Source organism: Pelodiscus sinensis, chromosome 1 (assembly GCF_049634645.1).
Source record: "Pelodiscus sinensis isolate JC-2024 chromosome 1, ASM4963464v1, whole genome shotgun sequence".
Classification (NCBI taxonomy): domain Eukaryota; kingdom Metazoa; phylum Chordata; order Testudines; family Trionychidae; genus Pelodiscus; species Pelodiscus sinensis.
Genome location: NC_134711.1, coordinates 105170946 through 105310843, shown reverse-complemented (window position 1 = coordinate 105310843; position 139898 = coordinate 105170946). Strand labels below are relative to the sequence as shown.

General features: G+C 43.7%; 1 protein-coding gene and 1 pseudogene across 1 annotated transcript; both read right to left on the bottom strand.

Annotated features, from left to right (window-relative positions):
* Window positions 1–19664: 19664 nt before the first annotated feature.
* On the bottom strand, window positions 19665–93813 carry PKP2 (plakophilin 2). Its single transcript, XM_075940244.1, has 13 exons — window positions 93216–93813; window positions 81075–81178; window positions 78447–79135; window positions 70116–70254; window positions 63491–63698; window positions 51650–51827; window positions 33439–33556; window positions 32344–32505; window positions 31664–31837; window positions 30000–30153; window positions 27961–28150; window positions 22703–22790; window positions 19665–19945 (listed from the first exon to the last, which is right to left on the bottom strand). The coding sequence occupies exons 1-13, from the start codon at window positions 93412–93414 to the stop codon at window positions 19877–19879; spliced, it is 2472 nt and encodes an 823-aa protein (XP_075796359.1). The 5' UTR covers window positions 93415–93813; the 3' UTR covers window positions 19665–19876.
* Window positions 93814–95384: 1571 nt separating this feature from the next.
* Window positions 95385–95533, bottom strand: LOC142826622 (U4 spliceosomal RNA; annotated as a pseudogene).
* Between the last annotated feature and the right edge of the window lie 44365 nt (window positions 95534–139898).

Genomic DNA, 139898 nt, shown 5'->3' with positions numbered 1-139898 from the left:
CTGAGCCACTCACTCTTTTATGAAAAGAAAAAAAGCCCACAATGCACTTGTGTGGTAAATCTTGGAGTGCAGTGTAGTGTGTCACAATCTGGTCCCCTGAAACAACTGTTGCCTCTTTTGACAAAGCATTCCTGTTGAAGTCTGTCATAAATCTTTTGATCTCCTATGTTCAAGGGTCTTTTCTTGTCTTGGTTGAAACCAGCTTTGTAGAGCTATGTCTAGAGTCTAGAAGATGAGGGTTTTCTGGGATACCGGACGTATAACTCTGCTGCGTCCAGGGAACGTGTCTGCTCCTCCGCTTTTTTTGTGGAAGAGCAGGCATGCTTTCAGAAGGCCTGTCTTCCTCCTCTCAAAAGGAAGAAAGGCTCTTCTGAAAGAGGTTTTTTTCCAGAAATTTGGCCCAGTGTAGCTGGGCCAAATTTTGGAAAAGCCTCTTCCAAACAAACTATCGGAAAAAGGTATGCAAATTGCAGAGCACAATTTGTGTACCTTTTACCGATAAAGCCCCTTAGTGTAGACATAGCCTTGGTTGTCTGGAGAAAGGGCAAAATCTGCACAGCTAATAGTCTTGCCTCTGTCACTTAAATGTTTGCTGAGAGGTGGCTATCTTGAGCTATTCTTGTCCTTCCTGACTGTTCTTTGAGGCAGTCTCTGTTGTTTTAGACCAATATCTTCATACAGTGAATGTTCCAATGACCAGGTCAACACTCTTCCTAAACTATTGCAGAGTAGCTCCAAAGCCATCACATCATAGACCTGCTTTTTCCTTCTTTTTCTCAATCTTGTTTCCTTTGCACAGTCAGCAGCAACGAGATGTGGATTTATGGTGTATCTTATCCATATTCAGACACTGCCCCCTGCCCTTATTGGGCTGGATAAGGGACCCTCTGAAGGAAAGGCAGTGAGGTGGGTTCTGGAGTGGACTAGGGGATTTACCTGGGGAGCTCAGGGTTGGGGGCTTGAGTTCCACCCACCCTCGGAGCATCTGGACAGCCAACACCAGTTGCCCCAGGGAGAAAGGTGGCTTTGGCTTTAGGAAGGCAGGATAAGGGACCCTGTGAAGGTAGGGAGGCGGTATGGGCTCTTGAGGGGGATAGAGTGGGTAAGCAGTGTAGCCCAGCACTAGCCTCCCTGAGGGGAGGGTCACAGTAGTCTGCTTGGGGAAGCAAGGCCTCCCCCTGACTATGTTACCCGCCATCCCTCACAATCTCTCAGCAGGAGTCAGCAGCACACGTTCCCACTCCCTCCAGGAGAGCTGATCTTCCTTTTATATATTCCAGCACTGGGAGTGTGCCCAACAAGGGTGATGGGGCCTAGTCTGTGCCGTGTGTAGCTGTGGGCAGGTAGTTCGAACTACGGGGCATTTAAAAATGGCGGCACCCAGGAACATGCAAATAAAGCCCGGGATATTTAAATCCCGGGCTTCATTTGCAAGTTCGAATGACTACATTAGCCTTCCTAGTTCGAACTAGGGTGGCAGTGTGAAGACATACTCCTATAGATTTTTGCTGAAGCAAAGAACTTTTCACCAGTTTGACAACAGAGCTTTTGTAAACAGATTAACAATGGATGTGAGAAGATTAAGTACAGTGTGCAAAGACAGGTAAAACCAGATTGTACTGTACGCACAGACCAGCACCATAATATGCCTTGGCAGAGTGAGAGAAAGGCTCTCTGTTACATTTATAGCAGCAGCTTTTTTCTGTGCATGCGCTGGTAGTCAGCGGCCTAATATCAGAGTATAACCCTTTCCCTGAGTGGTCCCAGACTAAATTTTTCAAAAACATAGAAAGTTTTAGAAGCCAAGGAGCTAGTCACAGCACTGCAGCAGCACAGATACACCTGTAATCTCTCAAGTCTCTTATGAATCACCAAGCTACGACTTAGGTGTAATATTCCTAAGGCCAGGTCTACGCTAGTGGAGAAAATCAATGCAAGCTATGCAACTCCAGCTATGTGAGTTGACGTACCTTGCACTGATTTTCTGGGGCAGCCCCTCAGCAGGAGGTCGATGGAAGAAACACTCCTGTTGACTTCCCTTACTCCTCGCAATTGCAAGGAGTACTGGTGCCAATGGGGGCACTCTCAGTGTTTGATTTAGTGGGTCTTTACTAGATCCGCTAAATCAAACCCTGGAGGATCAATCACCAGTGTCAGTCCTCCAGCAAGTGGAAACATGGCCTAACACACATCTCTAGTGGTAGATTATCCTGGTTCTGCCATTAATTGTGATTTATTTTCTAGTGCAATCTGGAATAAAATCCTTTGAAACTGCTTTTGAGCAGCATAAAATGTCATGCCATCCTATAACACCTCACATTTATAAGCACAAGACTAGTTATTCGATACATTTCTACCACTTCAGTCAACATAGTATCTGGGCACTCAGGAAGAAAGGCAACAGTTCACAATCAGAATATTTCTCACATAGTGTCAACAAAGTAGGGACCGTCTAGCATATCTTCTTTAGAATCTACTTGCAATAGCAAAGGAGCCCATGAGTTATCTTGTGGCCTACCTACCTTCACCATAATGAGGGTATCAGAGTATTCTGGCCGGGCAGCATAACAAGCAAACTATTTCTGTGTGAGTGTAGACGCTTTCTTGCGCACGAAAGCTCCGATGGCCATTTTAAACATTGGGCTTTCTTGTGCAAGAAATTAACTTGGATGTCTACACTGGCTCTCTTGCGCAAGAATACTTGCTCAACAGGGCTTGTCCGTGAGCGGGAGCATCGGAGTATTTGCGCAAGAACCACTGATTTTGTACAGTACAAAGTCAGTGTTCTTGCGCAAATACTCGCGGCCAGTGTAGATAGGCGGCAAGATTTTGCGCAAAAGCAGCTGCTTTTGTGCAAAAATCTTGCCAGTCTAGACGCACCCATAGAGAGGAGGAACATACACATACAGACTCAAACATTAATAAAAGCACCAGTAAAAAGGGTGGCTTTAGCCTGATGCCAAAATTGTGCTAGCGTTGGTGCCATGTGAATATCCTGAGGAAGAGAATTCCACAGCCTGGGAGCAAAAGCTGAGAATGCCTTGTTCCACGTAGTTGTTAAGCTTATCTCCACAAGTGGGGGAACATGAAGCAAAGCCTCCCCAGCTGACCTCAATCCCCAGGCAGGTTCATATGGGAGAAGACAGTCCTTTAGATACCCTTTACTTCTAGCTTTTAGCCACCAAATCTATGCATCAGTGTTACATCATAGGTAACTGAATAGGAAGTGAGGGCTTGAGACTCAAACTCACAATTTATATTGACCATTGACCATCTCTAGAATGGTCAGTAGCAAACAGTTCATGGAGTACATTTTGATAGGAAATTTTTTCAGTACAAAAATAAGACCAGTGGACTCAATTGATTTAATATTTTTATTAAAGGTCCCAACATCTGGAAATTAAAGTGGCTTTGGACTTAGCACTTGAAAGCAATCTGTTGACTAATGCAGCCCAAAGCGGTTGCCCAGAAATGTTTAGCCTTCATCTTTATCTCAGTAATCTTTGACATTTGGCTGATGCTGTTCATTCATCAGATAAAGTAGACTCTTAACAAGTTCTTTAAGAGATTTGGATTCTTCTTGATGTGGGATTTATGTCTGACTCTCTGATTAATGAGATGGTTAAAGGACTGTCGACAGCTGTCCCAACCTGCTTTGCTGTGGCTAGTGGAACTGTAATATGAGACTTATAATGATGGGTGTGGAGAAAGGAAGAATGGAATGGAATGAAATGAAATGCAAGCAGGGGATGGTGTTGGAGAAATCAAGAACTTGACAAAATATAAGAAATAAGATATGGTGCACCCTTTGAAGCTACTCATTTCAAGACTTCCTTAAAGGAAGACTAGTGAGTTGTTTTAATCTCAACATCTGCATTTTTAAAGAAAGGATTTTACAAAGCTTCCTATGAACTGAAATGGTTTTTGATTCAGTTAAAACAATAATCAGTGGAAACATTCTGGCAACCACACATTTTATTTTCCTCAATGGTCAAGGTACCTGTGCTGTCAATTCCAACCCTCTGCATCACATGTCTTTGGAAACAACATATTAATATCCTCATAAAGCGGTAGCCATTTGTCCCCACTCCCAAGTCCCTATCTCTAAACACACACACACACACACTCTCTCTCTCCTCCTCCCCCCATCAGATCTGACAAAAAATGTTTGTTAGACTGGCTGCTAACCATCCTGCTGTGCTCACCACGGTAAAATAAAACCATGTTCTATCATGACAGAAGCAACTTGTAGCAAGCAGCATGAGTTAGTAAACCTTTATTGCACAGGTGCACAACCGTTCAAACTAGAGCCATCAGTGATATTGCTTCTGCATATTCTCTAGTACCACTCAGGTTAGCCTAAAGCATGTGCACAGACATCTGTTCATGGGTTTTTTTCTTTACTGGTGCATGCACATGGAGATCCTTTCAGACAACACACTACACTAGTGAAAAAGTAAACATGGTCTTAAAAACTGCTTTCACTTTGCATCCCCGAAATGGATGCCAGGTGACTGAATGGGTGCCATTTTGACCCGCATCATAGCAGTAGTTTGATCTTTGGCACAAATAAACAAAACCACCTAGAAACTTCCTGAAAGTGGCTATTTTGGGAGGCTCCAGAACCCCTTGTTCAAATAACCCTTAATATGGGTCACTAACTCTACAATGCACTCCCAGGAGGATCAGCAAATTTCAGGAAAATCTGTGCAAGCACCTGGCTGTTACAGCATGTAGAAACGTTGTCCTTTAAATAGGATGGGTAACAGAATGACAAAGGGAAAGGGTTTCTCTGCACGTCCATCTGCAGCACAGGAGGCTCTGAAAGGCGTGACATGGCTTATTCATCCCAATAGTCTCAGTTGAGCGGGGACTCCGAGGGTATATCTAGACTACAGGGTTTTGTTGACAGAAGTTTTGTCGACAGATACTGTCGACAAAGCTTCTTTCGACAAAGAGCATCTAGACTACATCCAGTTATGTCAACAAAGCAAGCTGCTTTGTCAACATAACAGTGTGGACGCAAAGGACTGTGTAGATGCAATAATGCCTTCTATCGACAGAACTCTGTCAACAAAAGGCGTTATTCCTCATAGAATGAGGTTTACATACGTCGACAAAACTGCTGAGTTTTGTCGATGTTATGTCAACATAACTCAAAGGCAGTGTGGACGCAGGTATAGTTTTGTCGACAAAAGTCCACTTTTGTCGACAAAACCCTGTAATCTAGACACACCCCTAGAGACAAGTACAGGTTGAAATTGTAGCTAAGGCCTGGTTATGCAAGAAAATTAGGTCGGCTTAATTGTGTTTGCCAGGATGGGTATTACTACATCCTGTGTGGTGTAGTAACGTTGATCTAAGGCCCTGTGCAGACAGTGCTAGCTTAGTGGAAGAATTCTGCTGTTGACCTATGGTGGGGCAGCTTCTCCATGTGGGTACTGGCCCCTCCATAGTGGGCTGTGCTTCAAGGCTGCAGAGCTGTGGAGGCAGGAGCTGTGGGGGGCAGGCCCAGAGGTGAGGGTTGGAAGTAGGTCTGGGAGGCAGCAGGAATTGAGCTTGCCCCTGCACTCGCTGGCAGTGGGGGGAAGTGGAGAAACTTGGCCCCAGCCATGTTGCTTGAGGCCCTCTGCTTCCCACTGCTGCCACTAATGCCCCTGGTGTGTCGTTCAGGGGAGGGGGTTTAGGTGAAGGGGCTGAGTAGGGTTGTGGTGCCCTATGCAGCTCTGTATTTTGGGTATTGGTAGGGATGGGCCTGGGTGTAGCTGCTGTCTCTTGGGGAGATGTAGAGGGGAAAACCCCTCTTGTCAGTGTAGGTAGGTAGTGATAAACTCACAACTTTTTTCCTCACTTGCATTTCTGGCCTTGAAGAAAGCAGGCATGCCAGGAATATGACAAAAAAAATCTGTTTTCACAAGATTTCCAGCTCGCTTATTTCAAAATTAAGGACTTAATTTTCTTACAGAAACCAGAACTTCTGTTTTTGGTCGTGCAACTATAATGTAGATGCTTTTGGTATTCTAGGGCACCTGCTTCCATCCACTAATTGCCCCATGAAACACCACATACTCCACTGTGTCAAAAGCATGCTAGGATTCCTGCTTATGAGGATGAACAGTGTCACACCACCATGTTACATATTATAGCACCTTAGGTTAGGGGACCCCCAAGCATTAATTCAGAAATCCTCAAAAAAGCTCCATGAGGCAGGTAGGTGTTATCCTCAGTTTGCAGCTGGAACCGCCAAGCATGGCGAAGCTGACTTGCTCAAGTTCACAGATAATCCATAAAAGAGGTAGAACAGCACTTGATTACTAGTCCTGTGCTTTAACCATGAGATCCCATTTCCCCTTTATTACTGTAATGCTTTTCCTTCCTTGGCTGGGAGGGTGCTCTTGTTCAGTCATTCCTGTGTCCTCATGAGGTGTTCCTGTGATTTCTCTAAATTACACTATCTATTGACATATCTAATGACTAACTAGTTCCTCTCCTTCCTGATAGGGCTGGATATTTTAGAGGAATCTTAGGGGTATATTGCTAGGAGTAACGGGATAAAATTAAGGACACAAAAGCCTAGACTAACTAACAGGCAAATTTTGTAGCGGTGATATTAGAGCCCTTTAACTTGAATAATTTAAAAGGAGATTCGGTAAAGCTCTGGGAGATAAATTTGAATTCTTTCTTCTAATGTATGATACTGAATTGGTAACACTCCTGCTATCTGAATATGGAAAATATTTTGCTATCAGTATGTGAAGAAAATAAACAAATTGATTTTCCCCCTGAAATTGTAATTCACTGAGAATAGACCTATAAAAGTGCAAAGTATAGATAAAAGGGAAGGGAAACACCAACTGTACATATATTGACTGCCATAAAAAAGCTATTCATCTACCCGTATCTGAGTCTGTCTCTTTGTACCCGTATCTGAGACTTTCTTTGATATGTAATTAACATTGCCGACTTAGCTGAAACATGCTGTACAATAGTATGAACCATGCCGTATGGGTTACCTTCTCTAAGTGAGACTTGCTCAAGGTCAGAATGAATAAGTGTGTGTGTGTGTGTGTGTGTGTGTGTGTCCCTGCCTGTAAACTGGTAGCGGAGTACAGAGCAGCTACTCTGGTTCATCCCTGCCACTATTAAAGCTACATCAGTTAGTGAGAAGAACTTAAGTCTATGAATTCACGTGGTACTAGATTTAATGCCACTTCTTTTCTACTCTATCATTGGGAGAAGTTCAGCAAAGCAGAGCTCTGTGTGTGAGGTGTGTGGAGCCTCCCTGCTTTGCTAAGGGATGGCTGGGTGCAACAGAACTACATTTCAGAAGGGTAGCCGTGTTAGTCTGCATCTGAAAAAACACTGAGGAGTCCTGTGGCTTTCTGCAAAACAATCATGAAGACTAACAAATTTATTTGGGCATAAGCTTTCGTGGGTAAAAAACCCACATCCGATGAAGTGGTTTTACCCACGAAAGCTTATGCCCAAATAAATCTGTCAGTCTTTAAGGTTGTTTTTGGAGAAATACGATTACTCTAGTTAGAGCTGTAGGTTGGGAACTTGCTTTTATTTTACTGCACCACAATAGAGACAGGAGGAAAACTCTCACTAAACAGGAAGAGTTAGAATATGTCCCCAACCCATAATACTCTGACCAACCCAGTTAAGCCCTCAATGAATACTTTACTACTCTTTACTGCATCCATCTCTTCTTACTTTACAGCCCAGACACAGTCTTTTAAATGACCTGGCACTCTTCTTTCTTTTGCGCTCTCTCTCTCTCTCCCTCCCTCTCACAGGGTACGTCTAGACTACATGCCTCTGGTGACAGAGGCATGTAGATTAGGCTACCCGACATAGTAAAATGAAGCGTCGATTTAAATAATCGCCGCTTCATTTACATTTACATGGCTGCCGCGCTGAGCCATCAAACAGCTGATCAGCTGTTTGTCGGCTCAGCGCGATAGTCTGGACGCTCCCCTGCCGACATCAAAGGTATTTGTCGACCACCCAGGTATCCTGGGATGAGGCATACCTGGGTGGTCGACAAATACTTTTGATGTCGGCAGGGGAGCGTCCAGACTATCGCGCTGAGCCGACAAACAGCTGATCAGCTGTTTGTTGGCTCAGCGCGGCAGCCATGTAAATGTAAATGAAGCGGCGATTATTTAAATCGACGCTTCATTTTACTGTGTTGGGTAGCCTAATCTACATGCCTCTGTCGCCAGAGGCATGTAGTCTAGACGTACCCACAGAGTACAGCTCTTCAACAGCCAGAGCTGCTCCCAAGAGCTGAGACTCATTTTCCTCAGTCTTTTGGTCCAGCATTTCTGTAGCTATCCTCTTCCCAGGAATTCCCAGGCAAACCATATCCTCTCCTGAGCTTGGCTCCCCTCCAGATGATCATTATCCTAGGCCAACGGCTGTAAGGCTTGCATGTCCTGCAGACATGATCTTGATGACATCTTATGATTTGACCATCACTTAAATGGCCTTTAAAAGACAAGGGTCCAGTTTGCTCTAGGATGGTATGGAATCCAGGTAGGCTAGTAACTGTTGAAACTTTTTCTGTAGAACAGGTCCTTGGGGCTTAACACTCTATTGTGGTCTGAAGTTCAATTGCTGTCACTTGTCTGCCACCGGGTGAATCCCCTCCTTTTCTATCTGGCAGCCCATTTATACCACTGCTGGTCTCAAAAAAGCATTTACGTTGTTTTAAGCCAAGTTCTGGGGCCTCCAATATTTCAAGGGCCTTTTCCAAGGCTGACAGATGTTTGTGCCATTTTTGTCTGTGACAAGGGTGTCATCAGTTCTCACAAGGCCCTCTCAGAGAATGACAGAGGCCCGGGCCACTTTCAGTTAAGAGGCCCCAGCTCCGCCTGAGCCCCAGGCCCCTGATGTACTTAACTTCTCATCCACAGGGTCATATCAACACCAAATAATATATGAAAATGAATACTTAAGACATGTAGGCTAGACTGCAGGCTTCTTTTGGAAGAAGCTTTTCCAGGAGAGATCTTCCGGAAAATCTTCTTCAGAAAGAGAGCATCCACACTGCCAAAGCGCATCGAAAAAGCAATCTGCTTTTTCGAAAGATAACGTTCATACAGAATGGAGGCTCTCTCGCATTTAAGCTGAGATTACTATGGACGGAGTGGTCACCAGGGCACTTGTGCTTTTTCATCTTTCCTCTTCTTTCAAAAGAACTCCCTCTTCCATGTCCACACATGCCTGTTTCCGAAAGAGTTCTTTCAGAAAAAGGCTTCTTCCTCATAGAAAGTGGTTTACGAATGTTAGAAAAACCCCTCCGTTCTTTCAATTTTTTTTTAAAAGAACGTGATTGCAGTGTGGGCGTACGTGAAGTTCTTTCAGAAAAACAGCTTTTTTTAAAAAAAAAACCCTCTGTAGTGTAGACATAGCCTTATTTTTGAACAATTAAATCATTATACCAGTAGCATGTATTTTAAAAACTTAACTTTAATTGTGAATGTCCACTTCAAGCAACACTCTTCATTTTAGGAATGCTTTTCTGGCTTGGTTGTGTGCAAACTTGTAATTGATGAAAAATTGAATTTACAGGCAACACCACTGTTAATGTTAAGCCTTGCGAGCCCGTTCAAATGCTCTTGTCCCATTGTAGAATGATGATAGTTCTTTACTTGTTTTAACATGTTAAATGTGCATTCACCTGAAGCCACTGATGCAGGGAGACTGACAAAAATAAGTAATGCAATTGTGGTATTAGGAAATACAGTTGACAGGCCTAGATCAAATATTTCTTGAAGCAGCTCTTTTGGCTTGCAGTCCGATTTAAAGTTAGTGGAATGTATACATTTCAGGAAGATGATCTCGTCCCAGAGATCTCTTGAAATTTCATTGTTGTACCTTTGTTGAAATTGTTCAGCCACTGAATATAAATCTACTTCACTTAGTTCTCTGAACTCCCAAAGGAATCCAAAAAGTGAACAAATTTGTCACAGTAACTCAAAGGCCAGATTTGATGGAGTCAATAATAACGAAAAAACAAACAAACAAAACCCCACAACATTGGCTCTATAGCGCCTTTCTGTATCAGGTTGTGATTGGTGGAAGACTCAGATAAAATTTCAATATCCTGGGCTACTAATTTGGACTCAGAAAGGATTGCATCCCATTGGTCATGAATCATTTCAATACCTTTAAGAAGTTGTTTAAAGTTATTCCTCTCAACATCTAATGTAGCATTGTGAGCTTCAGTTATTAGTTTCTTGGATCATTTTTAGCAACAGTCTGGGTATGTCTACACTACAGCACTAATTCGAACTAACTTAATTTGAATTAGTCAATTCGAACTAGTGCATCTAGACCTAAAAATTAGTTCGAATTAGCATTTTGCTAATTCGAACTAGCATGTCCACATTGAGTGGACCCTGAACCGAGGTTAAGGCTGGCCGGAAGCAGTGCCGGCAGGGCATCAGATTAGGACTTAGAGTGTGGAGCTGCTGTCTCAGGCTAGCCGGGGCCTGTGCTTAAAGGGACCCGACCCCCATCCTGGACAGACAGTTCTCAGGGTTCCCCGCTTGCAAAGCAGTCCTGGCTTGGAGTGCCCACACTCAGCACATCACGGCACTCGGCCCTCAGCCTGGCTGCACTTGCCGCAGGCTGCCATCCGGGCGGGTCAATCGGGGGGCTGCAGGAGATCTTCCACCCTGAGGAGCCTGCAGAGCCACCCCAGTCCTCTTCATTGGGGGCTCGTACCCCATTCCTCCATCACCTCCTTTCACTTACCCCTCCCTAGCCCCTCTTCCTGATGTACAAAATAAAGGACATGTGTGGTCAAAAATAGAAACTCTCTTTATTTAACAAAACTGGGGGAGACTGGGAAAAGGAGGTGGGAGAGGGAAAGAGAGAGGGTGGGAGAGGGGAGGGCAACTAAAATGATCAGGGGTTTGGAACAGGTCCCATATGAAGAGAGGCTAAAGAGACTGGGACTTTTCAGCTTAGAAAAGAGGAGACTGAGGGGGGATATGATAGAGGTCTATAAAAGCATGAGTGGTGTGGAGAGGGTGCATAAAGAAAAGTTCTTCATTAGTTCAAATAATAGAAGGACTAGAGGACATCAAATGAAATGAATGGGTAGCAGGCTTCAAACTAACAACAGAAAGTTCGTCTTCACAAAGCAAATAGTCAACCTGTGGAACTCCTTGCTGCAGGAGGCTGTGCCGGCTAGAACTATAAGGGTATGTCTACACTACCCCCCTAGTTCGAACTAGGGGGGGTAATGTAGTCATACAGAATTGCAAAATGAAGCCCGGGATTTGAATTTCCCGGGCTTCATTTGCGTAAAGCCGGCCAGCGCCATTTTTAAATGCCGGCTAATTCGGACCCCGTGCCGACAAATGGCTTGGTCGTTGTCTTTGGTCCATCCCCTCCAGGGTACCTAGTGTTGGCAGCTGTCGGCAGACAGGCTACTGGGCTAGATGGACCTTTGTTCTGACCCAGTACGGCCATTCTTATGTTTTTATGTTCTAAGACCAGGGCTCAGGGTCGGGGTCTCACTCGACCACCTTGATTTTCATGCAAACCTGCTCCTGAGTTCGCATGTGGCCTTTGGTGGCCAGGCTGGCAGCTATCCTGCTCTAGACGGCCACTTTCCTGTGCCTAGTGCGGAGGTTGTGGATGGTTGGAAGCTTCCCCCCAAACCTGGATGAGGTCCACGATGTCCGCACGAGACCAGGTGGGCGCCCTCCTCTTGCGGCCCTGGGCAAGCTCCCTGGAGCCGCCAGCTTGGTCCCGAGCAGAGGTGGAGGGCTGGGTGGCAGCGGGTGGCTGGCTCATCCCGTGCCAGGTGCAGGGTCTGCTGGCTGGGTGCTGGCAGGCTTGCACCTGGCACGGGCACTGTAGCCAGACCGTGCCCCTTTAAGGGCTCCGGGGCCAGGAGGGGGGCAGACGAGTTTCCCTGGTGGTGCCCAGAGTGGCCATCAGGGCAACCTGGGAAAGGCTAGCCTCCCACTAGTTCGAATTAAGTGGCTACACAGCCCTTAATTCGAACTACTTAATTCGAACTAGGCTTAGTCCTCGTAGAATGAGGTTTACCTAGTTCGAATTAAGCGCTCCGCTAGTTCGAATTAAGTTCGAACTAGCAGTTTGTATGTGTAGCACCTATCAAAGTTAATTCGAACTAACATGTGTTAGTTCAAATTAACTTTGTAGTGTAGACATACCCTCTCTTATGTAGATCTCTTTATTTGGAAGAGTTTTTGTCAGAAGATGAGTGAAAAACAGCTTGATTTTCAGCATCTTTCAGTATATTACTTGGAATCTGAAAACAACTAACTTTGAGAAATGCCTGCACTTGAGCAACACTGTTCTTACCAAGAAGTCCAATATCAGGTGCTGATGCCATTGATGTTACACTGTGTCCTGTACTAGTCTTAAGTTCTTGCTCTTGCTGCGCAGCATCACCAAAGTCCTCATTTTCTGCCTCCAGTTTCTAAATCAAGTGTACAAACCAATCTGTTCCACAGTATATTCTCCAGAACTTTTCCAAAGGAGCAATATTGAAGTTAATCTTTTTAGTTCTGTCACCTACCCAGCTAGAGTTTCACCCTGACTCCTCATTCTACTATGACACTGGAAACATTCTATACTGATGTTTGGCTTTGATGGGCAGTGCTCTGTTAGGATCATCTGCAGACCTCCCTTTCTGCATTTGTAACAAACACCGTCAGAGGGAGAAGGCTTTCCTGCCACAGGCATGGAGGAACATAGCTTTCCTGATGTTCTTATCTATAATCTCATTTGCAATAAAAGGATGGCCTGCTCTGTCAATTTATTGCCAAGCCTCATTTTCTATAGTAAGCACCTCGATTTTCCCATTATACTCAGAATAACCCAGTTAACTCTTTGATGATCACTTTACTACACCTTGCGTGAACTGCCACAACCTGTACCCACTTGCAGCAGAGTGGTGGTAGTTTCACTGGCTACGTCTAGACTGGCATGATTTTCTGCAAATGCTTTTAACGGAAAAGTTTTCCGTTAAAAGCATTTGCGGAAAAGAGCGTCTTTTTGCAGAAAAGTGTCCGTGCCAATCTAGACGTGCTTTTGCACAAAAAAGCCCGATCGCCATTTTCGCGATCGGGGTTTTTTTGCGCAAAACAAATCTGAGCTGTCTACACCGGCCCTTTTGTGCAAAAGGACTTTTGCCCGAACGGGAGCAGCACAGTCTTTCTGCAAGAACACTGATGATCTTACATGAGATCGTCAGTGTTCTTGCGGAAATTCAAGCGGCCAGTGTAGACACCTGGCAAGTTTTTCCGAAAAAGCAGCTGCTTTTGCGGAAAAACTTGCCAGTCTAGACACAGCCACTGTGTTTAGGAGGCAGAACATGTCTCAATCTGGGCAGTGGGAAGGGGTGTGAATTCAGGCTGTTGGCCTCTGTCCTACAAGCGAAGGGGCAGAGAAATCTGAGTTCTTGGGGAAAGCTGCGATTATACACAGTTGGACACACAGATATGCAGACTCAGCGTAATTGAAGAAACAGACGAAGCAATCCCTCCGCTTTAATAAGCTGCTTTTTAGACAGGCTACACACATCTAAATGCTGCAAAGTCTGAAGCTTCTGTAGTTTCAGGGCTCAGTATGGTTGTACCTCTTCTTCCCCACTGAGCTTTGCATAGGTGCAGTATTAGTGGCTGGGTTTAACTTAACAGAGACCTTATCGTTTCTACCCCAAACTGAAAAAAAATTATAAACCCGCATAACTCTTATTAACGTCACCTAACAACTCTATTTTGGATATGATGTATAATTCTGATTGGCCAGGGAGAGCAAGCGAGACCTGCCCCTTACTTACCAGCCATGTCAGCAGAGAGAGGAAGTTAGACAGGTGGAACAAGGAAAAGAATGAACCATTCTCTGGCAGTGAATTCATCTCAACATCCCATGGTCCTAGCACAACACTATCAGCTACTAATTATTTCCGCTAAAAGAGAATGGAGGGTCTTCTGATTAATGCATCAGCTCAGAAGATCTGAATTCAATTCCCAGCTCTGCCACAGACTCGCTGGATGACCTTTAGTAAATCACTTAGTCTCTCTGGGTATGTCTACACTACCCCGCTAGTTCGAACTAGCGGGGTAATGTATGCATACTGAACTTGCTAATGAAGCCCGGGATTTGAATTTCCCGGGCTTCATTAGCATAAAGCCGGCGCCGCCATTTTTAAAAGCCGGCTAGTGCGAACTCCGTGCCGCGCGGCTACACGCGGCACGGGCTAGATAGTTTGAACTATCTGTACACCTCATTCCACGAGGCGTACAGATAGTTCGGAATAGCTAGCTAGTTCGAACTATCTAGCCCGTGCCGCGTGTAGCCGCGCGGCACGGGGTTCGCACTAGCAGGGTAGTGTAGACATACCCTCAGTGACTCAGTTACCCCCCTGTAAAATGGGGTAATAATTTTTCCCAACTTCATAGGAACATAATGAAGATAATTTGATTAGAGTTGATGAGATGCTCAGATACTGCTGGTGTGATCAGCCGATTAGAAAACACCTCTGCATGGCTAGTGAGAACCTCAGGAAAGCCAAATGTTTGGGCAGATCACTATGGCATCTGCAAGAAATGCTGTAACAGGCATTCTATTGTACACAGTTTAATACAAGCTTTCTTTGGTACAACCAGAAACAGCTAAATGGCATCACTGCACAACCCTGTTACAGCAATTCTGTTTCTCCTTATCAAGGTCTAGTAACAAAAATGGACTTGCCCTCTTAAAGGCAGATAAAAATCCTCATTTTTCAAGCCTTAACTCACAGCAAATATTTCCATTAACAGCAATACGATCCCAAGGCAGATTTTCCATTTGAGCAAATGCTTTATTATTTCTCCAGTTAACATTTTCTCCCCCTTGAAGTCCAGTTGAAATGTTTTTGAGTTCATAGTAATGAAGAAGCTAGGCTGTAATAAGTTGGCTTAGCAGAAATTGATTTTTATCAAAATAAATTTTCAATAGCACAAAAGTATGGGTTTTAAGCATTTTTTTCCACAGTTGCGGGACATTTTGGTGAATCAGACAGCACTAAAGCACAGCAGATATTGAGAGTCAAAAAAGTTACAGCTACCTAAACAGAGTCCCAGCCACGCTAATGTTAGTATTACAACATGTTTTATATGCATTAAGGTAGGGCTTTAGTAAGTTCTCAAGCAGAATTTTTCTTACTTTGCCTATCTATACATTTTGTTTATCAATGGAAATATTTTTTCATTGGCTTGTAAATGTATGCTGCTAAATGTCCATTTCACCAATTACCAATAAAAATAGAGTCCTTCCAAATCTAATAAGGTGTGTCCCTGTATTTCTTCACAAACATCCTTATTCATCATTCTCAAATGACAGCAGCTTTGACTTTTCATGCTTGCAAGTTCTAAATACATTTCGAACACTCATAATTTAAAAGGACACTGTCAACATAAAATAAACATATTACCACCATTAATTACATCTGAGTTCAATGTGAGCAGGGTTAGACCAATCTTAAGCACTTTTGAAAGTCTCCCTCTCAAGTCTTAGCTCTTCTATTTCTGTGGTACTTATGTTGGTTTTCATTCTCCACTTTCACCATTTATGCTCTTTGCATTTTGTGGTAGTACAGTGTATTTCATACTTTTATGGAAACATGCTTATGAATATGCATAAATCAAATACGTTTTATGCAAAAGAATTCTTGTAAGGTATCATTGGAAAGCTTGTAATCCGCTGTATGTGTATTTCAATTTGTGTGCATGTATCATTCCTGTATTTGAAATTAGAAATATGAAATGTAAACCTGTTTACTAATCTAGACATGCTAAAAGAGGGCTATTCGTAATACTCGATCTGTGAATAGTCTTGTTCTTCCTGTAAGTCTGGACTAGGGTTGATCCTTCCAAGACATGTGGCCTGGTCACCTGATGCTGGAATCCATTTTGGATGCTGTACTTTTGATGGGAAAAGTTTCAACTGAACACAAAGGACATAAAGGTGGGAAACCAAATGGGGGAGGCCAGTAGGGCTGCCAGATGGTTTCAACAAAAATACTGGACACACTTGACATTACATCACAATCTACATTACATCTTCTTTAGAAAATACTGGACATTTATATTTCTTAATTTGTTTCCTGACTAGCAAGCTCAAATACTGGACTGTCCAGTTCAAAACTGGACACCTGGCAACCCTAGAGGCCAGACTCCAAAACACAGCCGTATACCATCTATAATGTCTGCTACAACTACCTGAGAATGAACATTAAGGAGGAGGACCAGGCTCAAGTTGGGATGCTAGTCATCTCGTGAGAAAAGATGATTAGAACTACTGTTAGGATAAAAAATTGCATATAACAAGTTTCTCTGAGTACTAAATGTAGCTGGTAGGTTTTGTTTTATTTTGTTTAATAACCCATTTTGTTTGGTCTATCACTTGCAACGACATCAATCCTACTTTTTATATTTAATAAAATCACTTATATTTAGTCACCACTTTTTGACTAAGAACCCAGTGTAAGTAACTGCTAGCGGGGAAAGGGGGGAAGCAATAGCTGTGAATCTCTCTCTTTCATTGATAAAGGGGATGAAGAAGTTATGAGCTTGCTCTGTATGAAACTTTATAGAGAGAAAGATGGATTTATCTGGGGTTCTGATCTTATTGGAGCTGTGCACCTGGGGGCTGTATCAAGTCCCTGTGACAGCCTTCCCAGAGCTGAGCTCCTCTCAGTATCTATGTTACTTTGCAATGGGCTGTGACCCCTACTCTGTGCCATCACTAGGAGAGACCAGAGATTCTGGCTCAGCAGGACCTGGTGGCGGGATGCCCCAAAGGGAAGGCTGGCAGGTGCACTGGTATTTCAGCATCCCTGTGATCCAACCTGTCACAAGTACAACAATGTTCAGTGCCACTTCCTACTGTTTGTTCATTAGTACAATGCAGCAGGGTTTGGTTTCACAAAAGCGGAGAGAAATATTCAGATTTTAAATACCTGTTCTCAAATACAATTACACACAGTGAAAACACTTTTACATTCATGAGCTCGTCTTCCCCTTGTGAGTTTTTAGTGATACCTATATTTGGGCATAGAACTTGTTGTAAATGTCCCTTTAAAATAGAATTATTTTAAGAGCCTCTCATTTGATGTTAGTCATTCTAAGCAAAGAAAAAGCCTCAACTAACATAAAAATGACCTGAGATAAGAAAACAGTGGTTTTTGTTAAATTTTCAGGGACAAATTCTCTAGTGGGTGTACATATGTGGCTCTGCTAGAAGTCTACGACAGCTACGTACACCTCAGAGCAGAATTTAGCTCCTTAGTCCACAGAGATTCATTTGTGTATACCGTTATGCTGTGGTTTCTTTGGTTATAGCCTTAGGTAAGGTAAGATCTGAAATTCTGGTAAAGACTGTTAAAATGAATGGGAACAATTCATGACCCATTAACTCTTTGCTCTGATCATGTGTGTGACGGGGAAGCCGATCCCCGCACTCAACTCAGCTGGTCGGCGGGCGCCAACAGCTGGGGAGGACCGAAGGTGGCCATAGTGGTGGCACGGCAGACCGAGGACCGAGCCCTGACGAGTCTCGGTGGCCCGCTGTTGCCCGCAGGCAGGGAGAGTGCCACTGCCGCCAGCCCAGAGCTGACGGCTGGCACAGCCGCCAGCAGGCAGGACTCCAGGCGGGAGGGCATTAGGACCCAGGAGGGGCACCCCGGCGCGGTGAGCGCAGGAGGGTGGGGCACTGCCCGGGAAGCCCAAAAGGGCGAGCTTGGGAACCAGGAGGGGAGGGGGGAGAGCAGGAGCTGGCTGTGCTCTCAACCCCCGCAGGTGGAGACAAGGCGTGCGGAGGACGGGAGGAGCCCCGAACGGCGATTCCCCAGGATTCCACAACTGACTCCGGCGGGAGGCTCGGCGGATACGGGCGGAGCCCGTCGGCAGCAAACGCCCAACCCGGACGGGCCCGGCGCTGGCTGGTAACGGGCTAAGGAGCCAAGCAGAGGCCGTGGGCACGACCGGCGATCCGAGACATCGGGCGTGAGGCGGGACTTTAAGGGGAAAGACTAAGGGTATGTCTACACTACCCCGCTAGTTCGAACTAGGAGGGTAATGTATGCATACCGCACTTGCTAATGAAGCCCGGGATTTGAATTTCCCGGGCTTCATTAGCATAAGCGGGGAGCCGCCATTTTTAAATCCCCGCTGCTTCGAACCCCGTGCAGCGCGGCTACACGGGGCTCGAACTAGGTAGTTCGGACTAGGTTCCTATTCTGAACTACCGTTACTCCTCGTGAAATGAGGTGTACCGGTAGTTCGGAATAGGCACCCTAGTCCGAACTACCTAGTTCGAGCCCCGTGTAGCCGCGCAGCACGGGGTTCGAAGCAGCGGGGATTTAAAAATGGCGGCTCCCCGCTTATGCTAATGAAGCCCGGGAAATTCAAATCCCGGGCTTCATTAGCAAGTGCGGTATGCATACATTACCCTCCTAGTTCGAACTAGGAGGGTAGTGTAGACATACCCTAAGAGAAGGGGGGGTGCCGTAGGGACGGACAGTACGGACCTCGCCACAATGTGGCACAAAAGAGTTTCTGCTGAGGGTTTCCATAATGTTGAGGGATCATTTGGTGGCTCAGGGCCATGGTAACAGCTCCTGTGCCTGGCAGTGAAGGAGCTGTGAAGGTGATGACTAGGCAAAAGGATATTAGAAATAGGTAAGGCCAGATTCTCAGCATAAATTCAGTGAAGCTCCAATGCCTTCAATGGAGTGCCACCAATTATGCCAGTTGATAATCTGGCCTATAGAGTTTTATACATTAAAGATCAGATGTGGCTTAAAGAAAGTTAAGAAAAATCTGTTAGGAGACAGTTCTTGTTTAAAAGGGCACTGAATGTTTTCCTCATTCAGGTGAACTCCTAACCAACAATCCTTAGTAATAAAGATAAGGGACCAATCTCTACTCTCGTTACCATTTCTAGCTATCCGCACAAGTTTTTTTTAAAAACTGAATGTTTCTCAAACTTGTCCATTAATCAAAATCAGTGCTTAAGCCTAATTAGCAATGAGTGACACATTCTAGTTCAGCCCAATGGTCCTGACACTTATGGAGGCTATTTAAATCTCTTTCTGAAACACGACCAAAAATTCTGGTGCCAGCCAAAGGGAAGCGGGGAGGAAAAGTGGGATAAATCTGCATTGCTGATTTGTCAATATTGCTATTGCTGCTGAGATCTCAAAGCAAAAAAGAGACTGATGAGCTACTGAACACATGAATCCAAAAAATAGAAAAAACCCCAAAACAAAGACAAACACCCCTCCCCTAAAAAAAACGCCCCTTCTAACTTTCTGGGTGCATTTAAAAATGCATGTGGTAAAACATCTTTCTGTATATTCAGTTCCATTTCACACAGAGTGCAGATCAATTTTTAGTGCTGTGCATGCATAATGAAAGGAAGACTATAACTGCTGCTAATAAAACATTATTCCCTGAGTATCATACTTGAAATTTATCCCCTAGAGAATTTGATGTTTAAAAAGTGACCTACAAAGAATTTGTTGCAGGTCAGAATTTCAAACCTCCCAGTATAAATTGCCTATTGTTTGAAACACTGGCTAGTATAGTAAGTTTAAAAAAATTTGCACTAGGAATGCCTAACAATACCATCTTTGGCGATTGATATTTTGAAGTACACTCAGAACAGTGTGATGCAGGGTAAAGGCAGGAGAGCAGCAGCAGCTCTCCTCTGGTCATCCAAGTGGCATACAAAAGCAGTCTCTGTTTTGTCAGATACTTCATAGTTCACGGTGGCTAGGTTGATACTGAGGAGATAATTATACAAATCCACAGTCTCTCTATATTTGTAGCTTGACTTAGTCTTTGAGTGAGTTATATGCTCTCGTTGTCCGGTTATTGACGAAAACTATCTTCTTAAATTGAGCCTTTGGAAAGAAACAAAAATGTCTAATTAGCGTTAATGACAATTTTGAAAACAAAGGGAATACATAGGACAAAGGTCAACTGTCAGCTGCAGACAAAGTATGTTATTATAAAAGGATGATCTAAGATTTGATTTGATCTTATTTGGTCATGTAATTCCTTTTGCTTCTCTGGCAGCCTAATTTTTCAAAAATGAGCATTGATTTTGGGTGCCTCTATTTTTCATTGCCCTATCTAAGACACCTTAAAAGGGATTGATTTTTAACAGGACAATGCTCCGCAGCTTCTGAAAACCAGGCTCCTTCAAAGGAGTTTCAATTTGGGCACAAAAACTACTAGTGACTTTCAAAAATTCAGGTTATCCACTTTCATCTTACCTCTGTGACACTGTAATGAATTTGTGACTGTACACAATGGAGACCACTGCTAAAGGTAAATCAGTTACAGCACCTTACTCCATAAGCTAGATTTCTGGTTTGCAAGATACATATATTGCAATGTGTACAGTACTGGCACACTGTGAATTAACGAACACCGTGTTTTAATGCTAACTGTTTTATGATGAAAACTTTTTGCATTTTGTCTGCTTGTGCACTTTGCTTTTAGCTGCTGTGATGGAAAAGCCTTGTGCAGTAGACTTGTCTGCCAGAACTTAGATGAGATGCCATTATTTTTAAGTCTGCCTGGAGAGCTGTAATACATTAAACCAACTTACTACATCTGTGGTTGACTGATGCCCTATTTTCAGACAGGAAACAGCAGGCAGCCACAACTCAAAGACCTGCTTGTTGCATGGAAGGAATCATTCCTGTGGACTGGGGTGTGTCATCAGAGCTGGTCTTTCATCACCGCTTTGCTATGGTAACTCACGCACCCTTGGACAGGCGTGGTACTGGTCCTTGACACGAATGGATGATCAGCAGTTCCAGGGAGCACAAAAAAACTACAGACTTATAGCTTTTGGAAGCATCAGTGAGAAAGAAAATCTAATATTCTAAGTATATTCAGGAGTTCTTTGCTGCACTGGCCTTCTTCTCCACTTGATCATAGACCAAGTGGACCATGGGCTAAGCTTAACAGAGTAGTCGCTAGCTCATCCAGAGTATCCACAGGTATGTGCTGGCTTGACCTAGTTTCCTTTCCATCCCATGGCTGTGGGGCAGCACTGCAGACAATAACTCATGAGGCAGAGGAATGCCAAACTCACCATCCGGAGTGTGGTTTACAATGCTTAGCCCTCCTTGTTGCGGAGGCTATGCAAGAGAAGAATGCTATCTTTGATCAGATTGCTTGGCCACTCCCCAGTGAACTACATTACATTTCTGACTCATAAACCCTACTTCATGAGGGAGCTCCCTCTTTTCTCAAGAGCTGCACTAGATAATAAAGCCATAAATCTTGGAAAGCTGGGTTCATTTGACTTCCTGAGAATTACAGAAGGCGAAAGTTCTAAGCAGCAGGAAGAAATGAGGACATTTTAAAGAAATACAGGGAAGAGGCAAGCAACTCAAGAGATTTAAGTGCTCCCCTTTGGTGGGTTGAAAATAGTAACTGCCGAGGCTACAAGTGGAAAAACAAGAGTAGAGTATTGGCCAATTCTGTTTTGACTGCTTCCTGTTGTTTAATTTGGTCAGCTCTTGTTCACCTGCCATTCCCTTTGAATAGGAGTAAGGCTACGTCTACAATGGCTCTTATGCTGGTAAAACATATGTCACTCAAAGATATGGAAAAATAACACACTCTTCATTGACAGAAGTCACACCCATGGAAGTGCTGCTGTGGTCAATGCTGTCAGTAAGAGATGCTCTCCTGTCAATATAACTACCACCCTCATTGGGGTTGCTTTATTGTGCAGACAGAAGACTTCCTTCAATGTAGCGAGTTTACCTGGGTGACTTTACAGTGGTGCAGCTCTCTAGGCCTTGTCTACGCTACACAGCTGTGTTGGCAAAAGGCATGCTTTAGTTAAAAAGTGACTGGCAATCTAATAGGATGCCCATGGAATGATGGGACTGAGAAAACTGCATAGTGTAATGCTGTACCTGCCCCATGAGGCATTCCAAACCCTTCCCAAAGCACCCTGCGACCAATGGGATAGCTACCACAATGCACTGCTCTCTGTGTCGATGCAAGAGCTGCTAGTGTCACTGGAGCATATCCACACAAGGAGCACAGTGTAGACATGCAACAGCAATTTAACAGAAGGGCTGGCTGTTTGTTGACATAACCTTTATTGACAAAACTATTCAGTGTAGATAAGCCCTAGAAAAGGACACAATATAAGACCCGGGCTTCAAATAAGCAAATAAAAAAGCCCAGAACAGATGGTGGCACCCCACCTGCCATTTTGGTTGCTATCTTATTCCCTCCATATCAGATTAGTTCAGCAGGTGCTGCAGACACACCTGCTGATGTATAGCACCCCCCACCTGTACTACTGCAACAACAAGCAATAGCATCCACATCAACTCTGGCAGCATACAGGGAGCCCAAAACAGAGGTGATCTGAATACTCAAGGGAGCTTGAGGGCACTTGTTATCTAGCAGAAACCAGCACACAAACACCAAATTAAGACTACAAATCTTCCCAGTGTGATCAACACCATGGATTTGTTAGCAGCAAGGCAGACCTATTGGATGTTCTACACGTGTTCTAAATAAAGGACATTACATACCACAAACTGCACAAAGAACCCCCCCCCTCCCCGAGCAGTTGAATCTGCAGGCAGATGCAATGTCTGCACTAGCTCAGGGCTTACCTTTTTGTAGGCACTGTGGAGATCAGTGTGTAACCACAAGGAGTACAGGAGGATTGAGGCAGCTTTGCTAGTTTTGCTGAGTGCATTGCTGCAATGTGTAAAAATTAAATATAAGACATTTGACTTACCCATGTGTGAACACAATGTGTGCTCAGGCTTAAAGACATGCTTGTTTATGATCAGTTCCCCTTTCATTTCCCTGACAAGAGCGGAGTCCCCCACTCCCTGCCACCTAACGTAGCATAGGGAATGCATCTCCCTGCTTTAGCTAGGTTGTGATGATATTCCCAAGAAACTTGTCTGAACTCTCCACCTCTAAGGGGTGTTCACTGAGCTATGGCTATACTACAGAGCTTTTGCGGGAAAATGGCGCATCCATACCTCAAGTGCGTTTTTACGCAAGAGAATCAAAAGAACAGAGGGGTTTTTTGTGTAATTGGTATTCCTCTTTCTACGAGGAAGAAGCCTTTTTGCGAAAGAGTTATTTCACAAAAAGGCATGTGTGGACGGAGAAGAGGGTTTTTTTTGCGTAAAAAGGAGGAAAGAGGAAAAAGCACAGGTGCCCTGGTGGCCATTCTGTGCATAGCAATCACTGCTTACTTTTGAGAGTGTCCATGCAGTCTGGACGCTCTCTTTCGCAAAAGCGCATTGCTTTTTCGATGCGCTTTTGCAGTGTGGACGCGCTCTTGCGCAAGACGTTTTTGCAGAAGATCTCTCCCAACAAATGCTTCTTGCACAAAAAGCCTGCAGTCTAGACATAGCTTAAGGCTGAAAGACACTGCAGCACAGTAGTCCTATTGAAGGCCCTTTGTACTAGTTAAACCCCATAGTAAGGATTAAAGTGGGGCTTTGATTTAAGGAGGGTCCTGTGAGTTTTACCCTTGTGAGAGAGGGGCTGGCACAAAGAGATTTATTTATATAAAAGACTTAATCCTTCAACAGATGAATTTCCTATAATAGCATGTTTACATGCTATTATCTGTGCCTGATAGGGTATGTCTACACTACAGCGCTAATTCAAACTAACTTAGTTCGAATTAGTTAATTCAAACTAAGATAATTCGAATTAGCGCAGCTAGACTTAAAAACTAGTTCGAATTAGCGTTTTGCTAATTCGAACTAGCATGTCCACACAGAGTGGACCCTGAACAGAGGTTAAGGATGGCCGGAAGCAGTGCCGGCAGGGCATCAGATGAGGACTTAGAGCGTGGAGATGCTGTCTCAGGCTAGCCAAGGGCTGTGCTTAAAGGGACCTGACCCCCACCCTGGACAGACAGTTCTCAGGGTTCCCCGCTTGCAAAGCAGTCCTGGCTTGGAGTGCCCTGAGTGCCCACACGCGGAACATCACAGCACTCGGCCATCACCCCGGCTGCACTTGCCACAAGCTGCCATCCGAGGGGAGGGGGCAATCGGGGGGCTGCAGGAGAACTTCCACCCTGAGAAGCCTGCAGAGCCAGCCCAGTCCTCCCCATCAGGGGCGCGTACCCCATTCCTCCCTCACCTCCTTCCACTTACCCTTCCCTAGCCCCCCTTCCTGATGTACAAAATAAAGAAAACGTGTGGTCAAAAATAGAATCTCTCTTTATTGAACAAAACTCGGGGAGACTGGGAAAAGGAGGTGGGAGGGGGGAAGAGAGATGGTGGGAGAGGGGAGGGCAACTAAAATGATCAGAGGTTTGGAACAGGTCCCATATGAAGAGAGGCTAAAGAGACTGGGACTTTTCAGCTTAGAAAAGAGGAGACTGAGGGGGGATAGGATAGAGGTCTATAAAAGCATGAGTGGGGTAGAAAGGGTGCATAAAGAAAAGTTCTTCATTAGTTCCCATAATAGAAGGACTAGAGGACACCAAAGGAAAGGAAAGGAATGGGTAGCAGACTTCAAACTAGTAACGGAAAGTTGTTCTTCACAAAGCAAAGAGTCAACCTGTGAAACTCCTTGCTGCAGGTGGCTGTGAAGGCTAGAACTAGAACAGAGTTTAAAGAGAAGTGAGATAAAGTGATGGAGGTTGGGTCCATGGAGTGATATTAGCCAGGGGGTAGGAGTGGTGTCCCTACCCAAAGTTTGTGGAAGGCTGGAAAGGGATGGCACGAGACAAATGGCTTGGTCACTGTCTTCGGTCCATTCCCTCCAGGGTCCCTAGGGTTGGCTGCTGTCGGCAGACAGGCTACTGGGCTAGATGGACCTTTGGTCTGACCCAGGACGGCCATTGTAAGCTCAGGGCTCAGGGTCGGGGGTCTCAGTGGACCACCTTGATTTTCATGCACACCTGCTCCTGGGTGGCCAGGCTGGCAGCTCTCCTGCCCTAGACGGCCACTTTCCTGTGCCTAGTGCGGAGGTCCATGATTTCCGCACTAGACCAGGCGGGTGCCCGCCTCTTGCGGTCCCAGCAAGCTCCTGGGAGCCGCCAGCCTGGTCCCGGGAAGAGGGGGAGGGCTGGGGGGCATCGGGTGGCTGGCTCGAGCTGTTCCAGGTGCAGGGTCTGCTAGCTGGGTGCTGGCAGGCTTGCACCTGGCATGGGTACCGTAGCCAGCCCATGCCCCTTTAAGAGGTCCGGGGCCGGGAGGGGGGCAATAGAGTTTCCCTGGTGTTGGCCAGAGTGGCCACCAGGGAAAGCTGGGGAGGGCTAGCCTCCCACTAGTTTGAATTAAGGGGCTACACACCCCTTAATTCGAACTAGTAAGTTCAAACTAGGCGCTAGTGTAGCGCCTATCAAAGTTAATTCGAACTAACGTCCGTTAGTTCGAATTAACTTTGTAGTGTAGACATACCCATAGAGTCTGTATGTTGCATGCCCTTTGTACAGGTATAAAATGCAGTGTAAATGTGAGAAGCTGCTTAGGCTAGTAGAGTAAAGGTATGCCTGAACACTGTGAATTACTTCCATAGCTCTCTACATGCTCTAGCAGCATCTCTCCTGCCTACTCCTACCAGTGTAATATCCCCCGCACTCCGAGCTGGAGCCTTTCCCTGCCCCAGGGAGCAGCCGGAGCTTTCCCCACAGCATTGCCCCTGCCAGCAGGGTTGCCAGCTTTCTAATTGTAAAAACCAAACACCCCTCCCTTACCCCTTCTCTAATGCCCTGCCCCTACCCTTCTTCAAGCCCTCCCCCATACCCTCTCCATTCCCCCTCCCTCCATCACTCACTCTCACCTCCACACTCACTTTCCCAGTACTGGAGCAAGGAGGTGGGGTGCGGGAGTAGGTGAAGGCTTCAGCTGGGGAGGCAGGCTCTGGGGTGGGTCCAGAAATGAGAGAGGGTCACAGTCTGGGAGGGGCCTCTAAGCTCCAGCTAGAGGAGGCGAGCTCTTGGGTGGGGCTGGAGATGAGGGGTTTCAGGTGCTGGAGGGTACGCAGGGCTGGGGTAGAGGGCTGGGGTGCCAGATGGGGGAGCAGGCTTCCGGAGGGTGTTAGGGTATAGGAGGGAGCTCAAGGCTGGGACAGAGGGTTGGGGTGCCAACAGATCCCCAACTGGCGGTGCAGGGGGGGCTAAGGCTGCATCCCTGCTTGTCCTAGCTCCATGTGGCTCTCCGTCTCCTAGGCCCAGGGGCAGCCAGGGGGGTTTGAGTGCTGCTCTCTGTCGTAGGCGCTGCCCATGTAGCTCCCACTGGCTGCAGTTCACAGTCAATGGAGCTGAGGAGTCAGCGCTTGGGGTGGTGGAAGCGCACAGAGCTGCTCAGCTACCCCTGCCCCTAGGAGCTGGACATGCTGGCTACTTCTTGGAGCTGTGTGGAGCCAGGGCAGGCAGGAAGCCTTGCTGCACCACTGACTGGACTTTTAATGACTTGTCACTGGTGCTGCCAGGGACCCTTTTTGAACGGGCACTCTGGTCAAAAACTCGACACCTGGCAACCCTATCTACACACATCCTACCTGACACACTAGTGGTGTGCAGTGTCAGCACAGCCATAGCATATCACCTTTTGAGGAAGCACTTAAAAAGCTGGAGTTATAAAAAAGGACTTCATTGTTTTACAAATGATATTTGATTTAAGTCACATTACTCAATTATTATTTAGACAGTATATTCCCTGAACTTATATTTTTCCAAAACAAAAGGAAAAACTATGTAGCGCTTTAAAGACTAACAAGATGGTTTAATAGGTGATGAGCTTTTTGTGGGCCAGACCCACTTCCCTCAGATCATATTCAGAAAGAGAATTGGCATGATCATATATACCAAAGGAATACAATGAAAATGTGTAAGGTAATTAGCATCTTTGTTAAGTTAAGACCCATTCGTAAAGTGTCAAATTTAAGCATGAATGAAAGTTCTGAAGTTTCTCTCTGTAATCTGATGTTAAAGTCTCTTTGAAGTAAGATGCATGTAATAAGGTCGTTAAGACTATGTCCAGGTAGGTTGAAATGCAAACTGGCAGGTTTTTCCTTGTGAAGATGTCTGATTTGTGGGCATTAATTCTTTGGTGAAGTGTGAGAGGGGACAGACCCATACTCTCCTATAGACAACCACCTAACCTCAGGAAGATTCTTACCAACCACCACAGGTCATACCACATTAATACCAACCCTAGAACTTTCCCTTGCAAGAAACCCTGTTGCCAACTTTGTCCACATATTTACTCTGGTGACACCATCACTGGACCTAACCACATCAGTTATACGATCAAGGACACATATTCCTGCTCATCCAGAAATACAATTTATGCCATCATGTGCCAACAGAGTCCTTCTGCTATGTATATTGGACAGACTCTCAGACACTTTGCCAAAGAATTAATGCCCACAAATTAGACATCAAGACATCTTCACAAGGAAAAATCTGTCAGTTTGCATTTCAGCCTACCTGGACATAGTCAGAACTTTCATTCATGCTTAAATTTGATACTTTACGAATGGGCCTTTACAAAGATGCTAATTATCTTACACATTATAAAGACAGCTTCCCCACTTAACACCCCTGATTGACTTATAAATAGCTATTCCCTCCCTCCCTCTCCCTCGCCCCACATTCTGTTCTAAATCTGATTTGTCAGTTTAATAATGTCTTCACTTTTTTCATTGTATTCCTTTGGTATATATGGTCATGCCAATTCTCTTTCAGAATATGATCCGAGGAAGTGGGTCTGGCCCATGAAAGCTCATCATTTATTAAACCATCTTGTTAGTCTTCAAAGGGTTACATAGTTTTTCCCTTTGTTTTTGCAACATCAGACGAACACGGCTACCTCTCTACTTATATTTTTCCAATGAATGATGTTGTTCTTTTATCTTGGGGAGGGAGATCTTTAAAATAGCTCACCTGTCACTCATGCTGATGTTTATTATCTTTGGTATGCCATCTGTATTTAGGAGAAGCCGTGCATTCTGGGAACTGTTATGGGTCAGGTTGTACAAGGTGTAGCAGGTAGAAGCTGTGGTCTCACTGGTAACATCTGACCCTGGGACAGAGTCAGGAAGTATGGAGACCAAATCTGATAAGACGTTTCTGGCTAGAGGATGAAAGGGAAACAAGGAATTCAGTTACAAATATACCATAAGTTCTGCTTTGTACACGTAACACATTAACACCAGATTTACTCTACCTATGTTACTGGATGTCCACTAGCAGGTGGGCTGTTACTTCAGAAGAAAGTTCATGATTGTATTTTATATTTAATTGTGGGTATAATAATGTCTATCTGTAAATATTGTTGGGCTGATATTTCCTCCCTATAGTATATTTTGAAAACGGCCCCCTCCCCGCCCAGTCTGAGACAGATTAATATAAATTATATTTTGCTCCAACCCATCTAAACAGGGGTCATTTCACTAACTCTTATAAAATGTTTTTGGATTGATTATAAAAAATTTATGTTAGTGTATCAATTCTGCGCTATGAGATATACATTATGGGCCTGATCACATGAGCATTTTGAACTCCAATTCAAGGCCTTGAGTTAAGAATGTGTATAAACCAATCCCAGTTCAGAAAAGCAACTAAGCATGGGCTGAATATCAAATATACTTAAAGTTATGCAAGTGCTGAAGTACCTTTCAGAAAAATGCTTGAAACCAAATTCTGACTTGAGAACAAAACAGTGGGAATTCTGGGTACTCTGTACTTATTAAGATATGCACAGCAATATGCAGAATGGATCCCTACAATAGAATATGCTTAAGATATTGAGTTAAATGATTCACTGGGCTGCATTGGTAAAGTGGGCGGGGAGTCTCTTGCATCCGTACATCAAATCATGTTTATTACTTTAGTGCTTCACTTAGTCTCAGTACTTGAGGACTGGACCCCACTGTGCTAGGTACTGAGTAAACACAGAGTAGCAGATGATCTCTGTCCGAAAAGCTTCTGATCCAAATAGACAAGAGACAAAGGATGGGGAAAGGGATAGAACACACATGTAGCACAAACAACAGCTTGATTCTAAACACACATGCATAGATGTGACCTAGTGTTATTCTACTGTGCCACTGTAAGAATGCTCGTATAGATGCATTATGTCAATGGGAGAGAGCTCTCCCATCAACATAATAAAACCAGCTCAACAAGTGGCAGTAGCTATATCTCCCTCTGACATAGTGCTATGCATGCTACCACTTTTGCCAGCAAAACTTACTCCCTCCAGGTATGTCTTTTCACATCCTTGAACAATGTTCCTGCTAATCTTTTCCATCTATGTGTGGATGTTTTCCATCTATGTGTGGTATATTTTTTTCATGCGCACCAATAGAAATAAAAAACCTAGCTGTGAGTGCTCTGCTAATCATGTGGGTGGCATCTGAATTTCTTTTAAGTGGCTGCACAAGTGCCTAGCTTATAGGGAACAGTGCTTCTGAATGACAAAAGTTTTGCCAGCAGACATGCCAGTGTAGACAAGGCCTTACAGTAGTGCCAGTGGGTAAAGGCCACAATGAGAATATTTGGCAACATAACAGTGACCTTGACAGCTACTGGCTACATTCAAAGTGCCAAATATAGGGGTTAATTACTCCATAGTAAACCTGTGAGAGTATGAATTGCTTTAAATACAAAACTATCTTCCCTCTCCAAAACTCCAAAAAGTTCTTTCCTTTAACCTTTTCTGAAAAGATACCGATGAGAAAAACATAATACCGTTATTCAGAGAGAATCTGAGCTTATGGTCCTCACTTGGACAAAACCTATATTTCAGCCAATGGGAGCTCTACCCGAAAAAAGACTGCAAGCATTGGGCCCTAACTCTGTTAAATTCACAAATCAAATCTTTTCTTAAAAAGAAAGAAAGAAAATAGAATAGAAGGAAAACTGAAAATAAAGGAGAGACAGAGAGAAAATCTGAAAGAAAACATTACCCCTTTGCTCACCTATTTCACTCTGCAGAGAGGCATTGCGAGACAAGTTCCGGAGCAATGAAACAGCTGTCTTCCTTACATTTGGATTGCTTACATGCAGCATGTATCGAATATTCTGAAGGCCATTTGCCTTCTGGACCACAGTATAAGCTGCTGAAAACGGCATCTGTCATAAGGCAGACAACTTTAATGAGCCACTGTTACGACTGTACAGCTGTGTAAACAACCATCACATTAAGTTCTCATTTTTTTTAAAAACGAGTAATTCTGTGACACCTTAGGGTATGTCTACAGTAGCCACCCTAGTTCGAACTAGGGTGGCTAATGTAGTAATTTAAACTTACAAATGAAGCCCAGGATTAAAATATCCCGGGCTTTATTTGCATGTTCCTGGGCGCCACCATTTTTAAATGCCCCATACTTCGGACTCCCTGCCTATGGCTACACGCGGCACGGGCTAGGTAGTTCGAACTAAAGCCCCTAATTCGGACTACCGTTACTCCTCCAGCAATGAAGGAGGGTAAAAAGGGGGACTCTCTGAATTTATAACAGAAAAAGAAGGGATGGGGGAAACACCACAAAACCAAACCTGTCAATTGTAGTGCTGGTGCTAATGAAGCTAACTGAGTTGGTTGGAAGCATCCCACACTTAGCTTTTGATATCAATGATGTGTTAAATGTGAGGGAAGCTGGTTTTATAATGGGCCATCCCGTTCATGTTTTTAAAAGCACAGGTGATGCAGTAACGTGGTACCCTATAGGGATGTAAAAGCCTGACTAATTCATTACTGGTGAAACATGTTGGTTAACTAGTTAAACTATTAAAGGAGAGTGGGCTGGAGGAGAGGGGGAGAAAAGGTACTTAAGCTGCAGGCAGGGGCTGCTCCAGCCCAGGGAGCAGCCCCTGCCTGTGATGCACCCAGGTCCACCATGGACAGGGGCTGGTCCAGGTGACTGGTGCAACCCCTATCCACAGCGGGCCCCCACGGGGCTGGAGCAACCCTCTCCCCATGGTGGGTGGAGAGCTACTCCAGCCCCCACCGGTTAACCTTTCACATCCCAAGTAACCTATTGATCATTTTCAGGAATGTTTGTGATATTAGCCCAGATCATGAACTATGTGGAAGCTAGGAATGGAGAGATGGGTGATGCAATTGCAGCTCTAAATCCCTTTTGCACCACCAAATCCTGGGATTGTTTGGCTAGTCAGTGGCATACACTAGAAAAGTGTCAACTGATGACACATTAGAAATACTGTGGCTATGCGTGTGCCAGAGGGAGTTCTTTGCTCCTTGAGGAGCTTCATAAAGTAATAACTATATTATTAGAAGACGGTCCCTTCCAGTCCTAGTATACTAGTATTCTATGATATCAATACTATATACTCCCATGTCTTCATCCCCATCCCAACTAATTAGCCTTTTACATAGAAAGAGGAACATACAGAGAAGGAACTGCCCCTTAATGTGCCAAGAAGAAAATGTTCACAATTCTAAGCCAGGCCCTCCTCATGTCCATGTATCAAGTTTCACTCTCACTGACCAACTTATGAACTTGCAACTTCAAAATAGGGGTCTGAGTTGAAAGCTGTAAATATTTCACATTTCGGCCCTAGTCTCCGCATATCTAAAATTAAAGAAAAAAAAAACCATGAAGCATGAAACAGGATAACTTACTGGTCCACTACCTGCGGTGAGGTTCTGGAGAGCTCCCAAAGATGCCTCTTGGGTGAAGTCTCTTGTACTTTTTGCTATTAAGGAGAGATATATCCTAATAAGTGTGGAATGCCAGAGTGATTCTACACCTTTGGGATTGCTCTTTTCCTCACGTAGCAGAATATCTTGTTGCTTCTAAACATGTAAAACAGATCAAACCTTTAGAACTGGAGAATGTAGATGACGCAGTGCAACACAATCTAAAGCATGCATTCTGTAACCGTAGCCTGATTTTGCTTTTATTTTTACTGGTGTCAATCAGGAGTAACCCCTCATGGAAGTCAAGAGAATTAAATGAGTGCAAAAATGGTATAAAAACAGAATCAAGTCAACTGCATGGCTCTTCAGACTCCCAGATATGACAGACTAAAATATTTTGTGGGCTCAAACAATGGTTTATAAAAGGTAAGTATTTAAAATATTGGGACATCAGACGTAATACTAACAACAGTGCCTCACAAACCTACGTGCTTCTAGTGAAGCGTTATTCATTTTGAAATGAGATTGGTTGGCTCACACTGATAAACAAGTGTTAACCGCAAAGGACTACAGGTTTATTGCAGCTATCATCAGATCACCATTCACCAGCATCCATGCTAGAACTACCGAAAAATTCAAAGTATAATAAATTCACACATTACCACTTTCACTTTCTTGCTGCGTGTTCCAAAGCAACCCATGCTTTTATCATTGGTAGGAGAATTTCTTCTTTGCATATAAATGTTTTGGCTGTAACTGCCAGGAAGCTCTGACTCTAGCTGGTAGGAGAGGTTATGCAGGATGCACACGCAGTTTTCTGTGGCCTAAAATAATGAAGAAGTAAATGCCATTATAGCTTTGCATGTGTTGGAGACGATATAGGCAGAAGGTTTGATTCAGGATCTTACATGGCTAACCTTTGCATTCCTGGTCACCTAGGGTATGTCTAGACTACATGCCTCTGCTGGCAGAGGCATGTAAATTAGACTACCCGACATAGTCAATGAAGCGGGGATTTAAATATCCCCTGCTTCATTACAATAAAAATGGCCACCGCGCTGTGCTGGCTCAGCTGATCGTCGGCACAATATGGCAGTCAAAACGCGGATCGGTCGTCAAGGAAAGCCTTTGCCAACTGATCCTGTAAACCTCATTGCACGAGGCATAAAGGATCGGTCGGCAAAGGCTTTCCTCGTCGACCGATCCGTGTCTTGACTGCCGCGTTGTGCTGATGATCAGCTGAGCCAGCACAGTGTGGCAGCCATTTTTATTTTAATGAAATGGGGGATATTTAAATTCCTGCTTCATTGACTATGTCAGGTAGTCTAATTTACATGCCTTTGCCGGTAGAGGCATGTAGTCTAGACATACCCCTATAGAAGAACTAAACAATAGTGATTAGGCCATCAAAAGCCATGGGGTGCTTTTAAATTCCCACTACGTACCTATTTACACCTTTAGATGTCTAAAGACATTTAATATCTACCTCTAAATCCCTTTTATAAATATGGGGCACTTGATTATACTCACTGAACGATTTTTGAAAACTGTACTCTTTGTACTCTGTGTGTTATCCTCATAAGACGCAATAATAAACCCCTCCATGAAAAAAGTCTTATCTGACATTTCATCTCTGCTTAGTGAAAATGTGATGTTCCTTCACAAACATTTCCATCTGTCTCTAAGAAGTGAATGGTTTGGTTGTTTTTTCCTCCCAGTTAGTCTTGGTGCAGAATCCTTTGATTCTGAAGAAGTACCTTATCATCAGGCTGGTGGTCTGCAGTGGTTCCTTGGATGTAATACACAAGAGAATCAATCAATCCATCACATTCTCTCATCTTTTTCCTTCCTTCTGGTCCAGCAGAACTCAAGTTTCTGTTCAGAACAGAATACATTGGTAAGAAGAGATTTATTTGTAAGGTCACTTTTTTTGTATCCCTTTTACCCTTTGGCCCAACAGTAGAAAAGATACTGACACTGTGGGGCTATGACTGGACTCCTCTGCTAGGTGTCACCAGACACTGGATAATCAAAAAAGTCAGCAAGTAACAAAACATGGCTTCTAATTAAAGTTGTCATCTAAACCACACAATATTACATACTGCAGAGGAACAGATGCATCTATTTGTATAGAATAAGACCTGCATCAAACCTCCCACCCAGAAACTGAACCAACCCTTTTACCATGACCACTCATCTATAGTTATACGTGATAAGAAATTCTGCAACATCTGTACAAACTTAGGTGTTATAATGGAAAGCCACTCCTTTCCCTACACCTAGCATTTTAACTACTTATTCCCCAATTCCATAACTCATCCTAAGACAACTCCGCACACTTGTTTAGCTCATTGCAATTTAAAGTCTTAGTTATGAGGCCAAATTCAAGTAGCCTCTTTACTGATTTAAAAAAAAATCCTTCTAATAGAATTTAATAGACAACTATATTCCAGCAACAGAATCTATTAGGCTGATTTTAAAAAATGTATAGAATTGAAAAGAGGATTCTACAAATTACTTCAAACCCCATTAGCTTTGCTCTTACTTATATTCTCTTTTCTATGTGTTTGTACAACACTAGTATCCAAAGAGGCACCAACTTAGTTGGTATGTACATGCTAGTGTACTATAAACTGTAAATAATGACGTTAGCACTTTTACATAGAGGCATCCCTTTGGAGCTGAACCCCAATTAGGAGTTTGTTTTTCAAATTCACTTTTAGAGTTAATTTTTATATTGTATTTCCTCCTTCCCCAGCCCCTCTCTCTGCTTCTTCGTGGCTAAAAGCAGAGATCAGGAGTGGTGGTGGGAGTCCATACTCTGTTCTACCAGGTTCAAAGTCTCAGCTTCAAAACTGCAAGAGTGAACTTTTTCCGACTGCTCTTCACCTCACTTGCTGAGCAAAGGCGAACCAGAGATTAATTCTGCTGCAGAAGCAACTTCCCCAATTTGGCGAGTGTTGAAGGGAAGCCCACAGCTTCTGTGAGTGTAAAGGAGAGCTTAGCCCAGGAGGGCAAAAGGCCCAGAGTTTGCTTACAGCAGCAGTGATAGGAATGGCACAAGGGAACAGGAAGTGGGCCTTCCCTGGAGTTGCTTGGAGATGAGTCACTTTTGCTGCTGCTGCTGCATGCAAAAAGGAAGCATGAGATTAGGCTTTTGCTAGACCCAATGGGAAGGCTCCCTTTACTCCTCTATAGTTCCCACAGCAGTGCTATGAAGAACTGTTGGACTGGTCAGTGGTGAAGTGCATTCTCCTTGCTGGCCTTTTCTCCTCTGCTTTTTGACCACCTGATGAATTTGAAGGCTTATCAGCTATCAATATTTAGTTCCCCTTCGCTCTCATAGGCAAAAGAGAGGTGGGGGATATTTACACTCACTTGCTTTAGTCTCCCCAGTATAGGAACATAACCTCGATTCCCTGTTTGCTTCAAGGTCCCTTTATATAAATGGGGCTTAAAGGCAGCAAGTGGGTGTCTCCACCCCAGGGCATGCCCTCTGTGTAAGGGGCTTTGCTTATAAGGAAACTTTACACTGGCCTCCCTTGCTATTGACAGAGAAAGGTAGAGGAGAGACAGGGGACATGGTTTCCCTGCTTCCTATGGCCCAGCGAAGACTAGTGGGAGTTGGACTCTCAGTTAGTCAAGCCCAGAGGTCTCCTGAAGAGTCCCAGAAGAGAGGAGGTGCAAAGGCAATGTAACATCACCTTTCCCTTCTGTCCCAATTCCAGCGCAGAGTACTCCTGAATCTATGCTGCACAATTTCATCTGCCTCATAGACCCACAAGGAACAACTGTCCGTCCCAGCTTCCAACCAGAAGATCTGTGGTTTGTGAGAGATAATCTTAACACGAACTATGAAAGTGAGTTAAAACCCCCAAAAACTCCCACTGGAAGCTGAGCCCCAAATGAGCTACCAATTTATGGAGAGAGCCAGGAGGCCAAAACATTTATTCTATAACTGAATGTGATCTGAATTTCAGACATCAGACATCTAAGCCTCACTATTTAGGCCTCAGGCAATTCTGCTGGTGAAAGGGACTGGACTCTTCACCACATTTCAGATTCTTTGTTGGAAAAGAGTATAAAATGCAGCCTGAAGATCAGTCATCAAAAATAAAGCAGCAACATTTCCCTTTAAATGACTCACACACAGCAAATATATCACAAAAGTTTAATACAACCAGATGGCAAATTACATTGGTTTACAATTATTAATGCCATAAAGCTGATGAGCTACCACAAAGCTCCCTGGTGTTTATACATGGTAGAACAAACAGATGTGGTGTTTTATATGTTGCCAATGCAGCACTCATGCTTTTTTGCCTCTAGTGGTATTCAGGCAATTTAAACAAGGATATGCGGTAACTGCAATTTTCTTTTAGGTCACACTTTATTAGCAGTATCCATTAAATCTGAGTTCATTCATTCTTGTGTGAAAGGATATGGAGCAGAATGAATGCATTTGGAAACCAAGCTTATTCACATGAACTTCCATCCATGTTGCTTTGCAATTTAGTTTTCCTTTGACACAACACACTTGAAATAAGTCATCCTTTTTGGTTATGTTGACAGAGAGGGAGACAGAGAGAGAATTGTATGTAACAGCCTTGTGTGTGCATATCAAAAATAGTTCACTAGCATGTAAGAGTTAAAAATATAATGAATGATAAGTATGGAATTTCCATTACCAGCAAAGACATACCAGCTGATACGGAATTGTGCTATGCCACAGCATGCTAGTTTAAAATCACTGTACACAAAACAGGCTAATGTGTGAATTTTTGATAGCAGCAGCCATAGTGCTTGGATCTAGAACAGTGCCAAATCTTACAAAGGCTGGAGTGCAGCCTTACAATGTGCTATAAGTCAAGGGTGTCACATGACTTCACCGCCCCAGGAGAACAGATTATGCTTCATCTCATAAAGATGTTTCTGGAAAACCAACTAATTATTCTTTGTAAAAACAGGTTTGGATCCTGAGATGGGAAGGGCATATTAGAGCAAATGATTTACTAGAACATAAAACAAGGACAGATTTTGAAAGAAAAGAATACTGCATAATACAGCCACTCCCCAAGTTACAACCATCCGACTTATGGACAGCCACACATGCAAACATAAGCTCACCTGCAGTCTCAGAGGAGCAGGCAAGAGGCACAGGTGATGGAACAGTGCAAGTGCTGGCCTGAGGACTCCAAAGGAGCCGAGGGCAGTAAGAAGCCAGCAGCTGGAGAGAAGTGGCGCTTCGAAGGGGAAACTACCTTTTCTCTCCAGCCACTGGCTGACCTCTGCTCCTCTAGCCCATGCTTGTGCTGCTTGTCACCTTCTGGTGAGCGGGGACTGGGTGCAGCTGATGGGGAGCGAGGGTGGGGAGAGCAGAGACTGGGGATGGGGCTGCCAGAGCTGGTGCTGAGCCTGTGGAGGGTGGTGTGGTCAGGGGATGGGGATGGCTGCAGGAGCAGAGCCCATGGGGGGATGCCCAGAAGTTCCCATCAGAATCTCCACTTGCCTCCTCATCCTCCTCTCATTAAACCTGCCTTTCCTCAAGCATCACTATTAAAAAAAGTCAACTAAAAAACTGTTTCTACCAGTTTCCATTGCAAATATACAGAATTTCAGCTAGGGATGTTAAATTCAGATTAACTGGCTAATCAAATAGTCGATGCAATTTGCATTGACTATTCGATTAGTTGATAAGCCTCAGCCTTTGAACCACAGCAACTGCCCCCAGGGATGTTGATACACTTCAAAGGTGAAAGTGCTGTGGGGAGCATGGGGCCAGCAGGGGAACTCAAGCAAACCCCCGCTGCCCCCGTGCTTCCCATGGCATTTCAAAGTGGCAGTGCTGCATGGAGCTCAAGGTCAGCAGGGGAGTCCCCACCTGACCCCAGCTGCATGTGGTGTTTCAAAGCGACAGCGCCGTGTGGAGCCTGGGCACTGCCACTTTGAAGTACCCTATTTTCTTCCCTCCTCTTTGCTGCCTTTTTCTGATAGAAGCAGGCAGGGGGGAGGGAGATGGGGGAGAAGGAGCAACTAGTTGACTAGCATGTCAACTATCCGATAAGCATTTGCTAGTCGTTCACATCCCTAATTTCAGCTACTTTATGGGTTAAATAGGCTTTTGTGGGCTACCGTGGGAAACAAACTACCATTTATAACATTGTTGCTATGGGATAATGTTTTTTGTTGTCCCAAACAACTGACTGACAAACTTTTGGAACACAAACCATTTGTAAGTAGGGGACTTCCTGTACAGTAATTCCTCATTTAACACGTGCCCACTTAACACGTTTTTTGCGATAGCACGATTTTTTTTTTTAGGGAACGTTTTTTGAATTACACAACCACCCCCGGAATAATACGATTTCCCCAGCCGGCCCGTTGCTGGTGGCTGCACGGGGCTTCCCCCACCTCTCTGCAAAGCGGCGGGGAGTTCACCGCTCGCTGCGCCATTCCCCAGTGACTCCCCCTCGCCAGACACAGTGCGGGTCCCGGCAGACCTGTCACAGGTGCATACTCCCAACCCAATCTCCCTCTCCTCTTCTCCCCTTCCCTTCCCCAGAGCCAAACACCTTCCCTCCCTGCTGTGACTCAGTTCCCTTTCTTCCCCAACCTTATGCCCCGGTCCCAACAGACACCACCACTTGAAACGCAATCCCCACCTTTTCAATTATTTTCAATGGGAAAATTGACCCCGCATAACACGTTTTCACTTAACACGATCATTTTCTGAAACATATCTACAGTGTTAAATAAGGAAATACTGTACTTCAAATATTAAAGGTTGAACCGAACCTGGGGGCAACCCTTCCAGCACTGTGACACCTTGTGGAATGCTTGTATTGTACTTTGATGGCCTATGCATCAGTTGTTATGCAGATCAATACAGAAGTTTTGTACTCTTGCTGTGAAAATGAAGGTCACTGAAATTTTACTGAAAAGCTTGATGTGTGAAGGCCAAAGATGAGAGTCTTGCCTTCCTATGTCACTGGACAATGGCTTTGCTAATGTCTTAGGAAGTTCAGAGTGCAGCATTCCCTTCATGCCTCCCAGTTTTGAAGTGCAGCAGCAACATGGGGTCAAGAATTCAGGGATGTATTTAGTAACAGACAAAGGTGCTGGACTGGAAGCGGATGAGCTAGAAACAACGAGGAGGAAATGAGTGGATGGTGAAGCTGGGTGGGAGACCAGAAAAGACAGGGACACGTGGAAGGAAACTTGAGAGGATGAAGATAATGTAAAAAGGTCCTGTTGCAACAGAGGTCAAAGAGGTGGAATGTTACAGCAGCACCTACAGGATCCATTTGAGATCAAGGCCCCAGTGTGCTGAGCACTATACAACAATATTGTGAGAGAGACAGACCCTGTCCAGAGAGCTTCATGTCTAAATACCGTAGGCAGTGAAAGTGTAGAAGAGAGGATGAAGTAGCAGCATTTTATAGATGGGGAACCCAAGCACAGGAAAACCTTTTGACTCTTCCAAGGTCTCACAGGAATTCTGAGTCACAAATGGGAACTCAATGCAGATCTTAGGATATGTCTACACTATGGAGAAGATCAACCCTCCAGAGGTCGATTTTCTAGTGTTCGATTTAGCAGGTCTAGTGTAGACCCCCCCAAATTGAACGCTGAGGGCAGCCCCTGCTGGCGTCCTGTACTGTGAGGAGTAAGGGAAGCTGATGGGAGCATGTGTTCCCTTTCGCCTCCTGCAGTGTAGACGCTGAGGTGGCTCGGCTTAAGGAAAGCCGAATCCAGCTATGCATTTTGCGTAGCTGGTTGGTGTCCCTTATGCCGATCTGACTGGTCTAGTGTAGACCAGGCGTAATCCCTAGGTTAAGGGCTTAACCAAAATAATCAAAATGCATTTTGCTGGGGGACAATGCAATTATAAAGCGACCCACAGGAAAGATTTTAAAAAGCCATGACAGGTCTGCTGAAATAAGGAAGATTGGCGGCTGTGGTATGCTCAGCACCTGGTCTGTGTTGTTTTAAACAAAGAATGCAGTGGTATGGAGAAGAAGTGGGCAGATGGGGAAGGGGGGAAATAAACATTCCACAGACTAGTAAGGGCATCAAACAGCTCTGATAAGGAAGCAGCCTCCCTGCTCTGCAGTTTTGCCTCTCTGCAGCTTTGTGTAAATCTGCTTCTGCAGCTGCTCCGGCAGAACAATCATCTTCTGTACAATGCCATGCATTTATCTCCTGTGATTCACGAAGAGCCCTTCTGAACAGGTATTTCCTGCCAAAAGGGAGATCAAATTCTCACTGGAGTTCAAAGTGCAGCAAAGGAACACAGAAGCCTTGTGCTAAAAACTGATTTTTTTGTTTTTTGCAAAGACAGAGTCATGCCAGTAATGCACTGACCTACCCAAGACCACACATTCAGTTATGTAGCGGCTACCCAACCCAGCTAGTTCCCCTTCTGAGGGAATGAACGATGCCGAATCAGAGCAAAGTGCAGTACTTTCAGATGAAGAGAAAGACATGCTAGATTACCTTTCAAATCCACAACAGTTTCCCTGGGCTCAGTGCCAAGTATGCAGTACTGCTTTGGACTAGCTCATTAAATAGTAAAGGCAGATTTTTCTATTTGCCTGGTTGATAGGCAACAAGCCCTTTCTTTTGATTTACCTAACTCTGCCTCTTCAGGACACAGTGCCAAAGGTTCTTTTGGATACAAATAATTCCACCGAGTTTCTGAAGCTCAGTGTCTGGCAGCCATTAAAACATGCCTGATCTTTCTAATGTTTAGCTGCATGACCCGCACTATTTGCATTAAAAAACAAACAAACAAAAAAAAGGAGCAAATGATTGCAAGGGGATCACAAATATCACAGTAAGAGATCTGGAAAGTCTTCTAAAATCACAACCCACAATTACTCAGATCACATGCATAGGTGTAAACATTGCCACTATTTTAACATTCTAAAGCAAAGCATATGGAAATCAGTTTAACCTTTATGCCCCTCCGACCAAGATTCCCTCTAAGTTGTATGGCAACACAGCCACGCAGCTGCTTTATAAGCAGCCTGGCTGGGGAGGGGCACTTCTCCCTCCACTACAGTGGCAGCTCCCTGCTAAGGACAGCACAGTGAGTCTCTCCTAGCCAGGACCAACTGAGTGATTTTTCATGTGCATTCCAATATGTGACTTACCAGCAGTTTGGACAGAGGAGGGGTCAGACTTCAACTTAGTGCTGAGTGCAAAACAGCTCTGCTGAATGTTGCATCATTCCGGGACTGCGGGGGGGAGGGCGCAATGAGTCGTGAAGGTGTGTATGTCCTAAAATGGAACTTGTGCTAGAAGGCTGTCATTGAGGCTTGCACCCGAACCGAGTAGAATGTGCTGTGATAGGCGGAGCTGGCACCTTGGCCAGGTCATAGCACAGCTTGATCCAGGATGACAGGCACAGTGATGGAATCAGGAGGCCCTTCATGTGGTGCGCAATGGAGATTAAGAGCTGTGTTGACCTGTGGAACGGTTTAGTGCCATCTGGCAGAAGTAATAGCCACCAGAAAGGCCACCTTGTATGAGGAGTAGGCTAGAGAGCAGGTAATCCAGGGGCTCGAATGAGGGGGAAATCCAAGTTCTTCACCAAATCCAAGTTCTTAATCTGAAGATAGAGTTTATCCAAACCTTTAAGGAAATGACCCACCACTGGGTCCCCAAAGAGGGATTTCATCCCCAAACTTGGCTGGAAAGCTGAAATAGCTGCCAGGTGTACTTTGATGGGAGAGACAGCCAGCCCTTGGTGTTTTAAGTGAAGGGGGAAGTCCAGAAACAGGGGAACCGTGGCCAGCTGGGCAGCGTACCATATCAAGACACCACATGGAGAAACTCTTCCACTTGGCCTGACTGAGACCGAGCACTGAAACTTGAGGCAGTTTAATCATGGAGTTTCCATGCTGTAAGGTGGAGCTACTCCAGCTTGCTGCACTCCTACATCAATAGGTGTGGAACCAGAGACCTAGCCACCAACAGGGATAGCAGCATGGTGAACCAGGGCTGTCTCAGCCAGGCGGGCACTACAAGTATGACCACTGCTTTGTCCCATTGAATTTTGAGGAGGATTCTGGGTATCAACAGCACAGGTGCAGAGGTACTGCTAAGTCCACAATAGGTGGAACGCATCTGCTAGAGACCCCCAGCTGTGGTCCTAAAAGGAGCAAAATCATGGGCACTTCTTGTTTAGGCAGGTCACAAACAGGTCCACCTGGGGATGAGCCTGCTCTTGGAAGATGTAGAGGGCAACATCCACTTGGAGGAACCACTTGTGGGATTGAAAAGACCGACTGAGGCAATCTGCGAGGTTGTTCGGCATGCCTGGAAGGGATGAGGCTTGCAGGTGAATGTCACGAGCACTGCAAAGGACCCACAGAGCGATAGCATCCCAGGGGAGAAGAACGAGCACCACCCTGTTTGTTGATATAAAACATCCCTGTGGTGTTGTCTGTCAGCACCATGACACACTTGCTCTGCAGGCAAGCTAGAAATGCTTGGAAAGTGATTCAGACTGCTCTGAGTTCCCGGACACTGATATGCAACTTCATTTCCATATGAAACTAGAGACCTTGCATGCGCAGCTCAGATAGGTGTGTCCCCACCTTGTATTCAAGGAGTCCATTGCCAGAGGGATCTCTGGCTGTGGGCCCACAAACAGAACCCTGCACCCCCACACACTACGTAGGGCTGCGTTCACTAATCAAGAGACTGCAGGGTCGTCACAGTCAGGCAGTGCTACAGTGTGGAGAGGAGGCCCACCACGGTCTGGAACTGAGAATCGGGTAGGGAAGAGGTCACCCAGGTAGAGTTGAGAAGGGCCCCAAGTAACTTGATTCTTTGCATGGATATGAGTGTGGATTGTGGCACACTGAGGATTAGGCCCAATCGGTAAAATGTGGCCTTGATCAGTTCCACATGCCTGAGCTCCTGCTCCCATGACCGCCTTGATGAGCCAGTCGTCCAGGGAAAGGAAGACCTGGACCCAAGTTCCTGTGCAGGAATGCAATCACCACTGCCATGCACTTTGTGAATACCCAAAGTGCTGTGGCTAGCCTGAAGGGGAGCACTTTGAAAAGGTATTGCTGGTTCACACAAAACCCCAAATGGAGGAAATGGCGGTGGGCCAGGACAATGCAGATATGGAAGTATGCGTCCGTGAGATTGAGGTAGCTGTACCAGTCCTCCAGATCCAGCAAGGGAATTTAGAGGTCAGGGGCACCGTGGGAAACTTTGAGCTTTTGTATGAATATGTTCAGGTTTCTGAGATCCAGTATGGAGAGGAGACCCCGCCCACCCTTGGCCTTTGGGATATGGAAGTACCAGGAGTAAACCCCACTGTCCCTGAAATCCTATGGCACCTTTTCTATCATCCCCACAATGAGGAGCAATCCCACCTACTGGATAAAGGAGCTGATTGTGACAGGGGTTCCTGAAGAGGGATGGATAAGGGGGGCAAGAAGAGGGGAGGGTACAGAATTGGATAGAATATACCACTCCCACCATGCTCCGGACCCAGCGGTCTGAGGTAATCTGGACCCACACACAATGGAAGTGGAACAGATGATTCCTAATGGGAGGTGACAGATCTGGAATAGGTTCTGGTGTTTCGCCCTTGAGCACACCCTCAAAAGTTAGGCTTGGGCCCTGGCTGTTGCTTGGAAGAACCCTGCTCTTGCTTGGAGCAGGGACAATGAGGTCCCCTTCTGTTTTACGGTGGCACTTATGGTACCCCTAGTCTTGTCTGGGTGGCCCAAGGTAAAATCACAACAGTTGGTGCAGTGGTTCTAAGGAGCCGGGGTGTGAATACCCAAGGATTTCAAGGTAACCCAGGAATCCTTGAGACTGTGCAGGTGTAAACCACACACCTAGGCTATGTCTACACTCGCGGCTTCTTGCACAAGTAATATGCAAATGAGGCTAAGCGTGGAATATCGCCGAGCCTCATTTGCATACCTAATGAGCCACCATTTTTTTCAGAAGAGGCTCTTGCGCAAGAAGGAGCGTCTACACTGCCCCTTCTTGCGCAAGAAAAACCGTCTTGCGTAATGCCATTACACCTATTACTTTTCAGGAAGAACGGCATTGCGCAAAAGGGTTTTTCTTGTGCAAGAAGGGGCAGTGTAGACACTCCTTGCGCAAGAGCCTCTTCTGAAAAAAATGGTGGCTCATTAGGTATGCAAATGAGGCTCGGCGATATTCCACGCTTAGCCTCATTTGCATATTACTTGCGCAAGAAGCCGCGAGTGTAGACATAGCCGTAGTGTGGTTCATTGTCCCATGTAGTGGCACCTACACTAGCTACAGCAAGAGATAAGAACAAGGGAGCTCTACAGCCTAAGCTGAGAGCTAGTTGGCTTTATAGCGCAAGCTGTAGCGGCTCCTATACTAAACTCCAGAGATCCCAGGTTCAAATTCCCCCACTGGTGGTTACACAGGCAGAAGTCAGTCTTTTTGTCAAACAGGCTTGACTCATCAAATGGCAGGTCCTGGATAGTGCACTGCATCTCCACCTAGAGGCTGGACATCTGCAGCCAGGAGTTTCGCCGCATCACGATGCTGTGGCCATCGTGAATGCTGCCAAATCCAAAGAATCAAAGCCCACCTGCAGGGCTGTCTTGGTGACTGTGCAGCCTTTCTGCAGCCATGCAAAGAACCCCTGCTGGGCATCTGAGGAGAGAAACTTCTGGAACTTGGAGGGGGCATTCCAGGAGTTGACAGCATATTGACTGAGGAGTGCCTGCTAGTTTGAGACCACAGTTGAAGCACCCTAGTCAAATAGACCTTGCACCCAAAAATGTCAAACATTTTGGTGTCCTTATATTTTGGGGCTGGACCAGGCTGTCCTTGATGTTCCCAGTGGTTAACTGATTCTACCACCAGCGAGCCCAGCTGAGGGTGGGCATAGAAGTGTTCATACCCCTTCAATTGCGAAGGGGGAGGAGAGGTGTTACTTTGTGCCTCACATAGAACCTTTGCGGTCAAATGGATTGATGTGAGAGGCAGGACCACCCTTGCTGGATCCTCGGGTGAAAGAACATCCATGATGGGACTGGACTCTTCAACCACCTGCTGTGCCAGGGGCCACGTGACTGAGCAGACCTGGTGGGCCCTAGAGTCCACAGGGGGAAGTGACAGGGAAGTACCCACCACTACTTTGTTGGGGGATGACGAGGAAGAAGCTAGCGGGGGAACCGGCTCTACCTGTTCCACCTGATCTCCATGGCCATCCCCTGCCAGCTGAGGGTTGGGAAGGGGAGTTGCCAGTTGGGCCATCACTAGAGCCTGTGCCTTCTGCACCTTAGAGTCCTGCATAGGAGGTGGGGCTGGGACCACCAATGATGCAGAAGGTGGTGCCTGAGTGGAAGGTGCCACCGATGTGGCCTGAGAGGGTGGACCCTGGGTGCTTGCCTTGTTGATAAGGACTACAGGGTCTTAAAGGGCCATTAAAATGGCACCTGACATGGCGGAGGTCAGGCCTGCATCTGTATTGCCAGGGCCTCCGGGTGCTGGGGCCAGAAATGGTGATGTGAATGGGCTCGATACTGCGAGCTCTAGGACACAAAGGACTCTGCCTCCAACCCCAAAGCATACTCTGACACTAACCACAGAGGAGCAGATGACAGTGCCACAGAGTGGTACCGAGTGGGCAAGGACACTCAGTGACGGTGGCTTCTCATGGAGCCGCGATGCCGAAGAGGACACTAGTGCCGGGACAGGTGGCGGGGCTAAAGTCATCGCCGGAGTGACTGGTGAGGTGCTTGGATGCACCTGGTGCCACAGGCACGGGTGCCAGTGGCAGTGCCATTGATGCCATTGAAACTGGTGCCAGTATACGAGCTGCTGGTGCCACTGAGGGAATGTGATGTAGCCCAAGTGTTGCCGTCACTGTGAGCTCCATGATGTCTCAGGCTGCCTCAAATATGCCCAGCATGGTGAGAAGATTGAAGTCCTCCCTCATTTCCACTGGCACTGGGGAGTCAACCGACACGGGACTCAATGGATCTCCTCTTGGGCTCAGAGTCAATGGTGCTGGGACTGAAGCACTCATCCCTGGTAAGCTGGGCATGTTGTAGGCTGCTTCTGGGACCTTACTCAACCTCCTGGAGGAGGATCGATCTCTGTATCTCCTCTTTTTACAGCACCAGGGAACGAATTGGAGGACATCGTCTTCTACACCGGGGAATGTTGCTAATGCCACTCTTCAGGACACAGCACCAAAGTCTCGTGCACTGAAGTGGCTTGCTGAGGCCTACGTGCTGACTCCATAAGGATCAGTTTAAGCAGCTGGCCCTCTTGTTTTCGGTTTGCGGCTTACACCGGCTACAGATACTACACTTAACTGGCAGGTGATCTCACCTCGACACGTCAAAGCAGGTGGTGTGAGGATCCTCTCAGGGCATATGCTTGCCACACTTCGCACACTGCTTGTAACCTGGGGCAGAAACAATAGAAGGGGGACCAACCCCCCCAAAACTAACTAATTAACTTGAAGAACTACTAATCTACACAACAAAAATAACAAAGAAATGCTACACTAGGGACTAACTACTTGCAAAGCAAGTGTTAGAAGGATCGATCCTCACTGGTGGAAAGAAGGAACTGAAGTGGGAGTCAGGTCGGCAGGGGTATATATGCGAAGCCGTGAGGCATCACCACAGAGGGCGGTACAGGTGACCCAATGGACCCCACTAGGGAAAAATCTTCTGATGATTGTGCATGCAGCATGCACACAAGCATATTGGAATGTACATGAGCAATCAAAGAAGCAGCTTTGCTGTTCACCGTTAGCACAATAAATACACCACATATAATTTCTAAACTTCAAAGTAAGGCTTTCATGCTGCAATAAGGCTGCAGGCTACAGACTTTAACAACATGAGCAACAAACATGGCAATTATTACAAAAGGAAGAACTAATTACAGATTTATATTCTGGCACTGTATAGACATTAAAACAAATTATTTGCCAGCGAAGCACTTTCTGTGCCCTGTTTTTCACTGGATCACTTTTCTGTAGCATTCTTTTGGATTTTAGTCTCCTTAGAGCCAGATTCTCTCATGTTTACTACAGCTACACAGCAGGGGTAATTTCACTGTAGCCTGTGGAACAACAGCATTAAAGTATGAGAGAAAAAGAAATCAGACCATTTCTCTTTCTTCTTTATTGAAAATGGATAATTTTATAAGACTTTGCTTGGAGTGGTTCCTAAATCTTATCTGAGTCTTTTCTTGTTCCCACTAACTGGGTTGCATAACCTGACAGATCAGCCTTATTCATCAGTTCTCCAGTACTTCGTGATTTCATTTTGGTGAGAAATACATCTTATCATGGTATTTCATTCACTGCATAAAAACGGGAAGGGCAGAAGAGTGCAAACAAAAAGAATTTTTAAAATTCTTTTGACTATTTTAACAGGTTTTGTAATTCCTCTGAACTCCCAAGGATGAGTTTGACTCAACATCCATTTATATTTGATCCAAAACAGTTCACCCATTGTCATTTTAAATTTTTTACTAAGCACATCTCAAGACGTAGTCACCACTATAAGCTTTGTAAGACTAGCTCCCTGCCAGCACTCGGAATAATTTTGTGCCTCTTCATCTGACTGACTAGTAAATGGCTGTTCTAGGACATATATGTAAGTACTTAACTAAAGAAACCTAAAATGACAGATGCCCGCTGTAAAGGGGCACAACTAACAGGTCTATTTCTTTGTACACACATAAAACTTTGGCACGTTCATAGATGCCAGGGTTATCTTTAATTCCACATATCGTATCTGATGGTAGACATTAACTAGGACACAAAAATTTATACCAAGTAGTTTGTCTATGTTTGGTTTTATAATCCATCAAATAAATAAAGTGTCCTGCCTTATGCACTGATTAATTATTCCTTAGAAGCAAAATTAATTAGTAGTTAGGATATTTGTGGCCTTGCAGTGCTCCTTTGGGAACAGAATCTTCATTGTTGAACATTTGTCTGTTTTAACCTCCACTATGTGTGCATTGTAAAATCATAATGTTTGACAAGGGAGAATGGCTTATTCAATACCTTTTGAGGGGCAGCAGTGGTTTATGCAATTTATATGTAACTACTCCACTAAAGGAGCTCTCTATGCCCAAACCATAGAAAATGTGTTGACAAAAAACACCTCTGCATGCTGAAACAGGACAGCTTTGCAAGCTATAAATTTCATGTTCAGCTCTAAGGACTCTCACTGAGGCATGTCCAAAACTACAGCTATGCTCTTTTCAAATTATTATCTTTTAATTATTTGCAATCATTGATCTACTGAATGCCTTCTTGGACCTATTAGCAAAACCACAAATCTCCTGTGCTCACATTTGTGTTTAGTTCTTGCGAGTATAGTGCACCTGTCCAAAATCATAACAAGGGAATGGGGAGCAGAGACCAGAGACTTGTCAACATGAGACAGTTGCACTGGTTTAACGTAAAATGTGATTGTATAACCAATATATTTAAACTGATGGAAAGAGGTACGTGGACACTCATACTTCAGTTTAAAAGTTGCTTTTGCCACATTTGCTTAAGTCAGCTTCTAATCAAACTAACTAAACAGAAATAAGCTTAAACAAAAATAAGTGTCAGCTACCCTCTTGCATTGTCTTAGAGATTGTACCACTACAACCTTTACACATTACTAAGTCCTACGGCTATGGACTGGGAGTCCAGAGACCTTGGTTCGGTTTCCAGCTCTGCTCCTCACCTTCTGTATGACCTTGAACAACTCTCTTCCCATCGCTGTCCCCTTTCACCCTTTCTCTGTTTTGTATATTTAGACTAATGTCCTCAGGCCAGTGACTACCCTTTACTATGTGTTTGCATAACAGATCCTCAGTCTCAGCTGGAGCCCACAAATGCTTCCACAATATAAATTTTAGTGTATTTTATTTGCTGTGTAGAAACAAAAATAGCCATTCCATTGGTGGTTTCCATTCAGGTTTCAATGTCCAATGGGCAAATTGAATATCTAGTGAAGTTAACAGGCATTCACTGGGTATTGATCAGGTCTAATGGAAGGAAGGCATAAAGCAGTCATATAACCTTTCTCTGAAGTACCCACCACTTTTGTGTCATTTCAGAAAACTGAAAGTTTCGAAAAACTCCCTCAGAGTTTTAGGATAACACTGTCATCCTGCTGATGTTGCAAAATCAAAAATGGCAACTTGAGGATTGAAATAATTAAAGTGACTTTTGCAGGTAAAGTATAAGGACTTTCTCACACTGCTGATAAAAATGAGAGTCTTATAAGTTAAGATACTGACCAGGGAAGAGTAGGGTCTACTACTGACTCTTCTGTTGTCTTCCTGTGGAATGTGGGCATATCACACTACTTAACCTCTGTACCTCAGACTCTCCTGCTGTAAAATGGAGAGATTTCCCTACCTCATGGGATGCTGTGCAGATATATTCAGTAATGTGTGTGCAATCCTCAGATATCATAGTGAGGGGCTCCAAAGAAGAGAGTACAAATTAAATATATTCTTTAATGATCACCTGATAGTATCCCAAAGGAAATCTACAAATCAGCAATCCGATTATTATTTTCAACTACAGATGAGGAAACATGTCTTTAAAGTCTCCACCATCGAGATGAATCTCAGCGCATCACATACCAGACTTAAAGAAATACATACGCTGCAGACTGAAAGGAGAGAGGGGAATACAACTGACTGTCACTGACTGTCCAGTTTTAATCTGCAAGTCTAACACAACTTAGGCCTTTCACAGACTAATTTGGCATCTCATCCATGTTGTCAGTAACAAGTAAAAAGCCAGTGCTACAACATTTATCAGTGAATATGTTTGATGTAAAATTACTATAACTGAATAATGTCTATTTCACAATCCCAAGCTGAGCAGTTTGTAAATCACTCATCTGGTTCTTCAATGAGTCTGGCTCCTTAAAATCCACTGAAAGGCCCCTTTTACTTAGTAAAAGATCAGAACCTAAGTGCCTTGTTGCTGAGTTCTCAAATTCAATTGTTACCTATGGTGATTCTTTTCAGTGGGCTCTGTGTGTGTGGACCCCCAGAATCCAGTCTCACTCAAGCAGGTGCAACATAGCAGCATGGAATATAATTATTTTGGTCAGCTCTGAAGACCATAAATAATTCAGTTGCGTACCTGAAATCCTTCACCTTCACAGTGTTACCACCACAGCTGGGGAGGCAGAGGAGCAAATTCTGTAGAAGCTCTTGAATTGCTCATGTACCTGGAACCCCTTCTACAAAGACTGCATAAATCATTTTTTTTCATATGTTCAGCTTCATTAATTATAAATGTGACCACATTGCCTGGCATCTATAAAGTCTTGCCTGGGAGCTATCAGCAAACCCAGAATTTCAGAAAATGCCTCCACTATAATGAAATCAATATAACAGGCAGCCTTCTGCCTTGTTTACAGTATCTTAAGAAACTACCCCAATGTAGCTATCCATGCCACAATACAATTCTGTTTCACCTTTATTAGAAGCTACTGGCTGAACCTCTCTAGTCCAGTGTACTCTAGTCCAGCAACATCCATGGTCAGGAATGATTTTAGTTAGCCAAATATCCATTTTTCATGGGTGTGGCCAAGTTGCCCGTGGTCCCATAAAGTTTAATTACAGGCACTAGACCTGGCTCCTACTGTTCTGTGCTGTTATTTAGCTCTAATTTACTCCTAAATGTCTTCTAAGAGCCCAATAAGCAATGGAAGCATTGGTAATGCTGATAGATAATCATAACCTCCTGTGGTCCGGCAAGATCTCAGTTTTGGCACAGGTCAGGTCTTGAGGGTGCTGGACCAAAGAGATTCAACCTGTACTTTCTAATCAAGGAATTAATATATCAGACACTTGAATGCTTATTACATACATACAAGGAAACTTGTCTTAAGGACACTTTATTACAAATTATAAGTACTTACCATAACAATATTTCATTCTAGCACAATGAAAAATTACTAAACCATCCTGTTGGTTTAACTTTTATGCTCCATAGACATCACTAGACATTGCAATATTCCTTTTCCAAATAGCAATGCTTCATTAATTGCAATCCTAAACCCACCCAGCTATCCAGGAGTACTGATATATATCTGAGTAAAGTGCAAGTATGTTAAGTATTTTGGGTGCGTATGGGAGGGAGACAGCAAAAAAGCAGACATGGTTTTGTGAGACACCCAAGTGTACAGTGCTTAGGTATTTGAATGAGAACTTCGCTGTTCCTATAAATTATGCTAAACAAAGTTAAACAGGGATTGATTCTGCAAGTGATGTGTTAGCTGTGTCAGAGGCAGTACTTCTGTGGATGAGGTACATGTGCTCTGACATCCCTTCCTGATGGAGATAATTACTACCTTTCATCAACCACAGTTTAGACCAGTAGGGGAGAAAACTTTGCTGCTGTGGCCTGGGTTTGCAAGACCACTTTTGCTGGATATTCTTCTTTATTCCTTTCTCTACACTTTTCAAAACTGCCTGGAAAAGTTTTTTTGCAGTTTTTTTCTTCCAAACAATTGTCTTGTATTGGACTAAATGATTCTCCCCTCCCCTGCACAGACTTAGTCATGGTGCACCTATGATTTTTTAAATGGCCTTTAATATTATAATGTATATTTAGGGCTCAACTCTGCAAGCCACAGCAATAGTTCCTGCTTCACTTCAATGTGGCTACTCGAATAAGGCTGGTAAAACGACACTAGATTACTGGTTATTGCTAATGAAATGTTGTAGCCTGTGCAGCATTCTTTGGAAAGGGTTGTCAGAATTCTACAAATAAAGCTGTTTGTATTATACTCAACAGCAGCTGTTTGGCTGCACACTAGTTTGGCATTTCAAAATATGACCAACGTGTCAGCCTGAAAACAAGACATTTCCCTCTGTGCTTGGAAGGATGCAGGGGTCAGAGTGTTCAGACACATTTATCATCAGTAGCATTTATTTATAGATGCTCACCTCAGGCATCCTGTGGCATTGTAGAAGATATCAGGGTCAGATACAATACTCGATTTTGGGTAATCTCTATCTGGCCAACCGGAGTAGGGGATAAGAATGGTCTCGGTCAGTGGCTCCAGAGTGTCTCGGGTCAGCAGGGTCTTCAGCTGGTCATTGGAGGACAAGTTCCACAGCAAACCTAGAATAGCCAAAATAAATGGCAACAAGAAATCAATTCACGAGGCCAAACCCATTGAAACTAATGACACTCATTGACTTGAATGGGCTGTGGAACAGAAGTGAAAATTTGGTAACTTTTAAAGGAAGGCTCAAACTCCGCTATCCTCAGTTATACTAGCTCTAATGCATCAATATGATGGAACTGATAGCACAAATTCCCAGACTCTGCAGTGTTGGCAGGGTAGTGTATCGTGCACCGAAGGAAAGGCACCGTGATCTATGATATTGTAGTGCATGTGTTTAAATTTAACCAGGAATTTTAACTGAGCATGTCAGATGTTTAATGATTCATTTAATACTGCTTCACTGGACAAATATTGCACTGCTGATCTTACTATGCTAACAAATCACAGCTTTTCATTCTGAGTGGACTGGCAAACGACTGAAATCAATTTTATTTGAAATTCATGAAAGGCAATGCAAAAAATCAGGAGACATAAGTAGCTAGTGGGGAACAATGATCAAAGAACTCCATCTGGCATTTACTGTTTCAGACAGTAGCACAAGCAGGTAAAAAGTGCCTCAGGGGCTGAAATGTTAACAGAAGTGACTACGTGTTTTTGGGCTGGTAGGTTTATTCATCTTTCTTGCTCTCTCATTATATACATTTCAGAATGCCATAAAAAGGTAAAGGGTAAACAAATTCTTAAAAAAAAAAAAAAAAGAGTTCCATAATGTAACCAAACACACAGATCAACTGAGTGATAGGCTCCCTCCCCAACTATGGAGCTACTGTAACACAATGCAAATAGTATGTAAAAGGAGAAAGACAGAAGGATCTGAATCACATGGTGGGGATCTAAAGCCCAGAAAGGGATAATGAATTCAAGGTTTTTTTACACAGGCAAAAAATTAACAGGAAACTACTGATTCACATATTTACTCTCAAAGGAAATGGAGAAAAAAAGCAAATAAAAGGTACTGAGAATCTAGTTTGTTCTGTATATAGACAAAGGAGCTCTTGGTGTAAATTGGCATAGCACCAATGCTAACAACACAGGTACTAGGTCCATTCATGTTAGCTGAGAAACTGGTCCAATGCCTCCTAATATCTTATAGTTGCACTCAACTCCCATGGACTTTTATGGGTGGAGTATATGGCTCTTTGGATGCACTGCTTTTCATTTTTTAGAAGCAGCATTGGAAGCTATAGCCTGATATTGCAAAGAGAACTACCCTGTCACATGTGGGCCTGTGAGTACGTACCAGTATAATTATTACCGTCACTTCATTTTCTTTCCCTTTGGCAGGTACTCAAAGCAAGCTAGATATACCCTGCTTGACAAGAAATTCCAAACTGAGGATGCAGGTGGCTCAGACACAGAAGTGGTATGAGACAGTAAGTTCCTTTTATTTTTGGAATATGTGCAGTCATGTGTGGGGAGGTAGTGGGGGTCGTAAAGTCTGTTCTCCAGAAATTTCACCTTTTCTTACTTTTATTTTCTTTCTAAATCTAGATACACCCTATCAAGGTGCTAGGAGGGTGCAGTTGCCCATATATGTGAGGCATTCAGGCTACACTACGAGCCTCTTCCACAAGAGGAAATGCAAATGGGGTGCTCTCATTTGCATTTCCTCTTCCTTTCCCTTTTGCGCAAGAGATTTTTGCTCTATTTCACAAATGGAGAACTAAGACAGAGTGATTGACTTGCCCAAAGTCACATAGCAATTGAATCTATATTTCCCATTCCTGGGTGAATGCCCTGACTGCCCTCCCCACACCAACTCCAAAGTGCATCAATCTTTCATTTTCTTGATTACCAAAAACTCTCACAAGTTATTTAAAAAAGACAAGAACATAGGGAAGCATATTGCAGCTAATGGTGCATGGTTCAAAGAGTGGAGTCACTCCCTGCAGATACAGGATGGGCCTTTTAGCAGCAAAGGCCAGAGTGTTGAAGGCTGAATTTCCCTTGAAGGTGGAAAGGCAGTATACCTCTGGGGTCATGCAGGTGTGGGCACTAAAGTTCTGCTTGGTGCCCGTTAGTGGAGGTCACAATGGGGATTCTCTTGGACATCTTTTTCATATCCACTCCCCTCCCTCCTTCCTTGTCAATGGGGGGGGAAGCACCAACAATACCTTCACTGCAGAAAATTTTGCAAATCACCCTCATACAGTACAGACACCAAGGTGAGAGATTCTTGTTACTATGTTTCTTCCGCATTTAACAGCAGAATTTCTCACAGGAGTGAAAAATACTAACATTTGGAATTGTGTTATTGTCCAGACTGTCAGTCAAAGGAAGCAGTGCCATATTCTCTGTATGGTCCCAGTCCTTATTACTAGAGTTTGGGATTGTGTAGAGAAAAATGACCAGACTATGCCAATGATTTTAAAAGTATTATTCTGAGTAAAACACGCAAACTGCTGTTCTGTACTACAAAGAGAAGGATTGTTTGTCTAGCCTGCTGCTTTCATAACCCTTTAAAAATCAGCACAGTGTAGGCTGATGTTCCACTTAGCAGCTCATGGATAATGTCTCGTTTATAATACCTAGATATGGTAGGTGTTTTAATTACAATAGTTGCCAGCAGTGGAAAAAACCCACACTCAATGTTGGGAGTGCTGCCACTGCTATGTATTATGAGAGCCTTCTTCTAGGAAAAATGAAACACTAGCTCCCAAACCCAAAAAAGTGTGCAGTAAATAGGAAGTAAAATAATATGAAGGGTCCAAGCGGGGTATATTGTGAACTGGCTTCTGTAAAATTAATGTGACAAAGCAACAGGTATCAATTTGCCAGAAGAACATAGGTATTACATACATATGAGAAAAAAAATAAAAGCAGCTGGAACAGAAGACTCACAGCTGCCAAAATAGTATTTAAAATGTTGCTGATACTGCAAATACTCTCACCCATGCTTAATTCTACTCATGTGAGCAATCCCACTGAGCCTATAGGCATAAATGCAGATTCATATGCAAAAATGTTTGCAGGATCAGGCTTTTTACTTTCATATATGCTATATAATATGCTACAGGTTGGACCTCCCTAAGTCCGGCACCCTTGGAACCTGACCGATCCAGGATGAGGGATTTTGCCGAACCAAGGGAGGTCATTCCTGACCCCCTGCCACCTGCCTCCCAACCCTGGCCAGGCCCGCTGCCCTCCTGGCTGGTTTCCCAACTGCTTCTGGCCCTGCCTCCCTGCCGACCCTGCTGAGCAGCTGTGTGCCGGGGCTCCCAATCTCACTGGGCAGCCACAGCTCCTGGCCCTTGTGGGCAGCCATGTGCAGTGACTCTGGGCCACACTGGGCATATGCTGCCGCTGCTGCAGCTCCCAGCCCCAGCAGCCAGCCATGGGCCAGGTTTCCCAGCCCCGCTGCCACTCCCTGGGTGTTACGGTTGCCAGGTGTCTGGTTTTCGCCTGGACTGTCTGTTATTCAGGTCCCCCGTCTGGTAAAAAAACAGAAAATACTGGACGTGGGAAATGTCCAGTACTTACTGTTTCCCTCGGATGGAAGCCTGGTGGGAAAATTTTCCCCTGCCACGTGTGGCGGGGGAGTGAGGTGCATGGGGTCATTTAAAGATGCAGCGCCCCCCCTCTTTTTTCCCCCTTAACAACTTTGGTCTCCCCCATTTTTTTCCTCAACAGAATTTTTTTTCCGGTGTGGTGTTCTTTTTTGGGGAGTGGGGGGGGGGGGGGAGAAGTGTTTGGTATTTTTTGTTAAACCATCTGGCAACCCTACTGGGTGGCCCCACCAGCAGCTCACTGCAGGCAGCCCGCTGCCCTGTCAGCCTCACAGGGTTCCTTGCTGATGGCCCTCCACGGGACACCAGACCACGGATGTGGTCCTGGTTTAGAGTTTCAATCTGTTCTAGTGGCATACAATTCTCCCCTTAAAAGGCTGATTGGTATAAGACAGGAGGGTTTCCTTTGAAATTATTTCTTCTTTTAATGACAGCTTGGCCTCTCTGTGTTGTAATCCTGCCTGCAGGAGAAATTTTCTTACATTTCTTAGATGAATGTTGCACAATAAGATCAAGAGGTTAGACACTCCCCTACAGGCTTAGCTGGCTCACCTTCAAAAGCTGATTTTTATTTTTTTTTAAAGTTCTGGGTGTTCTACTTTCTATTCCCTGCTGAACTCTCGACATAATCAACAAATATACAGGTTGATGCGGACTGGTGTGTATGTGAAATGACTGACACACGCATGGAATTTAGCAGTAGGCCACAACTTTTATTAAACTTCAGCAAAGGGGAGAGTCATAGCCTTCTCATTACCCACATTCTCTTCTAGCAGGCATTTAATTGGTTCCAGTGCAACGGCTACAAGCTCCTTATAACCTGTAACATGGGGTAACCTTTCCTCAACTGAACCCCTCCCCACCAGGAGTCAGCTCTGAGTTCTAGTACCCTACCTCCTACAAAGGGGACAGAAGGTCCTAGAAAGGCCACAAGGTCTCCTCCCAACGCCCATCACCAAAATTCCAGGTATTTCACCTCTGGGAACCATTTATCTTGTCCTTTTAACCACACTGAAATCTGGCTGCAAGTTGCAATGGATTAACTCAACCCAATACTGAGTTGGGTAGTAAGTGCAATCCTACTTAACCCACTGTGGCTTGCAGGTGCTAAGAGGTTGGCAAAAAACTCCCCAATCCATGGCCAACTGGTCCATGAGAGAAAAAAATTCCTTCCTGGCCCCTAAAGGGGAGACTAGCTAGAACCACTTGTGTTAGGACAGGTTGCCATTTCTAGTTTGGGATGGGTACAGTAGGGCTGCTGGAATGGAGCCAAAAGAGGCTCCACATAGCTCCTACACCAGGTTGAATCCTGGGAGCTTAGGAACGCTCCAGTCCTGGTCCCACCACTGTCAATGGGTGGCAGAGGCTCCCAAGAGGGGAGGAGCTACCTAGTGTCCATCAGCAAGCATCTCCTTTACTGCTGTGCCTGTCCCACCCATTGCCACCAGCACCATTAATTTTTCTCACCCCATCAGGGCAGGTGGGTGGCATATCTTTCAGCTCTTTCACTCTCCCAACCTGACATACTCTTTCCCTACAATTACTTTGCAACTTCCTTACCTGCCTAAAAAGAACCTGCAGCTAATTTGCTTACATGTTAAACTGTGAGCAAATTAAGTTTACCCTTTCTTTAGTAGTTACACTGTAATTATGAAAATCTGACAACTCCTCCATGACTTCCAGTGTGATTTTGGGGAAGTCACATAACCTGTTTGCAAATAGGCCGGAGAGCCACATAACTTGCCACGGGGAACCCTGCAGTGGTTTTCCAGATCTGGATAAAGCACACTGGTTTGATGCTATTTCCAATCCCCATAACTGGCATCACAGCTAGTTAGGTTGGCTTCCAGCTCACAAGGCTCTCCGGGGACCACTACTGCCCTGGTGTGTGTGTGCGCTCATGTGACAGACAGGAAAGGGGCTGGGGGTAGAGGAAATGTCCTAGCATCTATTAGTAACAGAGATAAATTTTAGTCTTGTTAGAATTGGCTTAGTTGCAGCCAATTAAATTTACATGAACAGTTCTGCGATTAACTAATCACTGACCTTGAAGCTGAGCTTCTAAGGTTGGGATGCACTGCTCTCATATCTTTGAAAATTAGATAATCTTTCTGTCATGTGGTGGAAAATAAATATCACACAAAGAATTTTTGACCCTAGACTTCTTGACCCTCTTCACACAGGGAATAGCTGAATAACACTCTTTGAAAAGCAGCCATTTCCTCAAGTTTACATTCTTTCCCTCAGATACAGAATTCTGGTGTAGTGCCTCCCACACAGCACTAGAAATGCAAAGCCTTCTTGTTCTTCTTTGGTACAGAAATTACAACATCATTGAGGAAAATCACAGGCTTCCAACTCCAATATGAGTCTCTCATTCATGGAAAATAAGTCTTGCACTGTCAGGCTCAAAACCTTTATGAACTATGACAGGTTAACAAGTCATTCATGGAGCTTTGATGGGAGAATGCTTCTAAGAACAACTCAGGGGATTTTTTCCGGTGACTAATTTGCAGTCATATTAGCAAGTAATTAATATAAGATATAGGGTGAAAAGAGTGTTGGTTGTCATGTTAAAAGGTGGGAACCTCTGGCATAGGATTCTACACTAGGACCTCTCCCTGGAAGTATTGTATATTGTCACTATATTGCAATGTGATTACGTTATGTACCCAGGATGATATTCCATTATACAGCGTTCACAGTTGAAGTAGTAAGACTAGAGAATGAGGGTATGTCTACACTACCCCGCTAGTTCGAACTAGCAGGGTAATGTATGCATACCGCACTTGCAAATCAAGCCCGGGATTTGAATTTCCCGGGCTTCATTTGCATAAGCGGGGAGCCGCCATTTTTAAAACCCCGCTGGTTCGAACCCTGTGCAGCGTGGCTACACAGGGCTCGAACTAGGTAGTTCGAACTAGGATTCCTATTACTAGGTAGTCCCACGAGGTGTACCGGTAGTTTGGAATAGGAATCCTAGTTCGAACTACCTAGTTCGAGCCCCGTGTAGCCGCGCTGCACGGGGTTCGAACCAGCGGGGTTTTAAAAATGGCGGCTCCCCGCTTATGCAAATGAAGCCCGGGAAATTCAAATCCCGGGCTTCATTTGCAAGTGCGGTATGCCTACATTACCCTCCTTGTTCGAACTAGGAGGGTAGTGTAGGCATACCCTGAGTCTCTTAAACTGGAAACATGACCTACTCAATGAAACTCTACAGTTTTTGTAATCTTCAATCATATTTCTCAAGCTGGGACACTGATCAGTTCCAAGGAGGGTTAGTGTATACAAAAATAGGAGGAAGCTACACTGCCCATTAAAATTAAGGATCAATGTTGCAATTTTCATTTTGCTTTTAAAAGATCAGCCCTCACCCCTTGCAACCTGTGGGAGTTGAGAGCCTTGAAGAACCTCCTGATTTATACAATCTGCAACACACTGTGTATTAGTACTGAAGTACTTTGCAGGCAGCTATTCTCCAAGTCATTAATATAAGTATTTATGTTCAGTGACAGGTGCAATTGCAAAATTGCTGGATCTGAATTTTATATCGGTTAAGTTAAAACACAGTAATAGTTACAAATATCTTGCACCACACTACTCCTTCTCTTGCCTTTGCCCTAGTGCTAGTGCTGCTCCGTTGACAGCAGGAGTGATGGAACTAGGAGTATCCACACGGCTCAGGCATTTTTACCAACATGCCTTTTCACCCTTGGATTGGACCAACAGTGATGGAAAGAGTGAGTGAACGTTCTCAGTGTAAATGCACCACTACACACATGCTGCATCTGAAAGGACACAAGGGACCTGATTTTCCAGTTGCTATATAAAAGGAACTCTCATGGATTTGAAGCAGTGGCTGCAGACTCGAGCCAAGACAGGTGATAACACGAAGATATATTTTCAGCACAACATTTCAAACACTTCAAAAGACTTCAATGCTGTTATTTTAATAGTTTTTAAATTCAATATTTTACTCGCTTCTTGTTCGAGAGTAAAAAAAAAAAAAATCTTATAAAATCCCTTCCATTTCCCCATTTTGTCTTTCTCCATTTGCAAAACAGACATGTTTTTCTTTTGTGCTTTAAACATTAACATGGCTCGCTGCTGGCTTGTTTTCTAATTCAGTGGTCATTGGGATCTACTAATAGATTTTGGAGCCTTTCACAGGTTTGGCGAGGAGGCTGTTAAGTGCCGGCACTTCATCTGCCCCTCTTAGCACTGCCAGCTGCTCCTGCCCTCTGCCTTGGAGCTGCCCCCCCACTAGTCCCAGGAGCCTCTTGCTTGCTGTGTGGGGCACAGGAAGAAGAGGAAGGGTTGCTGATGTCAGGGTGCTCCTCTCTCCACCCTGTACCCCATTTCCACAGAGCGGGGGAGGGGAGGCAGCCAGAAGGAGGGGAGAGGGGACAGGGATGGAGAGAGTCTGCTGTCTGCTTTTGGGAGTAGTGCAGGGCCAGAGTAGGGGTGAGCCTGACCTAGCCCCCTGCACCACCACCCAGCAGTCACCTGTGGTAAGCAGTGCCCAGCTGGAGCCTGCATTCCAAACCCTGGCCCCAATCCTGAACCCCTCCTGCACCCCAAATCACTGCCCTGGCCCCAAGTCCTCCTGCACCCAAACTCCTGCCCGGAGCCAGCACCCTGAACCCCTTCCTGCACCTCAACTCCCTGCCCCAGGCTCAGCTCAGAATCCCTGCCACACTCCAAATCCTTTAGCCCAAGATCAGAGTCTGCACCCCCCTCCCCTGCACTCCAGCCCTCTGGGCCCAGCCTAATAAAAGTGCGTGAGGATGGAAGGGTGAGGGGGGGAAGGATGGAGTGAGCAGGGGTGGGAAGGTGGTAGGGCAAGGGTGTTTGGGTTTGAGGTGGATCCTGGATTGCACTTAAATTCAAAAAGTGATCTCATGCTGAAAAAGGTTGGAGACCACTGTTCTAATTTGTACACTGCTGCTACAGAGTGTCCGAGACAGAACATCAGAAATGACTGCCCGTCGCAGGGAGCCATAGCCTGTAATACCTCTGAGGCTGGTATAGGGGGCTCTGTCTGTGAGGTGGAGTGTTTTCCATATAAGGGCATGTAAATTAATAATCTTCCCCTGCTTGCTCCACCCATTGCAGTAACAGATCAGCCAGTGGGCTGACTGGTGCTCAGGCCTGCTACTCCACCCACTGCAGCAAAAACCAACCTATGGGGTGATAAGTTCACAGGCAATAAAACAGGCAGGCAGCCCCTCTCTCACTGGGGATTCGCATTGAGTGAACGCCTGGCCTGATCACCCAGACGCCTTGCACCCCCCGCTCTTGAGTCTTACTGAGCGTACTCCGAGTTGGTCGACCCGAGTGGAGACAGTTTATGAGCGTGTGACCGGTACTTGTGTTCCTGCTGTCTCCAGAACTGGTATAACCTCCCCCCCCCCCCGCCATCATCCCTATCCTAATTGATTTTTTAGTTGTCCTTATTGCTTGCCAAGTGACAGTGGCTAAAAAGTTACTAAGTTAGTTTATAAATAGTTGTGGTTTAGGTTTTTTACTGTTTCCTTGTATAAAGTTGTGTAAATAGTCAGCCCTATGGATAATACCAGTGTTAATTCAACTGTTCCTAACCCCTGGGCAGTTATTGGAAATTATTGTGATTTAGAAAAGCCTCAGGGAATTGTTTTGTGTTGTCTGGCAATCTGTTTAATTTTTATTCTGATGATTGTCTGGCGCCATCAAAATAAAATCAGTTTGTACTTTTTGAAACCCCCAGTTGTGGTCTCATCCTTTCCGGCATCCCTTCGAACCTCGTGTATTACGGGGACTGACACAGAGAAGTACCGGGGAGAGCGTTTGTCCATTGACTGGCCCCCACAGAGCCACCAGACAGTGTCCTCAGAGTGATCTTTTTCTCTGTGTCAAATGGTGACAAATACTGTCACAGATGAATCACTAGATTGTACCCCTCCTACCTTATAGCAGTGTTTCTGATAAAACAAACAAAACCTTGTCTCTAACAAATTGTCCTCACTCATTCTAAAGACAGTTCTCATTTAGGCAAACTCATATTGAAATGAATGGGAATATAATTTGAGGAAGGACTGAGAAAAAACTGAATCATACCATTGGTCATAACAGCAGGGCTAAACTCAAATTAAGCTACGCAGCTTCAGCTATGTCAATTGCATAGCTGAAGTCGAAATAGCTTAACTCAACTGCTGGCTCTGTCTACACAGCAGGAAATTGAATGAAGAACACTCTTCCTTACTCCTTGTGAAAAGAGGGTTACCACGAGTTGGAGTAAGAAGTCTTTCAGCTCGACATTATTTTGAAAGAAAGGCTTGTAGCGTACGCCACAACCAGCTGGCCAGGCAGCTTCCCCTCTGTGCCAGCCTGCATGGAGAGTGGTGCACCGGGCCAGAACACCACAGCCAGCTGGCCGGGCAGCCGCTTCTCTTTTCTCCAGCCCTGCTGCCCTGTGTTCAGCCCGGGGAGGCTGCGCCTCACTCCAGCTGTGCTGGAGCAAAGAGGAAGGGCTTCCTGATCAGCAGGAGTGTGGCGCAGCCTCCCGGGGCTGAATGCAGCGCAGCTGGGCTGGAGCAAAGAGGAGGGCTGTCTGGCCAGCTGGCCACAATGTTCAGCCGAGGTGCATCCTTTTCTGCGGGAGTGGGGAGTCAGCCCCAGAGGAAGTGCCCGCTGGGGCTTCCCTGCTCTGTGGGAGGAGAGGGGGGAGGAGTCCTGGGAGGAGGTGGGTGCAGGGGACTCCCTGCTCCCACTGGCACCCTGTCCCCTATGGCAGAACCCTGTCCCCTCCCCTCCACTGGCACTTTGCCCCCTGCTACAGAACCCTGCCCCCTGCCTCACCCCAGAATCCTGACCCTTGCCCCAATGCCACCCTGTCCCCTGCCCCAGCACCCACTAACACCCTTTCCCAGTACCACGTCCCCTGCTCCCACCAGCACAGTTGGGGCCACATTAGGGAGGCTTGGGGGGGTTTTGGAGGAGGGTTTTTTTTTCTTGCATCTCCCATATGTGACCCCAACTGACTTTTCTGTGGGTCAGTGACCCCTGACTCAAAAAGATCCCCTGCCTATCTCAGAAATAAAGAGAAGGCAGAAACTTTTTGTATTTGACAAAGTCTTTTATTTAAAAATGAAGCCTGGTCAACAAACCCACAATTGGGGCCAAGCCCCCATCTGGCCACAGCATTATATCGTAATTTAGCAAATATATCCCGCACCCGAATATACCCCGCGGGTTACATTAGCTAAATTATGGTAATACTCCTGCACCCCACAGACCCTAGATCTGAGCCTGTCATATACTGGAACCCCCTGCCCTGAGCCCCTCACATATCCCAACCCAAATTCCTGCACCCTCACATCCACAAGCCTGTGGCTTGCTTAGTAGCCCAACCCTCCATCTGACCCCAACCCTCCCCAGCCTGGAGCCTCCTCCCCGAGCCAGTGTCCCCTTCTCCACCTCCTCCTGCATCCAGATCTCCTCCCAGATCTTGCACCTCTCACCCCTTCCCACACCCAAATCCCTCATTCCTACCCCAGAGCCCAACCATCCTGTCTCAACCCAGTGAGGGTACAGCTAGACTGCAGGAGTTTTTCCAGGATTCCAGAAAGATCCCGGAAAAACTCTTCTGCATCCAGGGATGCGTTTGTTCTTCTGCTTTTTTTAGTGGAAGAGCAAGCATGCTCTTTTGGTAACCCCTATATTCTTCTTTCCATGAGGAATAAGGGGGCTTCCAAAAGAAGGGTTTTTCTGACATTTGGTCCAGTCTAGACAGGCCAAATGTTGGAAAAACCTACTCCTACAGAAGAATTGAAAAAACAAAGCAGCACTGTAAGGGTTAGGGATAGCAAGTGATGGAGAGGAGGAGAATAGAGAGGAAGGGGCGGGGTAGTAGATCTTGGCTTGTTCTGTCATTTAGAAAGTGATCTTGGGTGCAAAAAGGTTGGAGACCACTGCCTCAGGAGAACAAAATGGCCTTGAATAGAAACTTCAGGGGTTAGCTATTGACAATGCCTCTTTAAATCCTTGTTCCTTTCTGGATTATATTTGACTCATCAATCATGCTGCTAAATAAACAAACACATATATTACAACAGGTCTGTGCACTATATAAAGCACTGAAAATCTGCATGCAAATATTTTGCAAGAATTACCAGTTATCTGCTTCTTAGTCTCCACATCCTTGGTTTGTCTGAGTACATGGAGCAGGACTGGGATCCCATGCTGCTCACACACTTCTAGTTTGTTGTCATTGTCTTCATATACCAAGTTCCTCAAAGCTCCACATGCCAGCCGCTGAACTTCCCCATTCTGCGTTTTTACGATCTGTAGAAGCTTGGGAATGCCACGAAGGAAATAAACCTGGGGGAGGAAACCCAAAAGAAGCGTTTTCATCATTTAGATTCTGGGGAAAAAAGCCTTCTCAAATATAGATTCTGTAAGTTATTCATAGGCTTAGGTCTAATAGTGGGCAGAATGACCGAAAGCTCAGATCATTAATAGCTAGGGCAGTGAATCAGTCATGATTGTAACTACTGCTGAGTTGAACAACTTATTTACTGGTTCAGTGGTGGATAGAAGTCTGGAAAAAGTGTTCCTTTTGAATGGAGCTTTTTTTCCAGGTTTTCCTATTGAAATGAAAAAATGAAACTGTTTTGTTTGGGTCTAATGAAATGACATTTCCAAACCAAATAGGTAATTTAGAATAGAAATGTCAGTATCCTTTGTTTTGAAAATGTTTTTGGCTTTTAATTTTTTCTCTCATTTTGTCTCTAAGCTAATTTATTCGCCAAATGTAACCCAGACTCCTGATTGGTTTTGGTCACTCCCACATTGCATTTTTCAAATGTGCTATTCCCCTTCTCCCCTCAAAATAGTTTGCCCAGTTCTAATTGTAACTTTTATTATGGAACTCTTTATCTTGGGGCTTCTGTGTAAGTCACAGTCATAATTCATAGCTAAGGAAAGTAGTATAGTTCAGTGCATGGGGCGGGAATTAAAGAGAGCTGCATTCTGTTCCCAAATTTGCCACCATCTTGTTCAACTTCACATAAATCATTTAACCTTTTTTGTGCCCTATCTTCTAGATCTATAAAATGGGGATGAAATAATTCTGCACCTCACAGGGTTGTTACTGGATTTAATGACATAATATTTGTGAAGTGCTCTGAGTTTCAAGGATGTAAGTGCTACAGAAGTTCAAAATTATTATTTTCTCATTCTAGACAGCCTGCTAGAAAGGTTGCAGTTTTCTTTGCTGTCTCCTGCTGTATGGGCTGAACACATAATAAATAACACATTTTACTTACTAGGCACTTCCTAGCAATAGCACACTAAACAGCAAATTAATAAAAATGCAAAACAACCCCCCCAAAGTACAATCAATTATAAATTAAATCAATAAATCTTGACTATTCTTAAGACATTGATCACCGGCACAAGAGAGCGCTCTTCAATTTCTTTTTAGAAGACCAGACACTGAAGATCTGACCCAAAAAGAATGCAAAACAAAAAACATTTTATATCACAGCAGCGCTATGGAAATAAAGTATTTTTCAGTGTTTATATGCTGTGGCAAAGCTCAGTATCTCAATTATCCCACAATGTGGTGTACATGAGCTTTGGCTTCTTTAGGAACAAGTTCCTTATTAAGTGGGTCTTACAATTGAGCACAATTAGGAATGGTTTAATCTAGCATCCCATAATGTAACAAGGTCTTCAGGAGAAACTCATCCTTGAGTAGCAAGGATTGCATATACAAGACTTAGAAAACTGATACAACTACTATGGGTAGTATGGAGCCACATGATAAAATGAATTTCATCAAACTGGCAGGTACCGAGAACATGAAGAAACAAAATCCAACAAAGCCTCCTGTTATCTTCCTGACCTGGCCATGTACTCTGTATGCCTACCTTTGCTTTGACTCAGCTGCATTAAAGGTAAAGTTTGCTGCTAACACACTATTGACCTGGTTCCCTATGTTTTCAACATTCTGATTCTTAGAGAGTTATCTTGAGAGATGGCTATTTCTCTAGGTCAGTGGAGCCCAAGCACTGTGAAGGCCTATTTTCTTACTGCCACAAAGCTGGCATGTCCTTTTGGCGTTTTTAGTTTTGTTTTTCATTAAATATTTTTATAGGCTTTTCTTTTTTACATTTTCGGTGACTCCAGAGCTCATGAAGGCTACTAGCCTATTTGCTACTCATTTACTGGGCAGAGTCCATGAAAGCCACTGGCTTATTTAAACCCACTGAACAGAAGGCCATGCTCTTAAACAGGCCTGGGCAAAATATGGCCCAAGGGTGGAATCCGGCCCACCAAGCCACCGGATTAGGGATGTTAAATTTAGATGAACTAATCAAATAGTTGATGGGATTTCCATCAGCTATTCGAGTAGTTGATAAAGGCACCTCTGCCTTTGAACCGTAGCAAGTGCCCTGCCGGACTCTTGCTACAGTTCAAAAGCAGAAGCCCTGAAGGGAATGCAGGCCCAGCAGGAGACTGGCCCCATGCTTCCTACCATGCCCGAGCCTCTGAAATGTACAAGAGCCCCAGAGGGGCTCTTGTACATTTCAAACGCACAATCGCAGGAAAACTGGCAAAAGCGGAGACTGCTGAACATGGTGGGGGAAAAAACCTTTGGGGACCAAAGTTGTTGAGCAAAAAAACCCAAAAACAAAAACAAACCCCCCTCCCCCACAAAAAAAGAGCCACTGCACCTTTAAATCCCCACGTTTCCCACGCCCCCACCACACACAGCTGGGGAAGAATGTCCCAAGCAGCCTTCCATCTGAGTACGTATTTTCTGGGTTTTTTACCAGACAGAAGCCACAAATACCAGACTGTCCAGGCCTCTACCTTCCCTGCCCCCCACAGAGACGGTGCTGGGGGGAACCACTTTTAAGCTGGCTCCCTCTAGCACTGTCTCCTGCTCCCCCGCCTTGCTGCCTCTCTGATAGAAGCAGCAATGGGGGGAAGCAACTAGTTGCATCATTAGTTGACTATCTGATAAGCTTATGCTTATCATATAGATGACTAGTTGCTTACATCCCTACACCGTATCCAGCCCCCGGATACTGTGGGGAGCCCTAGGTATGCTCCCCGCTTGCCTCGCCCCACCTGCATACCACTCAGAAAAATGGCTGCAAGGCGGTTTCACTTTAAAAACTGAACCTGGATGGGAGAGGGGATGCTTTAGGAGCTGCTTCCACCCCCAGCATAATCCCATTGACCGGCTTTTGGCCAATAACAAGCAGCCATGAAGCACAAGGGGCTCATAATTATTCACAGAGCACATGGCTGTAGCCTGTGCAGGGAATGGGCAGGCAGGGAGGCTGATTCAGGAAAGGGCTGCTGGCTGGTAAGTCTCCTGGCCTGAGGCTGCCTCTGGCATCCCAGGCCCTCACTTCAACAACCCTCTGCCCCCCACTCCTGCCCCACCACTGCACATACCCAAATCCTCTGCACCCTCCTGTACTCATGCCCCCTCCCAGATTTGGCACTCCAATCCCCTGCCCAGATCATAGTCCCCTCTTGCCCTAGCTCAAAGCCTAATCCTCTGCACCCCCATTCTCTGCCCTAGTGGATGTACCCTTAGATCCAAGTAAGCATTTCTGGTGATTTTTTCCAGTGTTTATTGGATGCATACTGATTTTTTTTTTTTAAATCAAGGACATTTTATCAGTATGTATCAGTTAAACACTAAAATCCATAGCCTGGAAAAATGCTGATTTTTTTCACATCTACATAAAACTCAAGCTACTAAAAATAAACCCAGAAAATGGAATAAACAAACTCAGAAAAACAGAAGCCTAAGTGTATTTGAGCTGGGACCTAAGCAGGAAAATGCTCTGTAGCATGTAACCACAGTAAGCCATATAATCCCTTCAACATCTGGCTTTTAATGAAACAAACAAATAATGATCCATCCATACTTAAGATTAGTATACATAGCAACAGAACGTGTTCCAAGAAAAAACAGCTTCATTAAAATGGAGTGAAGGTTAGAAGTAAATATCAGTAACTTAGAGTAGTCCACATTACAAAGGTGTAATTATCTCAAAACCAAAGACTTGAAGGAAATTCACATGTAGGGATTAAACAAAGGAAATCCAAATCTGTTTAATATGGTACTGCAGTTTAAGGCACCCAATCAACCTTAACTATGTCTGCTATTGACACTATAAGAGAGGAAAAGTCAAATGTGTCTTCAGAAATCATTTAATTGAAGCAGCATCCACAAACACTAATAAGAATTAAATGTTACTGCATCGCTCTTGCATTATTGTCATATCATAGCAGAAAGGGTGGGGTTGAAGCTTGCCTTCCCCAGCTGGGATGTCACCCATGGGAGGTTCTTTGTGGTATTCTTAGTAGCAGACCATTTCAATCTCTCAGTCTCTGTGGCAGGGGAAAACTTTCCGTAATAAAGAATAATGGGGAAAAATTACCATAAATCCTTATCATCCATCCATCCCCAAATGCCTCAAGACTTCAGTGAGTTTTAACTTAATGGGACATTTGTAGTGTCTCGGTTATTCTGTTGCTGAGGGGTATTTTTTTTGAGAGAGAGATGGAAAAATAAGTGTGATACTAGATAGTAACTTTTTTAAAAAGGATCCATTTTTATTTGTTTTAAATCCTAACAAATTAACAGATTTACTTGTAAATTCTCAGAACATTTATTTTGCATGAAAAGAGTAAGTGCCAGTAATTTTGGGGAGCATACACTGTGTTTCTCTTATATAAATAACAAAGAAGTTGATTCTCTGCTTTACGTACAAAACTTAACTCAGCCTTACCTACAGAGTTGCTACAGACAAGGCCATAATTACATAAGAGCACAGTAACAAATAAAGCATTACATAACACCCAACATACAATGAAAACTGATCACATCAATCACTCAGTAGCTGGGTTTCAGATATGATAGAACATGAACTATGAGGAATGGTATGCATAGAGCATACTCCCCCCGCCCGCCACCCCCAACTGTGAGGCAGTAATTTGCTGATAAAGCTGTTGATCCAAGGACAGAAGAATATATTAGGGGAACATTCAGTCATTTACCACGATCAGCATTTTTACTAAGACACACAAGTGGTTTCACAATCCACAGAGATAACAGGGGCTAAGGTTTTTTTATTTAACAGTTTTCTATTTAATTCAACCCTTATGTAAAATAACTTAACAGGGTTCTTTCAAATTAAAAAAAAATCTGTGTCATTTATCTATTTGCTATTCCCATGGTTACAAGTCTAGTAAGAGTGATTAAACACTTATACAAACACTTATACAAAACAGGTAAACTCAGCAGTCAGTCTACACAAGGACTTCACAAGTAGGGTTGCCAGATGATTGAAACAAAAAATACCGAACACCCCCCTCCTCCCAAAACAAAAACCACTGGGAAAAAATTCTGTTGAAGGGAAAAAAAGGGGGAAGAGACCAAAGTTGTTGAGCAAAAAAAAAGGGGCGGGGGCACTCCAAGACTTATTAACACCCCGCCCCCCCCCCAAAAAAAGCCAACATTAAAACAGCATTAAAACAGCATGTCCCCTTTAAGAGTGAGTGCAGGGATAGGAACGGGGAGAGGTTGAGCATTTCTTCCCCTAGGTCTTTTTGCCGGCAGCCATTTTGTGCCGGCAGCCTTGCAGAACCAGGTAAGCATAGCGTCTGGGGGTGTTGCAAGCTGGAGGGAGGCCTCGGGAGTCGGGGGAGCCCGGGCGCTGAGTGTTTGTAGGGTTGCCAGAAGCCTGGCATTTTTGCCTCCTGGCCAGGGAAAACAATCAGAAAATACTGGATACCTTAGGTGTCCAGTATTTTCCTGAATTTTTTTTACCAAACAGGAGGCGAAAATACCGGACTGTCCGAGTGAATACTAGACACCTGGCAACGCAATTCACAAGACAGTATGCTGTGTAGTAACAGGAATGGAGGGGTGTATGAACTTAGGTTATTTAGAAGTAAAATGAGCTTCACAACATTTTGTATTTTTTCAGACTTTCATTCCATTAAAAAAATGAAAGACCACCTTCCCAAATCTAGGCTTTTCTACACTATCAACATTTGAGATAATCCAGTACAATTCTTTCTACAATTCCTTGCTGAAGGTTTTGCCTTAATAAAGATTTGTTAGACCCATCTTCCGGGTAAGTAGACCTCAATCCAACACAAACACGACCTAAACCCTAAAAAAGTACAAATCTAGGTTTGAACTTTGCAGGTTTTTTTTTTTAAATGTATATATATCCAACCCTCGGATATTGTAGTGCTATCTATCCAGATAACTGATTTCTCAACTTAAATGAGAAAGACTCTTAGATCATTCTATTGTTTCACATTATCCTGTCCAAACACCACAACAGGTTTTGATTTCCATTTGCACAATGAAAGAACCCTGTTTCCTGTCTACTGAGGAATTTTCTCGGGCTCTCTTATCTCTTCTCTAACCAAACAATGATTTTAATAAAATTGTCCCTAATTTTGAAAACAATAAGGAAGACAGGAGATGCGAAATAGAAAGTATATATTAATTATATAGTAAGCACAGCTGCCTATAAATACTAAATAGAGGGCCAGATTTTTTGCGGGTGTAAACTGGTGCCACTCCATTGGGACTTCAACAAATTACAGCAGCACAGGCTCTGGCTTAGACGGTTACATGGTGTTTGCATGAGGCTTCTTAAAGTGCCATCTCTCAAATGGCAGACAACGCAGTACAGCAGATGCAGAGCATTCTTTGCTCTGTTAATGGATATGAAAACAGTTACTCACTTTCTTTCTGGCTTCTGCTTTCTGGAAACACTCGTGCTGTATAAAGGTAATGGCAGCAAGGATCCTGGGTAATGAGGACGTCTTTTCGGTATCCAAAATGCTCACTGCACGCTCCAGAGTCATCTCCCCTTCTGGGCTCCTAAATATACAGCCAGGGATGTTATCGTGAATCAAGGTGGCAGAGTACCAGCATTCAGCCAATGGCTTTTACCAGGCAATTCATAACTATCAACACTCTTTAGTCATCCTTCACCTATGATTTTCCTCCCAGTAGTAGGAGAGCTAAGAAAAGTGTCATGGTGTCTATACCAGCCAGATATGTGCTGTGGAAAAAAAAATCCTACCAAGTGGAGTTGTTATAACACAAACAAGTGGAGCAGCCCACACTAAATCTGCTAGAATTTCAAACCCACACCAAAAGTTCCAAGGTGCCCATACTTGCAGGTGCAGAACAACCTCTACTCCCACTGGGCTTGGGACATCCATCGCACCATGAAGGATTGGACCCTACTGGAGGCCAAATTTAAAAAAAGTGTTCGTAGCTTTCAGAGGTCTCTGATTTAGTTTTTCTCTGCAATGTCATTATGAAGGCATGCACTCACCATATGTTTTTAACGTCCTATGCTTTCTCAGCTGTTCTACGTAGGGAACATCTGCTGCACTGGGCCCTGGGGGTTTTTTGGGTGCAAGGAAACAGCATGATGATGGCTATTACATCAGGCAAAATATCAAAAGCTGGAAGGAGAGATCACTAGGCTCATGTGCTGACAATAAATGTATTGACAATGAGTGTGAGTCAATAAAACACACACATTAAGCATATGTAGATTTAGGACGGGTAAGGTACGCCCTTCATTGCCTAGATTCCTGTTCACAAGGTTATACTGAGGCTAATTATAACAGGTCTGAGGCTTAGTCTAATTTTTACTTCATTAAAGTTTATCTTTAGTCAGTAGAATGAGCCATTGTAGAGCACATTTCACAGTTCAACCAGCTCAAAGTTTTAAAATCAAAGTTTGGTGCCCTGATCCCATCCTAACTTCAAAACCTTCACAGATGAACAAATACCATATTACGAATTAGCGCAAGTGGAGGGAAAATAAGCAAATGAATATCCATAATAACTGTGTGTCTTCCAAATGACACCTTATGTGGATCACTAAAATATGGAGTAACAGTGATACACCATTTTGTCCGATAAAATTAAGGTACTCCATGCCAAGTAGAATGACGACTCCATAAAGAGCTGCTCTTTGAACAGGAACTCTAAGCCTTCAATATGAGAGTGGTTCTGGGGTATCCGCTTATTGGCATGGCCAAAAAATAAGTGGGTTAAGTGTCTCTGTGCTTCATGCTCTGTATTCACAGGGTTAGCTAAATATTCTGTAAATGATTTTAAATGCTTGTATTTTATACATCGGGGTGCGTCTAGACTGGCAAGATTTTGCGCAAAAGCAATTGCTTTTGCTCAAAATCTTGCCGTCTGTCTACATTGACCGCGAGTATCTGCACAGGAACACTGACTTTGTACTGTACAAAATCAGTGGTTCTTGCGCAAATAGTTTGATGCTCCCGCTCAGGGATAAGCCCTCTTGTGCAAGTATTCTTGCGCAAGTATTCTTGACAGGCAAGTTAATTTCTTGTGCAAGAAAGCCCGATGGCTAAAATGGCCATCAGAGCTTTCTTGCGCAAGAGAGCGTCTACACCGGTACGGATGCTTTTGCGCAAAAGATGTCTTTTGTGCAAAAGCATCCGTGCCAGTGCAGACGCTCTCTTGCACAAATACTTTTAACGGAAAAACTTTTCCGTTAAAAGTATTTGCGCAAAATCATGCCAGTCTAGACGCAGCCAAAGAGTTTAATCATTTTATATCCTCTTGGTTATTCTTTAAAGAGACCAAAGTAGGAACGAATCTTTACGTTTTCAATACCTTCCTGAACATAGCTGTAAAATATGCAGAATGTGCTTTATTACAGTTTGCTAAGGCTTTAATGCTGATGAGTTGACTCATATCTTAGACTGAGAGATGTTTGGGGAAACGGACTGGCTTACACTGCATAAAATCCTGCCTCCACTGAAGTCAATGACAAAATTCCAGAAAACTTCCCTGGAGGCAGGATTTCATCCTCTGTGCTTTACATGAGTAATACCGTGATCCTACTCTCATTTAGTGAATTAGTGTAGGATCCAAAAGATTCAATATAGGAGTATAGAACTGGACTCATAACTTTTAATAATCCAGCATTTATTGTAAGAGAAAAACTTATCCGACTCCTCTTCACTTGAGGTGACAAATGTTACAGAATAACATTGGCAGGGCCAAATTTTGTTTTTAGTATCATGGATATACATCCAGAAAAAGTCAGTTTATGCTCACAGCTAATTGTCCTCACTTGTCATTGCAGTTATGCTACTCAGTTTACAATGGTGTGCATAACAGCACAATATAGTCTGGTATTTCATAAATATATAATTCTACATTAATATGGAACAGAATGAACTGCAAAAATTCCTATATTTAAATATCAGGCATATCTAGAATTTTTTTAAAATAAGGGTGAAGTTTTAAAGATTGTTCAGGCATCTGCAAAAACTTAAACACATCTGCAAACCACAAGTATCTTATTATACACCAGCACTCAAAAGAAATAATTAAAATTATTTTATTTTAAAAATAATAAATTATAATCACAAACTTTTTTTTGTTAATGATTAAGTGTACTATCAAGTGGTACATCTCTTTTCAGGGACTATGTCTTGACTATTTGTCTTTTCCAATCTCTAACTAATGTGACACCCCTTATAAATTCTTGAACTTTGGGAGTAAATGCTGTATTGTTTTGGAAATGTAAGAATAAATTTTCATAATATGGCTGTAATCTCAAGGTGCAGTTTAGGGCACTTGACCATCTAAACACAGAGCATGCAAGTATATAGATATTTAAGTGATCAAGAGGCTTCCCACAGTTACTTGTCCATAATTTGTGGATGCAAAAATATAGGGTACCAATAAAGATGGACTGAAAAAATTGGCTATTAATAGCTACATTTTCAAAGAAGGCCTAATCTGGCCATTAATTTTACCCCTGTATTTGAACATGAGTACAATCACTTAGAGGTACAACAATTGAATACACACACTTGTAGGTGTGAAGAGCAATTTTTCCAAGTCTCATAGTGTGGCATCTAAATTCTAGTACTGTATCTTCCGGCGTATAAGGCTACTGGGCGTATAAGACGACCCCCTAATTTTTTAGTTAAAAGATAGGCTTTCGTCTTATACACCAGCGCCCCTTCGCCTCCCCGGCTTTGCTCCCGGTGTCCCTGATCTGCTGGAGACGGTCCCCAGCAGACCAGAGGCACCGGGAGCAAAGCCGCAGCAGCGGCGGGGTCCCGCGCCTCTGAGGCTTTGCCAGAGCAAAGCCTCAGAAGCGCGGCACCCCGCCGCCGCTTCGGCTTTGCTCCCGGTGCCTCTGGTCTGCTGGGGACCGTCTCCAGCAGACCAGGGACACCGGGAGCAAAGCCTCTGAGGACGCCCCGGCAGCGGGACAGCCCCGGCGCGCCTGGGTCGCCCCACCGCCGGAGCCCCTCCGCGGCTTTGCAAAGCCTCGGGGGAAGCCGGCGGCGGGGCATCCCAGGCACGCCTGGGCTGCCCCGCCACCGGCTTCCCCCAAGGCTTTGCAAAGCCGTGGAGGGGCTCGGGTGGCGGGGCAGCCCAGGCGCGCCTGGGATGCCCCGCCGCCTGTATATCCGGCGTATAAGACGACTCCCGATTTTTGGGGGATGTTTTTTAGCATCAAAAGTTGTCTTATACGCCGGAAAATACGGTATTTGTTTCCATAATTAATCAAACAGAAAAGTTGTTCCAGCATAAATCCAAAGATTTTGTTTTTAAACTGTGGCCCTTGAATGGTCATCTCTGAGAGATACAAGCAAAGCTGTTTGCTAACTAGATTTTTAAATGTATTTCTACAGAGCTGCCTTGACTAAATCTCATGTTGCGTAATTGTGAATCATTTATGTAATCTGTTCTACTTTATTCCTCTAATTTTCTTTAAAAAATCCTTCTATATAAAAACATGTTACTGGTGTACAACCCTATTCTTCCCCCCAAACGATTTCAGTTTGAAACAAATCCACAGTTAGATCATGATTCTGGAAAGCCCTTAAGCATGTGCTGAACTTTAAATACCAGCTTCAGTCCATAGGTCGGATTTAGGTATGTGTACAAGTGCTTTCATTTATCAGGGCCTTAATGGAGAAACAAAGCCACTCAAATAATCATTCAACAGTCAATAGTAGTTCATACAGGAAAAAGATAACGAGGGCCTTATTCGTTCGGTCTCTTAGAATCCCAGATGTGGGTGTATGCAGTAAACATTTCCTTTAGTGACGGGAACAACAACTACAAAAATGTTCTCAATCTGTGCATTGCCAGTCACACTGTGGCAGAGCATGGGACCTGGAGATGCACTGATTGTACCACATCTTCTGGGATGTCTCACACAGTGGCAGCTTCTCCCAGCAGAACCTTTGTGGGAGAGCAGCAATGGGACTTGTATCTGCCTTATCTACAGGATAAATGCATCTGCTAGTGCAGCTAATTCTGGAGCTAAAACTTGAACCAACTTCCCCCCTTCTCTCCAAAAAGAAAATGTCTTTGAGTTTATTTTTCTTAATGTATGGCAAGTTTTTATCCCGCTTGTTTCATTTTCCTGTATTTCCTGGTTGTGACTAAGACTTAAAAGTGCCATAATACCTCAAGACAGACCATTTTCAGAACTGCCCAAGTGGATATAGGGCATAAGGAATGCACGAGAGAGGCTCTTCTGAGAATTTTAACGAACAATTTCACTGACCAACCAAGGTTCAGATATTTCTTTTCATGAATCAATGATCATACTTTTAGAAGCATACCTCAACTGAAACGAGCAGTCAAAACTTTTAAGGTTCAACCCAGTCACTTCCTCCTATCCAGTCAGAAGATACATATAGAAATTCAGTTGCCTGCTCCTTAGCTAGGGATTTTAAATATCAATTAATTGAATAGTCATTTAACCTCATGAATTCTTATCGGTTACATGACTATTCCATAGTCCCCGGGGGTGATGCCGGCAGCCAGTGCACTCGGGCCTACTCCTGAGGAGCCCCCTGCCACTCTGCACTGCTGCCTCTGTATCAGAGGCAGCAGTACAGGGTGGCAGCATCCCTGTCTTGGATGGGGATGGGGGGTGAGCTCCTGTACCTGCCACAAGCCAGAACTCAGCCGGGATGCCAGCCCACCTGGCTCCTAATACCCTTTAAATGCAGAGCTGCAGTGGGGGTAGGTCCTGGACCTGGCATGAGCCAAGATTGAGCCAGGCTGCTGGCCAGGCTGCTAAAAAATGTACTGGTGGGAGGAAAGGGGGGGATGCATGTAGTCTATAGCAGTCTTTCCTAATTCGTGCTCCGTGGAACCCCAGGGTTCCATGAAGCAAAAGTCAGGGTTCCACAAGAACGTCGCGCTCCCTTGTCCCCTCTTAAAGAGACTATTTTGCATTTTTTTGTTTTGTTTTGGTTTTTGTTGCTTGACAATTTCTAGTGGGTCTTTTTTTTTCTTTGCTTGACAGATTTTACTCTGGCAACCCTAGGGGTTCCTTGAAATTCTTTTTAAGCTGAAAAGGGTTCCGTGGCCAAATAAAATTGGGAAACGCTGGTCTATAGCATTAACCTATAAGCTTCTGCTTATCGGTTAATCGACTACACTGTTACATCCCTGAAGATACATCTTATTAATATCTGTATTAATCATTTTCTCATTGAAATTTTTATTTTAACTTTGTATCAAGTCCTTTTAGCATTGTAATAAGACTTTAGCTTTGTTGTATTAAGTCCTTTTATATAGAAACATTGTATACTTTCATATAGGACATAGAAACTTTGTATTAAGTCTTTCTACATAGAAACCTTGTATCTTATAGACTTTGTACCCCCTTTTGCTTAATTGATTGTCCTGCTGAGTGAACGAGGTGTGAATGGATAAGGCATGAAAGACCAGCAACTCCCTGCACTTGCAAGGGGTAGAGAGTGGTGAAAGCCAGATTCAAGAACAATGAGAAGAACAATGGGACCTGTGAAGTGGGCTCACTGAAAGAAGACTGGACCTATGTACGCCTTGGGAGTCAGCAGCAAGGGCCTGCTTTTGGAAACACCCTCTTTGACAGTGAATGTGACAGCATTAAGACACCACCCAGACAAAGGTGCCACAGATGTCTGACTGCATATGCATATAATGACTCTCACAAATCATGCATATGCATGTGATGACTAACTAGTGTAGAGTTGCATGAGAGAGAAGACACTATAAATCTAAGGCATCTTGAAGAGGGACCTCGGGTTTTCGTCTTGTCAACATGGGAACATCAATCCGGATCAACGGAAGCCCAGCTCCATCTCTCCCCACACCTAACTCAGCTTGCCAGTGCAGTTAGGGGGAGCAACTATTGGTAACAACAAGGCGGGGTGTGTGTGCTATATTATATGCATATGATAAAGTATTGATTGATCTAAGTATGCTCAATAAATGCGGCATGTTGACTCATCCCCCTGAAAAAGATCCCATGTGCTTCTTTTAAGCACAGCATCCCTACCTCTAGCCTCAGTCAGCTTAACCCCTTAAACTTGTCTGCTTTAAGGAATATCAATATCACTTCAGGAATTCTGTTTAAACAAGCTCCTATTTTGACAGAATCATTTTACTACTGTACAATAACTTGTGCTGACCTGATGACTACAGAACAATGTTTTACTCTGATGCTGTATACCATAATAGACAATGAACACTTAATTCCCAGGTAAACAAATAATGTTGTTGCTATCTGATCAGAAATGTTCAAGCTCCACAGCAAAACTCCATCAAAAGGAGCAAAAAAACAGCAACAACAAAATATGAAAGCAAACAAAGCTTTGGAAAAAAAAAGGCATCTGAAGACAATACTCTTGTTTAAAAAAAAAGAAATTATCTAATTATACTCTTGGTGCTAGGAGAACAATTAACATTTAAAACTACATGTGCAAGAAAATATGAAATAGGAATGTGAACTTGTAATACAGGCAGTCCCCGGGTTACGTACAAGATAGGGACTGTAGGTTTGTTCTTAAGTTGAATTTGTAGAGCCGAGGAGCAGTGCTGCGGGACCAACCGGCAGCGCCCCAGCTGCTCTGCCCCAGGCGTCCGCGAGAAAAGCCTGGTCTGCCGGGGGGGGGGGGGGGACTAGGGGGGGCAGGGGCGCACTAGCTGCACGCCCCCCCAGCAGACCAGGGAGACCGGTCCCGCCGCCCACGTCCTCCGCGGCTTTGCTCCGCATCTCCCAGGTCTGCTGGGGGGAGGGAGGGGCGCACTAGCTGCGCCCCCCCCCCCAAGCAGACCAGGGAGACGCGGGTGGCGGGACCGAGACGCGCCGCGGTCCCGCCGCCCGGGTCCTCCGCAGCTTTGCTCCGCGTCTCCCTGGTCTGCTGGGGGGGGCTCCCCCCCAGCAGACCAGGGAGACACGGAGCAGCTTTTCTTGCCCCGGAGGATGCGGGCGGCAGGACCGCGGCGGGTCTGGGCGGTCCCGCCGCCCGCGTCCTCTGGGGCGAGAAAAACCCCGTTCGTAAGTACAGATCCGACGTAAGTCAGAGCCGCGTAGCCCCGGGGACTGCCTGTAGTCTTCTGGTTATCAAGTGGTTCAATCTGTATGAACAGCCACAATGAATGAGTGCTGAAAGGATCTGTTCTACCCAACAGAGCAAGGCCTGTCAATACATTATTGCAAGTTAGACTGTAAATTACTGAAGGCAAATACCAGATCTCCCTACCTGACTGATCCCAGATGAGAGATTTTGCCAGACCAGAGAGGCCATTACTGGCCCCTCTGTTGATGCCCTGCTCCCTGCCCCCGCCAGGGCTTCCTGGCTCCCCCTGGGCAGCCCAGCTGGGTTGTGCATCTGGCTTCCCTCCTCCCCATGCAACTCAGCTGGGCCATCCCTCCACCCCCACCTACAGTATGCTGGGAACTCTGATCATGAAACATCTGTGGTCTGGACCATAGATGTTATTGAACCAGAGAATTCCGGTTTATAGAGGCACAACCAATAATAAATAAATAAATAAATAAATAAATAATGATTTCCCCTTGTTTGTTCCATTTATCCAAAACACGAGTCATAAAGGAAAAAACAGCTAGAAATGCATCTATTCTTTGTGAACTAATGGAGGGGGATCATTTCTTTTTTTTACAGGGAAATGCGTGGCACAGAGTCAGTATGAAAACTTCCAGATATATCCTAGAGCAGATTTAGAATCAAACTTACCCAAGCTGTGTGCCACTGGCGACAACTTTTTCAGTGCGTAAGAGATCATTTTCTGTGGCTGCTGCCATAGCTGCAGTCAATGCCATCTTCTTCCCACCTGTTTCTGCACTACGACTGGTCATTACGGTTGCCTGGGGAGTTTCCCTTGTGGACTGAGTGTTTCTGAAGGTATTTTGTTGCCAGCTGGTCTTCAAAGACTGCCTGTTCTGAAATCCAGCGTGGGAAAGAAATGGTGATCTGACTTGTCCCACAGCACTACCATTAGTCAGGTAGTTCTCTTTCTCCAAGAGGTTGGTCATACTGCGACTGTTCCCCACTTGTGGGTACATAACTACAGCTGGGCTGCTGGGGGCACTGTCAAAGACTGTGTCATTAAAAGACCCTAGATGGAAATGGGTTTGATACATCTGCTCTTTGATTGCAGAATCATGATTACTGGGACCAACAATATCAGAACGAGCATATCTTGGTGGAACACTAACATTGGATCTCCTGCTATCACCAGGCCTCCGAGAGAATCCCCTGTTGTAGTGGAAATCATTGTATACCAGCTTCTCGGGACCTTTCTGGGGAGAAACTTCTAATCTCTTCAGAGGCTGCCTTTGATACTTCTCTTCCATTGTCTTGTATGAAGTATATTGTGGGGCTCCAGTCCCCCATCTATTTCTGTAAGAGCCTGGTGAGGCCACCTGAAGCAAAAAGGGACAAGAGTCATCATAAGAACAGAGCTTTTTTGTTTTCTTAATTATTCTGTGATAATTTGCGTGGATAACATTTTTGCCACTTGCTAGTAGAAAGTAGAACAGTACGATCAAAGGTGGACTGCAGACAAACATGCTGATGAAAATAGGGTTTATTGCACTTCTTTATGAACCTCCCTTTGAAACTAGGAGGGAGTGCATTCTGGCTCCTAAGCACTATGGGCTAGACTTCAGGATACCTAGGTTCTAATCCCTGCTCTGCCACCAACTCAAAGTGTGATCCTGTACAAGTCACTAAACATAAGATACTCAAAAGGGCCTCTACATTCTGGGTCATCTCTGTTTTAGGTGTTCAACTGGTGTGACGTAGTGGGGGTACTTGCTGGGCTGTGGTGACCCCTGCTGTCTGGAGCAAGACCCAGCAGGGAAAGCCTCACTAGGCCAAGGTAATGCCAAACTTGTTGAACCAGTGGCCAGACACCCCCCATGGAGAGGAACAAAGGAAGGTGGAATGCTGCCCTGGCTGGGGGGCAGGGCTGGAAGAGGGTTAGTTGGTTGCTGGCTGTCTGAGAGCATGGAGGAGACAGCCTAGGGGAAGGGGCTGGAGTTTAGGGGCCCAGTCTCCCCCATCTCAAGGGGGCCTGAGGTATCCTAGCCCAGCTCTGTGACCAGATTCCATCTGTGCTGTGCTGTATCCTGGAGAGGCAATAAACTTCCTCTATTCCACCAGCTGGTGGAGTCTGTTTGTGCCATTTCGGGGTGCAGGAGACGGGGAACCCCCAACGCGCCGTCACAACTGGACACACCCAAAGTTTGATCTGCAAACACACTGAACACAAAAATCTCCAAAACTGAAGTTAAGTGTCTGAAAAGGCTCTGAGACCCTCAGACAGATGAAAAATGTTATGTCGACAAGGAGCATTATTAACAATACTGTAACTGGGCTTGTACATGAAGTCAGCTTATCTGACCTTGAGTGATGAACAACTTTCCTGGCCTCAATGGGCACCCTGGCAACTTGTTGCAATCCACAAACTACACCTTATTTACATGTATGTGCATTCAAAAATTAACGTGATGTATGAATGTAGGGTGCAAGCCATCGCAGGTAGGGGCCAGACTGCATACTGCTTGCTCTCACTGGGGAGGAGCTCCATGCAGGAGCAGTCTTAGCCGTGGAAGGAAGGAGTGCACAATCCAGCTGTGGGACCAGGACAGGCTCATGAGGTTGGTTGCATTTGTTTATCCAGGAGATGTACACAGCAATACTCATTTTCTGGACTGAAAGGGAAGAAGGCAGGTAACCCTAGCTTGCACCTCTTTCTATGCATCACCATTTCACTAGAAGGGCAGAGGTGCATAAATAAGGGCAATGGAGAAATTGTGGGGGAGGGGGAGGATGCATCATTTCAGGAGTCACTTGGCACTGGGAGGTTACAAGGCCTTTTCTCATGGCAGCCACTCCTCTCAGCTCTTCCATTTCCACCTTCAAAACTATGACATCTCCCCGAGGTCCATGTAGTACCTCCAGTTCCCACCCTCACTGCACCCTTCTTTCTAAGTTTTGTAATGTGGAGTACAACCCATTTCAAATGTTTTCAAATTGAGTGGTGAGAGGGCATAAAGGTAGCCATGAGGCAGTTGCAGTTATGCAATTGGTTGTGAAGATATGCGAAGAGGGTAAATAGACTCAGAAAAACAAAATATAATTGTATGTGGTGGTGCTTTTAAAGCTCCACGTGGCCATTAAGCCTGTATGACAAAACCACCCCAGTAGAAATTCTTGTGTTTTGCAAAGTTTAAAGAGATTACAAGGTGAACACGTACCATTATAGAAAAAAAAAATCAAGCCACTGTGTGTGGCAGCAAATAAAGATATGAATTTGCAATTCTACAAATTTCCAGTTATTCCCTGCGTTTTTCTCACCTGAACAGATTGATAATATGTGACTCCTTGTGGAGGTCTTGAAAAATCAACTGTGTCCAGGTTATAAACATTTTCTGGAACACTGATGGCCCGATGGAGACTGCCTAGAATTGAAACAAGACTAATGTAAGCACGATCTTAAGGAAACAATATTTTATAATAAAAGGACAATATACATCCAGCCTGTGACGCTAATAATACACACACTAGTTGGAGAGTGAACAAGGAGAAACGGAAAAGGTGTTAGGTATTCACTATATTATGTTCAGGTAGTGCATAAGCAATGTTCTCTGATAGCAGAAACTCACAAGAGGAGAAGCAATTCTTGGTTTAGTCCTAATTGGAGCACATGATCTGGTCCAAGAACTGATTATAGCTCGACTGCTTGGTAATAGTGACCATAAGATAATGAAATGTAAACATCTGTCTGCTGGAAAAACACCACAACAGCTCAATACTGTGTGTACGTCTAGACTGCAGGCTTCTTTTGAATCCACACAGCCAAAGTGCATCGAAAAAGCAATCTGCTTTTTTGAAAGATAGCGTACACACTGAATGGACGCTATCTTGCATTTAAGCTGTAATTACTATGGACGGAGTGGCCACCAGGGCACCTGTGCTTTTTTCTGGAGGCCTCTTCTTTCGAAAAAAATCCCTCTTCCGCATCCACACACACCTTTTTCCAAAAGAGCTCTTTCAGAAAAAGTGTTCTTCCTTGCAGAATTAGATTTACCAATGTCAGAAAAACCCCTGTGTTCTTTCAGTTTTCTTTCAAAAGAACACAATAGCAATGTTGACGTAACTGGAGTTTTTTTGGAAAAATGGCCGTCGTTTTTTTTCCCCAAAAAAACCCTGCAGTCTAAACACACCCTGTAGCATTTAATTTCAGAAAAGGAGGACTACTAAAAAATGAGGAAGTTAGTTTAACAGAAATTAAAAGGTACAGTGCTAAAAGTGAAATCCCTGGAACTACAGTACATGGAAACTATTTAAAAAGACACCCAAATGTATACCCAAATTAAAAACACACACACAATAAGAGAACCAAAAGTGTGCCATCATGGCTAAACAACAAATAAAAGAAACAGTAAGAAACAAGAAGGCATCCTTTAAATAGAGTAAGTTAAATCCCAGTAAGGAAAAAAGAAAGGAGTAAAATTTGTAAATGAAATGTAAAAATATAATTAGGAAAGCCAAAAAAGAATTTGAAGAACAGTTAGGCAAAGACTCAAAAAGTGATAGCAAAAATGTTAAGTACATCAGAAGCAAGTAGTCTGCTCAATAACAAGGGGAGCACTGGATGATTGAGGTGTTAAAGGAGCACTCACGGACAATAAAGTAATTGCAGAGAAACTCAATGAATCTTTGCATTAGTCTTCACGGCTGAGAATGTGAGGGACATTTCCAAACTTGAGCCATTCTTTTTAGGTGACAAATCTGAGGATCTGTCCTAGATTGAGGAGTCATTAGAGGAGGTTTTGGAACAAACTGATGAACTAAACCATAATATGCCACTAGGACCAGATGGCATTCACCCAAGAGTTCTGAAGGAACTCAGATGGTGAGGCTGCAGAACTATTAAATGCAGTTTGTAACCAATTCTTTAAATCAGTTTGCCCTTGTCTACTCTAGGGGCTACATTTGAATTAAGATTCACATCTTCAGCTACGTTAATTGTGTAGCTTGAGTCGAAGTATCAACTCGAATTTTGGTGCTATACGCACTGCAGGAAGTTGAAGGGAGCATACTCTCCCTTCAACTTCCCTTTCTCCGCACAGAAACAGGACTACCGGTATCGACGGGAGTGCCCTCTCAGTTCAAATTAGTATGTTTTCACTAGATCCACTAATTCGAACCTCGATCGAATGTGGTTGCTTCAATCTTATCTGTGGTGTACACAGAGCCTTCCTGTACCAAATGACTGGAAGATAGTTAATATGATAGCTTTAAAAAGGGTTCCAGAGGTGACCGCAGCAATTACAGGCAGCAATTTCAGTATCTGGCAAGCTGGTTGAAACTATAGTAAAGAACAAAATTTTCAGACACATATATGGACATAATTTTGGGGGGAAGAGTCAACCTGTTTTTTGTCAAAGGAAATTGTGCCTCACCAATCTACTAGAATTTTCTGAGGTGGTCAACAAGCATGTGGACAAGGAGGATTCAGTGGATACTAGGGATGTAACAGTGTAGTCAATTATCTGATAAGCAAAAGCTTATACGTAAATCCTAGAGACTATACACATTCCCTCCTCCACCCCACCCCTCCTCCGCTAGCACATTTTTTTAGCAGTCTGGCCAGCAACCTGGCTCAGTCCTGGCTACACTGAGTCCGGGACTTACTCCCACTACAGTTCTGCATTTAATGTGTATTAGGAGCCAGGCAGGCAGGCAGCCCAGCTCAGTTCTGGCTCCTGCTGGGTCCAGGAGCTCAGACCCCCCTCTGGACAGGGGCTGCTGTCACCTCTGAATCAGAGGCAGCAGCGCAGGGCGACAGTTTTTAAACTGGCTCCCCTCAAGGACCAGCTCCTGTGTGGCACCCCAAGCTTCTGCCTCTGATACCTGCCCCCACCCCCAGGTACTTTAGAATAGTCAATTAACCTATAAGAATTCATGAGGCTACTCGACTATTCAATTAACCAATATTTAACATTCCTGGTGAATACAGTATATTTAGACTTTTAGAAAACCTTTGATAAGGTCCCTCTCCAAAGGCTCTTAAGCAAAATAAACTGCCATTAGTTAAGATGGCAGATCCTCTAACGGATTGATAACAGGTTAAAACTAGAAAACAAAGAGTACAAATTGTCAATTTTCAGAATAGAGAGAGGTAAATAGCGGTGCCTCTCAGGGGTCTGTACTGGGTTCAGTCCTAGTAAACACTCATAAACAATCTGGAAAAAGAGGTAAACTCTGTAAGGTGACAAAATCTGCAGATGATACAAAACTTCTCAAGATAGCTAAGTCCCAAGCAGACTGTGGAGAGATACAAAAGACTCTCACAAAACTAGATGACAGGGCAATAAAATGGCACATGAAATTCAATGATGATAAATGCAAAGTAATGTACATTGGACTACATAACCACAGCTATACATATAAAATGATGGGGTCTAAATGAGCTGTTACCACTTAAGAAAGAGATCTTGGTGTCACTGTAGATAGTTCTCTGAAAATATCAATTCAGTGTGCAATGGCAGTCAAAACAACAAACAGAATGTTTTGAATCATTAGGAAAGGAATAGATAAGATGGAAAATATCATAGGGTATGTCTACACTAGTCCCCTAGTTCGAACTAGGGAGGCTAATGTAGGCATTCGAAGTTGCAATGAAGCCCGGGATTTAAATATCCCGGGCTTTATTTGCATCTTCCCATCCGAGCGTCATTTTTAAATCCCCTTAGTCTGAACTAACTGCCTGCGGCTACACTAAGGACTGAGTTCGAGTTAACATTTGACTGCCGCGTGTAGCTGTGGGCAGTTAGTTCGGACTAAAGAGATTTAAAAATGGCGCCTGCCCAGAAACATGCAAATGAAGCCCGGGATATTTAAATCCCGGGCTTCATTTGCAACTTCGAATGCCTACATTAGCCTACCTAGTTCGAACTAGGGGGCTAGTGTAGACATAGCCATATTGCTGCTATCTCAATTTATGGTATGCCCACATCTTGAATACTGCATGCAGATGTGGTCACCCCATCTCAAAAGATATACTGGAACTGGAAAAGCTTCAGAAAAGGGCAACAAAAATCATTAGGGGTATGGAACAGCTTTTGTATGAAGAAAGATAAGACTGGGATTTTTCAGCTTGGAAAAGAGATGACTAAGGGAGGATATGATAGCGACCTATAAAATCATGACTGGTGTGGAGAAAGTAAATATGAAGAGTCAATAACAGTTCTTTAACAAATGAACTAGGGGTCATCAACTAAAATTAATAGGCAGCAGGCTTAAAACAAATAAAAGAAAGGGGTATTCCCTTCACACACACTTCACAGTCAACCTGTGGAACTCCTTGGCAGAGGATGTTGTGAAGACCAAGACTGTGTAGCAGGGTTCAAAAAAGATCCAGATAAATTGATGGAGGATAAGTCTATGAATGGCTATTAGTCAGGATGGGATCCCTAATCTCCTTTTGCCAGAAACTGGGAATGGACAACAAGGGATGGTTTACTTGATGATTCCCTGTACTGTTCATTCCCTGTTGGACACCTGGCATTGGTCACTGTCGGAAGACAGGATACTGGGCTACATGGATCTTTGTTCTGTCCCAGTATAGCCATTCTTACATTCTCATGTCATTTTTGTCAGCCTCTCATATTACAGATATTTAAAAATAAAACATGAGATAATTTTTACATCTTAGTTTCTCTTATGGCTAGAAGACAATATAATTACTTCATAAAAGTATTTTGAGAACAAGCCAGATTTTTTTAGAAACATCCTATGTCCTGGTGGATGACTGACTAAAGCATGGGTTCCCAAAATGGGGGGGCATTCCCCCCTGGGGGAGCATGAAGAAATTCCAGAGGGGCATGAGGCGACCCAGCCCTCTCCCCGTCAATCCCCCCCCCCCCAAGTTTTTCTGCTATTTTTGTTTTTCAGCCCCAGTCAATTCCCTTTTTTTCCCCCCTCAACAAGTTTTGCTGAGGCGGGGAAGGGGGGTGACTCCTTTCTCTGGCTTCTGTGCTGGACAGAAATATGCTTTTCATCTCCAATGCTTAGCCCTGGTACGTGTAGACAAGGCCTTAGACTTGCAGTTTTGCCAGCTCAAAAATTATGAGTCAAGGCCTCAAAAATCAGAACATTGGCTTAAAAAAGTGAGATTTAACAAAAAATATAAATGAAATCTGAGTGTTTGATATTTGCCTTCTGATTTAAGCACGAGGGTACATCTAGACTACACGCTTCTTTCGAAAGAAGCATTTTCAAAATAATCTTTCGAAAAAGCTTCTTTTGAAAGAGATCGGCTAGACAGCCACCACTTTTTTCGAAAGAGAGCACCCAGGCAATCTGGATGCTCTCTCGACAAAAGATGTTCTTCCTCCTAAAATTCGGTTTACCGCTGTTGAAAAAACTGCTGCATTGTTTTGATTTAATTTTGAAAGAACATGGTGGCAGTCTAGACACAAGTGAAGTTTTTTTAAAAAAAAGCCACTTTTTTCGAAAAAACCCTGTAGTCTAGACATAGCCAGACAGTCTCAGGATGAGGAAGTAGGATACACCCCTGACTCTAGTGTTCAGATTTTAAGACTTTTTTCTGAAATGAAGGGGCTAGAAGCTTAACCTCAGGGTTAATTTTAACGAAAAGGGTTACATAATGGCAGGACTCCAGAAGTTGGTGGTTTAAAAATGAGCCACCAGACTTGTGATGAAATCAAGAGAACTAGCAACACATGTTCTGTAAAGCAGAGGCAATCTTGAAGAAACTAAGTGGATTCTGGGGTAAGCGTCCCTGTATCTCCTAGGTCTTTCTCCAGTTGATACCTTGGACAAAGAACCAGTGTTTTTGTATGTGAAAGGCTTTAGTGCTGAAAGGCTTTAGTCCTTTGGATTCCTTCCAATAATCCTGAGTCATAGATGGTAGCCTGTCTGCAGCTTGCAGCCAAAGTCCATCTACCTATTCCCCAGAATCACAGTGGCAGTTTGACAAATCTGGGTGTGTTTGACTCTGCACAAAATATGAATGGGACAGTCAATATGCAAAGACTCGGTGAACACCAAATGTTTCAAACTCTGTGTGTGACCTAGGGATGTAAGCGACTGATCGGCTAGTCGATTAGTCGCTCCCCCCACCGTGCCGCTTCTATCAGAAGGAGGTAGCAAGAGGGAGTAGAGGAGAGATTTGCTGGGGGGAGCCAGCTTAAAAGCCAGTTAGCCCCAGCTCCGTGGGAGGTGGCAGGGGCGCAGCAGCTGAGTTCCACCTTTGAAATGTACAAGAGCCCCAGCAGGGACTCTTGTACATGTCAAAGCAGAATTGCAGCATGGAACCTGGAGCCAGCAGGGGACTCCGAGCCCTGTTAGGGCTCTTGTACATTTCAAAGGTGGAACGCAGTATGGCAATCCCACCTTTGAAAAGCAGCAACAGTCAGGGAGGCTCTTGCTACATTTCAAAGCAGGAAGCTCCCTTATTAACTCATCGAATAGTCGATGGAAAATCCATTGACTATTCGATTAGTTGATTAAACTAATTTTAACATCCCTAGTGCGATCACATCCCATTTATGACATACTTTACCATCTGTACCAGTATTTGGATGGCTATCAAAAACACCTTCCTTCTCCAATCTTATGTCATCTTCAAACATTCATGAAATAACCTAAATTTGTACCTTATTGTATCAGCCCTTTGAGTAGGGTTACCAGATGATTTCAAAAAAATACCAGACCCACTTGATCTCAGATGGGGGCGGGGGAGAGAGAACCAGCCAGGAGGGGAGCGGGGCTGGCCGGGGAAGATGGGGGGGGGGAGGGAAACAGCTGGCGGGAAGTAGGGCTGGCCAGGGAAGATGGGCGGGGGGGGGGGGGGGGGGGAAGAACAGCCGACGGGAAGTAGGGCTGGATGGGAGGGGATTGGGGGGAGCAGGGCTGGCCAGGGCGGGAGATGGGGAGAAAGGAACCGGCCAGTGGGGAGCGGGGCTGGCCAGGAGAGGGTCGGGAGAGTGGGGCTGGCTGGGGAGATGGGTGAGGGGAATCAGCCAGCAGGAAGTGGTGCATGCAGATCCCGGGGCGCTGCCCTTCCCACACACGGTCCCCGGCGGGGCGCACGGGCGAGTCTGGCCCCAGGGATTCCATCCCGCCCCCCATCCCCCATGCCCCTCCTCTCTACTGTGTAGTTGCATACTACCTGACTGGTAGACATGCTCATGCATCGTGAGCGTGTCTACCAGCAAGGCAGTATGCAACTATGTACTGATACTCATGATAATAATAAAACTTAATTAATTAGAAAATACCGGTCATTTCTATGTCTGTTTTTTTCCCCTCAATTTGTTTCCCGGACAGAAAGCTCAAATACCGGACTGTTCAGTTCAAAACTGGACACCTGGCAACCCTACCTTTGAGGAATCACAGATGCTAGCAGCGGTTCCCAACCTTTTCCAGATGGGGACCCATTTTGACAATTCAGGAAGACTTGGTGACCCAAGGCAATTCAAAAACGGGGGGAAGAGGGGTGGCAGAGCCACCTGGGGAGACACTTGGTGACCCTTTTGAAATGTAATGGCAACCTATATTTGGATCCCAACCCATAGGCTGGGAAACCCTGTGCTAGAGATAAAGAATCATCCAGATAATTTAGTCCTTCTCCCTGCCAATGAAGGAGTGATCCCTACAATAGTTTTCCTAATGTTTTATACTTTGTATTTGTCAAAGCTAGAATATTTATGCAATTTTTCATAGTGAAAAACAAAAAGCCTTTATTGTTTAGGAATGACAGAAAAGAATTTAACAGGAAAAAATGGAAGTCTTCAGCAAATGTTCCTTCTATATAATTCTCCTTCTCTACAATAATTTAAAAATGAAACTACTTTCTATGTCTTTAAATATGAGATTGAATATGATCCAGTTTCTATTGAGCCATCTACTCATACTGGAAGAGAGAAAATACAATAGAAGAAAAATCCCATTAAGATCTATAAAAATGAAGAAAATTCAAGGCAGACAAAAGGCTACCTATAACTGGCTTACACACAAAACTGTCAACCAAAACCACAGAAGATTTATACCTCTATTACTCAGAAAATTGAATGCAATTCCTTCATTGAAAGCAATTACACAGTAAGGGTAGGCTAAAGTGCCAGATTCTGCCCTTCTCTCCATCAATAACATCATTAAGAAAGCAAAGGAGTGTGGATTTTGCTCAGTCAATAGACTGACCCCACCCCAATTCTTCCCCCAGAGCATGCCCCATCCCTGCTTCTTCCCCTTCCTCCCTGAGCTTGAACATGCAAATCAGGGCAATGAAAGAGCTGCTAAGCATGGGAGAGTTGAACAGAGAAGGGAGCTTGGTGCTGCTTTTTCCCTGTGATTATTCCAATCCTGGAACATGCATAGTGTCATTGCTAATGCTGGACCATGGATGTTGCCAGACACGGAATGCTGGATTACAGAGATTCAACCTGAGCTGCTAAATTACACATTAGAACTGAAGGGAGGATTTCCAGACTTATTACTGCATAACATTTTAGACACTGCTCCCTTTTTCTCTCTCTTTGTGATGATAAACTCTCTGCCACTTGGTCTCGCTTTAAAACAAATCAGTTATTTATTTTACTTATTTAGACATTCAGAATTTTAATTTCACTGATTTAGTGCTCTATTTCGTTTTGATCAAATGTTTAATGTATAAAACTATAGCAACTGGTTCAACAGTAGCTGGAAATTGTGCCACTTAGTGTCTTACATTTAATAATACTATAATAATTTGACAATGAAGATCTTTTTTTGGCATTAGTGTTGATCAGATGCTTTTATTTTAAAATGGAAACAGAGCAGAACTTAAATTTTAATTGTATAGTGACTGGAGTAATTCTCATGTCATGATTAACTATTCATTTTCTCAAGGAATAAAAATACATGCATTTTAAAATTGACCTAAATTTCTAACATAGAAAAGTAGAAACCTTAAAACCTCTCCCAAGAAACATCATGAATGTATTTCACGCTGCATTATGAAACAAGAAAGGGTACAAATCCAATTGTTTCCCTTTGTATGTCACAGATAAGGCTGAGTTGGAATGATTAATTTGATCCCTTTTATAGAAAATATACTGTTTGATGCTATATTCCAACACCCTCAAACCTTCCAGTTAAATCAATGGAATTTATTAGTGCACAGGGCCTATAGGATCGAGACCTTAGAGCAGTGTGTACCATTGATTCCTCTTTACACATATAGAAACAAGTGCTTATGTATTTGCCTGACTTTAAGTGTGAGTCCAGTTATGCATATGCTCCTGTGACTTGCTGAACCGGGTCTGAAATGCTTACCATTATATTGCAGGGGACTGTGTATTCCTTTTGAAGTGCATGAGAGTTTTCCCATCAAATTTAAGGGATGCAGGATTAGGCCTGTAATCTATATTTAGGCGATAGTGTCAAAGCAAAGTTTGAAAGGCTTCATAATTTAGGAAGATGAGTGTTTTTTCCACCTAAAACAGTGGCATATCTCGGGGGAGGGGCTAATTTAAGTCTAAATATAAGCAAATTCTAGGTCTCTTGGGTCTTTCTGTGCTTTGAACTGGAAATAACCTGAAGTATGATAAACTGAGCACAGGAAGTCAATAAGTTGGAAGAATTGTGGTTCAAAGTCCTTATTTGTATAACTAGTGCACATATTGCAGTGTTTTATGTACCATTATTGCTTCTGAAGCCTATTTTCTTTAAAAAAATTGGCATTTCAAAAATTCAAAATGCAAAAATACTTGAATTTCAGATAAATAAAGCAAATAAAACCCCCAAATATCCCAAATCTGCCAGAATCGCAGACACCCTGAAAAAGAATTAGAGAAGGAAATAGGTCTGTAGCTCTCTTTCTGAGTGTTTTGGGAGTGTTGGCATGTCCTTTGTCCTAACCCACTCCTATTTGCAGATTCAGTTTAAAGAAGCCTGGTCTCAGCTCTATTGTCAGCCCTAAAATAAAGTAAAATAAAAATGCATTTCAATGGAATAAATGCCAATTGTTAAAATGTTTGGAAGTTTCTTTTATACTCAAACTCACAAGACAGGAATCTGTATATAAACTATATTCTGCCTAGAGCTACTAAGAACTTGACTAAACCACAGGCACTGTCAGATGAAGTGGGTTTTACCCACAAAAGCTCATGACCTAATAAATTTGTTAGTCTCTAAGGCCACAGGACTCCTCGTGTTTTTATGGTTACAGTCTAATATGGTTACCCCTCAGACTTTTTAAACACTTGATGGTGAAACCAAAGGTATGAGATTTTGATGGATGTCCTGCAAAGTTTTTTGAGGAAGGTAGAGCTGTGACTCTATCCCTTTCATTTTTAGTGGTAAATATTTTTTAGCTGAGAGTCATCAACAGCACTAGACCAGATTTTTTTTTTTGATTGGGACAAGACAGTGGGATGAATTACATATATATCAATGGGGGTACTTTCATGTTTTTATGAGAAGAAAAAAAGAGATTGCTTCAATACTTAAAATTCAGTACAAGACCTCTCACACTGTTGGAGCAGACTAGAACAAAAAATGAGTCGATAACTAATCTTTTTACTTAAAAATAGGATGAAAGCTTTCATGATGATTGCGACGGGGAGTCCTATGGCACCTTATAGACTAACTGAAGTGTAGGAGCATAAGCTTTCGTGGGCAAAGACCCACTTCGTCAGATGCATGTCCCACATGCATCTGACGAAGTGGGTCTTTGCCCATGAAAGCTTATGCTCCTACACCTCAGTTAGTCTATAAGGTGCCACAGGACTCCCCGTCGCTTTTGCAGATTCAGACTAACACGGCTACCCCTCTGATTCATGATGATTGATTCTCAGCTTTGTTTAAAAATAAAATATTTCCATCACCAATTAATAATAATGTAGGGCCGTACCCCATGAAGAGCCAAATGCACTCAGCAGCTCCTCAGAAGCTCTCAGGTTCTTAGGTTCTGGATTCACACTGTATGCAAAGGGTGTGGCTACGCTGCATGAGTCCAACCCAGGGGGTCAAGGACTCAAACGGTGAACTCCCTTTTACTTAACTGTAATGCTCTACGTACACCAATGCATAGCGTGAATAATAATTTTCTATGGTATTATTGTTTCCATGTCTCCCAATCATTCCTTTCCCATGTGTATTTTATTACGCTTCTCCTTTGTTTACTTTTTGTTTGCAGTCTGAAGGCAGGCAAGACAATATTTGATTTCTTTCCATTTTCTTTTGCAAATGGAGGCAATTAGAAAATATAGTTATTAAAAGAGGATTAAAACAAACACACTAGAGTTGCAGGTTGGAGGGTTGGGAAGAGACACAATTCTTTCATATCCTGGTAAACCAGGAGTAACTCAGCTGAAGTCAACGGAGTTACACTACTATAAAAACACTGTAGTGAGAAAAGATAATCGGAGCTAATTTATTTAATCCGAAAGGAAAGTGAGAGAGAGAGAGCGTTAAAAAAGAGGAAGAGACACAACTAAGATCTTATGGTAAATGTTGTACAAGGCAGGAAAGTCACAGACATTAAAATAATTTTAAACCATGTCCTAAAGGCCTAGTGCAGTTTACAGACACTTAGAAAACTATTCTGAACTTAAAAGACTCACAATCTTCAAAAGGAAAAACTTAAAAAACAACAAATAGTCTATTAGCACCTTAAAGACTAACAAAACATGTAGATAGTATCATAATCTTTTGTGGGCCCACTGAAGAAGTGGGTTGTGCCTACAAAAGCTCATGATACCATCTATATGTTTTGTTAGCCTTTAAGGTGCTAATAGACTATTTGTTGTTTTTTAAGTTTTTCCTGTTACAGACCAACTGGCTATCCCTCTGAATCTTGAAAAGGACTGTGAGAGCAGAAATACAATAGACTCTAGAATCAGTATTGTGCTCCTAAATCCTTTAGTACTCCAGGTTATATTTATATAGCTACAATGTCTACCAGACACACCACACAGTTGACAGAAGCTAGAAAAATGGAGAACCTTAGCTCGTCTTAGCATAACAGTCCAACTGAGGGAAGACAGGCAGAATGGTTTGGACAAGGGGGAGGGAGGAGAGAAAACATCTGACTCCTGAAGGTTTCAAACTTTCCTCTAAGCAACATGGGAATGCAAAGAATATCAGCATCTCCTTCAAACAGAATACTGGTGTCCCCTGAAAGGGCTGTAAAGAAGAAGAAAAATGTCCCAGAGACATTGTTGGCATGAAGCTGGGTAAAGGGGGAGGGAGGAAGGCTCAAAAGAACAAGAAGGAGAGTGAGGAGGAAAAGGAAAGAGGAAGAAGGGATAGAAGTTATGAGGAAAGCGCAGAGAGAGGGGAAGACAGAAAGAAGAGGTGGGGAAAGAAAGAGAAGGGGTGAGCGGTGAAAGGGGGGGCTGAGGGAAAGGGGAGAGGAGACAGTTAAGAGGGAGGTAAAAGAGGAGGCGGGAGGAACAGGACGGGGCCCTTGGGGGCACTCACCATTGCCCACGGAGCCTCTCTTTTTCCTGGCTAGCGACTGCTGGACCTGCTGCTGGATGCGGATACTTTTCTGCTGCCCGGCGCGGCTGCCCTGCTGTTTGAGCCGGTCCTCGGAGGGCAGAGCCAGGGTGGAACTGTCCAGCTCCTGCAGGGTCTGGTGGCCCAGGACGGTGCGGATGTAGCTGTGCTCGGTGGCCATGGTTCCGCCGGGGGAAGAGGCGCCCGCGGAGGCTGCGGTGGAACCGGGGCTCGCTGCCTGAGCAGCCGCCGCCGAGCTCCGGCGCGGCAGGACCGGGGCTGGGCAGCCTGTGGCTCCGCCACGCCCTCCCCCCAGCGCAGGTAGCAGCTGGCGGCCTGGATCCTAGAGCCGCCGCAGGCACAGGCGAGAGCCGCGCTCCCTGCTCCGCTGCCCGGCGGCGCGCCCCGCGGGGGCAGGGCTCCTGGACATCCCGGCGTGGGCGCGGCCCCCGCGCTCCCACACACCCCGCCCAGCCGCGCCTCGGCTTTGCTCACCCGGGAATAACCCCGCGGCTGCAGCGCGGCGCCCGGGCGGGGCGGGCTGAGCCTCGAGTCCCTGGACTCAGCCAGGCAGGGGGCGCCTGGGAACTAGCGCTTCGTAGCAGGGGAGGGGGAAAGAGAAACTTTGCACGGAGTTTGCGACAGGGCAGAGTCCGGGCAAGAGACTCCCCCCAACGAGGGTTGTAGGCACCCGACCAGCTCTTCTGGCACCCAGGCCTGTTCTACACTGGAGGGGAAGGTCGACATAAGATAGGCAACTCCAGCTACATGAATCGCGTGGCTGGAGTTGTCTTACCTTAAATCCGTGTCCACACTGCGGGAGGCCCACCAGAGCAAACCTTCCCCGTTGGCTTTCCTTGCTCCTCACAGAAGGGGTATCAGATGCTGGCGGGGAGGGGTGTTTCCATCCACATTTTATTGAGGGGGTTTACATTAGACATGCTAAATCAAACGCTAGAAGCTCACCCTCCAAAGGGTTGCTCTTTTCTGTAGTGTAGACATTCCCCAAGTGTGTCCTGCATCAGCAGTACATTAATGATGCCTTGTAAATTACATCCATCAAAGTTTGTAGTGTAGAATGGGGCCCATGGATAGAACCCTAACAAATTCACCACTATAAAATTTAGTGCTTTTACCCTATGCTGGTCAGCTTTCACTGGGGGAGACCAGCCAGTTTTTCTCAAATGGGTGCGTGCGTGTGTTCTGACCCAAAAAAGAGTTACAGGGGTGTTGCAACATATGTAGGGCAGCCTTCCGGCCTACAGAGGTGGGTGTCCAGAGAGAGGTGGCTGCTGGCCAAGAGTCCAGCTCTGAAGGCAGCAGAGCAGAAGTAAAGGTGGCAATACCATATGCTCCCACTCAGCAGCCACCTCTCTCTAGCTACCCAGCTCTGAAGGCAGCACCACTGCCAGCAGCTGCTGCACAGAAGAGTAGTAGAACTGCAGCTGTCCTCCCCCCACACTAACTTTGGGAGCCTCTCACAACTCCTTTTAACTGATGTAATCATACACTGGCATGATTTTGCGCAAATACTTTTAACGGAAAAGTTTTTCCGTTAAAAGTATTTGCGCAAGAGAGCGTCTATACTGGCATATGCCTTTGCGCAAAAGATTTGCTTTTGTGCAAAAGCATCTGTGCCAGTGAAGATGCTCTCTTGCGCAAGAAAACTCCGACGGCCATTTTAGCCATCGGGCTTTCTTGCGCAAGAAATTAACGTTGCTGTCTATACTGGCCCTCTTGTGCAAGAATACTTGCGCAAGAGGGCTTATCCCTGAGCGTGAGCGTCAGAGTATTTGTGCAAGAACTACTGATTTTGTACATTACAAAGTCAGTGTTCTTGCGCAAATACTCGCGGACAGTGTAGACAGGCAGCAAGATTTTGCGCAAAAGCGGCAGATTTTGCGCAAAAGTGGCTGCTTTTGCGCAAAATCATACCAGTGTAGACGCAGCCATATAGTCCTTAAAATGGACATAACTAAGCAAATGTTGAAACAGACTAAACCAAGATGAGCCAGAAAAATTGGATGAACCTGGAATATGATTACTTCTCAATAAACTTTAAAGAAAAGAGATAAAATGGAGAAATTTGGAGTAGTACTCTGTTTTCGCACAGCTAAATCAATGCTTCAGGTTTGGAAACTAGAAGACAATGTTATTGAAAACCAAATTGACTATAGCTCTTTTTTTGTTAAAACAAAGTGAACGATAAGAGTGTGTGGTGATGAAGAAAAGTTTTCAGTTAGCTGTAATCATGCCTTGGATTAACCTCATTAGCTATGATATTGCCACTACTTGATGGAATTCCTATTTAAAAGCTTTACTAAAATTAACTTAATAAAAATAACACTGAAATACAGTCATTTCAATAAAGCATATATATTTTAAAAGAAGAAAAAAATATTTGAGTCAAGGACCCAAGGAATGCTGGGTAAATCTGCTAGTAAGCAAAGAAAATAAATCAGGCTAATAATTTTCTTTGTTATTTGTTTTTAAAGAAAAGGAGGGAGTTTATACAATTTCCAGAAAAGTTTCACACTTTTCTTCCCAAGTTTTTAAGAACAGACTCTTAAAAATAGTAAACATGCAGAAACACATTTTAAAATACAAAATGTTGGGCAGTTCTTTAACTATGACATTATTGGGCTGTGCATAATCCTGTTTATGCAGGATTCTAATAACTATGAAAATGAAGTCCTTTTGGTTTTTGATGTTGTCACTGTGTGACAGATATGAAAAGAGCTTATTGTGTTGTATTAAGGTGGGCCAGAATTGTGTGCAATTTCCCTGAGGGAAGAGATGTGGTAGATGCAAGACCTGGGAAGTGTGAAGGAGTTCAAATGGCTGTACTGAAAATGTGCCAAATAAGTATGAGAGACACAAGGTGGGTGAGGTAATATCTTTTGTTGGACCAACTTCTGTTGGGGAGAGAGACAAGCTTTAGAGCCACAGCAGACAAGTATGAACTTTTGGGACAGTAAGTGTTAAGTGGATTCCTGGTAAATCCCTAGGGGAGAGATTAATGCAAATTCCCCAGTGAAGGTTATGCAAAAACACAGCCTTTTGAAGAGATGCCCTGAGGAGACGGTCATTGTCGGTTGATTACCTGTTACATAAAGCCAGGATAAAAAATTGTACAAAGAAATAGCTACTCTACCCAGCTTTTGGTCTGGCTCTGGATCTAAGACCTATGCGAACTTGCAATCATGGAGGAAACCCCAGTTGTGGGGTTTGAAGGATTAAAATCTCCCAAAGCTGTAAATTGGAGCTGGAGGTGAACTCTCCTATGCTTTCTAGTATTTGCCTGACTTATTTTATTATTACAAAAAAGCAGTTATGTAGTACTTTAAAGACTAACAAAATAGTTAGGTGATGAGCTTTCTGGGGGCAGACCCACTTCTTCAGATCACCTAATAAACTATTTTGTTAGTCTTTAAAGTGCTACATGACTGCTTTTTTGTTTTACCAAGATCAGACTAACATGGCCACTTCTCTGTGACTATTTTATTATTGTTGTATTTTGCCTATCGTGCTTTTACATGTGCTGGCATCAAAAGTGCTGTGTGGTAACTTATTAACTAAAGGCAAAACATTGGGCATAGACGAGAGAGAGAGAGAGAGAGAGAGAGAGAGAGAGAGAGAACGAACAATTCAGGTGCTGACCTTTTTAGGCAGTCTGTCTTGCTGGGGAATTCAATGTAAGACCCAGCCTTAAAATCCTCAGTCAAGAGGGAGAGAGATGCTGGTCTCCACCCAAGTGAGGTGACCTCTGGGGAAAAAAAAGCATGAAGTGGGTGCCCTTAATGAAACATGCAGGGGGAGAGGAGTAGAGTTGCAGTGGCCCTGAGACTATGACATGGATATTGGAACTTCCTGAGATGTGTAAATAGGTATGTTCATTTTTTAAAAAAGGTTAAGGCTGAATGATTTACTTAAAAGCAAAAAAATACCACCTTAAAAGGTCAAATACTTATGCATGTGCTTAATTGTACTGCTAAACATGAAGAAATATGTGCACACAAGAGTTTGCAGGATCAATGCTTAATGTTGTACATGCAATCTCAAAACAAAGAGCTGATATTCTATTTCCTGCCATTCTGGCAATTAAGTGGTTAAAACCCCCAAGAATTGATTTAGAATGGGAAAGTGTATACTACCATTTTTCTCGTTCTAAAAAAGGACATGGATGAGCCCGTGTTGCTCAATTTAAAAACAAACAAATGAAACTTTTGGACCAACTTTGGAGATTTTTAGTTAAAAAGGTGAATTTTGTGAAAGTTAGGAATGAATGAAAAAAAAGGAGATCAGAATTAACACTGTTATGTAATCTTAACTATAGTGCTGCTAGCCCAACAACAGATAACCGAATTATGGAGCAATCAGGGCACAAACTGAGCCAGTATATCCAGTTTTTCCTACTAGTGTTTTTGCCATACTGACATACCTGCTAAGCCAGCAGTACAGCCTCCCTAGGGCTGATTCAGTCTGTCCATCTCCCATTTTTCTTCACTGCAACTGCCTGCCTGCCCCTCTCATACTTTTTCAGCTGCCATTTCCCCTTTAGGCAAACTATGCCACTACTAGGGAAGATCAGACGTAATCTGGAAAGTCCCTTGAAATAATGTGGTGCATCAAAAAAGCTGTGATATGTGAGGACAATTCAATATAGCGGTGAATGTTACTTAAAATTTCTTACAGTTACTGTCCTATTGCAGCCTGGGACCCTGCCATCTCTTAAAATAGCTCCTTGGCAGAGCTGTGCACCAGGGTGTACCTGCTTATTTTCACCTCTGATTCAATATAAGATAACAAGGAGACCTACACTCAAAGTAAGTGACCTATCTGCTCAGGGAGGAAAAAGAAGAAATCTGGGGTTGACTCAGGGTGCTTCTACATAGCAGGGCTTAACTCGAAATAAGCTACGCAAGTTGAGTTGCCTCAATTGCGTAGCTTATTTAGAAATTGGGAGTGTCTACACAGCATTTATATTGAAATAGTGATAGAAATGTAGCCGTGTTAGTCTGGTGTAGCTGAAACAAAATACAGGACTATGTAGCACTTTAAAGACTAACAAGATGGTTTATTAGGTGATGAGCTTTCGTGGGCCAGACCCACTTCCTCAGATCAAATAGTGGAAGAAAATAGTCACAACCATATATACCAAAGGATACAATTCATATGTGTTCACTTTTTTTAAATTGTATCCTTTGGTATATATGGTTGTGACTATTTTCTTCCACTATTTGATCTGAGGAAGTGGGTCTGGCCCACGAAAGCTCATCATCTAATAAACCATCTTGTTAGTCTTTAAAGTGCTACATAGTCCTGTATATTGAAACAGAGCACTCTTCCTTCAACTTCTCTTACTCCTTGTACAGTGAGGGTTACAGGAGTCAGAGTAAGAAGTCCTCCAGCTTGACAGTATTTTGACACCATTTCAAAATAACTGCCTGCTGTGTAGATGCGGACTAAGTTATTTCAAAATAACACTAGTTGTTTCAAAATAATGTTGCTGTATAGACCTACCTTTACTTAAATGGGTGTGTCTAGACTACATCCCTTTGTCAACAGAGGGATGTAAATGAAGCACTTAGAAAGTGCAAATGAAGCCGGGATTTAAATAATCTGCACTTCATTTGCATAATCATGTAATGGTGCTCTTTCGAAAAAACGCTATTTCAAAATCATACTAAACCTGCTAAATCGAATGCCAAAACTTTGGTCTCCGGTGCAGCTAGTGAAAATGTGCCCTCAGACTGTAAGCTCTCTGGGGACAATGACCATTTTTTTGTGTTATGTTTGTGCAGTACCTAGCAGAATAGAGTCCTGTTTCAAGACTAGGTGTCCTAGGCGCTATGGTGGTACCAAAAAAAAAAAAAAAAGATTTTGCTTCTCTCAGTACTTCCCATTACATATGTCTGGGTAAGCCCAGGGTCTGATCCTAAGATATTGAGAACAAAATACTGTCAATAATAGGGCCTTGATAGTGAAACTCCTTGTTAGAAGAGAACAGAGTAAGTTTAAGCCCCTTGGCATTCAGATCAAGGTGTAACACGCTGTTTTGGTAAAGCCTTTTTCAAGATGAATGCAATTTAAAAATATCCCGCAAATACAAAACCATGATTCTGCATGTCCAAAGAAATGGGCACCTTTCATTCTGGCCTGAAACATTCTTTAATTTTATGCAGCTGTTTGAGACCATGGTGGTTGTTGCTTTATAAGAACATAGGATACACCCATACATCTGGGCCATATCTGCACTCTCCCTCATCTTCCTTCTGGTGTCACCATCATAACATGAAGTCTAGCTGAACGACCAGTTAAGAGTCTATGCTACTTGTATAACCTCAGGGAGCAGAGAGGCTACTCTGCCATCAAGTGGCTAATTTAGGAAACCACATTTAGCTCACAAGTATTCTCACAAGCAATCTGGTTTTAATTCACTTTTATGGTGTTTCTTGCAAACCCTGAACATCTCAGGATGTTTAGAACACCATGGCATTCACTGTTTTGCACTAAACCTATAGGAGATCAGCATTTCACCTCAGTTTGTGACTGTAGCGATATTTTGAGGCCATTTCTGCACGGACAAGAGCAATAGGCAAATCACTTCAGTTTGTTCTTTTAAGTGTCATTCAGATTTTCAAAGCCAGTGAGGCTCTTTGTGCCTCAGTTCACCATCTATAAAATGAGGGTGTTCGCCTTTCCCTATCTTCCAGGGGTAGTTAGAGATACATGCAGTAAAGACTGGGAAGCCCTCAGATGTAGCTGTGAAAAGGCTCATGTGTCTCAGGCAGACAGAATGCCAGACCACTTAGGGGAAAGAGTATTTGAGGTGATGAAGCTCTGCTTCTAGTCCTGGAAAGTCCAAGAACCTCCTATGCGAAACGAGGTTTACAGGAGCGGTCGACAAAGGCTTCCCTTGTTGACCGATCCACGTCTAGACTGCCGCACTGTGCCGGATCATCTGATTGCCGGCGCAGCGCGGCGGCCATTTTTATTTTAATGAAGCAGGGATTATTTATATCTTAAGGTTGAACAAAATCTAGCTGTGTTAGTATGAACCAGTGTTCCCTATAAGCTGCATGGCAGCACAGCTTCACAAGTGATTCATCAGCCCTGCCCAGTCAGTCAGCTCCCTGCAGGGAGCCATTGGCACTCCTCCAGCCCAGCCCATCCGGGTGGGTGGAGAAGAAAGGGGCCACCCGGTCCAGCCTTTCCTCCTCTTTCTTGTTTTGGCCAGAAGAGTCTGGGTGTCAAAATTTCAGAATGGCTTAGGGTTCAGATAAGCAGCTTACTTTTGGGGTGCTTCTCAGATATATATATATATATATATATATATATATATATATATATATATATATATATATATCTTTTAATATTTGTCTGTCACTTGCTCCTCCATTATCTTAGTTTTGCTATTGGGAGTCTAATCAACATTCCAAGCTTGATGCTAACAAAGGACACCTCATGATTTTTATGAAATACACAAGACAAATGATCACAGATGAAAAGGGACTAAAATGCAGGAAACAAGAAAAAGGCAGCCATTTTCATGAGTGACAATAAACTTTGAATGAAAGTTTCACTGATTTATATCAAATGTTTCTAAACTTCAAACAGGCTATCCCCTAGTAACAGAAAAAATAAATAAATTATGCACTTTCTGCCCTCCCCCCACATAAAGATATGCAAGAATCATTTTTTCTGAGCTGGAAATGTATTGATTAGTGAACACCTTGTTCAGTGATGATATCTCATTTGCATTCTAATTGTATTAGTTTGCATAGTTACAGGGTCTTCAGTCTAAGGATTGCAATGTGTTTTGCATACAATAATGAATTAAACATGACTACATCAGCAGGAATAAAATGATTGGAGCAAACTGGAGGGAAGGTTTGGGGAATTTTCTACAAATATGCTGCTTGATCAATATGCTTAAACTCTTTCCTGTTCTCCCTCGCCTTAGACTTATTCATTTATATGTATCAGTTCTGTATCTCTGGCCATCTGTTAGCCCAGGTGCTAGACCTAAATGGTAGAAGTTCTTAGCGCCAATACATTGTTCCTCATGATTTGCTGTGGGTCCGAAATAATGTGATTAAAATAACTGCTGCAAATCTGGATGTGTTGCTTCTATTGCCAGCTCTTGGAATCGTTTAAATAAATAATAAATAATAATAATAATAAAAGTGAGCACTCCAATTTCTGCCACTGCAGTGTCTGCTTCTTTTTAGCTCAGTGAAGTTAAGTACAAGCATTTTCCTCTTTCCGGGCATTTTCAATCCATGGAGCCCCTCCTCTTTGCATTCCATGACTCTTCATCAACCTTAGATAATAAGTGCAGATGTTCTGTAAAAGCACCTCCAGGAAATCGGAATGTATCTGGCCAAACTTACCCTGATGTATTGCCATTGGGGATCACAGAGATAAATCAGGAATTAATGTGGTACAGGGTGCCCAGAGAATCCTTCTAATTTGTTTTGGTAGAACATCCTTGGAGAATTTATTTAATGAATTAGCAAGGTCCACTATAGTGCTAGGCCACGTTTGCTATTCTTATTCAAGCTGTGTTCACCCAGCCACTGGCCAAATTGATCTCTCAGAATGCCACTACTGATAATTGCTTTGCTGTTACTGGACTTTGCTTATAACTCAGAGGGCACTTTAAAACAGAATATTCATCCCAATGAATAGAATGGAAGGCAGCCGCTATGTTTCTTGCCTATACACCCAACTTGTCACAATAGATTGCACAAAAGGATTCTAGTTCAGCAGTGTTTGTTATTTACTGGGAGTCCAGCAGCCAAAAGCTTACCACCTGATGGTGTCATGTTGTGCAACTTTTGTTCTGCGTAGGTCTGACTCTCTAGCTGTTGTTAAAACTCTGCTAAAGTTTTTTCCTCAGTCATCTATGCCTTTATACAATAATCATGAAAATGAGAGTGCCTGTGCAATACACACTTTCAAAATGTGAAAGTTACTTTTACTTAACTTATTTTACCAAAGTGCATCCTCTGCACTTGCTTGAAAGGCCCAAAGATCTCCCTCAGTGTGTCCCCTCTACTTTCCTTGATCCAGTGCCATAGACATCATGTTGTCAAAGAGAACTATAGGACTCCATTTAGAGTTCCAGTCAGACCTACTCTTGTATCCACATGCAAATAGATTTTGCATAGGCAAAAAGATACTTGCATGTAGAAGCATTGAACTTTATGCACATTCTCTCATTTACAACAGACGGGCATGCAGAAAAAGTTTTGAAAATCTGCCTCTGCAGATTCTGTATTACTTACCATGAAAACAGCAATGTTGGTGGAAGATTCGTGGCCACAGACCCATTCAAGTTATTTATATTCTGATTATCTAAATTTCTGGTGCCATTTCAATTTTCTGGGGTGATTTTTCTTCATTTTCTCTCCTGGCTGATCTGCAGGGCTATTGTAGCCTTTGTAAAGTGCTGCTGTGCTCTGCTTTCTGAGATTGGTAGATTTTAGCACTGGGTGAGGTGATACCTTTCCTACTACATGAACATATGCTTGTATTCATATGCAAACATACACACTGAAAATCTTATATTCTTATGTGGGAGTGTTAAGTGGGGTGTGGGGTCAAGGGCACACACTCTCTTGCTCATGCACAGTTGTGGAACAAGATTACAATTTAGCCTTCAAGAGAGTGCTAAGTTAGTAAGATGTTTATTGTGGTTCCAAGCAAATCATAGCCTTAAGGAGAAGAAATCTGCCAGGTTGGGAGCATGAACATGAATCAATGACAAGGTGATTTGATGACTGTGCTCTCCAAAGCTGATGTTGTTTATGGTTGCCACTATTATGATTTGGCAATTACTGTAAAGTGAACACAAATGGGACTGTTTGTCGTCAGTCAGTCTCCCTACTTAGGGACATTATGCAGAAATGATACATCTGGTGGACCTTACTGAGGAGCAAAATTAAAATATATCAAAGTTTACTTCCTGAATTCAATCTCTGATTGAAGTCAGAGTTGCCTAAAATGTTGCCTATTCCCATTTTCTATGTTTGGGCCTTTTACTTGGAATAAGGATGACAACATTTTGATAGTGAGGATTCTCCTGTTTTTGCATATGGTATTATTTTTGAAGCCAAATGGCCAACCCTGAGACAGAGAGATCAGTGAGTCTGAACATGCCCTTCATAGAGGCTTGGTTCCTTATTTTCAGATGAAAGACCTGATTCTCCTTGCACACTGGTGTATGCAGAAGCATCTTCACTAAAGCCATTGGAATTGCACTGGTGAGAGGGAAAAAAATCAGCAAAAAAGTTGTAGGAGGCTGAACACGTGCTAGAGTTCCCGATAAAAACAAAGAGGCTTTCATATAGGGACACTTATGGGAACGATCAGGGGAAATATGGACGGTTGATATATTAGATGGGGGAGAGTAGCAAAATGAAGAAAAATGGGGATGTCAAGAAGATTAGAAACCGTAGGAAGAGAAGAAGGGAGATATGGATGGCACCATTTAATTTTGTATCAGTCAACATATATCATGTCCTTGATGTGACAGGAGGAGAATCAGACTAAGAACAGCTCAGTTGAAGAACATATGACAAGCATTGGCAGACAGTATTTACAAAGAAATCAGTCCACAGATCATGGCATGCAGTCCAGATAAAGTAAATAAAAGAAGGTAAGCTGCTGGGAGGGTGCTAAAATAAAGGATGCCACACTATGAGTGAGAACAATAATTAAAAATGCTGGTATATGCTGCTGAATAGAATTGACAGGGAAGAACTGACATCAGTGGAGAAAGGTTTGATAGAACAAAAAATGTCATATGGGCCCTTGGAGGAGCATGGCATGTATTTGTCTCAAAGACCCTACCATTGGCAAGCATGAGAAAAGAAAGAAGGATGATCCCAGTGAAGACATCAACCGTGCTTTGGAGCTGAGGAATACTGGAATTACATTATGAGAGAGGACAATTTAGATGTGGTAATTTAGATGTGGTCGTTTACATTTGGGTTAACTCCTGCATTTTAAACAAATGGAATTTTTTAGGTGGGACTTAAAGTATGTATGGAGAAAAGGAACAGAGGTTATACTTATCAGATGTTTTAGGGTAAAACTACTAAGGAAGAGGTGGAGTGATGGTGTTATTCTACAATATATATATGAACATGGAGAACCACTCTCAAGTTTACGGATATTTGGATCTGGGATTTGAATTGTGAGACTCTAACTAAAAGTAAATAACATATTTTTTTAAATGTGCTACAGTTACTTATAGTAATGAACATAGCAATTAGAGTATAAACATACTAAAATGTTGTAATAAAAAAGTACAAATTCAGCTTCCAGAATTAGAAAATAAGTGAGGAGCACGAATATTAAATACTATAAAATGTGAGAAAAACATTAAAAGAAAACATCAAGTTCTACTTGTGTCAGTCCGTAAATAATTTTTTTTAGAAGTAGTAGCATGTAATAAAGAATGGTGGGTCTAAGAAACCATACCAGAAGTTCCGGGTATGATTTGATTAATAATCATAGTGGCAATTCATAAAAAGTCAATGAATGTCTCAACATTTACACTTCACATTCCTTTGGAAAAGATACAGGAAGAGAAAAGGTTTCCTACTTACTAAATGAATTCCTGCCATGGAATTTAACAGACAGCAGGTACATAGAGTGATTCAGAAAGGAAGATTATAGTTTAGAATAATTTCTATATAACCTCAGTATTTTTTATGGAACTTTTTTCCATAAGCAGGGAAGTACTCTATAAAGTGGTTTATTTTTATAGGCAGTGTCTACATTAAAAAGTTTAATGCTTGATTGAGTTGTGCTATGTTTAATGTTTAAGTCTTTAGTTGTGCTGTTTGTAAAGCACTATGTAGAAACCCCTTGTTCAGCTGTGCTTAGGAAAGTGGACTTTTCCCCATACTTAATATATGTGATTCATTATTCCCAACACACCTCATGAAAAACTTCCTTGCAGTAGTAATTCAGACTGAGTGAAAATCACCTCTCCCCCTCCCCTTGTACAAAGTGAATGCAACCTGCACTCTCACCTATGGTCAATCTCTGGCAACCAGCCTGTGAACTACAATACTGGTTGTCAACCTTACCCATATTGCAATGTCTTTTCCACAGTGGGACCATCTCATCTAAGCTACTCTTCCACCTAGCTAGGAAAGGTAGAGCAGTTGTATTCCTTTTGAGACTTGGGGGTCATGATTTGAAGGTTGAGAACTCATGGGCTATGTAAGAATATCTGCTGCTGGTTTGCTCTCTCCATTCAATGGTCTTTGGGGTCCTGGATCAGCTTGCTTGTGGATCCTGAGGCCTCTCTCCCATCTCATTTCTACAAGCTGGCCCCAGGCCTCTCAGCCACATAGAGGGGTATGGAAATTCAGCTGCACAACTGCTTTTGCTCTCAGCTTTCCCCCTCTCTTAAAGTGTGTCTACACCAGAGCTGGAAAGAATAAACAGAAGTGTAACCATAGCGTCATGAGCGGTACGTGAGGCTAGCTGTCCCAATAATGAGTTCATTTGAGACCATAGGTGGGTACTCTGGGCAGATAGCACCTTTAACCACTAGTGTTGCTACAGCTACACTCCTATTTTTAGCATGCTTCTCTACCAGAACTAGATACCATATGTCTCTTCAAGTTGGAAATTACATGTTCCAGCTCCATTGTAGAAATACCTGTAGGTTTCATTGAAACAGAGGGCCTTGATGTGAGGATCCTCCTTGTCACTCAGGGTGTTCATACTTTCAGCATTGTCCGAAAATGGGAGAAAGAGGAAGGCTGGCGAGGGAAGAGAAGGAGTTTTGTTAGTCATTGGGAATCCTTTTCTCTTCCTGTACTTTCACCTGTGAGAAATGCTGCTGCTGCCATTGCCCCTAGACCAGGGTTTCTCAATTTTTTTAATAAAGTACCCCTTTAAAAAAATTAAGTACCCCCAGTATCTACAGTTTTCATACACACAATTTTTTTTCTACCATTACAACACATTTGTTTAAACAACTTAATTGTAGCCGGGCGGGAGATGAAATTGTTGGATGTAAAAAGTACAAAAATAATAAAGCGCTGTAAAACTGAAAACAAAAATTCAGTTTTCTCCAAATGTCAGTTGTGTTGATGTACCCCCCAGACGTCTCTCAAGTACCCCTAAGGGTACTCATACCACTGGTTGAGAAGCACTGCCCCAGACTATAAGAGGATCTGGAATTAAACAAATCTATTATATAGAGTTGTGTTACATGCAGTCTAGGAGCTCCCTACACAAGAAAGGGAGCATTAACATAAGCAGCATGCCATGGGAAAAACAAGAATAAAATATGCTTTTTATTAAGATATGGCTGAGCTGTCCAGCACCAATGAAGACAGGAATTTTAGTCTCTTCTGGCTGATTTATTTTGAGCAGAAATGCCATCATTTTTTAAATAAAAGAAGCTGCAATAAGTCATGGTTGAAATAAGAAATCTCAACATTTCTTGCAGGTCATCACAAAGTGATGGATTGAAAGACCTGAGCTAAAATGATAACCCTCAGGAGTGTGCTTAGATTTAAATTTAGCCAGGGGAAATGAGAGACAGTGGAAATGAGGTCATGAATGATCTAAACTCCTCTCAAAGCCAGAAGGCTTCTAAAAGGAAAATTGAAGGGATCACTTGAGCTATTCATTGTATATTAGAAATTTAACAGTTCTTAGAAAAAAACTCTACTCTGATCAAATGCTGATAAATGGAGCCAAGTGAAGTTCCATACTCCAAGGCTACATCACACTATTTGAAAGAGTGATTTGAAAATGTGTTTAACTGCCATTTAAGTAGTCTTATAAATCCACATAAATGAACCTGTAGAATGACCTTTATTGGGTCCAAACACCAGAGAAGAGGGAAAATACGAGGAGGTGTAGGAATTATCAGTATCTCATGCTGTAGGACATCTCTCTGTTGTTATTAGGGTGTTTCTGCCTCAGCAGTTGGAACCAGGCCAAAAGGATGTCAAAGTGATAGAGCAGAATGAGGTTTCTTGTCTGAGTTATGCCAGTTTCACTCAGGAGTGACTGAAGTTAAAGGAGCTTATTCCAGTAGCAGGTTGACTGAAGAGAGGGAAGAATCAAACCAAGCAGTGGAAGGACAATATAGCAATTTCAAACCCGTGTTCATGTTTGCCTGACACTACTCACCCTCATCCTTCCTCCAGTCACCCTTTCCAACTATCTTCCTCCCCACCTTCCCTCTAGGGCTGTGTCTAGACTGGCATGATTTTCCGGAAATGCTTTTAATGGAAAACTTTTCTGTTAAAAGCATTTTCGGAACAGAGCGTCTAGATTGACACGGACGCTTTTCCGCAAAAGCACTTTTTGCGGAAAAGCATCCGTGGCCAATCTAGATGCGCTTTTCCGCAAAAAAAGCCCCGATTGCCATTTTCGCGATCGGGGCTTTTTTGCGGAAAACAAATCTGAGCTGTCTACACTGGCCCTTTTGCGCAAAAGTTTTGTGCAAAAGGACTTTTGCCCGAATGGGAGCAGCATAGTATTTCCGCAAGGAAATCTTACATGAGATTGTCAGTGCTTTTGCGGAAATTCAAGCTGCCAGTGTAGACAGCTGGCAAGTTTTTCCAGAAAAGCGGCTGATTTTCCAGAAAAACTGGCCAGTCTAGACACAGCCTAGGTGTTTGGGTGGCTTGTCCATTTTGGAGGAGGTCTTCAGGAATTGCTGAGTCACTGACACCTCTGGACGGTTGTTTGTGCATGAGGCCTGTGTGGACCTAAGCATCCCTCCAATCTATATATGGTCTACCAAAAAGCAGGATTCACCTGTCCTTCCCGGGAAGGCAATGAATGGCATGTATATTCCCATCCCCTCTGATGCTGACTCAGGGCTCGCAGGCATGGGTGCTCCAGTGTTCTTAGCACTACTCTCTCCTGCAGCACAATTGCTATGGAACTCAAATCATCAAACTGTCAACATGTGACTTTACCCCAGGCAATTTGGTTTGCATGAACTTGCACGGTTTGCAAGTGACTGCTGCATACTTTCCACAGTGCTACAGGCAGGTGTGTACTGAACTGGAAGTTCATGAGATCCTGGAGTACGCTCAGGAATTTTGGAGGTACTGTTTTGGAGAAGGATGTAGGTATGTGACTGGATTAGCTCAGAAGTTATGAGGGGAGCTGTGCAGACAGAGAAAACCATGAAGAGTGGCTGGCTGGGCATATGTTTAGGATCTGGGCAGTGCAGAGACTGGTTGAAGGAAAAGCGGCAACAACATGGCAGCCATGGAGAATGGAGGAACAATATGCTGATAGGAGAAAGTGTGGGAGAAGTGATGTAGCTGTACTGGCTGGAGGAATTCACATGGAACAAGACACAGACCTGGAGGAACTATAGAGAGATGAAATCTACCCTTGTGACCATAAAAGATGGTTGCAGTGTATTAGAAGTAGCTGCTAAACTGTTCCAGATGTGCAATACATGGTTAATTGCTAAAAAATATAGAGGGAGGCACACAAAACATTAGGACATAAGGCACTAATTGGTTCAAATCTTACCCTACTCTGAGCCACTTTGCACGCTAATGCCAGTGCAAAGTTGCTGTGAAGCGAGCACAGCTAGCCCTGAAGATCTTCCAGGTCCATACAGCCAGGCTACGTCTACACTGGCTCCTTTTCCGGAAGGGGCATGTAAATTTCATGAGTCGTAGTAGGGAAATGCGCGGGGGATTTAAATATCCCCCGCGGCATTTAAATAAAAATGTCTGCCGCTTTTTTCCGGCTTTTAAAAAAGCCGGAAAAGAGCATCTACACTGGCCCCGATCCTCCGGAAAAAGTGCCCTTTTCCGGAGGATCTTATTCCTACTTTTTTAAAAGCCGGAAAAAAGCGACGGACATTTTTATTTAAATGCCGCGGGGGATATTTAAATCCCCCGCGCATTTCCCTACTACGACTCATGAAATTTACATGCCCCTTCCGGAAAAGGGGCCAGTGTAGACGAGCCCCCAATGTAATGACTCTTATGTGACATCCTTCTTTGTAACCACTGGAGGAGAACTACCATGGAAAAAGAGTACAGTTGGGCTTCCTTGTGTTCTGTAGATCACCCACTGACATAAAAGCATTATAAGGCCATTAGCAACCAAAATAAATCACGAACACCTTCAAGCTGCCCTAGCTGATAATAGAGGATGAGCTCAGCACAGAACTGAGGGAGAGCAAAATGTGACTTAAAGCCTTCTTTGAACACACCCTTGACCTCCTAGTTCCAGGCTGTACTCTCTTTGTCCGTAGCCAATGCCTGGAGCACCTGCACTGATCTGGTACTGTCTACATGGAGTACAAGGTATTCAAGCATCAATCAAGTGTAATGATGATTTCTTATTATAACATTGCCTCGTGGTGGCAGCCACAAATGGAGTCTCATCATACTAGGCATTGTACATATACCTACTGAAAACATTCCCTGCTGCCAAGAGTTTCCAGCCTAAATTATTCTCTCCTTCTACCAAATAAAAGGACATTCAAATCAAGTACATGCTGAACCTCTCTAGTCCGGCACTCTGGTCCAGCAACATCCATGATCCAGCATGATTTTACTTAGTTGGATGTCTCCTCATCATGGGTGTGGCTAAGTTTCCCACCACACCATAATGTTTGTTTATAGCTATCAATCCTGGCTCTCGGTGTTCTGCGCTGTTATTTAGCTCTAGTTTACCTTGATGTTTTCTAAGAGCCCAATAACCAGTGGAAGTATTGGTAATGCTTCTAGACAATATTGACCTAGTTTGGCAAATTTTAGGTCCCAAAGCTGCTGGATTAGAGAGGTTCAGCCAGTACCAGGAAATGTATGAAATTGTAGGAAATGAAGTTAGGAAATGCCCAAAGTAAGGCATATACCTGGAATGTAAAATTCAGTCAGACTGGCAAAACTTTGGCAACATTATAAACAACTGTAACGAGGGGCTCAAAAGAGGAAATGCAAAGGCAGTAAAAACAGACAAAACATGGAATGGAGAAACAGAAACAGAGGCACAGAGAGGCAAAGTGACTTGTCCAAAATCACCCAGAAGATCAGTGACTCAGCCCATGTCTGAGTCCCAGTGAAGCATCATTTTCACTGGACATGCAGCCTTTAGAAAGTAGGTTGTTAATTCTCTTTCCTGCCTATGTAAACACATTCAACATTTAAATGATTTTTTAAAAAAGGATCCAGACTAATTATATTGTTATTTTCAATATGTTTTGATGCTTGAAATTTTAACTTCTACTATTTTTAATGCATACATTAGCTCACTTGAATATTGTATGCATTGCATATCATTCAGGAATTAATATGTGTTCTAATCCAATTACAAACCATAAATGAAATAAAATTAACCAATGCCTAATCTCCATATCCAATTTGATTTTAATTAAATTACTGACCCACCTGTTCAAGCCTGTGACAAATGCACAACACTGACTAGAATTTAATAAAGTTATTGGTGTGGCAGAATTCATTTACCAGGAAAACTGTTTCAACTTGCAGGCTATTAATTTAGTATTCTTACTTCTAACTAAAAATAGCTGGCTAAACTTAATCTACCAAACAGCAGCAAAAGAAAAGATTAACTAGTAATTTTGAAGTAATGTCTTTCTTGATTACCTTCATCAAGGCTTGTTTACTAAACTGGCCTACCTATTTTCTGCTCACCTAATTAAAATGGATTAAGACAGGGATAATTATATTTGCAGTGAGAGCTGTTACACTGAGCAGATTATCTACTTGAAATCTAATTCTGCAGATGCATCTGACTTCACAGAACTGAATGTTTGGGTAGGCTGACACTAATCTTTCAGTTTGTCCAGTATATAAAGTGAAATTACTTGCATTAAGTATAAATACTGAGATTTAATTTTCTGGTGTTATTCTGATCAGAAATTGGACAACTTTCAACTTTATCCTGGACAGATGGAACATACATTATTGAGCATCTGTGAGTTCTATGAGTATATTTTTAAATATACACGTATCTGAATGTTACTACCTTTTCATTGTATATTAGAATAATTATTTTATACCTTCACACACACACACCAGCGTACAGGATGAATCTCATGTGAGAAATATTACCAGGTCTACCAGCATTCCCCACCTTGAGCCTGATGCAACAAGCAGCGAAGTCCAAGCATTGATTCATTGAGTTAAATAGGCATTGGATCATGATCTTTGAGAATAAGGATTCACTGTCAAGCCAGTAGAAGCTTTTCAAATGGAAGAAACTTTCCATGAGAAAATACGTGTGTGTTTTATGGTTAATATTGACCCTCAAAAGTGACCGTGGCTTTAAAAAACATTGCTTGATTTAACTGAATGAAATGCCTCCTTATCTGCTCTGGAAAATAATGTTAATGGTTTACTTATACATTAGCAAAGTTAATTCTAATTTTACATTTTAACATAGAAGTTAAAAGCATCTAAACAACTTGGAAATATACAAAATATACATAATTTTCAAGTCGCAAGAAATGAAGACATACACAAATTATACCTGTGTAAGAGTTGATTTATGTCTGACCAGGAAAGGGTTACATTTTTAAGGACTTTCAAGCAAAGAGTCTAAGAAGGCAAAAACTGATTGGCCACCTAAATATTTCTAAATTCTGCAGAGTAGGTATCTACTGCAGTACTCAGGGAGCTGTATAGCAACAAAGCCAGATTAAATCACAATAGTTGAGATTTTCAAAGCAGCCTAGTGGATTTAGACACTGTTATTGGGGCACAGTGGTCTCAAGGCATATTTGGCTTTTGAGAGGTTATGATAGGTTTAATTAAAGCACTGCTTATGTCAATTCAGTGACTAGAAAAAACACTTCTATTGTTTCTGATAATTGGCTTTCCATGGTGTGACTGTGGCTGAAAACCACGCCAAGATCCTCAGCTCAAGGACAGATTGGTCCCCCTGTCTCCTTGTGAGAAAGCCACCAGTCTGGGGAGCTATAAGAGTCCCTTAGCAGAATCACAAAGCCATACTGTTGGATGATACATTAGGCGGGAAGGGCTTCTGCATTGCCTTTCCGCCCTCCTCTCTTCTCCCTCTGCATTGCTTTTCCGCCCTCCTCCCTCTTTATTGCCTTTCCGCCCTCCTCCCTCTGCATTGCCTTTCCGCTCTCCTCCCTCCTTCCCCTGCCCACTGTCTACTGCCTTCAGAACTCTCCTCCCCCCCTTTTTTACATAGAATACAACCACTCACACTATGTCTCTTTTGAGCAGATTCCTCTGTCATCAGGGGAAATTAATACATTTATTCAAGAATAATATTACACCCTACAGGACAAATGGATCTTTGTCTACACTCAGTTACCCTGGTGTAAGTGTAGAGTAAGTCCACTGAAGTCAATGGCTTTTCAAATTGTCCTTATCTTTATTTTTTGAGGAAGCTTATACATGTCCCTATTGTGTCAATGGACACAGTAGTCTGACATGTTCCTCTGCAGCAAGATGGTAGTATTTAATTCTGTCGTGTCTGCAAAGGAAAGTAAATAATCACTTTCCAGAAGAGAGATAGAGTATATTATATTTAAATGGAATGATTAATCTAATCCCTGGCTTCGCGTTCTATAGCGCCAATACCCATTTACTATCATTATCTGTTAGCTGTGTTCCTGCATGTCTAACAGACACACAGTGTAAATATAGTTACTAGGATTACTTGTTTGTTCTCTAGTCACATAAGTCATGTGCTACAGATTATATTACACATGGGGAGTTGCTATTCCTGTAAGTAGAAAAAAAAGTCTAGTGGATGTGCCATATTGCTTTGCTAAGAGAAGCAAGGTGGCTGAGGTACCTTTTATTGAACTAACTTCTGTTGGGGAAAGAGACAAGCTCGTGAACAACACAAATCTCTTCTACTCCGTCTCTTTCATCAACAAAAGATGGTCCAGTAAAGATTTTACCTCACCTACCTTGTCTCTAATGCTATGTCTAGACTATATCCCTCTTTTGAAAGAAGGATGTAAATTAGACATATCGAAATTGCAAATGAAGCTGGGATTTGAATTTCTTGTGCTTCATTTGCATAATGGCATCCACGCATTCTTTCAAAAACGGGTATTTTGAAAGTAAAACCACTGTCTTAGACACAGTTCTTTTAAAAAAAACACACCCTTTTTTGAAAGATCCTGTAAACCTCATTTTTTGAGGAGAACAGGATCTTTCAAAAAAAGGGTGGGGGTTTTTCAAAAGAACCGCGTTTAGACAGCGGTTTCACTTTTGAAATACCCATTTTCGAAAGAACGTGCAGATGCCATTATGCAAATGAAGTAATGGAAATTCAAATCCCAACTTCATTTGCAATTTTGATCTGTCTAATTTACATCCCTCCTTCGAAAGAGGGATATAGTCTAGACATGCCCTAATATTCTTGGACCATTGCAGCTACAGCACCACTTCAAATTGTAATTTATTACCATAACTCCAGATTTGTATATATAATTCTAGCAATATTGTGATGCAGGTGGAACACTCATGGTTTCCGCTTCAGGATGATGGTGTTTTGACTGAGTTCTGTGATTGTCACATAGCCACCAGAACACACAGGATATTGGAACGTGTGAAGCACAGCACCAAATGAATCATCTGACATCAGAGAAATGATCTCGACAATGAAGTAATCATTACAAAAAAGAGAAATGCAAAATGTATTTAAAAACATCCAGAGCAGTTTTTGAAAGTCTTAAATAAAATGGTAACTTTTATCACCACTAATTGAACACATTGAATTGTAGTTTACTTCTTTTCTCTCCACCCAGTAAAAAATTGTCAATGAGTGAAATCAATGGTGATTGACTGCAATGGGGCCATGGTTTCATCCTAAGGATTCAGGATCCATGGCTATTTGATTATGGCCTCTTGAATTGATCCATCCTGAATTCTGGGCTGTCTCAAAAATTTGGTCAACTTTAAATTAAAGGAAGGAAAATAAAAGAAAATAAATAAAACCTTACACTGCTTTGCAGGAGAAAAGCTGCAGAGATCAGAAGTTCCATAGGAGGGAGCTTTTCTCCCACTGAGCTTGCAAATGCTGAGCTGGAAGCATAAAGAATACCATGCAGAATTTGCCTCTGTATTGAAATCTGCTCATACACTGGAAATTGGAGATGACTGGAAGTTTCTTGAATCAGTTTTTAAAATAGAAGACTGTCTCTTTTATCAAAAGAATCTTTGAGGCTATACCTACACTGCAGGGTTTTTGCATAAGAAGTCTTTTGCGGAAGAGTTCTTGTGAAGAAACGTCTTGAACAAAAGCGCGTCCACACCTCAAAGTGCATTGCTTTTGCGAGTATCCACACATGCCTTTTTGCACAACAGCTGTAGCGCAAAAAGGAGTTATGCCTCATAGAAGGAAGTTTACCTACACCACAAAAAACCCTCTGTTCTGCCATTTTACTGTCGATTTACTTGAGCAAAAGCGCTCCGTGGGTTCTTGCGCAAAAATGGCTGTTTTTGCGCAAAAACCTTGTAGCTTAGATGTAGCCTAGAAAAATTGGCCATGTTAACACTTTTCAAGGTATCTATAGAAGGTTTTCATAATTGTCATCACAAAATTCAGTTTGCCCAAAGAAACGTAATCATATGAAGAAAACTGGGTTTTGGTAAACAAAAAAATTGGAAAAACAATTTCAGTTTAAAAAAAAGCTACATTTTTTGAAAAAAGCAGGAAATGGGTCCATTTGAAATCCTGCAAAATAGAAAGAACTTTGACATTTAATTTACGTATCACGATTTTTCTGTTTGTCATCCAGAGCTCCTGAAAATACCCTATACCAATGTTTTTTAAACTGTGTTCTGCGGCATACCTGTGTGCCATGAAGCAGTCGGAGGTGTACCGTAGAAAACAACAGAATTCAAAATGGCCACTCTTAAAGGGGCAGGTAACTTTTTTTGTTTTTTTGCTTAATAAATTTTCCCCCGACCCTTCTCCCCCCACCTTTTTTTTGGTCAACAAAAAATCCTTGGTGTTCCTCATAAAAAAAATTGTTTGGTGTTTCTCGGTCTTAAAAAGTTTAAGAAACATTGCCCGATACAGATATTAGGGTGATCAAGCCAATGGGAGCTGCAGTGGTGGTACCTGCGGATGGGGCAGTGTGCAGAGATGCTTGGCCATGCCTTCATGTAGGAGCTGGATGGGGGACATACTGCTGCTTCTGGGAACTGCTTGAGGTAAGCATCACCTGAGCCTGCAGCCCTGAGCCCTTCCGTGCCCCAACGCTTGTCCCAGCCTTGGTCCTGCTTCTGCCTTCTGAACTCTTTGATCCCAGATTGGCGCACCCTCCTGTACTTCAAACCCCTCATCCCCAACTCCACAACAGAGCCTTCACACCCTCTGAAAATCAGCTCTCTGCTCAGAGTTCTCTCCTTCTCTCTGAATTCCTCAACCCCAGCCCAGGGTTTCCTCCTGCCTCCCAAACTCTTCCTTCTTGACCCACCCCAGAGCTCGCACCCCCAGCTGGAGCCTTCACCCCCTTGCACACAAACCCCCTGAGCCAAGCCAGTGAAAATGAGAGAGTGAGTGAGTGAAAATGGGAGAGTGAGTGATGGGGTGGTGGTGAAATGGAAGGAGTGGGGGTGTAGCCTAAGAGGAGGGGTGAGGCAGGGCAAAGGTGTTCAGTAGAAAGTTGGCAACTCTAACAGATATCCACTACACGAATGAGTTGGTGGCAACGCTGAGCCGGCTGTCAGACCCATTGCACTCTCTGAAGCATGAGACAGGAGGCTGCCTATGTCACTGAATGTTCCACTCTGTCATTTGGAGGAGGATTCCTTCTCCACTCCTTTGCCCTTCCTGCTCTTGGTGCATATGCAGCTAGTCTGGGAGTTCCCAGTATTAGCATAAAATTATTCCTCTGCATGAATGAAAACCATGTGTATAAATGCTTCCACCTGAGTCATTTTGTGTACAGAATGAAACCCCTCCCGAATCTGGGATATTAAAAGGAGTCTGAGGGCAGGTCTACATTTGAAATACTGAATTGGCAGAGCTGCACCACTGCGGTACATAACGGTGCGTCTACACTATAGCATTATTTTGAAATAACTCCAGTTATTTTGAAATAAAGTGAGCACCCACACAGCAGCTTGTTATTTTGAAATTATTTCAGAATAGGAGGCTTCTTATTCCAGAATAACAAACTGTCATTTCATGAGGAATAATGCCTATTTAGAAATAGCTATTTTGAAATAGGGTGTGTGTGGATGGCACAGCTGTGGTTATTTCAAAATAATTGGCCTCCAGGGTTTCTCACTGCTGCCCTGATGGCCACTCTGTTCCCACTCCTCAAAACTCTATCGTTTCCCTTCCCCTGCAGCCTTTAAAGCTGCAGCCACAGGGGAAACTGCTTGTGGCACAATGCAGGCCCCCACAGCCCTGTGCCACATTGCAGGACCCATTTCTGTAGCAATGGCCGACTCCAGTGCTCCCACCAAGCCCCCCAGGACTGCTAGTGAGCCAGCAGCCAGCTCTGAATCCCCTGCCCAGGGTCAGAAGAAGAGGGCCCCTTCCTCATCTGGTGTGGAGATCCTGGATCTCATCGAGGTCTGGGGAGAGGAAGCAAACCTCCAGGATCTCCACACCAGGTGCAGGAACATGAACGTTTACAGCTGGATGGCTGCAAGCCTGGGCCAGAAGGGCCACATGTGCAGCCAGGAGCAGGTGTGCATGAAAATAAAAGGACTCAAAGGCCTACATCAAGTCCATGGAACAGAGTTCCTGCTTAAGAGCGGCATCCCTGACCTGCCACTTGTATGAGCAGCTGCATCGCATCCTGGAAGGGAGGTCAGTCCCTCCCCACCCTTGTTGTGGACTCTGGCTTGGAGACACCCATTGTGAGCCTCCTAGAGGGTGGGGCTGTGGATGAAGAGGAAGAAGAGGCCAACCACGACACAATGCCCATGAGCCAGGAGGTCATCCTGTCCCTGGAGCCGGTTCCATCCTTCCAGGATGTCTCCCAGGGTTTGGATGATGCCAGGGAAGGAACATCAGGCGAGTTCCATTACTCTCCCTAAACACACGCAGGGGGAGGCAGCGGGTAGTGAGGGGCTACATGCTCCTCACTTGGCCTTCTCAGCCTGGGGATCACACAGCATCCTGTGGGACACCTTCCAACCACAAGCCACAACTAGGGAGGCTGGGGTAATGGACACACACAGCAGTGCCACACATAGCACAGGCTCATGCTCACACTCTTGGGGCAGTATCCGCTCTCAGGCAAGTATGGTGAGGCAGAGGACACAAAGCACCTGCATGGGAACCTGCCAGGGGGAGGAAGAGGAGGGTTCCCCAGTAGTACCCTTCCTGGCAAGCAGAGTCTGCTGCTCACACACTCCCCACCACTCAGCGGGCAGGGATACAAGTCCTCTCCCTGTGGGATGCCTCCGCTGCTAGACCCAGCATGTGTGCAGCCTGAAGGGGTGGCAAGCTGCCCCATATCCCCATTCCTGTCTGCAGGCTCCTGGCTCAGTCAGCATCTTTCCATGCTTGCTTATCCCCATGGCATGGGGGAAGCGAGGCTCCCTTGAGACGTCCATACTCCTGCTGGTCAGTGCCCATTGTCTAGAGCACAGCTGGCCTTGATAGAAACACATCATCATTGTCCGAACTGAGGCCTTCCAGTGTTGGCTCACACATTAGGGCTAGGTTTACTGCACTGTGTCTCCTGGGATGATTGGCCTTCTCACTGTTCTTCACAGCTGGGCCAGCTGCGAGCATGGTGCATCCACATGCTATCCCCCCAACCCTGCAAGAGCTGCTGCTACGGATGACCCAGTGAGGGAACACACCACCTGCCTGCATGCCCTGCAGTGGTGTCTTGAGTGGCAGGAGTAGAGGTGGGATGCTGACTTGAAGAAGTGCCATGCTGATCGGGAGCTGCACCGCACCACCTGGCAGGCACTGTCCCAGCAGAACCGCAGCATGTGCATCGCCTACACTGCTGCTGTCAACTGCCTGCTCACCATGATTGAGTGGTCCAGCAGCCGCCCTCCCACACCCGCTCCTTCTCAAGTCCCTCTCACACCTGCTCCTTCCCAAGTCCTCCCTGTACATGCTCCTGCTCCTCTCCCCACCCCTACCCCTCCATCTTCTCCCCCTAGTGCCCACTGTGGCTTTCAAGGGCCCCGCATATGAGGTGGTGGTACCTCCCCCTCTACCTCCTCCTTCCTCCCTGCTCTCTCTTTTCCCAGTCCCTCTCAAGTTATATTTACTCCAAAAAACCCCAGATAGTTGATTGTTTCAAACCAAAAAGTCTGGGGACGTGGGAAGGGAGGGCAGGGAAAGGGAGGGGTGTGGGAGAAAAGGCACAGAAGAGCAATGCAGAGGCCTCTTGTGGGGAGGCTCAGGGGAGAGTGTCATAGCTGGCTTTGTCTGAAACTCTTCCTCAGGGCCTCCTGGATGTGTACAGCCCTGGACGGGCCTGCCATATGGCAGTGGTGTGTGGCTGCTCAAAGGCCCTTGTGAACTGCTCAGCCTCTTCCCCCCCACCCTGGCAGGAACAACTCCCCCTTCTTCTTACACAGGTTGTACAGGACACAGAGGGCCGCTACTACTTGGGGGATGTTCCATTTGCCATGGTCCAGGTGTATGAGGAGACACCGGAACCTCTCCTTCAAACAGCTGAAGGTGCTCTCCACCACAATGTGGGCCCTGCTGAGCCTGGCATTGAACCATTCCTTGATGGAGTCCAGGTGTCCTGTGTAGGGCTTCATTAGCCAGGCGTGCAAGGGGTAGGCTACATCGCCCATGATGCACATGGGCATGTTGTACAGCTCCCCAACCCTGATGGTGTGGTCAGGGGAAAAAGTGCCAGCGTGCATCTTCTGGAAGAGGCTGGAGTTCTAAAAGATGCAGGTGTTGTATACCTTCCCCAACCACCTGATGTTAATGTCCGTGAAGGAGCCTTGTGGTCCATGAGGGCCTACAACACCATTGGAAAGTACTTCTTCAGGTTGATGTAATTGGAGGCCCGGTGGTCTGGGGCCCGGATGGGGACATGGGTGCTGTCAATTCCCCCCCCCCCAATTGGGGAAGCCCATGGCAGCAAAGCTGGTGACAGTGGGGTTCATGTTGCCCAGGATGAAGACCCTGCACAGCAGGATGGCGTTGATGGTTCTCACCACCTGCAGGAGACAAACAGAGAATCACAGGGTTGCCAGAGCCCTTGGGAATTCTCCAAGCCCAAGCCCCTTCCCACAGCAGGAGCAATTCCAAGTACTCCATCCCGCACAGGGATTTGTGAAGGTGGGGAGGGAGAATTCAGCACCTCCCTTCCCTAGGGAACCCCATTCAAGGAGTTCACCACCCTCCTGTGACATTAGCACAAGACTGCCACACTCACACAAGCGTGACCCCAACAGTTGATCTCCCCACACCGAACTGGTTCCTGAGGAAGCAGTAGCTGTCTAGCCTGGCAAGCTTCCAAAATGCAATGGTGACCCACTTCTGGATGGGGATGGTGGATTGCATGCCTGTGTCCTGTCACCTAAGGGGAGAGGCAAACCACTTACACAGCTCCAGAAAGGTGCCCTTCCACAGGCGGAAGTTCTGGAGCCACTGCTGGTTGTTCCACTGCTCCATGATGATCTGGTCTCAGCAGTCGGAACTGGTGTTCCGGCGCCAGAAGCGGCATTGCCCAGTGTGCAAGGGAGAGCAAGAGGGGGGTATGCTGCTTAGCAGCACATGGAGTGGGATGAGGAGGTGCCCCAGAGTGAGCTTCTGGTCCTGGTCCTGCAGTGCCACATGGGCAACCTGCAGTAACTGCATCAAGAGGTATAGCATGAGGTCTAAGAGCCAGTGAGTGCTTTGCTGGAGTGCTGTGGCATCCACAAGGGCAACCAGAGCACATGGTGTGGAGTTTGCTGTCCCTCGAAGAGGTAGGCAATGGAGAGGAGACTGAGACACGGCCATAGAGGAGAGCCCCTTTAAGCACAAGCCTCAGCAGCTATGGGAAGTGACTGTTGTCCTAATGCTGTGCCCTGAATGCTTCTGGGAGGCTTTAAATGCGATTCAGCCTCCCATCAGTGTAGATACACTATTTTGACATAATTCTGTGCAATTTCGATGGGCATTTATAAGGTGGACATGCTATTTTGAAATAGTTATTTCGGGAATTATTATTCCTAAATTGCTTATTTCGAAATACGCGTGTAGTGTACCTTAAGATATACTTTAAGTGAAGAACTCCTGTGCCACCCGTACAGTAGAGTCTACAGGGGGTTAGGTTGATATAACTACATTGCTTAATTGTGTGGCCTTTTCACCCACCTGAGTGACATAGTTATACCAGTACAGGCCTGTAGTATAGGCCTGGCTTAAGGGTGAGGCAACTGGTTAGGAGAATTACATGTTTGACTCCCTTAAGGATTTTTTGGTAATCCCAGCCTTACTCTTCAAAGGTGGGCCTACAACTTTTCAAATTGTAAAATTCAACCATTTTAAAGATTACATATAATCTAGATAATCCCCTACAATGGGATTTTTTTCACTCTTGTAACTCAAAGACAGCTGAGAAAATTTCACGCCAGCTTTCCAGAAATACTCCTTTCTGGGTGGAGACCAACCACAGAAAATCTGAGCCCCAAAAGAGAAACTTTTAGAAGGCAACAAACATGTTAAAAGAAGGGATTTATAATGCAAGTCTCAACATAACCTTAACAACACCTGGCATAAAACATCTGCATACATGCGTATATGTGCCCCAGGTCTGATGAAAAATGGTGTATATTGAAAGCTTGTCTCTTTCACCAAAGGAAGCTGGTCTAATAAAAGATATTACCTCACCCACCTTGTCTCCATATGTCTGCGCACACATGCTGTATGTATAAAATCAGACGTCTGCAAGTGTGGAAATGTTCTCAAAATATCTATAAGGTTTTATAAGGTCATGCCTTCATCTCCAATTGACTATCATAATCCAAAATAATCGTTAAAGGGAATATTTAAACTGTCTCACTGAAGCAGAAAGCCATAGGGTTGAAAATCTAAGAGCAGATTATTGAAATGTCATGTCATTTATGTGGGCATTTTTCATTAGTTTCTTTAAATGCCAGTAACCTTTGGGATACATAAACCCTTTAAAAGAACCTAAGTAGGACAGGTAAACAACCATCAGATCAAATATAATCTAACTCCTTCCAGATGTTCCATTAGGATGGTACAGTGGGTATGTTACAGCCATTAGCACAGTGGTACAAGGATTCCCAGAAGAGAAGCTAAAATGCTCCTTCAAGTCCTAGGAGACAAAGATGGAGCTATCGCTCTGCTTGAAGTGGAGATTATGAAGGCCCGTTGAGAGTATGTTTAAACTTTTTGGGATACAATTTAGTAAAGCACTTAAAGACACACTTAAGCCCAATTAAGCAAGGGGTGGTCTGAAGCATATGCTTAAATACTTTGCTGTATTAAAATCTGCATGTGGACAATTTTAATAGCTCTTTCAGCCTGATGCTGCACATACTATATCAATCTGGATTACCTTCTGATAAAATACAAAATTGGAGTTAATTCTCAGTAATAAATGTAACTGGGTGAAATACTTCACCCATTCCCACCCTTCTTTTCTGACAAAAAAGTTACCTGCACATTAGAACTCATGTTTCCCAGTGATTAGGACAGATCTTTCTGCGTGGAACAAGAGTCAGTCCTTTTGGATGAAAAATCCCCCACAAGGCCAGGCATTCAGTGGAGTGGGAGTCGCAGGGAATCAGCACTCCACCCCCCACAAGGTGAATTCACTATCAATGCAGTACAGCCCCAACCATAGAAGTGTTTGGAAGCAGATTTTTTTTCCCTGCAGCAAACTGATGAAAACAAAATTCAATTTTCATCCAAACAACCCCAAAACTTAACTCTGTAGCTGGATTTTGTTGTATCAGTAAAAGTTGAAGATCTCTGCATTTCATGTTGTCCAAAAATACAGCATCAAGCAAAGAACAGTTTTCACAGCAAATTTCTAACTAGCGCTAGTTAGTCACCTTCTGTTTGGAGTTCCTCTATGGGAGTTCTGGGAGTTCAGTGAAGTCTGAGATCCAGAGAGCCTCTGGAACTCCCTCATTTTCCACAATATAATGGGCACATGTTTCGGCCTCGAGCACCCTCAGATTCTGTGAGGAACCCAGACACCTCCTCTACCCACCCAGAATAATCAGGTGAAAACTCTGTGAGGGAAACTCCCTAGGATTTTTCATGAGCTGAAGTGCTCTGGTCCATTATTTAGTATGTAAATATGATTGTCTCCATATTGTTTATTTTGAATTTTCCCATCTAAGAGGTCAAGTGCCATGCCCAAAGTCACAAAGAAAGTTAGTGCTGGAATCTGGATTCTAATGTGGGACACTTCACTCTGCATAGCCTAATCCACTCTAGATCATGGTGCCTTCTTGAAGATACAAGAATGTCCTCCAGAAACAGTCGAAATATCTAAAGTGAATCAGGTGATATTGCATATTTTACAGTCAAGCATGTCAGATAGAGGGGAATACTATTAATAAAATATGCTTGCTTCAGTTGTTTTTCAATACCACTAATGTGATAACAAATTTAAAACAATTTATTAACTTCAGGAAGGGAATACAATGTATGAGAGAGACAGTCAATGCTATTTATTCCTTGGGAGAAAATTTCTAAACAGAGCCATGTTTAGAGGTATAGCAAATAAATCCTCCGTCCACAGTATTAAATGAATTATTTGGCACTAGGTGTTTAATGAGGGCTCTCTAGGTGACAAACTGGTTCAGAGAAATGCTGGAACATTATCCAAATACAGCTGTGATCCAAAGACCTCAGAATTTGCATTTAGAAAAAGATTCTGGTAGAAATATTTGTCCAGAATAGCTGCAGTAAAAAAAAAGGTCAAATGTACCGTCCTGCCAAAACCCAATAGGACTGAAGTTTAATATTGTCACAATGAAAATAATGTACCCTCCAGTCCAGGGTTTTGCTCATATCACAAAACCATGGGTTACCCATGTGCTATGGGTAAAGCTGAATAAATCTGTATTTACAGCGTAAATTGATATTAATTGTACTAATCTGAAAAATACAAGCTGCTTTTTCTTTACAAATATGGAATGCTGAGCAAATTTGCTTTCATGGAATTTGGTTACAGCTTTGCACAGGGGAGATTTGCCTCATTCACATTAGTTTAAATCCATTGACTTTAATGGAGTTACTCTGAATTTACATTGGTGTAAGTCAGATCAGCATTGGATTGTACCTATATAATTGTCCATGCTCTATTTTGTATTAATGGTTTAAATCAGCTACAAATTCAATACATTTTATTGCCCTCCAAGAAAACTGGCTCATACAAACCGTTCTAGGCCATAAAGTTCTTAATAGCAGAAATAGATTCCTGTGCAGGGAGCCAACACAACATGTATCAATGACCTAAAATTCCACTTAAGCCCTTAATAGATTGCTTAAATTGTGCTGTTTGCACTCACCCTCTGAACAGGAATACATTTCACCCAGCGCAGAGACAATTTTTTCAAAACTTCCAATGAGAAACCCAGAGCGCTGTATTATGATTCTTTATGCCTGTGTATGCATGTTCTTTATTCCCTTGGGGAACTACTACGTTTCAGGATAGGTATCTTGAGTGCACAATTAGAGAAAAAAAAGAATCTCTGGGAATGCTGACTATTGCAGCCTGGGAATGGATTATGCTTAATCTTAATTTCAGAGGGTTCAGAAAAGACTGATTTGTGGCTTGGCAAACATGCCTTAAAATGAGGCTATGTCTACCTCAGGAGTACTGGATCAGTATAGGTATAGAGTATATGACACCAGAAAAGCTTTCCTAATGTGGCTGCAGCTATATCAACAAACCTGTACTTTTGTGCCAGTAGAGTAACCTCCTTGACCTTGAAGCAAAGCAAGTTAAATTGGTAAAAACAAAGATTTGCTGGTGTAGCTTCATTGTAACTAGGCACTGATCTACCAGTGTAGCTATGTTGAAGACTGTAGTGACACTTCAAGAGCACAGTCTAGTAGTGTATCAGATACCGTACAAGGTAGACAGTTTAATTATGATCTACAAGTACCTAACTAGAAAGGAGATATTTTATATTAGAAAACTTCTAAGAGTTGGGGTGTTTAGCTATTGGAACTGGCTACCAAGGCTGCCATAGTAAATTCTGTGCCATTTGAAGGGCTTTCTAAGGGATATGCCTTAGTCCATCTGTAAATTGTTTGGCTTGATCTTGAATCACTGAAAATTTTGTGGCTTGTGTTACACAGGAGGTCAAACCAGATGATCACAATGCCCCCTTAAAACATTATGGTGTATCCGAATGCAAATTTCATAGATTGGGACAAGAATTGCCTCCCCTCCCTTGTTTAACAAAAGTTTTCATTTCAGGCTACATCTGAACCCAAATTAGATTAATTTATCCAAGTGTCCCCACTTCCCCAGATTATTGGAGAAGTATGAAGGAAAAAATCTAGCATGTTTCTGCAGAATCAAAGCGTAGAAAAGTAAAACTGACCCAATTAGATTATTTATATTTCAAATTCTATTTAGTGCCACATGAGCTCTGATTTTTCTGCCTTCATTATTTTTTTCCCCCCATTTTCACTCAACAACGTCTCTTTCCCCATACTTTCTATCTGCCCTGCTGGAAAATCAACATATCCTTCCCATCTTTCCTTTTGTTCTCACTTTAGTCCTAATTCCAAACCTAATTTGTAATATTTATAGCTAATTGGTAGAAATTGCAGTCAGCTTTGTAGTTTGTGTTATAGTCTTACACATCCTATTAATTTGGTTGGCCCTTATATTAACCACTAACTCATTTTATAACATTGCCAATGAGCATCCCTAAGGTGAATTAACATGATTAAGTCTGGGGATCAGTCTGTGCTCACTGCAAAATTTCCCAAAAGGAACAGATTTATTGCAGATGGCAACAAGGTCTACTCTGAATAAAAATAATTAAGGGCCCAATTTACATCCTAAATAAGGACAAGCTCTGTTGCATTTTAAAAAATATCATTATGAATTCTGAGAGGTTATGCTTTTCAAAATGAAAAGAATGACAGACAATTACTGAAGTAGAACCCATAATGTCTTGGTTGCAGCTGAAGTGAATTATATTATTAAAAGTTTTGTGGAAGGGGGTAAGATACATCTAACCACCAAATTACTCAGCAAAATGATCCTCTTGATATGATATGTAGGTGGTTTAAAAAATGTTTAAGGAACTTGTGAAAGAACACAACATTATTACAAGGCCTGTGTACTTTGTTTCACAATATAAAATTAGAGAAGCCAATTTTACACGAGATCAGAAGCAGCGATAAGTATATAGAACAATATACCCATATAAGTATATAGACAGCATATTAATGCCCCCTACAATATCCATGTCTAAAAAAAGAAAATCTAAACTTTGAAAACTAACAAAGATTGTAGTAGGACAGGAAATGTTTAGTGAGATGTGATCAGGTTATTTTCTATGTTTTCTTGGTTTATGGGATTTTTGTGTGCTTCTTTAAAACACCCCTATCGACTGTAACTGAAGATGAATTCCAGGGAAGAAATTCTTTGTGCTTTAATTTGTTTATGTAACTCCAGAATATAATTTATTACATTTTAAATTAATTATTGTAATTGCACTTACAGTTTAATTGCAGGTAATGTAATTGCAGTGTAGTGACACCTTTTGATCCCTGTACTACCACTTATTCTTATAAACTAGCCAATTAGCCCATCATAAAACAGGATTTTCAGGTCTCTCTTCCACATTGGTCTTCTCTCCTGAGCCTCCGGTCTCTTGCTCAGTCTTTCTCTCTCAGCTCTCTTCCTCCTCCTGCCTCTCTCTCTGTCTCTCTCTTTCTCTTCTCCTCCCCCTCCTGCCTCTCACTCGGGGGACCGTGGAGCCCAAACGGCTGTTTGGGCTCCGCACTCCCAGTGCTGCATGGGGAGTGCAGAGCCCAAACGGTCGCTTGTGCCACTTGCTCCCACACAGTGGCCTGGCTGAGTGGCACGGAGCGCCAGAGTGGGAGGCAAAGGGGGGCGGGGCGGTGACGTTCACGGCCAGGGGGCAGAGCTAGGAGCCGCTGTCATGACGCTTGTCACCGCCCCGCCCCCCTTCGCCTTCCGCCCTGGCGCTTGGCTGACTTCTGCGCCACTCAGCCGAGCTGCCACGGGGGAGCAAGCAGAGCAAGCGGCTGTTTGGGCCTCACTCCCCATGCAACACGGGCTGCCCAGAGGGAACATCCAGCATTTCAGCGTTATAGACTCACAGACATTGGGCTACTATATATATATATGGTGATGAAAGATGCTACAGTGCAGAGAAACTGCACATGTATTCTGCCTCAGTGGTCCACAAAGGCAACCCACTCTAGGCTGCCAGATCTCAGCTGTCACATCTCTTTTGGGTAGAGGACAACATCGTTCACCTTCCTAACCAAGGATTTTCCTGGCTGCACAGTTCCCTGTCTATACTGATATTCCCAGAAAGGTAGATTGCCTAAACAGGCAAGGCTCTGATCTTTCCTCTCTCCTCAGAGTAGAGTTATATAAAGCTGTATTTGCTAACAGTTATGAGCTGCTACACAGCTCTTAAAAAGCGTTAGAGAAAGGTTCAAACAATACAAGAAAATACCTGCATGCTAATAAGCTTACTAAAGACCATACCCCTTTGACTCCAGCCAGTGCTCTGGTAGAAGTCAGTCCTTCAAACCCAGGGGTTTTCTTGTGGTCAGGAGCATCCTGAGGGGGACATGGGGCCTGAGTCATCCCCCCCCCCCAGTACCCCAGGTATATGATCCATGGCAACCCCCCCTCCCAGGCCCCTTTCCCAGACTCCTCCCCTGCTCTACCCTTCCCCTGACAAACACGGCCAGGGGGGATTACGAGGCCTGGCACTGCAACAGCAGGGGTCATCTCCCCTTCCCACTCACTGAGCAGGTGGCAGGAGCTGAAGCAGCCTGCTTTGCCCCGCCACGCTGCTCTCTCCCGGCCTGCTGCACTCCATCCCACAACTCCATGGTCACAGGAAGTGGAGAGTCCTGGGGCCAGAGTGCTCTGCTTCCTGCCATTGTGGAGAAGCCAAGTGCAGCAGGCTGGGAAGGTGGCATGGCAGGGCTGAGCAGGCTGCCAGGCCACTCCAACTCCTGCCACCTGCATGGTGAGTGCAGGGTGGGGGGAAGGGACTCAATCCGCTAGGTCTCTCTGTCCATAGGACAGCTGGGGCAGCTTCTGCATGTGGCTACAAGTTCATGAAGCCTTAGCTAACAACCTGAATCGCCATGAATAGTCAGTCTCTCTCTCTCTCTCTCTCTCTTTCTCTCTCTATCAGTGATCCCTGTTCTCATGGTGTAGTTTTAATGTTTTCACATAACTAGAGGACTGGAAATTTGTATTCACCTTTCCCTAGAGATCACAAATGTCCCAAAAATCCATTCTTATCTGGCACACTCTTCAATACAATCCTTTGAATTGTGTAACACTTTCCAGGTCTCATATCACATCTCCCCCAAGAGAGATTACATAAAATCTTTTTCAGCTGGGGTTGGACCTTCTTTGAGCAGGGTGTTGGACTAGATGACCTCCAGAAGTCTCTTCCAACCCTAAACCTTTATGAGTCTATGAACAGTGGTCCCAGGATTTAAGCATGGGAGGAAAAATTACCCCTCTCAGAATCCTCTTGAACGCTGAATATGTATGTGTTACAGTGGTGCTGTAGTACAGCTGTAGCATAGATACTTCCTGCATCAACAGAAGGGTTTTTCCAGGGCTGTAGGTAAACTACTTCTCTGAGAGGTGGTACCTAGATCTATGGAAGAATTATTTTGTTGACCTAACTACATCTACAATGGAGATTAGATTGACATAGCTATATCATATGGGCTATGTGAAAATTATCACAGCCCTAAGTAATGTAACTAAACCTACCTAAGTTTTAGGTATGGGCAAGGCCTTAGGCTTGATATGGAGGAAAAAGGGTTGGTCCTATGATAGGACCCAATTAACTAATGCAGGTCAGCATGGGCTTAGTTTTAAGCATGAGTAGCCCATTGAAGACCAATGGGATTATTTAGCTATTTAAAGTTAAGTATATCAAATTTAAAAACTCTATAATAGTGGGGGATTTCAACTATCCCCATATTGACTGGGTTCATGTCACCTCAGGATGGGATGCAGAGATCAAATTTCTTGACACCTTAAATGACTGCTTCTTGGAGCAGCTGGTTCTGGAACCCACAAGGGGAGAGGTTATTCTTAGGAACTCAGTAGAACACATTCCTTGAGGACGGAAAGGGTTGTGGCAGGGAATGGGCATCTCCTTACTGGCTGAGAGTGGGATGGGAGAAGTACATGATCTCCATCTAGTCTTGCAAAGAGTACTCATAAAAGATAATAGAACCTAGCTTTTTGGTAGTGGGTCTCCTCTTTTATGGAGTCCCAGGTGCAACTACTGTCAGGAAGTTGCTCCTGGTAGTTCAAGTCTATTGCTGCAGGACTTTCAGGAGGCTTACTGGGGGCAAAGAGCTGGTGTGGAGGCACAGGGCCTCCATGCAGATGGTTTTAGCCACTTGCAGAAACAAGGGGATCCTACAGATTTTGGGGGTGAGCCCAAGAATTAATGGAAGACAACTCTGGCAGAACAAGTGAGGACGAATTTGATTAGAGAATCTTCAGATTCTTATTGCCTTAGTTACTTGTCATGGCTTGTACTGTGGGTGGGTGTGGTCTGGCTCCCAGAAGCTATGTCTGTTCTAAGAAGTGTTATCAACATTTCCCAGTGGCGCCAATGGTTATTAGCAATGACAGAAGCCCTCACATAGATACAGTTTCAATGAATGTCATCCAACCCTGCTGGGGCCAGGCTAATTAACATTGTACTAAAAACCAGGTTGGCAGCCAAAAATCTAGTCTGACAGCAGGGGTTCTGACATTGCAAACACCCATTCATCGCAACCACTGAAAGTCCTCTAGCATCGATAAAGCTGATGGCAAAGTTGTAAACAGTGAAGCAAGCTGCTAGATGTCAAAGTGTCGGGTAAGCTGCCTGAGTCATTTACCAGAGCATGTCCTCATATACCACTGACTGCTTTTCTGTTTTCCAGGGAAAAGAATTAAAAGATTGTATTGCTCAGTTAGAGGAATATACTTCAAAATGCAAGCAAAATTAATTTAGATCTGTAGAGAGGCTCCCAGATGAAGGGGGATATTTTGTAAGCATATCCTCTGTACAGATAGCTCCTGATCTTGCAAACCCACGTGAACGGGGACACTGACATAACTATGAGTCCCAGTGTTATTTTTTTTAAACATGTTTAATCAGAAATGAAAACAGGGGTGTTAGTATCAGCAAACTGAGAAATTGACACTCAGACACTCTGTGCAGCACAGTGGTTGCTTATTGTGATGCCCTGCTAGAGAACTGGGTTCAGAAATGAGTTTGAGAATCCTGATGTTTTTGTCCAGCAAATCTCATGCTCACTGGACAAGTGATGCATGATCTCTGGGGAGGAGGGAGTCATCATCATCACTAGGTGAGAAACTATGCAAATGCTAAGCTAACAGGCCAACCAGGAAATTTAGAATTTAAATATTGGGTACATGCATGAACAGGGATATTTGATGAATCACAGATTAAGCTCCCTTAAAAATCTAACTAGCCATAACACTTCATTTGTACAATCTTGTATTTCAATTGTAACTGTACCATTCAAAAGAAGCAGTTCCCAAATGGTTGAACCACTCTGGTCTGGCAACATCTGTGGTCTGGCATGATTTTAGTTAGCTGGATGTCCAGTTATCATGGGTGTGGCCAAGTTTCCTGCAGCCCCATAAAGTTTGTTTACAGCCACCAGTGCTGGTGTTCTGTGCTGTTGTTTAGCTATAATTTACACCTAAATATCTTCTAAGAACCCAGTAAGCAGTGGAAGTAGGTAATGCTGCTAGACAATACTGACCTTCTGTGGTTTGGCAAATTCTCTAGTTCGGCAACAGTCAGGTCCCAAGGATGCCAGAAGAGAAAGGTTCAACCTGTACTCCTTTTGAAACTTTCTGTGCCTGGCACACACTGTTGTGTTAAGTGGAGTGATGTTTGCCATATCACTATTTTAAGTTTGACAAGGTTTTGTTTGTCTTGGGCTTCTGTGAATACAGCCAGAGCCATCCCCATAGATCATTCATTAGTCTCTAGAATATGGCGGTGGTGCTAGGAATTTTCAAAAATTAGACACCAGAAACCCACACTTAGAATTAGAGCAGATTTCTCTTTAGAGTACTTACTCTCCTGAATCACTCTGTGAGGGCTCTTGGTCATGATGGGCATGTGTGCACTGGGGAGGTATTTCAAAATAACTTCCCTTATTTCAAAATAACAAGGCGAGTGTCCGCACTACCAAGTCTGTTATTTCAAAATAATGGGCTTGTTACCGTAAAGTCGCGAGTACAGTGCACACTTTTTTCCCCATTTTTTTTAATGTCAAAGTCGGGGTGTGCATTATCCATCGGAGGTTTTTTAAAAAAGTTTTAAACTCACCCTCGGCAGGCACAAGCTGGGTGGGGGAGGGGGAGTGTCAGGCACGGCCTGGGCTGGGCTGGGGAGGGGGGCCGGCAGGCACGAGCTCAGCACACCAGCAGCTAAGCGGGGAACGCTCGCCCAGCAGGCGCGAGCTTGGCGCGCCAACAGCTAAGCGGGGGAAGCTCCCCCGGCACACTGGCAGCTCGGGCAGGGGAGGCTCCCCCAGCAGGCTTGAGCCTGGCGTGCCGGCAACTGGGCGGAGGAGACACCCCCCCACCGGCAGGCACAAGCTCAGCGCACATGAGCTCAGCTGGGCTAGGGGACCCCAAGGCAGGCATGAGCTAAGCTGGGCAGGGGGACGCAGGCATGAGCTAAGCTGGGCAGGGGGACGCAGGCATGAGCTCAGCTGGGCAGGGGACCCGGCGGCAGGCATGAGCCCCTTCCTTCCTATGCATACCTTCAAATCTCGAGTATAATGGGGGTGCACATTATAGATAAGAGTTTAGTTTATTCCAGAATTTTGACCTTTAAAAGGCTGATGCGCATCATACATAGGTGTGCATTATACTAGAGATTTTACGGTAGTTTGAAATGATAATTTAAGATTATTCCTCTTCATAATCAGATTTCAAAATAGTTATTTCAGGAGTTATTATTTTGAAATAACCTGGTAGTGTAGACATAGCCTCATTGTCTTGAAACAACAAAATGTATGATCAGGCTTCGGTTTCATATTTCGATGAAACACTGACTCAAGCTCAACATAGTTTTTTTAAACAAGGTTGTTGAGCTCATTTTGGAGCTGCCTTCTTCATGATCCTACACTTTTACTTTAAACTGCCTCCCTTCCTGAATAGCATTCACTTGGACTTTTTTATCAGTTGCTGGAATATCAGTATAAGTATGAGGGATTGTTTAGTGACAGAGCAGGCTGTAAAAGTTACATGCCACTTTCATTTTAGTCATCTGTCTTACATGCCCTGGTCTCCTTCTGTAGAGGTACCAGCTGACTCCACAATGTCCATTGAGAAAGGACAAGTGGCCAGATGAAGAACTAGAGGTATATCTATACTGCCACCCTAGTTCGAACTAGGATGGCAGTGTAGACATACCCTAGGGGTATGTCTACACTACCCTCCTAGTTCGAACTAGGAGGGTAATGTAGGCATACCACACTTGCAAATGAAGCCCGGGATTTGAATTTCCCGGGCTTCATTTGCATAAGCGGGGAGCCTCCATTTTTAAAACCCCGCTGGTTCGAACCCCGTGCAGCGTGGCTACACGGGGCTCGAACTAGGTAGTTCGGACTAGGATTCCTATTCCAAACTACCGGTACACCTCGTTCGAAACTACCGGTACACTGCCTAGGTAGTTCGAACTAGGAAGGTAGTGTAGACATACCCTAGGAGTGTAACAAATATGGGATAAACCATTTTAATTTGATGATCAGAACTGACATACTGTTGAGTCAAAGAGGCATGCTAGTTGAAATGAGACTTGGCAAAGATGTTTTGCTGCTGAACCTGGTCAGGAGCTAGAGTAGTGGATGGCAGAGAGATTAACCCTACTGATGCCAAGATATTTTTTTCTCCAATCTGCTGCTTTTACCTACCTATGTTAAATATTTATTCCCCAATGGGAAGAGGGCTGTCACACTAACTAGTTAATTAGGTGGCATTAATGGAGTGTACAGTAAGTTTTAGTATGGTTTGGTCCAATTTCTGCCATCATGGGCAATTCTATTGTTTTGACTCAGTGAAATGTTTTTACTTGCTTTGTGTGGAGTGTCATAAATTGACAGCATCTACACCTAGGAAATGAGGTGTAGATGCTCCAAATCGCATTCACAGCTCAGGTCAGTAAATAGTACTAATTCAAGTATCTAAGGGCAGTGCTCTCTCCAGCCCTATTAAAACCACTTGCCTAATTCTACCTTAAGGGACCTCTATGTAGCCCTGCTTTATATTTGAAGCAATAGGGGAAGAACTTCACTGACTTCCCCTCAGCTGTGCTCCCCCCACCAGTGTTTGCGGAGGGGTCCTCTCTGCCACAGGACCCTCAGTAAGGGGAAGTTAAGAGCATCTTAATCAGACTTGTTTTTACTCCAAGATCTGCTTCTCTTCCCAAGAAGAGATCCTGCCCCCTGCTTCCCTGTCATAGTTCCAGCTTCACTTTCCTGCCAAAGGGCAAGTCTGATACAGTTAGGGTAATTTCTAAGTGTGAAAGATGGAATTATGGGTACGTAACATAAGTAAAATGATGCTCTTTCTATATACGTTTCCCTTTTCACCAGAAGAGGGAGTAGAGAACTTCTTTCACATTGAGCTCCTGACTGGAGGCTTGCAAAAGCTCAAGACTTGCTCCCGAATGGGGCAATGGGCTGAGGATGCTATCTAACACTACATTTATTTTGCATGTGTTACACCCACTATTTTGTTGCAGCACCATTTTTGACTAGTGTAAATGCCCTACATGTTTCTTCATTACTGTCATCTCCCATCCCCCAGAGTGGGCCGCAAGGCTAAGATTTGTTGGTGTTTATAATGTGCGCTGAGGTTGCCTGCTAGAACATGCTATAAGCATGACATTAGTATAATCTGGACTGTTGAACAGCTGTACCTTCCCCCCAATTCTCCAATCTGGGGTTTCTTTCACACCATTTCACTATGAGAGCAAACGTTCCTGGTTTGCTCACCCACAGGCTCTTGCATGTAAATTATTCCCCACTGTAGAATATGAGCACTCTAGAGCCAACCACTCTTGAATTATATTAGAGCAATGCCAGCACATTCCCAATCCCAGACTTGTCCCCAGATTTGTGTATTTTATACTGCCAAGTACCCTCCCATGCCATACAAACTCATAGAAAGCGTGTCATTTTTAAATAGAAAATGATATGCACAAAATTTATGTCAAATGAAGTTTCCAAAAGGTTTGAATTCAGACAAATTGATTTAAGATAGAACAAAACAAAATTATTAACTACAGAGAGATTGATTTTAAGTACGTTGCAATTAATGAGGCATGAAATCAGAATTGGTTACAGAGAAATAAAAAAGTAAAAACACAAAATAGTACTTAACAAATTAAGAGAATTCAAAGTGAAAGTCTCTCTCACCATATGTTCCAGACGTCCTATTGGCTGAATCTTTCAGACAGGCCTCTCCTCAGACCAATGATGATTCCTTTGTCTCTCATGTGTTGTTGATGCCATGAATAGAGATGAGGGGAGAGATGATTTGCACACTCTCTTCACACTTCATAGTTATGTTCCTCTTTGAAAATCATCACCAGCTAAGGTTCAGGAGCTTGCATGGGAACCTTCAGCTGTACATTTCTCACTCACAGCCTTCTTCCTGCCAAAGAACAGCAACTTAATTAGGTGATAGTCCATTTGATTATGTTGATACCTGGCTGAGATGCTGGTTAGTGTTTTGTCTCTGGGGTACTGGTTTGAAGTGGCTCCCTCAGATTTGGAATATGTCTAATACAGCAGAATTTTGTAACTAAACATACAATGTTGCCATATATTTTACCAGTACAATAATATTCAGCAGATTAAGCATTTTCAAATGATACATCACAAGGTATACTTTGTTGTAAGACGGGTGAACATCAAGGCACAGACAATACTCACAGGTTGTGTCTAGACTGGGAAGTTTTTCCGCAAAAGCACGTGCTTTTGTGGAAAAACTTGCCAGCTGTCTACACTGGCCACTTGAATTTCCGCAAGAACACTGACTTCCTACTGTAAGAAATCAGTGCTTCTTGTGGAAATACTATGCTGCTCCCGTTCGGGCAAAAGTCCCTTTTGCGCAAAGCTTTTGCACAAAAGGACCAGTGTAGACAGCTCAGCTTTGTTTTGCACAAAAAAGCCCCGATCACGAAAATGGCGATCGGGGCTTTTTTGCACAAAAGCGCGTCTAGATTGGCATGGACACTTTTCCGCAAAAAGTGCTTTTGAGAAAAAGTCTCCGTGCCAATCTAGACACTCTTTTCCGCAAATGCTTTTAACAAAAAACTTTTCCGTTAAAAGCATTTGCGGAAAATCATGCCAGTCTAGACGTAGCCACAGAGTAATATTTACGTATCTGAATAGTTATGGCTAATCTTTTGTGCTAGTCAGGTTTTCTGCATTTCACTGTTGCCAATTAATACTTTGTCACTACGTATGCAGTTCAATGTTTACTAAACTAGTGACAAATGGTTTCCTATATCAATAATGTAGGCAGCTTTATCAAATCATTTCTAGTATTAAAATCAGTGAAATTTCAGAGAAGCTGGGTCCAGAACTGTTTGTCTGCATGTCAGTGATTTGGCAGACTGGAAACTATAAACCATCTGTCAAGAAAAAGCCTAAATTCAAAAAAGTCAACACATACAGTTTGAAGGTATCTTTCTAATTAGAGAGGCTATGGCAGCAACAGATGATTTAGTCATTCACCCTAAAAATAAATGCCCTTCAGTATCTAGCAAACAAACTGAGGGCCATGAGCTCTTAAATTTCCCCTTTTGGCCAAATATGAATCCTTACAATGATTGCATACAAGGGATTCATTCCTTCATTTTCCTTTTGACACTCCCAAGCAATTACCACTGATGTTAATAAGATTTTGAGAGCATGTAAAATACATTGTATATGGAACACAGCTATTTTTTAGTAGTATGGCAGTAGAACGTAGGGTGCAGGGACATGACAATACTAACCCGCAGGGCTGTCTGAGAGCCCAGGTCAATTGAGTTGGGCTGCAGGACTAAAAACTGCAGTGTCGATGTTCAGGCTTGAGTTGCACTTCAAGCTCTGGGACTGTCCCATCTAATAGGGTTCTAGCCTGAACCTGGGCTCCAGCCTGAACTCAAATGTCTACATTGCAATTAAAACAGTCCCTTAGCTCACGAGACTAGGTCAGCTGCAAGGGACCAGGCATGAGCATCTGTTTGCAGACATACCCTGAGAGTCACCTCCCCCCCCGACTTGCAAGGTTTCAGAACCTGAACTGCAGCGTGAGTCCAGACATCCACATGACACTGCAATTAGCTCTGCTATGCACAGCCTCATGAGGCTCAATCAGGTGACCTGGATCAGCCATGACTGGACCATGGGTCTTTTATTACAATGTAGATGGACTCTTAAAGGTCTCTGCTAAGATCAGCCCATTGTCCTGTATGAACACAGGTCCCAGGGGAGCCAATTGAGATCCCTCAATTAGGATGAACTGCAAAGAATGGTTCAGAGGGGTAGCCAAGTTAGTCTGTAACTGGACAATGGGTCAGCTGATCTCCCAAACTGCGGGTTATTCCGTTATTTAGATTCACCCAGCCAGCCAACAGCTTCTATAATATCTTACAGGTTACTCAGAAGCCCTAACACAGTTCCCTTAAAGCAACCCAGCCTTAAGGATCCACCTAGACACCCCAGTCAACCACAGTTCTACCAGTCCCAAAGGATTAGATGCATTGCTGCCGATGTCAATGAATATTTCAGATCTTACCCCAAATACATGCTAACACCAATTCCTATTAACTAAACTAATATTTATTAAAAAAGAAAAGAGAATATTGGTTAAACAGATCAGCATGCATACAAACATGAATACAGGTCAGATTCATAGTAGAGATGGTGAGCTAAGTAGTTGCAAAAGTTCTTGCAGAATTAGTGCATAGTTTGCAGTCCAATGTCCTTATTAAGGGTGATCCAGATGAGACTTAAAGCTTTCCCTGATAAAGCATCAAGCAGATCAGAGATAAAAAAAATCAAGTCCAGTCCCAGGCTTCTCTTCACACTTCAGAGTCTTTAGGTGAACAATGGGTAATCCTGGAGACTTACTTCCTAAGCATCACTGTTAGAAGCTACACAGATTAACATTAAGGCAATTGCTCATTCTCCATCATTCACAGACAATTTGCTATCCACTTCAAAGAGAGATGAATACATCATCGCCAGAAATTGTTTGGTTACTTTGTCAAACTCTAACAATATCTATGTGCAAACACCTAAAGCCACAAACATCATCTATTATTATGTTCCTAAAGATTGAATTTGGATCATTTATCTTTCAGGATGCTTAACTCTTTTTGAGCATGCATCTACCATGCCATGGATCTTTTATTATTGTGTCTTACATACCCTTAAAGGCTTCAGTTACAATCAGCCTGTTGTTCTAGGTGCTATACGAACAAACACATAGCAAAACAGGATCTGCTCCAAAGATTTTACAGTCTAAATAGAGAAGACAAAGTGTAGGCAGAAGGACATATTTTTGGACTAATTTTACAGATGGGAAATGAGCTACAGAATCTGCTCCAGAAGTCACTGAAGACAGTTTCCTTTTATTTTAGTAGGGATCACATTCAGAAAAGACAATGGAAGTTCTGCATTTAGCCTATTTAGGAGCTGTGTAAAATCACAATGGGAATTTAGGTGTATAGATAGGTGTTGAAATATCATTGTAAATCTGGCCTTGTATGGCTTTCCCAAGGACCCAAAGTAAGTCTGTGGCAGATCTGAAAATTCAGTCTAGATTTGAGTCCCAGTCTAATGCCTTACCCATGAGATCTCCCTCTCTAGGTCTCTGCGGAGAAGTACACATATACACTACACTCCAGCTACATAAGAGTCAACGATTTAAAATATTTTAAAAATGGGGATGTACGCAGGCATGACTGCTCCTAGGAAGAAGTAGTAAGAAGGGGGGAAGACAGAGAATAGAAATGTGTATATCAAAGTTATTTATTGATTAAACTATTAAGGTGCCTGACTTTAGTAAGAGGTTAGAATTTTTCAGACAAAGACACCACCATGTTGTGGTAACTAGCTGCCTTCGACTGCTTCACAGGGATAAAGTGAGTTTTAATGTTGGTTCTATTTTTTTCTATTGTTAGGTTGCAGCAGCTACCACAAAGGAAAATCAGCACAGTAAGTATCAGCCGACTGGGGAAGAAAGTTGATTTCACTTTAAATAAGTGAAGTGAGCAGGACCACACACTGTGTGCATATGATTAAATAATTTGGGCAATTTTCCCTTTGGCTGTAATCAACTCAATATGAAATTGCATCAGGCAATAAGATGGAAGGAGATATTGCTGGAAGCCCCATGGAGGGTAAAAGCCCTGTTTTTCTCCTTTTTGGTATACAAGCTCATTCTGGGTTTTATTAGAATGTCGGTCACTTCTTCACCCACGCCTTCTTTTACAGGCTGCACCTCAGAAGGTTTGAAATGAGCAAAGAAAAGAGACATAATAAATACCCACAACTGAACAGGCCGAATGCATAATCAGAGGTGTAGAATAACAACTGACAAGACAATGTAACATATTATATATGATTATTTTGATGATAGGCCAGCTGGTTGCTTTGTGCCCGATTTAAATAAGACACTGTGGGTAAATATTCTCAAAGTGATCCTGAATGGTCAGGTAATCAACATGTCCTGAAATCTTCAGCAACAGAAAAGGGGAACATGCCAAACAATTTAATAAAAAAAGTGTGCTATCCAACTGATTAAAGCATTAACTCTGTCCACACATCTATACAAACGATATCATCACAGGACCTAACTACTAAGCCATCACACTGGAGGCTCATATAACTATACATCCTCTAATGTGATCCATGCCATCAAATGCCAGCAATGCTCCTCTGCCATGTATATTGGCCAAACTGACAGTCTCTACAACAAAGGTTAAATAGACACAAGTCGGATACCAGAAATGGTAACATACAAAAAAACCCGAGGGGCAACATTTTAGCCTATCTGGCTAAAAATCATTAATGGATTTAAAAGTGGCCATTCTGCTACAAAAGAATTTTAGGAACAACAGAGAGAAACTGCTGAACTGGCCTTCATATGCAAATTTGACACTCTCTCTCAGGGACTGAACAAAGACATGAACTGGGTGGGCTGTTATATTTGGCACCCAAATGACATCAAAAGTATGGGACACTTACAATCCACTCAATTAGCCTCATTTAGCACAACTGATTTTTTTCTCCCCCTCTCCCTTTTTTTCTGCTTTAAATTGGGAGATTTTTTCTTTTTTCTCCTCTTATCTGAGGAAGTGGGTTTTGCCCATGAAAGCTCATAATACTTTGGATAACACACACACACACACACACACACACACACACACACACACACACACACACACACACACACACACACACACACACACACACACACACACACAGCTCCTAGATAGTAAGAAAGGGGGAGACAGAGAAAGGAAATATGTATGTCAAGGCTATTTATTGATTAAACTATTATGGTGCCTAACTTTAGTAAGAGATTAGAGGTTATGTATTTATTTGTTAGTCTCTAAGGTGCTCCAGGACTACTTGATTTTTAAAGTTACAGACTAACACGGCTACCCCTCGGAGACTTTTATATTATAAGAGCTAGATATTAATTATTATGATGATACAGATCAATCCAGAGCCATTATTAAAGTCTCATAGTAAATAAAAGAGACTTGCAGAAATGAGGATAGACCCACAGGAGATGGCAGTGTTCCCCTCTAGCCTAACGCCGTACAGCAGCTGTCCCAACTCCCAAGTCAATTGGAAGCTACCAAAGAACTTGCAAAATGGCACAATACATCTCTGTCATTATTCACCTGTGCTTTAAGGTGCAATATCAGGGGGGGAAATCATGCAAAGCGCTGCGGGGGGAAAATACTCAAATATTTATAAGGAGAACTCTCCAAGGCAACTAAAGATAATTAAAGGGGAATGTTTATGGTAGAGGCAATAAAACCCAGTTACCAAATTAACCTTGTCCTTTGGTTCACAGTATAGGGTTGCCAGGTGTTGACCTGGACAGTATGGTATTTTCGCCTCCTGTCTGGTAAAAAAATTCGGAAAATACCAGACACCTAAAATGTCCAGTATTTTCTGGGTTTTTTCCCCTGCCAGGAGACGAAAATACCAGACACCTGGCAACCCTATGACACACACTCAGCAACTGGGCCCCTCCTAACCCCACCCCCGGACCCTGTGCTTACCTGTTTTCTTCTGGCTCAATCAAGAAAACAAGATGGTTGCCAGCAAAAAGCCTAAAGACCTGAAGCAAGGGGAAGTAATGCCTTCCCTGGGTCTTAGTGCTCAACCCTCCCCTCTTCCTATCCCTATTCTGAGTCTGCATCTGCCTCTGCA

Bases quoted from the DNA above. Each gene is read 5' to 3' on its own strand.
- PKP2 (XM_075940244.1), bottom strand. From the start codon at position 93,414: ATGGCCACCGAGCACAGCTACATCCGCACCGTCCTGGGCCACCAGACC. The intron at 70,255-78,446 runs GTAAGTTTGATT...CTGTATATTTAG, and splicing joins GCCAGTGGCACACAGCTTGG to GAGCCCAGAAGGGGAGATGA. The intron at 63,699-70,115 runs GTGAGTAACTGT...TTCCTCCCCCAG, and splicing joins AAGCAGAAGCCAGAAAGAAA to GTTTATTTCCTTCGTGGCAT.